At 47.4% G+C, this 107,183-nt stretch overlaps 1 protein-coding gene and 2 long non-coding RNA genes across 6 annotated transcripts; 1 reads left to right on the plus strand and 2 right to left on the minus strand.

Annotated features, from left to right (window-relative positions):
* Positions 1 to 3,263: 3,263 nt before the first annotated feature.
* Positions 3,264 to 24,355, minus strand: TMEM52 (transmembrane protein 52). Of its 3 annotated transcripts, none has more exons than XM_075906359.1 (5): positions 24,278 to 24,355; positions 8,004 to 8,047; positions 7,015 to 7,059; positions 5,192 to 5,361; positions 3,264 to 4,613 (listed from the first exon to the last, which is right to left on the minus strand). In XM_075906359.1, the coding sequence occupies exons 1-5, from the start codon at positions 24,338 to 24,340 to the stop codon at positions 4,294 to 4,296; spliced, it is 642 nt and encodes a 213-aa protein (XP_075762474.1). In that variant the 5' UTR covers positions 24,341 to 24,355; the 3' UTR covers positions 3,264 to 4,293. The 3 variants fall into 3 exon arrangements, with proteins under 3 accessions (XP_075762474.1, XP_006119282.2, XP_075762475.1); XM_006119220.4 differs by lacking the exon at positions 24,278 to 24,355 and adding an exon at positions 8,556 to 8,787; XM_075906360.1 differs by lacking the exon at positions 24,278 to 24,355 and adding an exon at positions 8,564 to 8,785 and having other exon boundaries at positions 8,004 to 8,049.
* Positions 24,356 to 35,741: 11,386 nt separating this feature from the next.
* On the plus strand, positions 35,742 to 75,293 carry LOC142819464 (uncharacterized). Of its 2 annotated transcripts, none has more exons than XR_012897385.1 (4): positions 35,742 to 35,845; positions 36,488 to 36,589; positions 72,450 to 72,608; positions 72,727 to 75,293. It is a non-coding gene; the product is annotated as an uncharacterized LOC142819464 (long non-coding RNA). The 2 variants fall into 2 exon arrangements; XR_012897384.1 differs by lacking the exon at positions 35,742 to 35,845 and adding an exon at positions 36,028 to 36,160.
* LOC142819465 (uncharacterized) lies at positions 70,081 to 81,353 on the minus strand. Its single transcript, XR_012897386.1, has 3 exons — positions 81,017 to 81,353; positions 71,235 to 71,362; positions 70,081 to 70,790 (listed from the first exon to the last, which is right to left on the minus strand). It is a non-coding gene; the product is annotated as an uncharacterized LOC142819465 (long non-coding RNA).
* Positions 81,354 to 107,183: the final 25,830 nt, after the last annotated feature.

A 107,183-nucleotide genomic window follows, 5' to 3' on the forward strand; every position in this document is an offset into this window, starting at 1 on the left:
TTGGTCAGCAAATGTCAGTAGCATGTGACCTGAGAAAGGGCAGTTCCAGCCACAGAGGTACCAGGTACAGGCCACAGTCTCTAGATCACCAATTTCCCTGATGAAACGTCTTTTGCAACCACCTTAACTCAGTTATTAAATTCTCTTTTAGAGCAGGAATCAAACAAGTAGTTTGTCTTTGTGATGCTCATGGTACAAAATAGCCCTAAGCACTTCAGCCAGGAGGAATGTTTCCTCCACTCATGACTTCCTATTACCAACCAGCAGGACTTCTGTGCCATTTTGTAGATTTGCTGAGCCCAGCACAACTCCAGGGAGCGATGGGAGCTGTAAATCTAAAGTACAATTCCTCCTTGGCAGCCCTAATTCTGCCAGCCTGGGAAAGTACAGGATAAGGCAGAAATAGCTTTTGCAAAGCCAGATGTGTTACGAGCCAGATTCCAGCTATTTCAAAAAATCCTGATGTTTAGGGCTTGGTTGAAACTTGAATTACTCTTTCAATCTGGTCTCAGAAGGCTCCTTACCCCACTTCCAGGCCAAGGGAAGGCCACACCTTTTACAATTCAGGCAAAACAAAAAACCCACATACAGAAAACCGTTCAAAAAAAAAAAAAGAAAAAAAGAAAAACTGGCACCAAAGGTTACTGCAGAATTCCCTGGCTTGTGTTAAAGCTGCCACTTCTAATTCCAACTAAACCTCTTTGCTTCTTCTACCCAAGTCAGAAGAGTCACTAGTTGCAGTCAGTAGGGAGTTTTTCACAGGAGAACCTGGCTAGGAGGGAGAGAAAAAAGCCCCAGAGCCAGCAAACACCTGTGTCAGAACAGAGGACAGCATTGTAAATACAAGTTCACACATCACTCCCCATCCATCTCCCCACCCCATTCCTATACTCTTTCACCCGGGAGTGCAGATGAAAGAGCAAGTCTCCCAGGAGTGAAATACCAGCGGGACTGATCTTTTATAATTCCAAAAATTAGATCAAAACAAACCCTTCCTTGAGAGCAAGAATGGAAGTGAGAAAGGCACATGACCCGGCCAACCTGCTATGGAGTCATTTCTCAACATAAATGGGACATGATGCTATAAAGACTTCCCAGTGCTTTAAACTGGCCACTCTAGTCCAGCTTGAGCCCATCTATGAAAGCCCTTCCCTTCTAACAAAAGGCTCAGCTCACAAGTGGTGGCTAAAGGAGGGAGGAAATGTGAAAGATGACCTGCATTGCAAAGTGAATTGATAGCTGATGACGCCAATGCTCCCTGTGTGCTATGCATTTAAATAGCATTAAAAAGCTTCCCGAAGCAGTGCAATCATATCTCCACAGACAAGTGGTTCCTTGAGGTAGAAGCCAGGAATGTTTTCCCCTCTCTAGGTTCATTTCCTGGGACCAGTTTGCCCCCCGCAGGGGAGTTTTTTCTCCAATAAACAGAAACAATGAACTACTTTTGAGACAGGCATGGCTTCCCTTCCCCTCTAGCTTTGGCCCTGTGCTGTGTTCCGATAGCTCTATCATTACCAGTGGGGAAGGACTTTGGCTTTCCAAAAAGCAGCTCCAAAATGGGTACTGAAAATGCTCGCTGTTGGGTAAGTAGCAGCAGCTTCCCTGTTCAACAGGGATCTTTTCCCAGTACACTTGTTACAGTTGTGGCCTTTCCTAACTTCATCTTTGCTGTCTCCTGAGTTCTCTTTACCCTATTTCCTAAAAGGGTTAAATGTACTGCTTCCCCTCCCCAACCACAGTAAACAGTGGACACTTAACCCTGCTTTTTCCAGTGGCAGTTTGAGAGAAATTAAAGTTACTTTAACAGGCACTGTCCTATGACAACTCACACCCCGCTTTCGGGAGAGGGCTAAGGGCAGAGGAGGTTGGTCATACAACAGTACTGTAAGAAATTTAAGTGGGGGGGGGGAGAGTGCAGTGGGGAGAGGCTTAGGGCAGAGGATTGCGGCGTGTGGGGGTGCAGCAGTCAAGATTAGGGTGTACGAGGGCTCAGGGCACAGGGTATAAGGAGGGGGTTCAGGAGTCAGGGCTGGGGTGTGTAAGAACAAGGCTCAGGGCAGAGGGCTAGGTGAGTTGGGGGTCAAGAGGGCTGCAGCCTCACTTACCCTAGTGGCTGAAAGTTCTCCTACCCCCCTCTTTTGCTGACTAGGGAGCAAGGCAAAGGTCAGCCTGTGAGCTGAACCCTCACTCCCTAGTCAACAAAAAGAAGAAAAAACAAACTCAGGGATCCAGGTAAGTGCAGCTGCAGACCTGCCCCCCCACCCATGAATTGGCAGTGAGGGAGCAGGGAGCTCCAGGCTAGAGCTGTGTCTGTCTCACACACACACACACTCACCCCCCCGCCCCCCACAGCCCCTCTAACCTGCTAGGCTGCCTGCTTCTAGCACAGCATCCTGCAGGAAGTCCAAAGTGCCAGGATGGGAGAACCCCACTCCCTCCCCCTAAGTGCACCAGCCAGCCAGTTTCTTGCCAGAGCACTGCACCGGCTTACTTTTTCCCCAGAAGTGAAAGTAGCCCAACAATTGGAACTTTAAGACCCACTATCCCAAGGAAATAAGTGTGCAATAGGGATATTAAATTTCAATTTATCAACTAATCGAGTACCAATTAGTCAATAAGGGGGGGCACTCGCTATCCCACTGCGCCTCAACCTTTGAAGTGTACAACAGCCTCCTGTGCCTCTTCCTGTGAAATGTACAGCAGAGAACCCGTGCAAGGGGGGGGGGGGGGGGGAGAATAAAGGAGTCCCTGTTGACATGGCCCTGACTGCTGCACCTCTCCCTTTGAAATGTACAAGAGCCACTTGCAGTTCTCATACATTTCAAAGGGCAAGACGCAGCTCGGACTGGACTGCTTCAGTCCCCACTTGTGCTGTTTCCCTGCTGTGCCTCCCCTCCCCTCCCTCCCCCCTCAGGGAGACCATGCTGGGGGGGAACTGGCTTTTAAACCAGCTCACCCCAGGTCCGGATCCTGCTTCCCCCCCCCCCACCACCACTGCTGCCTCTCTGACAGGCAGGCTGAGGGGGGGAGGGAAGAAAGCAACTAGTCAAGTTACTACTTGACTACCCGATAAGCATATGCTTATCAGGCAGTTGACTAGTCATTTATATCCCTAGTGTGGAATTGAGCTACATATGAAAGATTCTGACAGTGCTCATTTTTATTGCTCCATGCTTCATACTTGCTCCTTGAAGACATTCCTATTGGATACTTTTCTCTGAAACCCTTAGCACTGTTTACTCAGATCTCACAGTGGCAAATGGTTTGTTTTAAAAAGTTAACATTTTATTTTTAGTTTAAAAAAAATCAGTAATATATAATAAAAAAATCCATAAGGCGGCCAGGCACTGTAACGTTATCTTTTTCTGAAATCTGTACTACTGGCTTTTTGTGCTGACAGGGCATTCAGTGTTTACCAGATCATTTAATTTTTCAAACCCATTGGGTTCAGTCAGCAAAAAGCATGACTCTACTTCGAATACAAGGTTTGGTAGTATTAAAATGTTTAAAGTTTCTCTTTGAGATTAATTTGCAATGTAACTGACAAAACCAAGAGCAAAACCAACAAGCCTCATCTGTCCCTCTTCCCCCCCCCCATCTTGAAAATGATTTTTTTTAAATGATTCAGGTCTCCCATAATTAGCACAAATGTCTTTTGCGTCGTTTCTCCCCACGACTGTGGAAACTAACTGTGTGCATTTCAATTCATGAACTATAGTCAAATTCTTGGATGCCATTTTCCTGCAGTTTAAAAAACATCCGCCGTTACGTAGCAACGAGTTCCGTGTTTCAGCAATTTGCTGGACAGTTAACCTTCTCAAAAGAAGAGACAAGCTCTAGAAGCTCTTGAATTTGCACTTGCTCAAGACTTCATTTCTGCCTCACATTTGAGAAATGCCATCTTGTTTAGGAACGATGCAGTGACTGTGTCCTTCTGGCATCGAACGAAGGCATCGCTATCACAGTACCATGCCCCTGCCTTTTTCATTGCCATATCAGTACAAGGGATTATTTTCCATTGGCAGCACACAAACTAGCAGCCATGTATCACCCGTTCAGGGTATTTTTAAACTCTGTCCTCCTATTTCATTTAATACCCTTGAAGAGTCAACAGACGATTACTGCAATTGCAGGGAACTTTCCTCCCACATGACAGCAGGACAGATCATTGCTGGGGACCTCAGTTTAAACACCATCCCATGGTTACTTGCATACAAGACCAAACTTTTAACCATCTTTCGTATTTCTCACGCTCCTTGCATTGCTGTATCTCTCTCACCCTTAACTGAGGAGTTAGAGAGGAGGTTGACGTTGTGCTGCAACTTGCGATTGTTCTGAACTTGGTTGTGTCTCCAGTTCACCGGCCATAGGACCAGATGAACCTTGGTGCTGAATTGTCTCTTCTGGTGCCACCGGCTCAGCGATGTCATTGAGCTTCTGGCTCACCAAGGCTGTCTCGATGTAGGGCTTTGCCATTTTGATGGCCTCATCATAGGATGGTGGCAACTCCAGAGCATAGAGGCTGTATGCGGGGGGAGACATGGTGCTCCTATCCATATCCCCAAATGGAATTGGAAGCGGTGTGCTCTGGGGGTACTGCAAAGAGCTGTATGCTGCAAAAAAAGGTACAACAGGGCTTAAACATGTGAATAAAATACCCATTATGTCACATACCTCATTGTAATAACAAGTTGGATCTAAACAAAAGCATTTTCACCTGAATGCTTTCTGGGTTCTTTGTGCTCTGATGCGACAGTGATCGATGCCCTAACCCACTAGAAGAACAAAGGGGTATGTGCAGCAACCCAGACACCAGGAGACTTATTAGCTGGGTTTCTACCATTCAGATTTTGTGCTGTAGCTCCAGTAGTCCAGGACAGAGATATGAGATAGAACAAGACTACAGGGCAAGAATGGATACGTGCCCATGGGGAATTTATCTGAACCTTTATAGCATGAAACCCCCAGTTGCCTTCTGCCACTTGCTCACTGTGTAGCCAAGGGCAAGTCACTGAGTCTCTCTCAATTTCTCCCTCTACAACACATGGGATGATAGCCCGAGGTGTTGAGAGGGTTAGCATCTGCTTTGAAGATGTGAAGTTCCAGGAATATTGCACACCCAAACGCTAGCATCTCCCAGGTTAAAGCCTGAAGCACCCCTGAAAAATAGTCCCCCACCCGGAACACTCACAGGTCACAGTGCTGTGGGCAGTGCTATCACCATCAATGGCGATGACCGTCAAATCATAAGGGCGCCTAGGGAAGGTTTGAACTGGGGGTCTCTTCTTCCGGCAGCAGAACTTCACACAGCTCGCTGTGATGCCACATAGCAGAAGCATGAACACAGTCAGTAGAATCAACCTAGGAGATGCAAGTAGAGATAAGTCCATTGCTTCATTATGGATGATTTTACTCTTCCGTGAATGGATGAGATTTAACACCTAACCAAGGCCTGGCTTACCTACATAGGAGTCTTGTTTTTATTGACGTTGGTTCCATTTGTGTGTTAACACCAGCATGAGAAAAGCCAGTCACAAAACCATCAGCTTAATGTCTCAAAGCTTAAAGCTCTGGACACTACTGATCACCTGAAAACACTTCTTGACTCAGCAATGGTGTTAAGTTAAAAAATTCACAGGCCAGACTTTCTGCTAGTGTAAGAGCCTAGCTACAATGACTCACTGAATTTAGGGAGTCGACTTATGTAAAAGTCCTTTCAGGACCCAGGGCCTGCATTTATATGGAGCAATGTAGTAGGTTTACAGTGCACTGTGTATCATTGTGGTGTCATCTCTTTACCTGGTGTACAACCTCATAATATACACTGCCAAAGTCAGTGTTCTACAGAATAAATGAGGGCAGTGTAAGAGTTCGTATGTTAAAGGTGCTCCCTCTTCCCAGTATTCCCATCTGGACTTCTACACAATACCAGATCTAGACCTCTGAACCACTAACGTCCTCCAAATAGTGCATAAACGAGGTTTAACAGAGCCACTGGAGTTTCAGGCTATTTACAGTTACTTTAAAAAAAATTCAGAACACAGCAATGACAGAAGAGAAAATAACTGATATGCAGTGCTGGCTTTTATGTTTTATAGTATTAAATCTTGCTATATCTTCGTAATGAAACATTCCACCGGACTGAGTAGCATATGACCTCATTATCAGCCAATCAGATCTTCCTAGCATGTGAGGCCAAACCTGAGGCTAAAGCATCATGTTTCCATGATCTGGGAAGGACCTCTGGTTGAGGGAAGATGATTACACTCTGAACAGCAAACTATGATACATGAGTTTTACTGCTTGTAAATGCAGTCAGCTAGATGATTCAGCCAGTGTTAAAAGATCAACTAATTTTTCAAACAGTTCTACATGTTCAAACAATTCTACATGTAAGACCAGGGGGCAGAGGTTGGCTGAAGGAGGGGCTTGAAACCACGAAGCCTAAGTTAGATCAAATGCTAACCTGTGGTTAACACTAGCCAACTTGCACTGTATTCCCTCATTAAGTTTTACAGCGTACATTTTCACATGTACACTCTGTAGCTGCAAGAAAAAATTCATGTGGCATGCAATATAATGAAGCAACTGATCTGTCTAGTACAATAGTGTTTGCCTATTTGTTTTCTCCCCTTATTAAGTCATAAAGCCAGCCAATAAAAAAGGTTACCCATCAGTCAATGCCAGGGAGCTCAGCAAGCCAAGAAAGAATGAATATCATAAAAGGGAGAGAGGGATAATCTGATGCAATGCCAAGAACTGACAAGTACATAACACTGCATGGCTGATCCCTCTCCAAGTGAAGATTCAGCAAGTTGTCTGTTTAAAAGCGGGTGTCCCTTGGCTTTGGATTCAAGTTGCTGTAACATGTCAGAGTTGTGCTGATGGAATACGCATCTAAGAACCTGCCCCATGTTGCATGGAATGGATTATTCAGAATCAGAGAAGTGTCTCTATTTACCCATGCCCACTTTAATTTGTTTCTTCCCGGTTAAGCAAAACATTTGAACTTACCAGACATACCACAAGCTAGTCCAGTTAGAATTAGTCCGAGCACACCTGCAACAAAGTTGGGCAACTAATCTCAGTCTCTACTTTCAAATATTGTTTCACAACAAAGCAAGTAAATTTCACAGTAATTGCAGAGTAAAAGAGGCAATTAACAGTATAACAAAATTAAGCTAAATAAACTCTGGTTTTAGTTTCATAAGGTCACTGCAAACAATTTTAACAATACCTCTATTAAAAAGATAACAAAAGCTGCAATGAAGATTGTAAAACAAAACTGTTTATAACTAGTGATATTTCCTAGTTTTGGAGTAGACAGTTATATACCCTAAGGAAATTAGGATTGAAAGTAACTTGACTCTTTTTAATCCCAGTCAAAAGCAGCTCTTTCATCCTCAATTATTCTTATGGTACTTTTGCCATGGCTGTAATACAAACAAAAATGCTGTAATGGGAGCTGTGCTTAATGCCAAAAAGATGACATCACTTCTGCAACAGAGACGCAGAAAAATAGTGTTACATTTAAGCAAGTTGTATGCATTTAGCAAGTGGAAAACCAATTCAGGGCAGTATTCCCTCTTTTGTGGCAATTTTAGCACAAGTGGTATAATCAGAAGATGAGGATTGCGGAGAGTTACTTAAAAGTTACCGTTTTTTCTACTGAAGACGTTAGCACCTGCACCTATTTTTACTAGAAAAAGAGCTCAAATAACATGAGGAAAAGAGGCAAAAACGGCATTCCAAAGAACAGAGTCAAGTTTGACTGAAAGGATCTTTCACCTCAACCTCCCGAGTAGGTAGGATTGAAAGGAAAAGAAAAAAAATGAGCTGAACTGGCTTCAGCCAAGCCAGGGCTTGTTTTCCTAGGCAGAGACTTTCCAGAGAGAAAGGATAAGCCGCAAAAAGTCCAAACCGCCACATAGTTATAACACAGCGAAGACACCCCCCCCGTGCCAGCTGGAGAACCCTGCCCTAGCCAGAGCGCTTATACTTACTGGTCGGGGCTGTTGCATGTACCCTGGGAAGAGCAGAGCGCTGCCTGGGGAAGGAAGAAATCAACATCAGCTACTAGCCCCGTGCGTGAAGAGCAGCAGAGCCCGGATCCTCGTGGCCTGGCTCACTGCACAGAGGTTTGGCGTTGGATGGACTTGCGCGCCCGGCCTTCCCAGCGCGTTTGCAAGAAGAGGGAAAATCCATCGCCCTGGAAATACCCGGGCAGCCAAACGCCACCCCCCCCCGCCGGGCTCAGAGCGATCCCGCCACGAGCTGGGGCTGCAGCAATTGCTTTACATGTAAACGCCACTTGTTGAGTCAATGAGAGGGCCGCTGGGGAGAGCAAGGCGCCCCTGCCGTGGAGGGGGAAGGCCGAGAAGGGGCACCCCGTGCGCTGTGCCCAGATAAGCCAGCTGCACGGCGGGGCACCCGCTTTTAAACCCCGGGAAAGTCTTTTGCTTGCTGGCCAGGCCCTTTCTTGCCAGGCGAGCCCGCAGAAAGTAGCGGGCGCGAACACGTGCCCCTGCCGGCGAACAAAGAGCACCCGGACCCACCTGCAGCAGCAGCAGCAGCAGCAAGCCCCAGCTCGCCCAGAGCCGCTGCCCCTTGCCAGCCATTCCCCAACGCCGCCGCAGGAGCCGGTCCCGAAACGCCTGGACGGCTGGGTCTCCAAGAGCCCCGTAGAAAGCAGGTTTTGCAAAGCCGGAGCCCTCCTGGGATGGCCCCTCGTTGTAGCACAGGCAGCTCCAAGCAGGCTCCTCGCTTCTGGGCCAATATTTATCACCCTCCCTCCTCCGCCTGCGGCTCAGATTGCTCCGAAGCCCCGCCCAGCAAAGAGCAGCAGGCGGGGCGGCCTGGCGCTGGGACCGACGCGCACAGCGGCTGCTCTGCGCGCACACCCCGCCGGAGGAGCGATTTCGCACTGCGGTGCCCCCACCTGCCCCCAGCCCCATTCCCAAGGAGCCAGCTGCCTCCAGCGCGCTTGTCAGAGCCCTGTACGAGCGGACTCCGGGGACGTTGCTGGAGCGGTCACCTGGGAGTCTGCTAAGCTTTGGCCCCTGCTAAGCCTCCCCCATCCCTCTAAAACACTGTTTCCTCTCCAGCTTTACCTGCCCCCCTCGCATGAGCCAAACCTGAGCTGCTTTCCTCACGGCCTCACCTCCCTTAGAAAGCGGGACAAGCTCTGGTGGAGAATGGAGAAGCAGGGCCAGCTGCAGCCAGATCCCATGAGTGCTTGCCCCTAAGACTGGGCTGCTGACCACAGGAGTAGTATACAGGCAGTCCCCGGGTTATGTACAAGATAGGGACTGCAGGTTTGTTCTTAAGTTGAATCTGTATGTAAGTCGGAACTGGCGTCAGCCGCTGCTGAAACTGATCAGTTTCAACCATGGCTGAATCTGGACGCCAGTTCTGACTTACATACAGATTCAACTTAAGAAACCCAGAAACTGACCAGCGGCTGATTCCAGGAAGCCTGGGGCAGAGCAACTCTGCCTCAGGCTTCCTGTAGTCAGCCGCTGGTCAGTTTCAGCAGCGGCTGACTTGGGGATGCCTGGGGCAGAGCAGCTGGGGTGCTGCCGGGTTGGTCCGGAGCAGCGCTGCGGGACCAACCCGGCAGCCCCCAGCTGCTCTACCCCAGGGGTAGGCAAGAAAAGCCTGGTCTGCTGGGGGGGCACTAGCTGCACCCCCCCCAGCAGACCAGGGAGACGGGGGTGGGGACACCCAAGTCCTCCACGGCTTTGCTCCGTCTCCCTGGTCTGCTGACCTGGGAGACACGGAGCAAAGCCGCAGAGCACGCGGGCAGCGGGAGAGTCCAGGCGCGCCGCGCTGTCCCACTGCTGGTGTGCTCCGAGGCTTTGCTCCCCATCTCCCTAGTCTGCTGGTCAGACCAGGGAGATGGGGTGCAAAGCCTTGGAGCATGCCCACAGCGGGACAGCCCGGGCGCGCTTGAGCTGTCCCCCTGTGGGCGTGCTCTGCGGCTTTGCTCCCCGTCTCCCTGGTCTGCAGGGAGACGGGGAGAAAAGCCTTGGAGCACGCCTGCAGCAGGACAGCCCAGGCGCACCTGGGCTGTCCCGCTGCCGGCTTCCCCCGCGGCTTTGCAAAGCCTCGGGGGAAGCCGGCGGTGGGACAGCCCAGGCACGCCTGGGCTGCCCGGCTGCCCGAGCCCCTCTGCGGCTTTGCTCCGCGTCTTCCTGGTCTGCAGACCAGGGAGATGCGGAGCAGCTTTTCTCACCCCGGAGTACACGGGCGGCGGGACAAGCAGTCCGTGTCCTCCGGGGTGAGAAAAGCCGCGTTCGTAATTGCGGATCCGACATAAGTCGGATCCGTGTAAGTCGGGGACTGCCTGTACTTCCCACCCCCCTTGATTCTGGTGACTTGTTTTACTAGAGCCCGGTAAGAATGGACCTGCAGCCTCCTGACTTTTAATTCTCTTTGCACATGTCCCAGTTTTACTGAGCAGTTAAAGCCCCACTTGGGTTTTGCTGATTCCCTGCCCAGTGCCCCTGCATTTTACGAAGCATCGTCTGCCTTACTGCACTCACACCTTAGAGAAGAACCGTCTGTCTTTCTCCTCTAGGCCAGCCATTCCCAATCATTGGTCCGTGGACTGGTGCCGGGCTGTGGCACATTGCCAGGCCACGCTCATGCTGGCTGCTGCAGGACTGGGACAGACCTTGGGGCTATGTCTATACTCACAGCTTCTTGCATGAGAGATATGCAAATAAGGCTAAGCCCTGCCCCCCAGAGCCACTGTGAACAGTTGGCTTCAGCTGCCACAGGCACCTGCCACGGTGCAGCTCCCAGAGCTTAAGCTGGCTGCTGTAAGGTGGCTCAGGGGCCTAAGGTGGCCCCCAGAGTCTGAGCAAACAGCTGCTGGAGCTGGAGCTGAAGCCAGCTGCCAGCCACATAGCTGGGGTATGTTTACATTCACGGCTTCTTGCGTGATAAATATGCAAATGAGGCTAAGCGTGGAATATCGCCGAGCCTTACTTGCATACCTCATGAGCCACCATTTTTGCAGAAGAGGCTCTTGCGGCAGAAGGAGCCATCTAGACTGCCCTTCTTGCGCAAGAAAACCCTCTTGCGCAATGCCATTATTCCTGAAAATAACTGGCATAACAGCATTGCGCAAGAGGGAAGAGTAGACAGCTCCTTCTGGCGCAAGAGCCTCTTCTTCAAAAATGGCAGCTCATTAGGTATGCAAATGAGGCTTATATTCCACACAGCCTCATTTACATATTTCTCATGCAAGAAGCCATGAGTGTAGACATACCCCAGGTATGTGGCTGGCAGCTGCTGGAGCTGAAGCCAGCTGTTTGCTGAGGCTCTGGAGGTCACTCTAGGCCCCTGAGCCACCTCACAGCAGCCAGCTTAAGCTCCAGCAGCTGCAACATGGAGGGTGGCTGTGGCAGCTGAAGCCAACTGTTCCCGGTGGCTCTGGGTTCAGGGCCTGGGTACATATTTAGCAGACTGGTAATATTTTATTTGTCTATTTGCATATTCATTTTTTGCATATGGGGACCAAATGGCTAAGTCTGGGGAACCAAATGGCTAAGTAGCAGTTCAGCAGAAAAGGACCTGGGATTACAGTGGATGAGAAGCTTGATATGAGTCAACTGTGTGCCCTTGTAGCCAAGAAGGCTAATGGCATATTAGGGTGCATTAGGAGGAGCATTGTCAGCAGATCCAGAGAAGTGATTAGTCCCCTTTATTTGGCTTTGGTGAGGCCACATTTGGAATATTGTGTCCAGTTCTGGGCCCCCCCCTCCCTATAGAAAGGATGTGGACGCATTGGAGAGGATCCAGTGGAGGGCGACCAAAATGATTAGGGGGCTGGAGAGCATGACCTATCAGGAGAGACTGAGGGATTTGGGTTTGTTTAGTCTTCAGAAGAGAAGAGGGGGGTGGGATTTGATAGCAGCCTTCTACTTCCTGAAAGGAGGTTCCAAAGAGGCTGGAGAAAGGCTGTTCACAGTAGTAACAGATAGCACAACAAGGAGCAATAGTCTCAAGTTACAGTGGGAGAGGTCTAGATTGGATATTAAGAAAAACTATTTCACTAGGAGGGTGGTGAAGCACTGGAATGAGTTATCTAGGGAGGAGGTGGAATCTCCATCCCTAGAGGTTTTTAAGTCTCGGCTTGACAAAGCCCTGTCTGGGTTGATTTAGTTGGGGTTGGTCCTGCCTTAGGCAGGGGGCAGGACTTGGTGACCTCCTGAGGTCTCTTCCAGCTCTATGATTCTATGAAATAAAATGTTGCCAGTCCACCAAAAGTTTGTGAATGGGTTTGCTGGTCCATGTATAAAAAAGGTTGGGAACCACTGCTCTAGGCATTTCACAGATGAATCAGTAGTGTCAGGAGATGGGGCCTGGGAAGTGTGCAATGACATCTGAGATCACACATGGAATGGCACTTTCAGAGAAATCACTGTAATTCTGACACAGGGTTGTGATGCTAATTATGCCAAAATACCACAGTGCTTTCCACAGTGCCCTAAAATACACACTAGAATACTCTGTGCTTATGTTTTGTCACTGGGAAATTGAGGCAGGGTAGGGGGAGAGTAGTTAAAGAAATATGAACATTTTGAAGTGCAAAAAAGCCTGGAAAATGGAGGGTTTTGCTTTTTGTTTCAAATATTCAAAATTGGTACACCTTTTTGGAGAAAATACATGAAATGTCCATTCTCAATTTCAAAATCAGAGTGAAAAGAAGACTATTCACCCAGAATTATCCTGTTCTGAGGAATGAAAAAATGTGACATTGTTGAAAAAATGTCTTGAAAGTTAAATTTCTGGATCACAAATGGCCCAAAAAACAAAGTGCAGAGAACTTTTTGCTTGAAATATCACAGAAAAAAAAAATGTAATCACTTTCACATGGTTCCAGTGACTGCATCTGTATGTAAATAAAGAAGACCTTTTTCTGTCCAATTTCTGCTGTGGTTCTCTTCTTTGCAGCCTGGACATTGATTGATATCAGTAGGATGGCTCTCAGTAAGTAAAGTTTGAAATGAGCAGAAGTCTTTGCAGGCTAAGTGCCTTACCCCGAGTATAGAACTTCCATTGATGTCAAGAAAACATAACAGATTATGCAGAAGAGATCTATAATGCAGATAATCAGGGAGGATTATTTTGCCCGTAAAGTATAAGGGAATGTAGAATTCAGTTACCTTTAAAGAACAGCATCCCTGCTGCAATAAGACAGATATATATGACTAAAAGAGCAATGGTAGGTAGTAGGAGAGAAAATTGGAAACGTGCTAATGATGGCACATGGCTGGGAAGATAAGGAAAAAGGCTCAAGAGTTTATTAGTGAGTTCAGATGAACGGTGCAGTGGAAAAACAAAAACTGGTGATGGGACCTTTTTCTGGGACAAGTGAGCTGAAGATATAGCTGAAGGAGAGATGGAACTGATACCACTTATGACTATGTGGAGTGAAATTAAGATCTGTCTGAAGGAGACAGCGCTGTAAGACAGTCACAAAATTCCCTTAAGTGACTGCCCAGGTAATCGCTTGCATGCATCTGAGAGCTAGTCTGCACTAGAAATGCTACAGCTGCATTGATGGAGCACTTCTGGCGAAGACGCTGTGTGCTGATGGGAGAGGAGAGCGTGCTCTGGTCAGCATAATAAAACCACCTCCGCAAGAGGCAGTAGCTATGTCATCTGGAGATGCTCTCCTGCCAAATAGCTCTATCTGCCCCACTGTTTAGGTCGTTGTAATTTACGTTGCGGGGGCAGGATGGCTTTCATACTCAAGCAACATAATTTATTCCAACAAGTGGTAGTGTATATCCAAGCCTTGAGTAATTGCAATGGCTGTACTTTCACAAATGAGAGTCTTCTAGACTTTGAATGTAACAAGGAGACTGATATATTTGCCAGGCTTGATTGAAGTTTCTTGTTTGGACGTATGAGTGGAGGTGCCTAGATCTTAGGATCTGCCCCTAAAATGGAAGCATTTGGTAGAGTTATTCTGTAAGCCTCATGAACCAAAAGTGCTTTGGGGATCACAGCTAGGATGTGTCATTACTTGAGGCATTTTCCTACAAGGTCACTAGGGACATGGGATTGTTGCTCATGCAGGAAGTGCTACGTTCACAAAGTGTTGGGTAACCTCTCAGAAGTCAGTGGCCATGCAGAATAGATCTAAATGACGTAGCTATGAAATTAGGGCTTACTCCATGTGTCTTTATACTTCTCTCCGTTGCTAAAAATAATAAGTTACATGTTGCTCTCCAAGAATTAGAGAGTCAAAGATGATCTAAGTTTCTGTTACAAACTGTGGGCCCTAGGCTTGAAGTTCAGGCCCCATATTTCCCAAAAGTATGAGGCTTGGATCTGGTGATCTCATTTGAATCCCTCTTACAAAGATGAGTCTGAACTTCAGATTCAGATTCTGATCCAGATTCATATTTCTCCACTGGTTGTGGAGGGAGTAAGCTTAGGGTCAAAAGAGATCCTAAACAATGATCCAAGTCAGACCCATATCTAACAAATAGATTTTGAATATTGCAGCTCTTCACTCATCCACATCTCAGTGGTACTCGCATGACTCCACTGACTTTATAAATGTTGGATTGGACCTGATGCGGGTTTGACTTGCACTGGAGTAAATCAGGAGTAACTCTGTTGAAGTCAGTAGAGTTACACTCCTGTAAAATCAGAAGAAAGTCAAAACTAGTCACTTAATTCAGTCTGTTCACATGCGTAAGGGCTAAAACAGGGGTGGGCAATAATTTTTAGTGGGTGGACAGCTGGAGTGCCAGAGGCAGGCTGTGGCTGGGAGGTGCTTACCTAGGTGGCTTGTAGCCCGAGCCTGCTCAAACTGGCTGGCTGCTCCCTGTGGCTCTCTGGTCCAGGCGCTAGAGGGAGAGGGAGGATTTGCACACTGCCCTCACTCCTAGCAAAATCAGCATCCTTTGACTAGTTTCCATGAAGCCTCACCTCCCCCAAAGCAGAGCTCTACAGGGAGCAGCCAGCAACTTAAAAGCAATGGGGGGCTATTCTGAAGCAGCTGAGTGCTCTGTGCCTGAGGGTCCTGGTGGGGTGGCCCATGGCCCATCTTGCCTCCCCCTGGGCTGTAAGATCAGACTCAGGGTAGTGGTTTAAATGGAAATGTGAAAGCTGCGACAAGTGAGAACATATCAAAGGCAGATTCCAATCTCATCATGTACAGGGAGACCTGTTCTGCTTAAGGCATTGTGCATTGTTGGAGGGATGTGAAGTACCCAGAATGGAAAAGGTTCCCAGGAACATTGTTGTATATGCAATAATGGTTCCTGTTCAAGAAGCTGTTCCAGAGATGTGAAATTTAACTCGTGAGCTTGAAGCTTCTACTGAGTGTCCTGTGAATGAATCCCTGGGGCAATGGGCTATACCTGGAGTTATTTAGAGCATGTAGCAGACACAGTTGGGGTGGGAGCAGAGCTCTGATCATATGAATTGAAAGAGAACATATTTGCCTCACCTCCACTCCCCTGCTCTCCATCTCTAGGTTAGATAAACAACCCCACCTACTTTAGTGGCACAGGCTTGGGTCTTGTGAGGTGCAAAGTGCCTTCAGCCTCCATGGAAGCCAAGGGGAATAGAAGGTGCTTAGTACCTTCAGGAGTGGAAGATGCCCAGCACCAGACAGCATCATATGCATACCAAACCAAGCCCATCAATAAACCTGCCTTTTGTGATTACTTAGGTCCCACCTCATCAGGACAGGTTTCCTTCACAGTAATTATTGTTCATCTGAGTCAGATCGCTTTGAAACATTGGACATGACAGGTATATGTAGCAAGCCCATGAGTCAGCAATACACAGCTAATAAACAATGAATGGTGCCTTTTATTGCACCTTTTGTCTGATGATCTCAAAGTGCTTGATAAACAAAAAGCTTCACAGTGCATCCAAAGAGAAAAGTAAGGTCTATTCTACTATTTTACAAGATGGGTATAACCGATGCACAAAAGTAAAGTGACTTGTTCAAGATCACAAAGCCAAGAATAGACCCAGGAGTCCTTATTCTTAATTCTCTGCTGCTATCACCAGACTACCCAGAGACTGAGAAGGGAGTCATTATTAATTTTCTCATTGTCATCTAGCCGTAGTCTTTTCCCCTACCTCTTGGGTCTTTTGCATATTATTATTATTATTAGTGCTAATTGTGCCAGAGGCTCTCGTAAGAACTAGATTCCTGTGATACTAGCGCTGTAAAAACACCATGGCTGTATCTATACTGGCGTGATCTTGCACCAGAGCTATGCAAATGAGGCTCAGCGTGGAATATCGCCGAGCCTCATTTGCATAACTAACGAGCCACCATTTTTGTGGAAGTCTCTTGCGCAAGACGGAGCTGTCTACACTGCCTCTTCTTGTGCAAGAAAAACCCTCTTGCGCAAAGCCGTTATGCTGATTATTTTCAGGCATAACGGCTTTGCGCAAGAGGGTTTTCCTTGCGCAAGAAAGGGCAGTGTAGACAGCTCCTTCTTGCGCAAGGCCTCTTCCGCAAAAATGGCGGCTCGTTAGTTATGCAAATGAGGCTCGGCGATATTCCACACTGAGTCTCATTTGCATAGCTCTGGAGCAAGATTGTGCCAGTATAGACACAGCCCATCTGACTCAATCCCTGCCTGGAAGAACTGATGTTCACAAATGTGTTACATGTTTTATACCTTTCCTAATAACAAGCTAAACAAACTCTAATTTCAAAACTCTCCTTTTGCTGATGGAACACTGGGAACTTTGGAAAAAGCATTCAATTGGGAAGTATGTTATGTTTGTTATAATTTGGATTTATTGCCCTTTTTCCATTTATTGATGTAAATCAGAAGTAATTCCTTTGAAATCATGGAAGATACTGGACGGAAGGTAGGAGTTGAGTGCTTAAACTGCAGCAAGGGAGGCTTAGGTTGGACATTAGAAAAAGTTCGTGTCAGGCTACGTCTAGACTGGCCCCTATTACGGAATAGGGATGCAAAGCAGGCAAGTCAGAATAGGGAAATCCGCGGGGGATTTAAATATCCCCCGCAGGATTTAAATAAACATGGCCACCGCTTTTTTTCCGGCTTGGGGAAAAGCCGGAAAAGAGCGTCTAGACTGGCGCAATCCTCCGGAATAAAGCCCTTTTTCAGAGGATCTCTTATTCCTACTTTGCATCCCTATTCCGTAATAGGGGCCAGTCTAGACGTAGCCTCAGGGTGGTTAAACACTGTAATCAATTGCCTAGGGAGGTTGTGGAACCTCCATCTCTGGAGTTATTTAAGTGTACGTTAGATAAATGTCTATCAGGGGTGGTCTAGACAGTACTGGATCCTGCCATGAGGGCAGGGACTGACTCGATGACCTCTCGAGGTCCCTTCCTATCCTAGTATTCTATGATTCTATGAACTCACTTGCTCCGGTTGCTTAAGTGAATAATTTTGATGCACACCGCAATGATCCGGGCTGTCCCATTCAGAGAAACTTTGCAATGCAATAGACCAGGGTAGAGATTGAGTCTGTGGCAGATGAACTGGGGAGAAGCAAATTCCCCATTTGCATGTCAATGTGCTGAGCTACAAAGATTAAGGAAAGGGAAATATGTGAGAACAACTGGGAAACAATACAGTGCAGGTCCCAGTTCAGGTTTGGAGCCAGCAGGTGCTTCCTCAATAACTTGCACCTGCTCAGATCAAGTCTGTACTAGCTCTGCAAAGCTCACCATAGGCTGGCATTGCCCTGCCCTTTCACATTTGTACAGGGACGTACAGGGCTGTCCATAGGCTTTATGGGGTCCTACGCAATTCTATTGAAACCAGGATGCCCCATGGCAGCTGGGGGATGACAGTTTTCAAGAGATGTGATTTTATAATCTTCAGCAACGTGCTAATGAAATACTTTTAACACATTTATACTAAGGTCCTGTTGACTAACACAATAAGTTCAGAAACTGACGCTATATACCTGGGCTTGGCAAATGCCTATGAAATGGCTTCATTACCACTTGAATGACTCTCACTGGTTCAGTGTTCTGCTAATAAGTCTGGCAGGTTTTTTCACTTTTAAGTTAACTGGATCCTCTCCAGAGGGAGCAGAACCAGAGAACAGGGACGGAAGAGGCAAGTGGGAGGTCATTAAGACCAATGGTGACCCAAATTTTCAGGTGCCCTACACAGCTGTGTATTCTGTGTATGGGTATGGACAGCTCTGGGGACATAGGAGTGAGAAAGGACTCATTCTCTCACCTTGAACTAGTTCCAGCTCTGGAACTAGAAGGGAAGAGGGAGAGCTTGGTGCTGTCCTCGATGAGGTGCTGGCCTACACTGATGTCTGGGTATGCAGAGAAGAGTGGGCTACACTTCAACAAAAAGTACTACAAACTATTCTCCTCCCCACCATCACCACCCGGGCACCTTACTTGGAACAATGCCATGCTGGGTCCTACTGCTGGATCATTGTCCTCTCTCTCAGAGCTTCTCATGGAGAACTTGCCTACATGCCACCCCCGGATATGGCTGCTTGCAAACAGCATGTTTAATAGTAGGAGCATGAGGGTGGGAGCCAGGAATCCTGCTTTCTAGTCCGGACTCTGATGGGTTAGGTCAAATGGGGTGATTCACTGCTTCTGCAAAAGGGGGAAAATGAGCCAATCCCAGCAGATGCTGAGCCTCTGAAATTCCAAAGTGGAAAGTATTAATAAACAAAATGAAAATAATGAATTATGTTGATGCAAATTAACAAAAATATAATATGTAGCATCAGCTCCCCAGCTATTATCAATCGATTGATGTTAATACAGCAATATTGATTTACAGCAGCTAAAAGCTTAAAATTCCCCTTTAACAGCAGAGGGATCAGCCTTTACACTGATTTTCTTCACTATTGTATGTCTGTGTCAGAAACCTTGAGGGTAAAGTAATATTTGCATGTACCCGTTTGAGGTCTTCACACCATTTCCAGCAGAGGTTGCTTGTTTTGTACAGTCAGTGCACTATAAATAAAGTCTGGTGATACAGTTCAAGAGGCAGTGACAGGTCTAGTGTGAATCCAGGCCGGGCAGCCCATCATCCTTGAGTTACAGTAATTCCTCATTTAACACATGCCCGCTTAACACGTTTTCGTGATAGCACAATTTTTTTTTTAGGGAACATTTTTTGAATTACATGACTGTCCCCGGAAGAACACGAGTTCCCCAGCCATCCTGTTGCCGGCGCCTGCGCGGGACTTCCCCCACCTCCCTGCAAAGCAGCGGAGGGTTCGCCGCTTGCCGCACCGTTCCCCGCTGACTCCACCTCGCTGGATGCCTTGCACCCTCTCCTCCATCCCCGCTTGCAGGCTGGTGGCTGGGTTTTCCTAGCCAGCCCGTTGCCAGCAGCTGTGCGGGACTTCCCCTGCCTCCCTGCAAAGTGGCAGAGGGTTTGCTGCTCACTGTGCCGTGCCCGGCAACCCCCCCCCCCCCTCGCCGGACACAGTGCAGGTCCCGGCAGACCCGTCACAGGGGCATACTCCCAACCCAATCCCCCTCCCTTCCCCAGAGCCAAACACCTCCCCTCCCTGCTGTAACCCAGTCCCCTTTCTCCCCCAACCTTATGTCCCGGTCCCAACAGACACCACTGCTGGAAAGGCAACCCTCACCTTTTCCATTATTTTCAATGGGAAAATTGACCCCGCATAACACGTTTTCACTTAACATGATCACTTTTTTTAAACATATCTATAGTGTTAAATGAGGAATTACTGTATAATCTCAGTTTAGTCAATCAGGGTTTGTCTATGGGTACGTCTAGACTACCACGTTTTGTCGATGGAAGTTTTGTCGACAGATACTGTCGACAAAACTTCCGTCGACAAAGACCATCCAGACACATTGAGTTCTGTCGACAAAGCAAGCTGCTTTGTCGACAGAACTCAGTAGTCTGGATGCAATGTTACAGGCAATAACACCTTCTGTCGACAGAGTTCTGTCGACAGAAGGTGTTATGCCTCGTAAAATGAGGTATACCAGCGTCGACAAAACTGCTGAGTTCTGCCGACATTATGTCGACAGAACTCAGCGGTAGTGTAGACGCTGGTATAGTTTTGTCGACAAAAGTCCACTTTTGTCGACAAAACTAGGTAGTCTAGACAGACGCTATGTGTGGACACTCAGGAAATTAATCTGAATGAACTAGTGTGTGAATTTGAAGTGGATTAGTTAAACCCTTATAACCTGAATTACAGCCACACAGTTTATCTGTGAATTAAACTAAACTGAATTAAGATTACTTTAATCCTGAATGAAAGTGGCCACAGAGAGGTTTAATGCTGTTTAATTTAGTCACACTGTACTTATTCAGATTCATTTTGCTAAATGTCCCAATCCAGATAAACCCTCATTCCATCTCGTGTCTACACTGAAAATTCTCCTGTGGCTCAACTCTATTCAGTAGACTAGAGAGTAATGTGAGAACCTTTCCTGTTGCTGTAGTTAATCCACCTCCCTGAGAGGTAGTTGCTAGTTTGACAGAATAATTCTTCTGTTGATCCAGTGATATCTACAGTGGTGGGTTAGGTTGGCATAGACACATCTCTCAGGAGTGTGAAAGATGTAACTAAGCCAATGTAAGTTTTATTGTAGATAAGCCCTCTGGGCCTTTGGCCAAATTGTTTATTTTCTCTATGCCTCTATTTCTCTCAGATGTAAAATAGAGTAAATACTATTTACTGTGGGGTTGTGACAATTAACAATAGTCATTACAAGGCAGTATATCAGTACAACATAGTGGCAGTATTATTGCTCTCAGGACCTGATGTTGCATGGCAGTAAGGAGAAAATATTTTTAAGTCTCAGATCAAGTCTATTCACATTGGCTATGTCTAGACTGGCATGATTTTCCACAAATGCTTTTAACGGAAAAGTTTTTCTGTTAAAAGCATTTGCAGAAAAGAGCGTCTAGATTAGCATGGATGGTTTTCCACAAAAGCACTTTTTGCGGAAAGTGTCCGTGCCAACCTAGACATGGTTTTACGCAAGAAAGCCCCGATTGCCATTTTCGCCATCGGGGCTTTTTTGCGCAAAACAATACCGCGTTGTCTACACTGGCCCTCTTGCGCAAAGCATTTGCGCAAGAGGGCTTTTGCCCGAACAGGAGTAGCATAGCATTTCCTCAAGAACACTGACAATCTTACATGAGATCGTCAGTGTTCTTGAAGAAATTCAAGTGGCCAGTGTAGACAGCTGGCAAGTTTTTCTGCAAAAGCAGCTGTTTTTGCGGGAAAAACTTGCCAGTCTAGACGCAGCCACTGAGTGCCATAGTAACAGAAGTTTACTGAGTTCTGCACTATTTTGAAATCATATTAACGTTTGCAAACGTTAGCAACTGTTCTACCCCATGCTTCTAGGTATGGATACTCTGGCATTTGGACTTGCATTTGGATCTGATTCAGAATTTTGCAGCTCCAGATCATTTCTAGGTTTTCCATCTTTAAGGCCTGTTTCTGCTCCTGCTGAAGTCAATGGCAAAATGGATTTCAGTGTGTGGCTCAGGATTGGGCTCTGCTGGGACAGAATGCCTCTCAGGGCCCAGTCTCCTTGGTAAATTTCAACAATTCAGTCTTTTGAATGGTGATCCTAGGTCACAATTCTGAACACTCCTATAGGATTTAATAGAGGTTGCTAATATTTTATAGATATTTTTAAAACCAGTCTACAGGCTTAAATAGCTGGGATGTCTGGGGGAGATGGTGTAAATCTCATGCCAGCCAGACCCATACGCAGGTCTCTAACATGTACAATGTTGGTAAGGAAAGTCAGCAAGTCAGACCCATAACTATGAGCTAAGGTTTAGTATCAAGGACAGTGTTGGTTGGCACTCTATGGTTTAAAAGTCACAGGGAGGATTTCACACTGTTAAATGCCACATGTTTTCAGAATAATTTTTATAGACCTTTGAATCATCACTGTAGAATCCTACAGGTTTTGTCACTGTTACATTCTACACGAATTTTGCATGAGGATTGGGACATCCCTTCCCATCCAGGGCAAGAGGAGAAGTTCGGAAATTCTCTGTTGCAATGTCCCATCATCGAACCTCTCATGCCAAAAGTTCACAATTACTTTGGTCTGTCTCTTGTCTAGCATTTCCCATTTCAGTCAACAGATAGTCACATGTCCAGAATTCCATGAATGTGACATCACTGGAAGCTCCTCATATACCTGTGCACCCTTAGGCACTCAAGCAGTTAACTTTATGTCACCACATGGAGTTAGAATAACAATGGACAGTATTGAGAGGGAACTTTGCAAAAGGCTGATGGCTTCGGGAGCACCCTGTTGAGCAATTTCCTCTTTCAAATCTTCCCTGTAGTCTAGACGAGCCCTAATTAGATAGGAATATGCCCTTTTTTAACCAAAAAACTTTAAAAAAAATAACGAATAGTCCTGCAGCACCTTAGAGACTAACAAAAAATGTAGATATATATTTTTTTAAACCCAAATCACTCTAGGACTGCTCTTTAAGGCAAATGTGTTCAAATAAAGAAACAAAGCTATTGCGAGCCCGATAAAGACACCCGCTAGGATTAATAGCTCAGAAGATGAGCACATTACTAACTGCAGACATGCATTATGAAAAATCATAACAGGGAGGCTATCAACATAAAGCTAATAAAAATATTCTTTACCTATCTTAGTAAAACTACCATACATTTATATTAAATGTTCACTCTGTGTTGCTTGTTTAAGACTCAGTGCCGCCAATAGCATGTTACTTTAGACACACGCATAGACCCAAGCACTAAGCACGTGTGTCACGTCGGCAGGATTTGGGCCTTGATTTTTGCTCTTCAGTAAGTCTAGACAAAGAAACCAAATGAGTCAAGTGCTGTTATTTCCACTCACTTCCATGTGCTAGCAGGAGAGACAAGCTGGGGGAGGCACTTTTTATTGGATTAACTTCTGTTGATGAAAGAGACAAGCTTCTGAATTACAGAGAGCACTCCCAGGTGTGGGAAAGTACTCTGAGTCACAAGCAAATGCAAGATGGAGCAGATTGCTTAGCATAAGTAGCTTGCATACATTCTAAGGGACCATTCAAGGTGAATTAGCCTTCTAGTTAACACCTCAGCAGCCACAGAACAAAAGAAGAGGGTTCCAGATTGTTATAAGACAACACTAATCTTGAGCCTTTATTAAGACCACCATTTTAAGTGTTGAGCAGTTACAAATTTAAGCACCCAGGCTTGTCTTTTGAAGGGACTATGCACAGTTCCTTTGAGGATGAGGACTGAAGTGTCAGCAGGTAGCAGACAGAGTTTCTGGGTCCCAGGGTAAGGGGGGGGCTACTCCACGTCCCTGGAAAGGGCAGGAGATTGGCTGGGGTAGGCTTTCAGCCCTGCCCAGAGCATGCCACTCAGGGCTCTGGCAGCAATTTGAAGGTCCTGGGATTCCAGCCACTGCTGCCCTCTTTGGCCCTCCTGTTAACCCCCATTGGCAACCCTGGAAGTCCAAATGATCTGGTGTTTTTGTATTCCATCATTTTGCTGTATGAGGTCTTTCCCCAGTGCAATGATTGTCTGGTTTTACACACACTCCCCTCCAGTGCTTGTTGGGACATTTGATGCACTGGGTGAGGCACATCACCTAGTATGATAGGCATATGTAACCCCTTTGTAGGACCCAGAGATCTGGAAGGGTGTGTTGTGGGAAGTAGGGATTATAGCAGTGGAGATATCTGCAGATATTGCAGCTGCTGTTCTGCCATGGTTTGGTGCTGTTGTGAGTAGCTGGCGGACCGTGCACAGAGATTGCTACTACTGCTGAATTTGGGGTCTGTTTGAAGGCCAGAAGAGGAGTAAAGGTTTCTCTCAGGCTGTGGTCTGCGATCCTGAAGGAGTTAAATACTAAAATAGTACTACAAATGTACCACAAGGAATTGATTCTTCCCCCTCTTGAAACTTTCAAAAACCCTGTACCTGTTGGACACGTAGCATTGCATGTAAACAATTCTGTCAAAGGGCAATAATAGAAGAACTCAGGGAGGTATTTTCTAGGAAAGAGTAACTAGATATGCAGCTCTCAGGTTTCTTTTGATTAGGTGGAGCTCCAGATTAGATCCAGACCAAGAAATAACTTTGCAACCCCCTATAGTTTATGGTAAGTCTATTATTTTTGTGTGCCAACCAGTTAGTGCTGGATTTTATTCTACACATGAACCACTCCTGCTCTGCTTTTGGCTGAATGCTACTTCACATGAGGTCTGGGAACATTGCACAAAACACTCCAAAAATTAAAAAACAACAACACACAACCAACACTCACTTGAGGCAGGAAATGTTTCAGACTGTCTTCAGGGTCCAATCCTCCAGCTCCAGGAAACCACATAGCATTTAATTATCAAATTCCAGGGACATACATACAAGCTGGCCTTTATTACATACATATCTGAATGTTATTCTTTAAGAGCTGTGTAGAAATTCAGTGGTATCTGTTTTGCCACAAGAATTATAACTTCTGCTGTACAACATGGTTCTGACCTAGAACTAAATGCCTCATCCTGCAGGGCTTTAATGCACATTTAACCTTTAAGCACCTGAGTTGTCTCATTGAAGTCAGTGGTTTACATTAATTGGCACTAGAATTATTGATTACTCACACATGCTTGTAGGATTGGGGCCTAAGAATGCAGCCCAATGTTACATGCTTGGGATCTGCTTTTATACCCTTTCTCCCTTTTGTTCACATTTTGCAAATCCGTGGTTTGGTGCAGTTAATGAGAAGATGCTGGTCAATTAGCCCTGCCCTTTCCAATCAGCTTCATCTCCTGGTTCTCATGTGCTCGCATAAAGCTGCTGTGTTTGGGATTTCAGTAGCCTGGGGCTGATTGGCCTGATCCAAAGCCCATTGATGTCAGCAAGAGTCTTTTTCATGGACTCTAAAGAACCTCTCAACCCCCTTTGTTTCACTGTAAAAATATAGCTGTATAATCATTCCATGCCTGTGTGTTTTATCCCTCTCTTCTTTTCATCTTTTTTAAAATGTAAGCTAAAACTTTGGCCTTAATTGCTATCCCCTCAGCATTCACTTATGCAGGTATTAAATCTAATCTAAACTCTGATTGGAACCACATAATGATTTGCATCTGGCCATTAGTATTTCAGTCCTGCACTTTACAGTCTACTGGATAGTGCTGTAGACATGGCTTAAAGCTCTATAATTTAGGTTGAGCAGGGGTGCACTGGGCATCCAAGTGCCTGAGTTCTATTCTTGGATTGTCTCTGGTTTACAGTAGTTTGGAGAAGTCAGGTCACTTAAAAGGAGCTGATTAGGTGAGATTCAGAGCACTAACAAGTGATCATTGTCTTCTGCTGGAGTTGGGCGGTGCTCAGAAGCTGTAAAAAACAGCTCCACAGTTTCCTTGCCTCAAAGGGGTGTTGTTTGACATACATGAATTAATCAAGCTCCACACTTTCCTCTGAGGACCTACGCAGTGTTAGTACTCCTGAGACGATAGACGATTGCTGCATAAACCATTTGGATTAGTGCTGGCACTAATTATAAAAGCAACATGCATGTTTAGGATTACTGAAGTGTTAATCCTCAAACTCTGGGAAAAGCAAAAATCATCCTTTTTTTTTTTTAAACTCAGGGGCTAAAGTCATCCCTGGTGGAATGCAACCAAAATCAAATTATCAAACTCCCATTGGCTTCCTTGGAGCCAAGATTTTGCCCTATTATTTTTTGCTGCAAAACACCAGCTCCTAGCAGCATAGGGTCAATGGCAGGTGACTTTTGAAACTGAGTCTAGATTATTAATCTAAAGATCATAAACTCCTTGGATGTGTCTAGACTGGCCAGCTTTTCCAGAAAATCAGCTGCTTTTCTGGAAAAACTTGCCAGCTGTCTACACTGGCCGCTTGAATTTCCGCAAAAGCACTGACTTCCTACTGTAAGAAATCAGTGCTTTTTGCGGAAATACTATGCTGCTCCCATTCGGGCAAAAGTCCCTTTTGCGCAAAACTTTTGTGCAAAAGGGCCAGTGTAGACAGGTGAGATTTGTTTTCTGCAAAAAAGCCCTGATCGTAAAAATGGCGATCGGGGTTTTTTTGCGGAAAAGCGCGTCTAGATTGGCCACGGATGCTTTTCCGCAAAAAGTGCTTTTGGGGAAAAGTGTCCGTACCAATCTAGACGCGCTTTTCCGAAAATGCTTTTAACGGAAAACTTTTCTGTGAAAATCATTTCTGGAAAATCATGCCAGTCTAGACGTAGCCCTTGGCTGTGTCTAGACTGCATCCCTTTTCTATAAAAGGGATGCAAATTAGACACATCGCAATTGCAAATGAAGCAGGGATTTAAATCCCCCCGCTTCATTTGCATAAAAATGGCTGCCGCTTTTTTCCGGCTCGGAGCTTTGCTGGAAAAAAGCACCAGACTAGACGCGGATCTTTCGGAAAATAAAACCTTTTCCGAAAGATCCCTTATTCCTCTTAAAATAAGGGATTTTCTGAAAGTTCCTTTATCCCTCTTAAAATAAGGGATAAGGGATCTTTTGGAAAAGGCTTTATTTTCCGAAAGATCCGCGTCTAGACTAGCGCTTTTTTCCGGCAAAGCTCCGAGCCGGAAAAAAGCGGCAGCCATTTTTATGCAAATGAAGCGGGGGGGATTTAAATCCCCGCTTCATTTGCAATTGCGATGTGTCTAATTTGCATCCCTTTTACGGAAAAGGGATGCAGTCTAGACACAGCCCCTTTGTCTGTCAGGAAAAGGCTTCCTGCAATGGACTGCATTAAAAATCCCTTATGAAATTTCTGCCACCAGTGGCGTGCTGGGATGCTTTCCATCTCCCTGAAATTCACCTCCTCTCTGTATCCTGAGAAATTATCCCTGCCTAGGATCAAAAATATACTGATCTAGTGCAAACATTTAACCTTGAGAATGTACCTGATTGCACCAAAAAAAAAGTGAAGATTTTTTTAAAATTCCTGGAATGTAACACCTTCCCCTACTTACCATGTCTTCATTTCCCCAACAGCTATGCCAGCCCAACTCGGAACTGCTGTATTAATATAGACAGTGGCAGCTCCTCAGCTGCTGTAGCTTGGCATAGTTGTACTGAGATCAAGGGGCCCTGCTGGTTTATACCAGCTGTGAATCTGGCTCAACATCTGTCAAGAACAAGGTTCCATCAAAGTCCAGCTCAGCATCAGCTCACCCAATTTTGATACCTCCCTCCTCAGTATAAACCCAGCCTGAGGCTTCCCAGGCTCTCCCTCTCCTCCTAATGTTCTGGGTGCTATACAAATATATACCAAATGACAGCCCTTGCCTCAGAAAGCTCTACATGACAGGAGGACAAAGTCAACTAACAGTGTAGGAGTATGAGGTCACAGAACTCACAGGACTAAGCACAAAAGCAGGAGTTCCCAGCTTATCAGTTGCTAGAAGAGCCTCCAAAATTTCTTCACAGTACAAAGTCATGCTGCGTTTCTCAGGCCTTTTCCATCAGTCCTGTTTCCACTCCACCCCCATAATTTCTGTGCTGCCTCTTTAAACTGATGTTCTGCTGCAGTCTGGTGTGTCTAGTAATGCAAGAGGCACATGCCTGTGGGATGTACATGTCCCTCATAGGGTTGGCAGTAATCAGCACATTAAAGTAGGTCAACTCATGGAAATCTCATTATGGAACAATGTAAATGCTCAGCCCTCTGCAGTAGGTAGAAAGGCGAAGGACGCTGTGGCTTTAAGTCAGGTCTGAGAAACCTTTTTTGGGGTAGGGGATGCTGGCCCACAGAAAAATCAGTGGGGGCCACATACAAGTGAGAAGAAAAAAAAGCCCCTCAACTCAGGAGAAAGACACTCCCCACATTCCCCTCACACACCAGAACCTAGGGGGGCCAGCCTAGTAAATCTTGTATGCTCCAACTCCACAGTGCGGTGGTCGGGGGGCTGGTGCACCAGCATGGGCTCCCAAATGCTTGGGGGGGGGGGGGCTCTGAGCCTCGAGAGCCAGATCCAGGCAAGCCAGGACATCCAGCCCCCAGGCCTTAGGTTCCCTGCCCATGCTTTACGTCATCCAAAGAGTGATAGACCCTGGGTCTCCTGGCAGCTGTTTACAGCTGTGTTGTCAAGTTGGTCTCAGGGTAGGAGGACAAGCAGAAAAATGAGGAAGGTTTTCTTCTAGCTCATTTCAGAACAAAGAGGCTTTTGTGTTGCAAGGGGAAGAAGCTGGGTATCTGACTTTAAATGTTTTGTTTGGAGAGGTATTTTAGCTGTTCCCGTCACAGAGTATGAGAGAGATAAGGTGGGTGAAGTAATATCTGTTCTTGGACCAACATTTGTTGGGAAGGAAAACGTTCTATGTACAGTAATTTAAAAGGTTGTCACTTTCACCAGCAGAACAGTGAACCATTAGTGTAAGGAGAAAGGGATGAAACTGGACTAATGTCACATGGCAGCTGGAAGGGGAACACAAAGTTCCTCGTGTTACCCATGCTCCCACGAGCCCTGGTGTGTGTTACGCTGTGAATGGCAGTGACAGAGGTTATTTCAGAATTATATGCAGACCAGGAGTATAAACGTCTCTAAAAAAGGACTGGGGGGAATTTAATGCTTGTGAAAAGTGCTGGATGCTGATGTGTTCTGTTTAACCACAGAATAGATCTTGACAGGACAAGATTCCTTCAGGCTACCCAGCCAATACACCACACCCCTCTCCCTAAGCAATCACTTTGCTGGGCTAGAGAGGAGTCCAATGTCTGGGACCTATTCAATTACTGGCTACTCTGGTGAGGCTGGCAGTGTGTTGTGAACACTGGGAAATGGACAGAGATTGACAAACTGTATGTCATGTGCCACACTGACAAGCTATCAGATGGTAGACACCATGGGTCATTATTGCTGAATGCCAACTAGTATTTAGAGGTGAAAGGCTCTCTCTATATATGGCTAACTTCCCATCCCCAAGACAACTCCCTGTCCCAGAAAGATGCCTCTCTTTATATAGCTAATATAACAGTGTCTTTCTATTTCTTTGGCCTTTTAAAATCAGAAAGCTTTGTCCCATATATGTAAGATGAGGTAATCTGTTCTTCGTGCCTTTTCAGAAATCTTTTCCAGTACACTGACTAATGCTAAAGCATTTTTCTTCCAAGGTGCTAATGTATCATTATAAAAGACTAGCTGTGAATAATAAGAATATATATGAGGCTAAACACAATTCAATGAATCTTGGCAAAGTTGTAAAGCTATCACAGGGATGAATTTACCCAGTGGATGTATATACAGGCAGTCCCCAGGTTACATGGATCCGACTTGCATCAGACCCCTACTTACAAACGGGGTGAGGCAACCCTGCACTAGCTGCTTCCCCCCAGCAGACCAGGGAGACGCGAAGCTAGCACTCCCCCACCCACATCAGACCAGGGAGACGCGGAGCGGCTTTTCTCAGCAGACACCTCAGCTTGAGAATAAAGGACTGAGGGAAGTGAGGTGTGGGAGAATAAAACTGAGCTCTGGAGAAATGTTTGGCTAGAGTTTCCCCTACAATATGTACCAGTTCCGACTTACATACAAATTCAACTTAAGAACAAACCTACAGTCCCTATCTCGTACGTAACCCAGGGACTGCCTGTATTGCTCACTGGACATTCCCCAGGTTAAGGGTGTATATTGAAGCTAAACATCTAGAAAAATTCTCTGTTCTGGGTCTGTGGGATTCCAGGTTGCTTGGCATTTTTAAATGGTCACTGCATGTCTTTCAGAAAGACAACCACAGAAGCCTGGGCCAGATACAGTAACATTTTCTGGCCTGTGCTATGCATGCAGGAGATCAGCCTTGATGACCAGCGTACGCTCTTCTGACCTCAAGGGTGTATCTACACTGCAAAGTTTTGGTGACAAAATTAATGTCACTACCCAGAAGTTGCCAAAAATAAAAGTGGCCAAAACGTGTTTACACTGGCTCGCTCTGTTTACAGATCATGGCCACATTTTTAGCTCCCCCACTGACAGACTGAGCAATGCACTGTGGTTATGCTTTCCACAGTGTTTAATGACACCTTCTTTCACTAGGCACTGTGGGAACATGGAACAGAGCACAGCACATGTTGGGGACACAAAAAAAGTCCCATCAGGCACCGCTTTTTTCAGCAGCCTTCCAGGGGCGTCCGGCTCCCTTTCACACCGTTTGTGAAACTGCCAGTCTTTGCTGTGCACATCAGCATCTTCTGTGAGAAATCATGGCTCCCACATTTCTCTCCTATTCTGTGTCCAGTGTCGTGAGGACATCACGCATTGAAGAGTTACTCTTGGAGTTCCTGTCAGAGGAAGAAGAGTCACAGGTGGATGACTTTGTGAGTGACATGGACAGCAGCAACCTGGCACTGCATTTGGCTATCACAGAGCACTTGTACAGGGTAGATCGTCGTTTTTAGGCTAGGAAAACCAGTACGAGTGGTGGGAGCGTATTGTCATGCGCAGGGCTTACCAGCTGCGCTGTCCGGCGATCTGTGCATGCGCAGATCGCCCAAAGCTGGCTCTTCCGGGCTGCAATCTATTCGCCACGGGCTAGTAGTTTGCATTATTTGTTGAACCCTGGTCATGCGGGTGTGGGATGAAGACCAGTGGCTACAGAACTTTAGGATGAGCAAAGCAACCTTCCTGGAGTGACATGCTGAGCTGGCTCCTGAACTGCTGTGCAAAGACACCTGAATGGGAGCTGCCCTCTCCATAGAGAAGTGTGTGGCCAGGGCCGGACGGAGGCATGGGTGAGCCGGGCAGCTGCCCAGGGCGCCAACCGATGGGGGGCGCCTGATGGCAGCTGTAAGGGGCACACGGCGTCCCTTACAGCTGCCATCAGGTGCCGTGCGCCCGGCTCCTGTAGCACTGGCCTGCCCGCATCCCTTCAGCGCCGGCCAGCAACGCCCTTTCCCCCACGGCCGCGGGGCCCTACATGGCCCAGCGCGCGCGCCAGCAGCAACAGCCGGGCCAAACTGGGCTGCATTTGCACTATGCACCCTGGGGGTGGGCCCCAGGCTGCGCGCCAGTGGCCGTAGCCGGGCCGCCCATGCGCCATGCGCCCCTGGGGTGGGCGTGTGCTCCCTAGGGGGATGGGCCCGCTCCCTACAGGTGGGCCCGCGCACGAGCCATGCGCCTGGGAGCGGAGCCACATGCCCGTGCCCGGGTCGCCAGAATGCCGCGGGCCGGCCCTGCATGTGGCAATTCCTGTGTGGATGCTGACAACTCCCAATTGCGACTGTTCAGTCGCAAATCAGTTTGGAGAGGGGAAGTCTATGATGGGAACTGCACTTCGGCAAGCGTGCAGGGCAGTAAATCGCATTTTGCTGCAGAGGACTGTGTCTCTGGAAATGTGGATGACACAGTGGCTGGCTTTGCAGAGATGGGCTTTCCTAACTGTGGTGGGAGCGGAGCTGGTGCACACATTCTGTTTGTTGCATCTGCCCAACTTGCCTGAGAGTGCAACAACCGGAAGGGTTATTTCTCAATGGTGCTGCAGGTACTTGGGGATCACCGTGGGTGTTTCACAGACATAACTGCAGAGTGGTCTGGAAAGCTGCATGATGCAGTTGGGGACTTTCTTTCCAGACCACAAGATTACAGTGGGGGATGTGGAAATGCCCATAGTGATCTGACATGACCCGGCTTATCCCTCACAGCCCCGGCTCATGAAATCATACATGAGGCACCTGTACAGCACTAAGGAGTGGTCCGATAACAGGCTGAGCCAATGATAGTGGAATGTGACTTTGGCAGATTGAGCAGGAGATGAAGGTATCTCTGTGGCAGGCTAGACTTTATCGCCACGGTAATAGCTGCATGCTGTTGGTTCCATAATCTGTGTGAACATAAGGGTGAAGTGTTTGCTCATGGGTGGAGCACTGAGGCACAGATCTTGGGCACACAGTTTGAGCTGCCAAGCAAACTGTAGGAGGAGCCTGTAGGGCTGCCATTAACATCAAGGAGGCTTTGAGGAACCACTTGGACAATGAGGGACGCTGAAATGTCTCTCTTTTGGGGTTGCTTCCCACTCCTCATCCTGAATAACACATTGCCATGAAAGAAAACTTTGTGACAGCCTTCAACTGGGGTCTGTGCTATTGCTTTGGGTTATGGAACAGAAAATAAAGTCATTGTACCATGAAAAATGTTTGATCACTGTGAATCATGGCCATACACCTAGGCTGTGTCTAGACTGGCCAGTTTTTCCAGAAAATCAGCCGCTTTTCCGGAAAAACGTGCCAGCTGTCTACACTGGCCGCTTGAATTTCCGCAAAAGCACTGACTTCCTACTGTAAGAAATCAGTGCTTTTTGCGGAAATACCATGCTGCTCCCGTTTGGGCAACAGTCCCTTTTACGCAAAGCTTTTGCGCAAAAGGGCAGTGTAGACAGCTGAGATTTGTTTTGCGCAAAAAAGCCCCGATTGTGAAAATGGCGATTGGGGCTTTTTTGCGGAAAAGCACGTCTAGATTGGCCACGGACGCAAAAAGTGTTTTTGCGGAAAAGCGTCTGTGCCAATCTAGATGCTCTTTTCCGAAAATGTTTTTAACGGAAAACGTTTCCGTTAAAAGCATTTCCGGAAAATCATGCCAGTCTAGACATAGCCCTAGGATGAATGTTTGCTGATAGGGAAATCCTCACAACTGTGTGTAGGTCCTGCTGTCATAGTCACAGCTCTGATAGGGAGTGGAGTGCAGCACTCCCAGGCTGTGTCCAGACTACACAGTTCTTCCGAAAAAAGAAGCGGAAAAAGCTACGCAAATTGCAATTTGCAATTTACGTATCTTTTTCCGGGACGGCTTTTCCGACATTTGGCCAATCTACACTGGGCCAAATGTGGGGGAAAAAACCTTTTTTGGAACATCCCTTCTTCCTCGTAAAATAAGGTTTATAGGGATGCTGAAAAAACGTGTCTGCTCTTCTGAAAAAAAATTTGGAAGAGCAGGCGCATTCCTTGGACATGGCAGAGTTTTTCCGGGATGCCAGTGAAAAGCAGTATGTGGGTGTAGAGAAGGTTTTCTGGGTAAAGAATTCTGTTTTTCTTGCAAGGGAGGTCAACGTTATTTGTGTTCCCTCTACATCTTGATTAAACACTTCAGCATCTCCATTTACTCCTCCAGAACCTTAATTCTAGGAAAAACTTAAAAAACAACAAATCGTCTGGTAGCACTTTAAAGACTAAAAGTGCTACCAGACTATTTGTTGTTTTTTAAGTTTTTCCTGTTACAGACTAACTCGGCTACCCCTCTTAAGCTCTTGATTCTAGGGTTAGTGCCCTCTTTCTTATGTTTCATTTCTCTTTCCCATCTCTCCTCCTTTCCCAGTGCTTGAATCGAGGAATGGTTCAAATCCTCCCTCACAATTTCTTCCCTATTTCACCTCAGTTTACACACAGAGCCAGCCAGCAGAAAAGGGAACTTGCAAGAGGGAGGGGTGCATTTCTGTGTACCTGGCTGCAGAGTTGCAGAGCAGTTACTTGGGCACTACAGGAAACATTCTGGAGGTCAACAAAGGTGAAAAAAGCCTCCTTGGGATAGTCTGCATTGCAGGACTATCGACAGCAAAAGGAGGGGGAGAGGAAAAAAAAGTCCATCGTGGAGATGGAAGATTTTGTTGCTGAAACTGGGCACTTTTTGTGACTTTTGTTGCATCGCAGTATGAATGCTATTGGAGTTTTGTCACCAAAAAGGGGGTTTGATGACAAAACTTGCCGGTGTAGACTTGCTCTAACATTTATGGGCTAGTTTCTTATTTACAATCTAGCTTCTTTAAGCCACTCACATGGCACAAAGAGGCCATAATTTGGCCACAAACAACCAATGGAATGTTTCTGTTGTAGAGAGGAAAGTGGTGCTGGAAAAACTGGTGGACAGATTACTTTGCCAGCCAGTCCCATGCCTTGTGGCTTAGGCAGCATGTTAAGGGATAAAGTGTGCCCGGGCTGTGTGATATAGTTTGGCAGAGCTCTTCCAGGGCTCCACTGGTGTAAGTTAGAGCAGCCCAGAACAGTGTTTCTCAACCTTTTTTTTTTTTTTATAAAGTACCCTTTTTCATCATCATCATCAACAACAACATTATAAGTACCCCTCAGTACCCACAGTTTTCAGACACACAAATTTTTTTTCTATCATTGCAACACATTTGTTTAAACAACTTAATCGTAGCTGGACAGGCAATGAAATTTTTGGTTGTTAAAAGTACAAAAATAATAAAGCGCTGTAAAACTTAAAACAAAAATTCAGTTTTCTCCAAATTTCAGTTGTATTGACGTACCCCCCAGACTTCTCTCGAATACCCCTAAGGGTACTCATACCACTGGTTGAGAAACACTGGCCTAGAAGATGCTCTAGCTTACCCCAGACCCAGGGTGATACAGAATCAGAGTTGCATAATGGACACTGAATTCACACACCCAGAGAGAACTGAACCCAATTAGTCTCCAAAAACATGCCCTATAACCCGAGTCAGGGTTCAGGTACCAGTGTAGAACTCTCCACTGACTTCAGGGTTTAGTAATGGCACCAGATCAGATTCAGGCTCCACATCACTTTTATTTATAGGTCCAGGAGTCGGGAAGCTGCTGTGCTGCCTGGGGGAGGGAAGGTCAGGAGCTGGGGAGCCCGGGCATGTGGCTCAGGTGGGCTGCGAGGGATGGGGGTGGGAGTCGGAGTCAGCAAGGCTGGAGCATGACCCAACTGGGCTGCCCTGGGAAGCCAGGAAGCCTGGTGGGGTGGCAGGGCAGGGGGTGGGGCCAGCAGCTGGGGGGCCAGAACTGATCTCCCCTTGTCTGGCAAAATCACTCATCTGGGACCACTCAGGTCCCCAGGGTGCTGGACCAGGAAGGTCCAACCTGTAGCAATAACACAGAGGAGGGAACAACGTTTTCAAAGGAGCAGATTGAAGATCACTAGTACACACGACACCGCGAATCCTGAAGTCATTGCTTATGCAACTGAATTACTTTACTCCTGTAAGTAAACCCCTTACTGAGAGTAGGGTTTGCAGGATCAGGCCTTACTCGCTTTTCTAGTTCTTCACACGCAGCACTCACTGTGCACCTGAAGGTATAAGGCTGAGGGAGCCGAGCAAAGCCTGTGTGAAGTCACAGGGAACATTTCCACAGAGTTCCAGTGGGCGTGGGTAAGGCCCTAGAGGGGTCTGTGAATTAGAACAGCATCTGCCGTCTCACCAGCTACCATTGACTGAAAATGCATAATAATATTGGTCAAGAACCTAGAACAGTTCTGTATGATGCGTCCAGTGGATGGTGCCAGGATCTCTAACGTAAGCTTCATCCCAGAGTGGCTGTGTTGCTTTAATTAGGTTGCTTCATCTCTTTTCACCTCAAGTATCTTATCTATAAGGGGGGAAAAACCATCAGGATAATGATCTGAGGGCCTGTCTATACTTGGAAGTTGTTCTGCATTATGGGAGGGTATGAATTCAAAGTGGAGTAGCGGTGCCTAGACTTTTGTAGAGCAGGCTACTGTCTGTGGATAATACATGCTAATCATTGTGAGGTGAGCAGCTAGCAAGTGTGAAAAATCAGGACAGGGGTGGGAGGTAATAGGCACCTGTATTAGAAAAAAATCCCCAACTCTCAGGACTGCCCTTATAAAGTCGAAACAAAATACAGGACTATGTAGCACTTTAAAGACTAACAAGATGGTTTATTAGATGATGAGCTTTCGTGGGCCAGACCCGGTTTGTTTGGTCACCCTAATTATTGCAGTGAAGATCATTCAGCATCTGGCCTTGATGAGGTTAAAAGCCCATTCCCGCTCCCCCCCCAGGCGAGAGCTACACCAGGTGTTGTCCTGCCCTGCTGAGGAGTGGTCACATGGCAGAGTTCAGCTGAAACTGCTGTCTCATTGGTGAGCACTTGGGCCTCTGGGAAGATCTAAACACTTGCTACTGTGCTAATTGCTGCCTGAAGTATGAAACTCCTTCAGTTGCCCATTTTGGGGTGAAACTGCTTTCCCCCTGCAAAGGATAATACTCAAGTGCGTCTACTCCTGCAAGTGTGACCAATGGAAGTTTGACTGTTTTTGTAACTGCTGGGACACCTGATTATGAAGTGTATATTCTGGGCTAAAATGAGACCCTGACCTTTACATTGAGATTGATTCCTGTCTCCATGATAACCCCCACTGGAATCAAGGAGATTCTGCACAAGTGTTGTGTTATGGGTGAGAACAGGGGCATGAGGGGCAGGTGTGGAGGGGAAAGTTAACTGCTGTTAATCCTTCACTGATCTCCTGAACCACCGTGGCTCTGGGCTTTGAAGGAATGAGGCCCAAATATTTTTCTTGTCTGCCATATGCACCCTGGGCTTTCACTTTTGCCACTGACTGGCTGTGAGTACTAGATGTAGGTCCCAATCCTGAAAAGAGTTCATTAGGCTCTACTTCAGTGGTTTCTTCTGGGAGGTCAGGCCTTTTTTTTGTGCAGCAGGGTAGCATGGGGCTGTAGCATTGAGTCTGATGGGATATTATTCACATTTATCTTTTTTTTAGGAAAATAAACCAAGAATACATTTCTGTGTTGGGGAAAGAAAATGCACCTGCAGGATGACTACTTGAACTTTCTCAGGAGGGTGATGTTGCTTGTGCGGACAGGTAAGTGGGGTTGATGGGAGAAACCCTGGTCAGTTGATTCCAATACCTGTGCTGGAGTTTTATGTGCACTTCCCTGGTTTTTTTTTCTCTCCTCTGTTAACTATGTATTAAATCGCACTAAGCATCATTTAGTAAGGAACTGAGGCCAGTTCCAAAGCTAGGATGTAATTGTGCAGTTTTCATGTGCCATCTCCCATGTGCATGAAAGGCATTTGCATAGCTGCCTAATGTTCAGGAGAGTCATTTGAAAAAAACCCACTTCAGTCATCAATCATACTCTCTCCTCTGTTCCCAATACATTGTGCAGGGGCACACCAGGAATGAAAATAGAATGGGCAGGACCAAGAAAAAAAAGTTGCTTTAGAGAAATCTGTCACATTCACAAGCCAAAAGGAATTTGCATGAAGCCAGGGTGGAAAAACTGGGCTTGTCAATAACACCCGATTGATTGCTTCTCTGAGTGGTTACAGATGTCTGAAAGATGGTGTCACTCAAAGCACTGGCCTTGTGGCTTAGAGGGGATGCAGAAGGTAACAAAACAAGGGTGTGATGGAAAATAACTAACAATAAAATTCCTATCTGCTTGGGATCCCCCAAACCTGTTCTGCTACTTAAGATTCTTGACATTGTGCCTAAGCCTCAACATGCCTTTTGAAAAGGTAAACCTTGAAACAGGCCAAACAATGCAGCTGTTTCATCTCTGCACTGTTCACTGCCAGGAAAATTTGGCTCGCTTAGACTGTGTTGCCAGCGTTCCTGTGTTCCCGAGATCTTCTTGGATGGAAGCAGTGGAAAGCTAGAAGGTGCAGATAAACCAGTGCAAGTTTGGAGTAACACAGCTGTAGGAATGGAGTGTAAAATGGCTGCAAAATGAGAATTGTTGTATCACTTTCTGGGGTCTGGGGGCCTTGATCAGTGGGTCGGAGACTCCTTTGCCCTGCGCCTTGTGCACTCACCAATAGCAGTGCAAAGTGGTACCGTTCTGAGACAGTAGTGGTTTATTACCGTGCACTGGTGTAAATCTCTATATAAGGTGCGGCTCCATAGCAAATCATGTCATGGAACTTTCCAGTTCCACTACATGCTGGTTTCTCAGGCAACTTTTAGACTCACCCTAAAAATGTGTATTTACAGAAAGGACAGTAGGAGGATTGTTTGCTGTAAGTGGTTCTTCTGTAAACAAAACCTGTTCTCTAATTTTGCCCTGCATAGAAGTGGGAAATTGGATGTGATTATTAAAGCCAGTTTCATGCACCAGAATGCAGAGATGCCAGTTGACTGGCTTTTTTGAGCTGTTGCTGTTTAGGATGAAGTCTATTATTGCACTAAGGCTAGAAAGTCCATCCAGCAAAATGGTTCTTAAAACTTACTAGTCCATACACAAAATTATTCATTTATATTGCCATAGCATGTAAGAGTCCTAAACATAGATCAGGATACCATCATGCCAGGAGCTGCACAAATAGTGTGACCGCATGGGTCAGCATGGTAGGTGGTATTCTGATCATTGCTAAGTCTGATCGCTGTCTGATGAGCACTCACAATTGCTAAGTTTTTATAGGCATCTCAGCAAAGGAGAGTTTCAAGGAGCAGGATGAGTTAGCTTTGCAGTGTATACTTGGCAGGGCTTTAGCATGATCACTGATAATGAAAACTCTGCCTTCTTTATTAATTTTAAAAATACTGTGCGTGCTGTATATTTGACGTGGTTTTTGGCCACTGGATGAACTATTGCTTGATGACGAAGAAGGTCAGTGGAACTGTAGTAAGTCTGTAACCTCTTCCATCCAATCAACAGATTTTTGTTCTTCATTGTCACGTGTAAATGCCATTTCATTACAACTAGTCCCACTAGGCAGGCTGCTGCAGTCTTTAGGAGAGAGAAGATGGAAAATTTTGTATCCACATCTGTATTTGCAAAAATGAGCCACAGATATCTGCAGATGTGGTTTCCTGCAGATATAAAGCAAATATCAGTGGATTTGCGGGGCTCTAAAGATTGTGGCTGGCCTCTGATTTTTGCATTCTAGAACATCCATGTCTTTCTGGTTAATCACTGATATTGCTTTCTCTGATTGACAGACAGAATTAATTGTGTAAAAATGTTTGTCTTCTGTTGGAGCTGAGGGAGGAGTTTGGCATGGGATTTGCACATCCTTTCCCCATAACCAAGGCCCTGTTTTGCTGGTGACTTACAATCCTTTCCATGTGATTCCTGTGACTTCAAGGGTGCGACTCAGAGCTGCTTTCTCCCTCTTCCCCCCCCCCCCCGCACACCCACACCCGAGAAGCTAAGCACCTGAAACTTAATTTGTGCTGTAAGTGCTTAGCATGTTTGAAAATCAAGCCAGCTGTGACTAGGGAGCGAGACAGGGGAAGGCTACACAGTGAAACCCCAGACCCAAACATCCCCTGACATTTGGGAGAGGTGAAACCATGGTTGGCTTTCCCTACTTGTTTTTGTTTAACTTTTCCTCCTTTCAGGTTCCCCTATCAGCCATTGCCTCTAAACGCTAGCATTGCAGCCTGCATGTGTTTGCTGCTAAGAAGCACTGTCTTAAAATAACCCTCTTGACAACCCCTAATTACATCCAAGAAAAATTGCATCCAAAATGCACTACTGTCTCTCTCCAAGTTTAAATTGGTGCTCTGAGCTATCCCTTCAATTCCTGCCAGTGATTGGTGCTTGGGTCATTGCCCCCAAACAGAACTGCTGTTATGCTGGGACACCGTTGAAGCTCTTTCCTTTTTACACCCAGCCATGTTGAAAGGGATTGTTTCGAGTGAATTCAAACTGTATCCAGCGAAGTGGGCAAGCATGTGACAAAAGTCTAATAAATAAAAGTTTGCTGGTAGATGCAGTAGAGTTTATTTTCCTCAGTTCAGCCACTTGTGGGTTTTTTGTTTTTGTTCACAATTTTATGGCCTTAATTGTTCACCTTATTCATTCTGAGTCTATAATAAACTTATAGTGGCTGGATGAGGCAATGGTCTAAGCCTGCCCCCAGTATAAATTGACAATACAGGCTGTTACAAGTCCAAATATGTTCCAAAAAACTTGGACTTGTAGAGAAACAACTTTAAAGCAGGGAATCTTTTTTCCTGCGTCTGACTTCCATTTGTGCAAAAAAAAAATATATATATATTTTTGTTTGGTAGTTTTGTTTTGTTTTGTTTTTTTCCTACTTAAGACCAGGGAAACAGGATGACTTCTAAGGCATCAGTTCCCACAAGCGTCAATGATTGTAGTGCAGAATGAATGTATACTGGGGCAACTTATAGCGGGGGGTACCCTGGAGCACCATTGACTTTGGGGGAGCTATGACAATCTAAACAAGCTGTGAGTTGGGAGCTATGACAATCTAAACAAGCTGTGAGTTGGGTCTAATATGTTGTTGTGGGGTCAGTGGTTCAGTTCTTAATGGCACTTCACTGTAGCTGCCTAATATCCAAAATAAACTTTCCCTTCCTCTCTCCCTCCTCCCCCAGAATGGCCATTCAGAGCCTGCATGTTTGAGGCCTGAGGTTAAAAACTTCTGCTGTGTGGACCACTGACTTGAATCCACTGATGGTCAAATGGGTGCGTTAAGAGACTCAAAGCAAGACTGCAAGTAGTCCTTGTCCCTGTAGTTCACAAGCTGCTTATGGCACTGGGCAGAGGGAAGAGAACAGCCAAGGTAACTTGCTAATCCCATAGTTGTAGGCGTTGCAGCAGAGTCTGGGATTGAGGCTGCAAGTTTACTGTAACTGCCAGGCTAGTGCATCTCCCTGCAATAGAAGAGCCATGAGGCTGGCCGTATACTTGCCCTCCATGCAGCCCCTCAAGTGAAGGCATGGTGGAGGGAGGGAGGGAGAAGGCCTAGCAAAAGCACTCTGCACTGAGTTGATGGATGGTTTTATAAGGGTGTCCTAGAACCGTGTTTCTCAACCTTTTTATTTTTTTATTTTTTTATTTATATAAATAAGTACCCCTTTTTTATAAAAAAAAAAAAAAAAAGTGCCCCCTGTACCTACAGTTTTCAGACACACACAACTCTTTTCTACCATTGCAACACATTTGCTTAAACAACTTGTAGCTGGGCGGGCGATGAAATTTTGGGGTGTAACAAGTACAAAAATAATTAAGTGCTGTAAAATTTAAAACAAATTCAGTTTTCTCCGTTTCAGTTGTGATGTACCCCCAGACTTCTCTCGAGTACCTCAAGGGTACTTGTACCACTGGTTGAGAGAGACTATCCTAGAGCAGCTCCAGAGGTTGTTAACTTATGCTAGGAAATGCCCTGGTAGCTGATTGGCTTCCACCATCTGGTATTAGCAGGAAAAAGGCTGGTCATGGATGGCCAAGTGGTTAGGGTGCTGGCTTAGACTTGAGAGGCCTAGGTTCAGGTCCCTGCTCCTCCATAGACTTCCTATTTGATCTTGGGACAGCTACTTAGAGCTCCCTGCCTCAGTTCTCCCTCTGAAACTTGGGATTAAAGAGCACTTCCCGGCCTTGAAGGGGTATTGTGAGGATAGCTACATTGACGTATGGGGGGCAATGGGGACCATGTGAGTCTGACAGTGTGGGAGTGGTGATGCCAAAGAGCTGGAATGCGACCCTTCCTGGGTAGAGAAGGAGTGGCATGAGCACCGAGAGTTGGGGTCTCCTTTGTGCTAAGATCTGACGCTGCCTGATTGCGTAACCAATATAAGTGCTCAATAGTAACAACACACTGCAGGGCTTGTTCTGGCTTTTGCATATCTGCTGGACTCAGCAATAGGCAGTCAGTGTGGCGTGTTCGCAGCTCATCCATCCAACGCACTATATAATCTGGGTGGGAGTTTCAAAAGCATCTTAGGGCTTAAGTAGATGGGGACTTAGCAAATGACATGCTGGGGGGTATATCAAAAGTGCTCTGGGCTTTCAGCTGTGTACTAACTGTCTGTGCGGACCCTGCTATCCCACTACATGTTCTGAAGTGCACTACAGAACTTCTAGCGTACAAGGACATGGTCCACAGGGCCAGTTTGTGCATGGCAGGCTGGGGCACAGTAGATTTCCATCCCAGCATGTTGGGAACTAACTCTCTATATGGACAAGCACTAGGTGATTAGGATTTTCAATAGGAAAATTCCTCCTGAGTCACGAAGGTGCTCATGAAAATCCCACCATCCAGTAACAAGCTGAACTGTGTGTACAATGGTGAGAGAGGAAAAAGGTCACTACAGAAGTTTCATATTTACAAAATCTGGAAGCCCCAAGAGAGCCTGCATTTGGTTGTTTATTTTAGACATGCTCATTCTAGTTTCTGGCGTGTTTGGATACAGCTCATTAATACTGTTTGCTCTGTGTGGACCTTCCTGTAAGTCATTAAACTTTACATCCCACACTGGCTAGTCAGCATAGGGCAAAGTCTTGCAACTCGACTTGTGATCTGTTGTTCAGTTTGATTATTAATTCTTTAGCAGAACCTACCAAAATATCATTTTAGTATGTGAGCCAGACGACGCTTGTGCTTTTTCACATCTGAGCAACAAACTCAGGTTCAAGGTCTCGCATATCGTTAACTGAAGTGATTTACAGGAAGTCAAAATACTATAATCTTTGTCATAGCCACTGTGACTACAGTGTATAATTTGGAGCATATAGTTACCCAGATGAATAGGAGAGGACAGCATTTTGTCATGTTGTATGCTTCTCGCTCCAGCACTGGGAATTTTATAAACTTCATTATAAAGTTAATATTTAGCATTGCTATAGACCAGGAATTCTCAAACTCCATTGCACCATGATCCCTTTCTGACAAATTACTACTCAACCCCAAGAAGGAGGATTAAAGCCTGAGTCTACCACCCTGGGTAAGGAGGCCAAAGATAAAACCCAAGGGCTTCAGTCCTAGACGGGGCCTATAACCTGAACCCCGCTGCTGGCTTTGGCTCCAGGTGGTAGGGCTCAGGCTTCAGCCCTGAACCCCCAGCAATTCTAAGTCAGCTCTGGAGACTCAATTTTCATGGGGTAGCAACCAAAGTTTCCTCTAATCTTTTTCATTCATGTGCACATAAAATTATTCCACACCAAGGCACATATGACTGTGCACCACCACTAGAAACGACCAATCTAGCGGTGGGTGCTCTGCCAATCAGCTGGGCAGCATTAACTCTCTCCTGAGCAGCTGAAAAAGTGCACAGTTTGTTTACAGGGAACACTGATGTATTTTGGGGTCCTGACCCACAGTTTGAGAACCGCTGCTATGACCCATTACATCTGAGGATCTTGAAGTGTTTTCCTAAGTATCAAAATACTTCAGATTGGTATTTTCTATGTTACAGATGGGGGGGAAGAGAGGTAAGAGAGGATAGAATCAGAGCTGGAAGAGACCTCAGGAGGTCATCAAGTCCAGCCCCTGCCCAAAGCAGGACCAATCCCAACTAAATCAACCCAGCCAGGGCTTTGTCAAGCCGAGACTTAAACCTCTAGGGATGGAGATTCCACCACCTCCCTAGGTAACCCATTCCAGTGCGTCACCACCCTCTTAGTGAAATAGTTTTTCCTAATATCCAACCTAGACCTCCCCCACTGTAACTCAAGACCATTGTTTCTTGTTCTGCCACCTGTCACCAGGGCTGGATTAAGGGGGGGGCTAGCTGAATAGCTGCCCAGGGCGCCAACCTATGGGGAGCTGCCATCAAGTGCCGCGTTCCCGATTGCAGCTGTAGGGTACACAGCGCACTGAGGGGCGGGGCTGCGCATGCACTGTGTACCCTGGGGCGGGGCCACGCAGGTGCGCAACTCAGGAATGGCTCGAGCCAGCCCTGCTGTCACTACTGAGAACAGCCTCTCTCCAGCCTCTTTGGAACCTCCCTTCAGGAAGTTGAAGGCTGCTATCAAATCCCCCCTCACTTTTCTCTTCTGCAGACTAAATAAACTCAAGTCCCGTAGTCTCTCCTCGTAGGTCATGTGCTCCAGCCCCCTAATCATTCTGGTCGCCCTCCGCTAGACCCTCTCCAATGCGTCCACATCCTTTCTATAGTGGATGAAGTAATTTACCCAATATCACAAAGCAAGTCCATGATTGAGCCATAGAACCCAGGAGCTGTGACACCCTACCCTTGAACCTTGCTTGGAATGGATTTCCCCAAGTGCAACAATTTCTGATTCTCTGCTCCCCAACCCTCCCAAACTTTCTATCAAACTGTATTTCAGGAACAGTAATGACATGAATGTTCTGTAAGTCCTTTCATAACAATAGGTGACCGGCAGGAAAAGATTTATCATAGGTTTGGCACCTTCACTGGACACACGCCTACATAACTTATCTTAAAGTATTTTTTTTCCCCAAAGCTCATTAAATATTGGGCTGTCCGATGAGTGTGACCTACAGGGCCTCCATATTCATGGGAGGTCACCACAGCAAATAAGGCAGCAATCTGGCACTACAGTTCCCTTCTCCTGTATGAAGAATGTAAATATTCAGTATCCATCAGCTCTTGTGAAACTCCGCTCCCCAGTCAGAGCAGGTGAAGGTCAAGTGGGAACACGATACCTTCTGTCTTCTGCAAAGAGGCCACATCACATTTTCAAGCTTTTGTTGTCAAACTGACTCTGACTGTAAGTATTTCTATGTTGTTGGGGAGGGGGGGGTTAAATAGACCCAACTGGGCAATCAAGTTTGTGACATCTAGGCAGATTAAAATTGCAGAGAGGTTAATGTGCTTGCCCTTTAATGGAATAGATTAAATCTTTCTCATAACCCAAAGAATAAGGAGCTGCCCGATGACATTTGCTCTTATCCGTTTTAAAATATACTGCGGTTTAGTTAACCCTTAGCCTCCTGGGATCACGTTGGCCCTTTGTTCATGGACCCATCCCCTACGTAACTATTTCCTGTTGGGAAACAATCCCATTCTCTGTAGCATCTGGTACTGTCAGACTGGATTTGAGGCTAGATGGATTGTTAGTTTCACGCAGTATAGCCATTTGAAAGTTCTGAGTAGACAGCCCTGTTTGATGTGACTGAACTTGACCCAGTAATACAAATGGCATTTCCAAGTCATATGGCTAAGTGCTGACACATGGATGGCTTTAGTTACTGACAAAGTGTCGAGCACGTGGAGGAAACATCAGGTCTTACAGTTTTTTTTTAAATTTATTTATATCCTGGCTGTAACCTGAGCTAACGCTGGGAAAGTTCATCTCTTATTTTTAATGCTGTCTGTGGCTTCTGAGACCTACTAACTTTACAATATGCCAAAGCCTTCAAATGAATATTCCCTTTCCTAACAATTAGCTCCATTGCTTAAAAGTTTAAACAGGGTCCAGGGAGCATTTCAAGCATTTGGATGCAATAAACAGTTTTCTGTATTCAATTAAATATGTGGGGGACTTGAGTTCTAATCCCAACTCTGTCCTAGGTTTTCTGAATGACCTTGCCCAAAAGAGAGACAGGCTCTTCCCATGAGCTGCTGACCCTTCACCAAGTCACACAGAAGCTGGAGAAGTTGAGGGTATTGAGGGTACTCAGTAGTTGGGCAGGATGAGGTCTTCAACCTCTGTCTGTTTCTCTCCTCCCCTACTTGCAAAATCAAGAGGACTGCTCATCTCCCCTTGAGCCTGGCATGTGGTGAGGATTTGTTGGTTGGCACTATGATCATGAGACCTACTGCATGGGTATGTCTGTACTAGACTATATGTTCTTAAAATTCCCACCGTTGTCTGCCTCAACACGGCTCCCCATTACTTGCAGCAGTGGGAATACTAGCATAGACAGTTCTTCTTGATACCATGTTCTTTAACCCTCCTTGGGCCAAGGTCAACGATACAGTTTGAGCCCTCTCCCCTACGCTGTATGAAATGCATACTTGTGTCCATAAGACAAGAACTTGAAGATACGTTGGACGCACTATCTCTTGTAACCTATCCATTTTAATGTCGTCATCTACAGGATCTGCATATCTTATTATGGTGTATGTATCATACTTGAATGTAAAGTTACAAGTATGGGGAATGGAATGGTTTATGGTTTTAAAGGCACAAATGAAAGCCAAGTATGTTTCCAATGCTCTGGCAACCTTAACAACTAGGTGATCATGATGAGCACATCTACACAACCGGGATAAAGTAGAAATAAGCTACGCAACTTAACCTACGTGATTGATTGTAGCTCAAGTCAAAATAGTTTAAATCGGCTTTTGGTGCAGTCTACGCAGGAAGAATTTGAAGGAAGAACATTCTTTTTCCAGCCTCCCTGTCTCATAAAATGAGGGTTACGGGAATCGGAGTAAGAAGTCCTCCAGCTCACTTTATTTTGAAATAATAGCTTGCAGTGTAACGCTCTTTCCAAAATAATGCTGCTGTGTAGACATAGCTTCAGTGATCTACTTAATAGCCTGTAAATAGCGTTGTTTTGTCTCTTAAGTTGGAGCAGGAATTGGTCCTGGAAAGTCATGTGACCATGCCAATTTGTACAGGAATGTCAATTTAACCAGGTAATGTTCCAGGGAAAGGGGAGGGGCAGATGGAGAACAAGGGATTCCCATGCAAAAGGAAGTCTATTTAATCTGGAAAGCTATCAGTCTCTTTGTCTTGGGCTGGTCTGACATACTCAAAAGAATAGCTGGGGATCCAAGTCAAAGATCTCGGACTTGAAGGTTTCCCTGAAATAAGAACGGGTTTTAAGATAAGTTTGCAGTAAGTGTGAGATGTGCCAGTAGGTGGCACTAATTCTAGCAGCTTTTAATCACAAGCAACCCGAAACTCTGTATGTGCACTCATGCATGGGGGTGTGTGTGTGTGTGTGTGTGTGAGAGAGAGAGATGGAGCCACTGGGCTCTGCACTCCCGCGGAGGGTGCCGTGTCAGAGAAGGCAGGGGCGGTGTCGGGGCAACTGGGGGATGGTGCAATTGCTGCTTGGCAGAGAGGCTGTGCCCCCACGGCGGGTGCCACACCAAGGGAGGTAAGGGCGATGGCATGGCATCAGGGGGACTGCACAGAATAGCTGCGACAAGCCGGCGCCTGCGTCACGCTCCCATGCCCCCAGCATACGACGCACCAGCATGAGCGCCGGGCAGCCAACGCGGCGCTGCGGTGCTGTTTTTAAAAAGGGCCCACCACAGATCAGAGGGGGGACGGGAGGCCGGCTAGGTGAGAGGGAGCAGGGAGGCTCCGGGGTGACCATGGCGGATGGCCCGGATGTCAGGGCAGTCGGGATGTGGCAGGCTGGAAGCTGGAGAAGGGGAAAGACAGGTAGGAAGTGACCCAGGGCAGGGCCTAGAACCTGTGGGTTGACGTGTTTCAGGCGGCATCCCTGTCGACCAAGAGGAGAGTGAACAGTCTCACCTTCCTCAAGGCCCTGGGTTGGGACCCAGAGGAGTGGACGGGCCCGGGTCCCCCTACCTACTGCCCCACCAGTGTAGGGCAAGACGTGGTGAGTGGTGACTATCGTATTAGCTCACGAACTAGTGACTACATTAAAGACGTTAATTCCTCCTCAAGGGGGCAGCTGGACTAAATTGTGGGAGGCCGCCTGACACGGGGAGGGCAATAGGACACAGATCGTGGCCCCACAGATGGCGCACCCCATAGGGCATGGGGCACTCACTGTTAGTGTGCTATATATTTAGGGTTCTGTGCTTCCTTGCAAATGAGTGGCACCTATTAGTACGGAGACTAACCCATACAGGTGATTAATACAGGAGTTTTATTGTCCTGGGAGAGGAATGCCAGGGGATCAGCATCCTGGCTCCTTTATTTACCAAACAAAGTTTAAATCTCTGTGAGGACGTGACTCCTCCTGAATCTCCCAGTCTCTCCCCTCCACTTTTGGAGACATTCTGATAGCTGCCTTGTCTGATATCTCGGAAGGCCATGCCTTGATGGAGTGGTGCCATGGAAACAATGACCCAGTCAGTGCTGATGAGCATCCTGTCACACAAGTGCCGCCACCTACGAAATAGAAGTATGCGCCAATCCCCACGATGGCCCTTCCCTACCTGGGTTTGAACAACGTCCCTCTTAGTCAATGGCTCTCTGTGAATCGCAACCAGATTGTACCAGTCTCATTCTGCTCAGCCTACAAATCTTCCGCATGACAGACCTCGCTTCCCCTTCTCCTCGGTTACTGTTCAAATATTTTTTGTCACATGCATGATTTATCAGTGGTGCAGCCAGGCCTGCTTCCCCACACCAGCTCCCAGTGAGATCATCACCCCATCAAGCCAACAAGGTTAGGCAGCACAGTATATTTCAAATGTACAGCACTACACTGTTCTTGCCATAAATCAAGATTTTGTTTTTCCCTGCTTCTCCATCTGGCCATTTGGAAGCTGCCCTGTGATTTGTCAATGGAGCATGCAGTCCAGTTCTGGTTCTCTGATATCCCTGTTCACTGCAACAGGGTCACAATTTCCTGACATCTCTTAATTGCATTTAGAATTTCCCTGGTTAATAAATTTATCTTCATGCATGCCTGCCAAACATTCACTTAACTGATCTTGTGCTGAACAACTTATTTTCATCTCTTTTCTTTGCTATTCAGAAACGTACTTCCGAAAATGTTCCCCTTTCTGGAGAAAACGTGGTCTGGTTCTGCTTCCGTTCTTACTGTTCTTTGGTTGTTGATGCTTTTTGACAACATCTGTTGAACCAGCTTCCTGTTGCTATGGTACTGTTGCTCTGACTTTCTCCTTTGGAATCTTTTGCAAGTTGATCAGTAGCCCCTTATGTCTGGGCTTCCCCATATGAGAATTCTTCTTCTTTTGGTTTCTTTTCCACTAGGGCATGTGTCTCAGATGCTGAACTTAGACTCAGGTGTTTCAACTCCCTCTCAAACCTGCTGTGTAACCTGGGCCAGTTATTTAATCTCTGTGCCTGTTTCCTTGTGAATGTCTGTCTTGTCTACTTAGACCAGGGATAGGCAATCATTTTTGCAGGGAGGCCACTTAATGAACTTTGGTACTTTTCACAGGTGGGCTCCACCCTGTGGAAGGGCTGGGGCTAGGCTAGAGGCTTTGAAATAAAAACACAGCAAAGGGCTCCTGGCCCTGCCACTATTGCATTGCCTTGGTTTGCTGCAGCTATTTAAAAGGCCTGTGGCTCTTGTTCCTGCCAGGGTAGCACTGTGACTGGGAGCCCTTTAAATAAAATCCTGCTGCCTGAGCCACCACCTGGAAATTTGGTAGCACAGGCAGCAGGATACAATAGAAAGCGGTTACAAATAGATGCAGATCGTGGGCCAGATTGACGTGTTAGGCAGGCTGGATCCGGCCCTCGGGCTACATCTTGCCCGGCCCTGACTTAGACTGTAAGTTCCCCAGAGCATGGACTACTTCTTAAAAGGAGTCTGTATAGCACAAGGGGGGGCCCACTAGAGTTAGGGCCTCTAGGCTCTACCACAATCCTACTACTCCTGCAAACACAAACCACACATGCCCTCTGCCTTATTATCCAGTAAGCATCTGTAGGCGGGATGCCAACTTTGCAACTGCATAAACCCAAACACGCCTGCCCCATCCCTTCTCTGAGGGTCTACACCACCACCCTTCTCGGTTGCCTGTTTTCCTCCACACTCGCTCACTTTCACCATGCTGGGGCAAGGGGTTGGGAGATGGGAAGGGGCTCAGGGCAGGGTGTTGGAGCCTGCTCCCCTCATCTTTTCCTGCACCCCATCTGGGTGGCACTTACCTCAGGCAACTCCTGGAAGTGACCGGCATGTTCGGCTCCTAGGCTCAGAAGCAGCAAGGTGGCTCTGCACGCTGCCTCTGCCTTGTAGACACTACTTCCACTGCTCCCATTGGCTACAGTTCTTGGCTAATGGGAGCTGCGAAATCAGCACTTGGTGTGGGTGCATGTGCAGAGACCTCTTGGCCACTCCTGTGCTTAGGAGCCAGAGGGACATGCTGGTCATTTCCGAGAGCTGTACAAAGCCAGGGCAAGTAGGAAGCATGCCTTAGCCTCACCCTGCTGCCGACTGAACTATTGCTTTCAATAGCCACTGGGAGATGGATGCCAATTCAAGGAGACTCCCAGATAATTCACAGTTGCAAGTGCAATAGGTATCCTATAGGGCAAGATAAAGGAACTGTCTTGGCAGGCCAGGGTATTTCTATTCTTATTAATACCCAATACTGACCTAGCAATTGAAAAGATAATTGCAAAATCTTTCAGGTGGCAATCTAAATGATCCTACTGGAGCAATCCCTTTCCAGATCATAAAAGGAATATTTTATTGTAGGCCTGAAACTAACACTAAGAGGAGAGGTTTCGGCTGTGTTTCAGAATAATCTACATTGAATTGCAGTTCTTAACACCAATGACTTGTATTCATGCTTGTTCTAGTTACTGTTTATTCCTGAGCCAGGCTATGCCCTATTCTATGGTGAGATCTGCTTTCCTGGTATCAGGATGAAGCTGAAACATAAAAATGATGCTTCCTCTAGTCTAGATGCTTCTGCCAGAATGACCTGAGGCTTAGCAGTCCTCAGACTAGGCTGGCTGGTGGAAGCAGAAGGGCTCAGCCTGATAAGAGCTGGAATGATGTTGCTGTCCTTAACTACAGGCAATAAAGAGGCTGCCCCTCCCATTAAGGGGCTGTAACTTGAAGTCGGAAACAGTCAGTGACTCCCACAGCCTCCGTATCCAGTCTATCCAAAGCCTCTATTGACCCCCTATGATGGGAAGAATGAAGGTGAATGAGTAGGAACTGTAGAAATACTCCAACTAGGAGCTGGGAACCTGCAGCCTGGGGCTTGTCTGGATTGGCCCCCAAGGCTCAGCACTTTGCCCCTCAGGATCAGGGAACCAGAGATGGGGGGTAGGTGTGTGACAATCTACTAGCCTGGTGTGACGGACCGGGCCGTGTCTGGGCACAGCTGCGGGCATCCACTCAGGGCGAATTGCTCAAATCCGGGGTTCCTTACAGCCCCCGACTGGCGACCTCTCCACACAGGCCACAAACCAGTCTCACAGAGCGCTTCAGCAGCCTGCCTGAAGCCTCCCGAGCAAAACCCCTCCGACACCCCAGCAATATCCGTGCCCCAGATGGCCCCGGGCCTGTACACAGGTGGGGGGTCCTAGCACCCAATCCCACCTACCCCGAACAAGTCCTGTCCGGTTCCAAGAAACCAGCCACGGATCCCTGGTCAATTTACCCTCTGGATCTTACCCACAAATCACGCTGGGCCAATCCTTTAGAATCTAAAACTAAAGGTTTATTAACACAAGAAAGAAAAGCATGAGAGTAAGGTTATTAAAGTACAGTACGTTACATGCACCGAATCTCCCAGTTCTCGATGCAGGCTCTAGCAGAGATGTTGCAGCTGCTGGTTAAAAGTCCTTATTGCACATCCTACGATCAGGATGGGTTCCCAGGTCTTCCGGGCTCTTCAATCCCTGCAGTGCTGCCTCTGGGATGAAGTGCTGAGCTGAGAACAAAATGGCTTCGACCGCATGGCCTCTTTTATCCCCTTCCTGGCCTCTTCTTGTATGCAGCAAGTCACCTGGTCAGAGGCCAATCTCTGTTTCCTGCTGGCTGCCCTCAGGTGACAAATCCCATTCTTTGGGTGTGTCCATAGCCCATTGAGAGCCATTGTCCCACAGGGCTTCGCTACTCAGCCTGTCCATAGCCATGCTTAACCACATTCACAGAAATATTCAGCTTCCACACAGATTACAGATTCCTACCTACACACACAGACATTATACACTCACATAAATAGCGTACATAAGATCAACAAACAATAATCTCCCATTCAATACCCCACATGGCTCCCCCCACACCAATTTCTGGGGCCAACACCCCCACCTAGGGGTGCAGCAGCGATTTGGCTGCTTCCCTCCAATTCAGCAACGTGACACCTGGGTCCCTCTAGGCTCAGTGTGTGAGGGGATTGTGGAGAGTGTTTTTTTTTCTGCTTCTCAGTCAGGGGCCACATCAGTCACGTGTGTGGAGTTGGGTTTTTTTTTGGGGGGGGTTAATTTTTCACTTTTTTTGAGTCATCCCTGACTGATTTTTCTTTTTCTGTGGGTCAGCAGCCCCCGACCCAAAACAGGTTCCCTGCCCCGAGGAAGTATTACATGTAAGGTCTGTATTTGATTTATTCCTCCACCAGGAAACAAATCCTTTCCAGGAACAGGCTTTTCAGGGCACAATGTTTTTAGGTCCGTGGTGTAAAATAAGCTGTTGTCTCCTTTGCTTTAGGCTCGTGCTTCAGAGATAGGCGCACACCAGTCAGGTCAGAGCTGCTGCTTGTTTCTTTGAGGCTTGATGCTGTCTCTGCTAACGTTAATGGCAAAATGCTTGTGGAACTAAAAGGGATTGGGTCTTTAGATACGTCTCTGCACCTGGCAAGAATTGATTTAGCTCTATGCTGTGATCCCATTGGAGTTGGTTTTGTCTGTTTTGTATGTTGGAGCCATCTCAAGGGCTAGTTCTGTTTCAGTAAGGAGTGTGCGCTGAAGCTTTCTAGTATCAGTTGGTTTAGAGACTCTGATCTCCAGCCTCCTCTGACAAAGCTCACGTCACTTCTGGACTCATGATGTCCTAAAGAGTTTGTGGTGCCCATGTCCAGCAATCAAAAGCTTGATGCCTTCACAGCTGATTTGGCCCTAGCAGCCTGGGGAGGCTGCCTCTTTAGCAAAGGAGTTGATAAACGTGCTCATCTCTGAGTGTTACAGCAAATCTCACTTGCTTTGCTTTCCCACCAGGCCACAATTTGTCCCTTCTAAGCCTCTGCTTGTTGGGCTGGCATGGGAAATCTTACTAGAGCTGATCTGGAAAACTTTATTGAAAAAGGCCACTTATTAAAATCCCTGATCACAAAGGTCTGACTTTTTTTTTTTTTTTTTTTTTTTTTCTTATGCAGACCTCACCCACTTCAGTAATTATTACTCTTGGGCTGCGTCTAGATTGGCATGATTTTCCGGAAATGCTTTTAACGGAAAAACTTCCCGTTAAAAGCATTTTCAGAACAGAGCTTCTAGATTGGCATGGACGCTTTTTCACAAAATCACTTTTTGCGGAAAAGCGTCCGTGCCAATCTAGACGCGCTTTTACGTAAAAAAGCCCCGATCGCCGTTTTCGTGATCGGGGCTTTTTTGCGGAAAACAAATCTGAGCTGTCTACACTGGCCCTTTTGCGCAAAAGCTTTGCGCAAAAGGGACTTTTGCCTGAACGGGAGCAGAATAGTATTTCTGCAAGAAGCACTGATTTCTTACAGTAGGAAGTCAGTGCTTTTGCGGAAATTCAAGCAGCCAGTGTAGATAGCTGGCAAGTTATTCCGGAAAAGCTGCTGATTTTTCCGGAAAAACTGGCCAATCTAGACACAACCTTGTTGTGTAGCCCAGCTGAGTTCCATTTGCGTAAGTGCTACTTCCCGTAAGAGTTGTGGGACCTGGTTGTTGGATTGTAATCCACTTCATATGGATAACATGTCAATTTCAGTCTGACTTAAACTTCCAAAATATATACATGTGCGTGCACCTATGTAGATACTACAATACGTAAGTTGCAGAGAAAAAGAGCAAGACTACACTGTGGAAGCTAGGAAATCCATGGGACCTAGTGAATAAGTTGCTTTAGTTTTTGTTTTGGTGTTCCTGGATGACTGCTATTTTTATGATTTACATAATTTTTTCCCCTTTGTGTGACCAACTAGTTGAGTTCCATTATGTAGGCAGGAGAACCTGTGACTCCAGTTGGTGACCAAGCAGCAGATGACTGTGAGTCATCAAAACTTGTATGTTAACAATCCTCCTTGGAAGCAGGGTTTGCTCACTTCAGTGCTGCAGATCACAAAATAAACACTGCTCATTTCTAATGATTTATGACCAGTCACTGGCTTATGCTGTGGTGCTTTATAGTGTTGCTGCAATGGGAGTGATGAGCTTGGAAGGTCTGGAGTATTGGTAGGAGTGAACACAAGTGGGTGGGACCAAATTACTAAAAGTTGAAGTCTGAATGTTGGCATGGCACCTGTCATAGGACTCTACCCTGCTTGCAGTGCATGGACTCTCTGGTGTCCAATCAGGCTGTTTCTTGCAAGTCACGTGAGGACCCCGGAAACAAGCTGTTCCTCTCCTTGTTGTCTCAGCATTTATAGTAAACTAGCCATTGGGAAAACCCAGGCCAAGCTGGCCTTGTTGTAACAGTTCTCCAAGTTGCATTGTCTCAGGGAGGGTAGCTACTACAACAAATGCTTAACAGAAAGGTATTCAGATAGAAATGCTAAATGGGAGGCTAACGAGCTATTAATTTGGCTTCCCCCAAACAGGACTGAATGACACTGCTTGGTAGCCCTAGATAGGGAAATCCTGGGGCTGCCGAGTTACGGGCAGCTTCCTTCCACTCCGGTCTGCTGCCGAGTTGACAGTGAGACCACTAAGGCTGATTTTAAGGCATTGGTTCAGCAAAGCACTGGAACACCTGCTTCAGTAAAACTGAATCACGTGCTTAAGTGCTTTGTTGAGTCAAGGCTTAAATGAAGTCTTCTCTGACACAGTGACTATGGTTGAGCCAATGTGATGTGCTGGAGGTCTTAGTCCCCAGTGGTCTGAGCATGGCAGCACAAAGCTGAGTGTCCTTGGTGGTAATGCAACCCAACACTCTTCCCCCACCCCCGAGATGTTTCCCTCTTGTTTCACATCTCTTCTATTTTCCCAACTAGTGTGTCCTTTCACTCCATGCGTCCCTCTGTTCTTAAATGCATTTACCTTGGAAGAGCAATGGCAAATCCTCCCATAAGTCATTGACATTCTTGTATGCAATCCACTGTATATTTGAGAGAATCTGTCTGTCTGTTCAAGAGGGTCTCCTAAAGAGTAAGAGCTAGGACCACCAAATTTGGTATACAGTTTCCTTTTATCATAAGTTAACCAAGCCCTGCCTTTGTTTTATGCCAGGACGGTGGGTTGGGCCTGACAAGGGATTGCTTCTCCTAAAAACCATACAGAATAGAGACCAGATCTCCAGGAAGGTGAAAAGCGCTGGCTGCGGGCATCCCCCCCCCCCCCTTCAGAACTGCCCCAGCCCCAAACCACCCACTGTCCTAGGCACCTTTTAGGAAGCGTGCGGGGAGGCTGATGCTTCCCCACTTTGATTTCTAAGGGAACATAGCTAGCTGTTCCCCTTCATCAGGGAGCGAGAGGAAAGTGCACAGTTAGCTGCATTTCTCTCTATTTCTCTCTCTGGTGGGGGAGCACAAGGGGGAAAATGAACTTGGATCGGCCCCAGTTGGGGCACATGCACCCTTCTCCCCAGCTGTGCCTGCTGGAACTGCAGCAGCCATGGAAAGGTGCTTCTCAACCTGGCCCTAAACTACTGTGGTGAGGGAGGACTGGGGTTGTCCTCTCTTCCCCAGGGAAGCCTGCATAGTGAATCCCTCCTCCCCACCCCAGAACAATGATTTCAATCAAGCATGTACATTTTTCATTTTATTTTTCAAAAACCAGAAATTGAGTTTGGACCTGAGCAACACTGGATAAATCTTGTAGTTCACTACATATTACACCATTAGGAATGTGTTAAGGCAGAGACTAGAGGCAAGTGACTTCTTCTTCGAGTGGTTGCTCATGTCCATTCGAAGTAGGTGTGCGCGCCACGTGCACCATGTCTTCCGGAGCGTTTTCCCTAGTGGTACCCGTAGCGCCGGCAGGGCGTCCCCTGGAGTGGCGCCGCCATGGCGGGGCATAAGTACCCCTGCCGGCGCTGCCCCACCTCAGTTCCTTCTTACTGCCGTGTCGGTCATTGGAGTGTCTGTGTGTCTCTATAGCTGTTAGGCTTAGATAGTTTAATGGTTCCCGTTTCTCACTTTGTAAATAGTTGTGTAGTTAGGTTTTTTGTTTTGTTTCTTGCCCCCCTTGGCAAGTTACTGGTAACTCAGCCGACACTGGGCGTAGGAACCCCGGTGCCGCAACTGGCGTACACGGCACCGAGCCTGGGTACCTCGCTGCCGCAAATGCCGCTTCAAATGGCACTGGGCTTAGGCACCCCGGTGCCGTAGTTACTTACTGGGCAACCGGCACCGGGCCTGGGTACCCGGGTGCAGTACCTGTTGGTGCCATCGGAGTTCGCCGCACCGGGTCTGGGTCCCCCGGCACCGCAGACGACCCGTCTGCGCCGTGCGCATGCAGGCAAGCCGGAGTCGATGGCCAGGTTTGCGCCGCGCTCCTCGTCGGCTCCACCGTGGCCGGAATCAGATTACTCTTCGGACTTGGACACGGTGTCGGTGCGCTCAGGGTCTTCGGGAGCTTCTTCGACGCACAGATCTAGATCCAGGCACCGAAGGGACCACAACCAGCAGGTCTGGCCCCCGCATCCGCAGTGGCCTTTTTGGACTCCCTGGGCCTATCATCAGTGGCAGGGCCAACCACCACTATCTATAGCATCGAGGCTTCAGGGCACCGTTCTCGTCCCTCTGCGTCCCTGTCTAGGGCGCCCACCTCCCCTCTCCCAGTGCCACAAGACACAGCGGCACCACAGCCATCGGTGCCGGGAACAGCCCCTACGGAAGCTCAGGCCGCCCAATCGGCACCACAGTTGACCGCGACGGGCCCCCTGTTGGTCCAGGAGTCATCGTTGTCGTCTTCCCCTGATGATGCACTGGCAGACCCGGCGCCCGAGCTGCCATCAATGGATGCCAGAGCGCATCAAGACCTCCTGTGGGCATGGCTTCCAACCTGGCTGTTCCGGTTGAGCCCATAATTGAGGATATCGACCCGATGGTAGACATCCTCACTGAGGACACCCCTGCACGATTCGCGCTACCACTTAACAAGACGGTTTCAAAAATTACTAATGCCCTGTGGCAAACGCCAGCGACTCTGACTCCTACCCAAAAAGGGGTAGAAAGGCGTTATTTTGTCCCGCAGTCGGGTCACGATTTTCTGTACTCCCAACCCATCCCGGGATCATTGGTCGTGCAAGCCGTGGCCCAAAAGGAGAAGTTTCCCCAACCCAGTCCTTCACCGAAGGCAAGGGAACCTAAGAAGCTGGACTTGCTGGGCCGCAAAGTATATGCTACGGGAGCTCTGCAGCTCCGTATCGCTAATCAGCAGGCGATGCTGAGCAGGTACACCTTCAACACCTGGCGGGCAGTCGAGAAATTTAAGGACCGACTCCCGGTGGAGGACCGCCAGGAGTTTGTAGCTATGGCCTCCGAGGGTAAAATCATCACAAGAACTGCCCTCCAAGCGGCTTTGGACACCGTGGACTCGACAGCCCGCACCATGGCGACAGGTGTCGTTATGCGCCGTGGGGCGTGGCTCCATGTTTCGGGGATCTCCGCGGATGTCCAGCACACTATCCAGGACATGCCTTTTGAAGGGAAGACATTGTTCTCTGAGCACACAGATTCCAGGCTCCATACCCTAAAGGACACTAGGTCGACCCTGAAGTCCTTGGGCATACATACGCCAGCTACTCAGCGGCGTCAACTGCCGTTTAGGCAGCAGAATAGAGCGTAGCCCCAGCTCCCCCGTGGGGACTTCTGGAGGCACCACTACCGGGCCTCCGGTGGAGGTTCCGGGGCGGCTGCGCCTCCTCAAGGGTCTAGGGGTCGACGTCGTCGCCCCAGGTCAGATCCCCAATGGGCAGGCCCTCGCGGCCCTTCCAGTCAGTTAGAGCTAGAGAGTCCCATACCAATCTGCCACCCGGGCCCCCCGTTCAGGGCCCGGCTTTCCCATTTTGCCCAGGCATGGGCACAAATAACATCAGATGCCTGGGTCCTCAACATTGTACATTCGGGCTATTCTATCCCATTCCTGGGCCCACCGCCTTCAAAACCCCCTACCTTGTCCCTAATAAGGGACACCCCTCATGAACACATCCTGCTTCAGGAAGTGGGGCACTCCTCGAAAAAGGGGCAATAGAAAGGGTTTCCCCGCACTTGGAGGGCAAGGGGTTTTACTCCCATTATTTTGTTGTCCCAAAACCAAAGGGGGGTATCCGCCCTATCTTGGACCTCCGGTTCTTAAACAAGGCGGTGGTGAAACAAAAGTTCAGAATGGTAACTTTAGCCTCGGTCATCCGAGTACTACAACTGGGCGACTGGTACGCGACTCTCGATCTAAGGGACGCCTACTTCCATGTGGCTATCAGGCCCAGTCACAGGAGGTTCTTTCGGTTTATGGTGGGCTGTCACCATTTTCAGTTTACGGTACTCCCCTTTGGGTTGTGTACTACGCCAAGGGTGTTCACGAAATGTATGGCTGTGGTTGCCGCCTTTCTGCGCAATCGAGGAGTACACGTGTTCCCCTACCTCGACGATTGGTTAATGCGAGGTCGCTCGTACGAGCAAGTAGAAGCTCGCGTGTCACTCATAAGAGCTCTCTTCTTAAGGCTGGGGCTCTTGGTGAATGTCGAAGTCATCCCTGACCCCCTCCCAGAGCATAGAGTTTGTGGGAGCCCTACTCGATGCGAAGGTGGCCAGAGCGTTCCTGCTCCACAGCAGGTTCCTTGCAATAGGGGAGCTGATTTCACAGCTAACCCGGTCCCCCATCACGACTCCCCGGGTCTGCTCCAGGCTCCTGTGACACATGGCGGCATGCACTTACACGGTGCGACATGCCAGGATGAGGATGAAACCTCTGCAGGCTTGGCTGGCGAAGGCCTTCTGCCAGTCCAAGGGCCTATGGGACTCCATAGTCACAGTGCCCCCGGACATTCTGGACTCCCTACTCTGGTGGACCCAGGAATCCGTGGTGCGTAGCGGAGTTCCCTTCAATGCCCCTCCCCCCTCACTGACCCTGGTCACCGATGCATCCGACCTAGGGTGGGATGCATCTGACCTAGGGTGGGGTGCACACCTCGGGGGCCACAGAACTCAGGGCCTCTGGTCCCCGTCCGAACGGTCCCTGCACATCAACGTCCGGGAACTGCGAGCGGTGAGGAAAGCCTGCGAAGCATTCCTGCCGAGGCTCTCCCACCGCTCCATCCTGGTATGTATGGACAACACTGCAGCGGTTTTCTACCTCAACAAGCAGGGTGGGGCACGTTCCCCACCTCTGTGCAAGGAGGCCCTGCTGTTATGGCACCTATGCGTCACGCACAACATCTCGCTCCAGGCAGAATACCTCCCCGGGTGCAAGAACCTGCTTGCAGACACACTGAGCAGATCCTTTGGAGCCCACGAGTGGTTGCTCAAGGATTCTGTACTCAGCCAGGTTTTCCACAGGTGGGGCTATCCCCACCTGGACCTGTTTGCCTCGGGGCGCAATACAAAATACAGGAACTACTGTTCCCTGCTGGGGCTGGGGAATTTTTCCAAGGGAGACGCCCTAAAGACCACGTGGCCAAAGGGCGTCCTCTACGCTTTTCCCCCATTTCCACTAATCTCCAGGGTGTTGACCAGAGTGAGAACTTTCAGGTCCTCGATCATCCTCATAGCCCCCAGGTGGCCCAGACAGTTCTGGTTCCCCATCCTGGTGGACATGCTGGCCAGGGACCCCATAGCACTCCCTCCAGTTCGGGACCTATTAACCCAACCTTGGGACAGAGGAATAATGGTTCACCCGGATCTCCGGTCTCTCCACCTGATGGCCTGGTTTATCCGTGGTTGAACCAACTGGAAAGGGAATGTTTCCGACCGGTACAGATGGTGCTACTTAGCAGCAGGAAACCCTCTACTAGATGGTCGTACACTGCCAAGTGGCGGCGTTTCTCGTCTTGGGCGTCCCAGAGAGGAGTACAGCCGTCCTCAGCTCCTATTCCAGCTATTCTCGACTATCTCTTTTAACTTCGTTCTTCTGGCTTGTCTTTTTCGTCTATTAAAGTCCATGTGGCATCTCTCTCCGCCTTCCATGTGGTTACGGCAGGAGCCTCTCTTTTCTAACCAGGTGGTTAAAAGGTTTCTTACGGGTTTGGAGAAATTGTATCCCTCGGTGAGGGCTCCATACCCTGAATGGAACCTCAACCTGGTTCTTCACAGGCTTATGTCCCATCCCTTCGAACCCTTGGCTACTTGTTCGCTGAAGCACCTTTCATTGAAGGTTGCTTTCATAGTAGCCATTACGTCTGCTAGAAGGGTATCAGAGTTAAGGGCGCTGACCATAGAGCCGCTCAACCTTGTTTTTTTTTCTCGTGATAATGTGAGGCTACGACCTCATCCAACCTTCCTCCCGAAGGTGGTTTCCCCTTTTCACCTATCCCAGGAGATTTATTTACCAGTGTTCTTCCCTAAACCTCACTCATTCCCTAAGGAGCGTGATCTACACTCCCTGGATGCCAAGCGAGCGCTGGCTTTTTATATCGACCGAACCAAGCCCTTCCGTAAATCCCAACAGTTGTTTGTCACATTTGGGGGAAAGGGAAAAGGTTCGCCTGTTTCTACCCAAAGGTTATCAAGATGGGTGGCGCAATGTATAGCGGAGTGTTACCAATTGGCGGGTAAAACCCCACCCAGGGTAAAGGCACACTCTACCAGGGTGCAGGTGTCCTCTGTAGCCTTCGGTGCCCAGGTACCTATCACAGAAATCTGCAGGGCAGCCACCTGGTCTTCCCTCCACATGTTTACAACGCATTATGCGCTACCTCAACAGGCCAGGGAGGAATCAAGGGTGGGCTCTGCAGTCCTTGAATCTGTGATGTAAAAATATAGATCTCGTTGTCTTTGTTCTGGGTTGGTGACTTGTCACTGTTTTTGTTCAAATAAATCTGTTTATTGTTCACCTTCCTTTGACTCTGGTGCTATGACTGTTCCGACCCCTCCTCCTTGGGGTTAGCTTGGTAGTCACCTACTTCGAATGGACATGAGCAACCACTCGAAGAAAAGAATGGTTACTTACCTGTAACTTGTTTTTCTTTGAGATGTGTTGCTCATGTCCATTCGACTCCCGCCCTACCTCCCCTTCGTCGGAGTATCCGGCAAGAAGGAACTGAGGTGGGGCAGCGCCGGCAGGGGTACTTATGCCCCGCCGTGGTGGCGCCACTCCAGGGGGCGCCCTGCCGGCGCTATGGGTACCGCTAGGGAAAACGCTCCGGAAGACGTGGTACACGCGTCGCGCACACCTACTTCGAATGGACATGAGCAACACATCTCGAAGAACAACAGTTACAGGTAAGTAACCGTTCTTTTCCCTTATGCTGAGTTCCTTGGGTAGGCTACTACTTTCTTCTCTTCCACCCCCCTCCCCCTTACAGCTGTAACAACACTTTAGACACCAGTGGTGATAGGTGCCTTAGAAACTCTGAGCTAGTTAAAATACTTTCCTGTTTCAAATATGGCTCTCAACTCACTTGATAAATATTCACAGATCGTGTAGGTGCTAAGTATTCTGCTCCGGATTTTTATCCATTGTCTAATTCCATAGAAGTGAAATCTGAAATGCATCTGTATCCCTTAACTTACTATAGTGGGATCAGCAACGCTCCTGCTGCCCTAGCGGAAATTCTTTCTTCAGTGTTAGTCTGGACGCAGGAATTCTTTGCAGACCTATCTGCACATGGTGGAAGAGCCCAGTTCTCCAGAGAAGAGCCTCAGTGATCTTTCTCCATCTTGCATCAATAATTAACATTTTCCATTGAAGGATCTCCAGTCCTTTGTGCACAATAAACAATCCCTGTAGGGGAAGGCACACTTCAGTACAGCGATTGTACAGATGGAGTCACAAAGAGGTTGTAACTTCCAGAGATCGCACGATAAGTCAGTAAAGAGGCCTGGGAATAGAACTCACACCCATGAATAGCTGCTCATGTGCTCACCGCAAGAATCGCATGTTCCCTGCTAGCGAGAGGATGCTGAAGTTCTTGTATTGTTATAGCAAAACACTTCATATCCACCTGTCCCAGCACTAGGCTTGCCTTCTGAGTAATGCTTGGATAAAGAATGCGAGGCATTGGCAATATTAAATCAGCCACTGAAAGGAAAATAGGGCCACCCTGATTGCCAGTCAACAAGACGGGTCGGGAGCCACGGCCACCAGACATAGCAGCTGCTGTTGCACTGGAGTGGATGTAATGACTCTGGGCACCTCCATTAATGTAAATGATACACCTGGTTCACCTTTCTCCCCACCCTATCTTCACCATACTTTTACCGCCGTGCTGTGAACAATTCCAGTCACACCACCAGTTGTGGCAAAACTCCTGCCATACCCCATTGATCCTGCATTTTTAGGCAGTTGTTGTATGTCTGAGACTCGCTGTGACTCTCAACACTGTTTGTGACTGATTTTATCCTCTGCCGTTGCAGGCAAATGTCACCACTCCATGACTTGTAACTGCTGCTCTAGGGTGAGGAAACGATTTTGGTTTTAAAAAACCCCCAAAACAATAAATGAAGTGATTGTTGCAGATAAAGAATATGTGGTCATGCTTGCAGGTCTCAGGCATCTGGGAGCTCTTTTACCCCAGGATCTGCCTCTGCCTTGTCCTATAAGTGACCATTGCAGTGGCTTTTTCTGTAGAAGGGAACACAAGTGATGGCTGTGTTCTCCCTTAAGGCTGGCGGCATAATGCAGCCGGCTGACTGCTCTTTAAGGGCTGTTGTATTAATTTAGATGGAATAAAGGGCCCCAATGAGTCAAAGGTGTTCATGTGATATTGGCCAACATGGACCAGTTTACTATATCTGGAGTTTGGTATCCAGAGACCTCACCCTGCTAAATACCATGGCAAACATTAAACAGCATATAAACTTCTTATTAAAGATGCAGAGAAACAGTAACAGCATTGAAATGTGACAAATGAAATAAGGCTTTTATTGAAACCTGCCTTATTTCCTTTCCCGTTCTGGGGTCAAGTTAGTTTGTTTTTACAAAGGAACCCCCTTGTCTGTCTGTCTGTCCATCTCTTAGATGGGAACCACTGTCATTTGCTAGGAAAGAACATCCTTTACTTGAGAGGGGCAGAAGATATTGTTGGTCAAGTTCCATCTGGTTGTGTAAAAGACCAAAGATAATACAGCCCCATGCCTGTGCTCATGGAAAGAACAGCAGCAGAGGTAGAAAATGCGTCTGCCTCTGGAGTTGGTTCACGCTTGGAACCCCACTGCTGGAAAAAGGCAGGCACAGCACATGGTGTTCTCAACCATTCAGAGATCTGTCAAACTTTGACAAGCTTCAGGCTGTCTAGGGCATTGCATTTACTGCCTTTGAAGTCACAGGCTTATTTATAGCAGTGTGGCAAAATAGGCAGTCTGGGTTGGCTAAGCCAGACTCTTACTAGACAGAACAGGACCACCTCTCTGGTACAGTCTGGTCAGAACATCTCTCAGGGTTAGTATGAAAAAGGCACATGGTCTTGTACTGGCTCCCAGGACATCTTGAGGTAGCAACCAAAAAGCCACGATGCTGACGCTTGTTGCTTCCCCTTTGCTTGTCTTTCAGCCAACCAAGTGGTACCCAGCTTCCCCCCCAAAAGCTTCTCTTTGAGGATCCCAAAAGGAAGGATGAGTGGAATAGCCAATCCTCTCATTATTTTGACCATCAATTACACCAAATTTCTTACAAACCAGGTTTAGTTCATTGGTTTCTGGTCTCAGTTCTCTTGTTTACTCTTAATACCATCCTTTAATTATAACAGAAGGTCTTTTTGTGTGGACTAATTCAGTCTGTGAGGTTACATCTACACTGCAACGTGATTTTGGGATACCAGAGTGTCCTGAAATAGCTATCACGTGCTTCACAACAAGCCCATTACTTCGGGCTTGTTATTCCGATGTCCCTGTAAACCTCATTCTACTAGGAGTAAGGGATGTTTTGGAATAGTGGGTTTTTTTTAAACTTGATGCTGTGTTGACAGTGCCAAATCACAAAATAAGCTATTTTTAAATAGCATGAAATAAGAGATGCAATTTGAGCTATGCAAATTGCGTATCTTATTTCAAGTTACAGTGCAGTGTAGATGCGCCTTCTGTCTCCCTTTTGTACCTTTTCCCATCAGCATTTATAGGTATAGATCATTGTGATACTTCATAGGTTTGACTTTACAATCAGGATACATTTGTAGGCCTGACTATTATAACAAGGCCCAAGCAAGCAGCATAGAACATCCATTAACACAGGGCCCCATCCATGGATCACCAGCATCCACTCTGTGATAGATATGGCGAGATTATCTCAAACTGTAGTGAAATGCTGTTGTCGGGCAGGCACGGGATTAACACTGACAGTGTGTATTTAGGTACTTGTCATAACCGCCCCTTGTTCAGAAGAAACATTCTCATGTGCCCCATACCTCCTACAAGGTAACTTCTTTGCCATGCTGACCCCAATACTCCTGTGCTGATGCTTAGACCAATATGTTGAGTTGCCTAGGAGCCAAAGGTTCCAATCTTGCTGGTGCTAACACGGAACACTATCTATGTGCTGCTCAAGTGTCTATCAAAGAAGACCTTTAAAATCTAACGCTGGCTGAACCAAACAACTGGTTCTATATGAAAATCTCCACATGATCCTGCTGCTGTTACTGGATCCTGCTGCTGTTACTGGCCCAATCAGAACATCTTGGCCATTGGAGAGAACTAGCTCTAGATTGTAAATGTCGGGTTCCAGAGCTTTCTGCTCTGGAGTGTTGGCATTGCCCAGTGTGGGGTAATGAAGTTCAGAGTCTGGGATTTGATTCTGGCCCATCTCTACTAGAAGTGGGAGTCCTGAGTACTTTGTGTGGGTACTAAACAATCCTCCAACATCCTTTGGGAATGAAGGGAAAAAACATGTCTGATAAGCAGCATGCTCAGTGTTGGTTGTTTCTGTATCCTAGATGTGGCATCACTTCTGTGGTTGGATGTGTATAGTGTGGTGGGAACTTCAGGATGATGCAAAATATTGTTTATATAACCACAGGACTCTGCTGAGTTTATTGCTAAATAAATCCTATCCAGTTGCATTCCTTCCAACACCCAGAATGCCAATACTGGCTAACTTCCAGAACTGGCCTTCATTCCTGAAAGCTTATGTAACAGGGACAACAATTCAGAGAAATTTAATTTAGCGCAATACGCCCTGGAGTTTTATTGGTAAAAGTTAGGATTAATTTTAACAAGCAGAGTGTCTTGAAATAAGAGACTGGAACATCAGAAAAGGAACACAGAGAGCTAATAAAACGCCATAAGAATCGCCACACTGGGTCAGATTCAAGGTCTGTGTAGCCCAGTATCCTGTCTTCTGACAGTGGCTAGTGCCAGGTGCCCCAGAGGAAATTAACAAACAGTTAATCACCAAGTGATCCTTTCACTGTCACTTTCCCATTATTGCAGTAATGTGAGAACCCTTTTTCCCCTTCCATTTATTCTTGTTGGGGTTAAAATCTGCAATCTTTGCTCAGTCAAAAGTACTCTTGATTTAACCCTCACTTCCCACAGAAATTGGGAAGATGGTGTCTTAGTAGGTTACCTCTTGATCAATGTTCCCTTGATTTTTTTTTTCCCCCATCCATGTGCAGAATAAATGTTGTGCAACGAGGTGGTGCACATCAGTACATGCCAATAGTAACACACGCTGGAGGCTGCGGGTGCTCTGCTTATCTGGGCAGCATCTGAATTTCTAATGGACAGCTGCCCAAGCGCTCATCTTACAGGGAACTGTGCTCTTGATCCTCTCTTCTCTGCCAGGGCCCTTGGTTACTGTCATGATAAGCACAGTATAAAAACCCCATAGTGGTATGATACAGTCCAGTCTGATAGGGCTGGATATCTAATGGGCTGTATCATGTGGATTAATGCTCGTGGAGCTGGCTGAATGAATTATGACAACAGACAAAGCCTTTGCTGATCCTTCAAACCAAGACTTTGAAAGTACTCAGAGGGACAGCTTGTCTCATCACTTTCTTCCCTTGTGATGTTCAAATGTCTTGTTTAAGCTCCTGTATGAGGCGTAATATTCAGATCCTGTTGCTATGTCTGCAGCTTTTGACTTGGCTCATTTCACTGGTTTGTCTGGGCTCTGAGGCAGAACTAGGCTGAGATGCTGCAAGTATTAGTCAGTCTTGTTCTGATAGTTGCATGTATTCAGTCCAACGTAATGCAGAGCTCTTGTTTCGTTGTTGAAAGGCTTGATCATGTTGACCGTAGGAAAACAATCTGCAAAAGGGTAATGCTTGCTCTGCCATGGACCAAATCTCAATTGTGCTCAGTTTAATTTTATATGCGGGTAGGGGGATTTTGCTTGCCCAAATCAGGTAAGCAAACTTGAATAGTTTTGCATTGTGAATTGGCAGCGTGACAGGTGTAGTTCAGGAAATTGCTATCTTCGTGGGAGATTGTTGTTCTGCGGGGGAATTTGGCTACTGCGCTCCAGTGGAGGGTGGTGAGGCAAAATTCCCTCAAGTTGTAATCGCTTTGGAGAGAGATTGTCTCTAGAGAATCCAGTTTGAACCAGAATAGGTGAGCCTCTCTGGGAGACGAACAAAGGACTTTTTAATTAATAGCTTGAGTTAAACTACTCAGGGCCGCCTTTGTGATCTAGCAAATGGTCAGGGCCTTCTGCCCTGAAATGTAGTGAAGGGTTGACACTTGCCAAAGCCTGAAAGAAGAGCTCGAGTGACCGCAACTAAGCTTTTTAGCATGGACATGGGTTTAATATGTTTGCTCTGTGATGCTGTTACCATAAAAATAAATGGGCTTGCTTAGAGTTCTGTGGTAACAGATAACTCTGAGCAATCCATGCTGTTTATAGTCTCTGGGGAGAGTGCAAAGCACAGACACTGGCCTGGTTAGGCAGTCTGACTTGCTGGGAATAGCAGTGTGGGACGAGAACCCTGCTCAGGAGGAAGAGATGCAGTTTTCCCTTGAGAGAGGTTACATCCAGGGCGCCAGAATCTTGAAAGTGGATGCCCTGGCTGGACTCCAGAGAGTGAATACCATTGCCCTGAGTTGACCAACAGAAGTGCGTAGGGATGCCAAAGGCGATGGTGAGACGTGCTGTACAAACACACAGTAAGAGTGTCTGCCTTGAAGATCTTCCAATATAAATAGAAAGACAAATGACAGGTGAAAGAGGAAGAACTGTGACCTCATGTTACAGGTGGGAAAACCCAATCACAGAGTGAAGACACGTTTCTGCAGGACGTGCCTGTGTCAGTAGCAGGAATCGAACCCCCACATTCCCAGTGCTAATCCAGTGCCTTCACCACCAGACCATCCTTCCCCTCTACAAGATCATCCCCGTGTGCTAAATTGCAGACAACTCTAGAGGCTGAGTTGACGCCTGCTTGGAAATTTAGGAGGGCCCTTTCCAAAGAAGCAGATATAGGAGTGCATGTCCCACTGATGTTCTGAAGTGATGGTTTTGAAAGCCTGCTTGTAGTGGCCACTACACTGACCCTGAGGGGGAGGAACTCCTCTCTGAGCCCACATGGGTCAAGCCGTGTCCTGCCCCTTGAACTCTCTGGAAGCCAAGGGGTGGGGCAGGGAGCATAAATGCCCACCCAGGAACTCAGTAGGGTCCCAGCTGCTGGAGGAAGCAGAGGCCTGCCCTGAACTCTCAAGCCAAGAGGGCCCGGAGGATCTTGCAGAGGCTGAGGTCTGGCTCCAGGCCCTTGTTCCAAAAAGGCGGCCTTCTACACCCTGCCCAAGGGTTCAGACTACCATGACCCCAAGGACCAGCATCTGGCATGGAGCCAGATAGATGAGGAGGGGGATTAGGAAGTGGCCCAGGGGAGGCTGACGACTGCAAGGCCAATCTCGTAACATTCTAGAGTGTCCACGTGTTGCGGGCCGGATTCCCGCTGCGTTTGTTTGCTGCCCCACCCTGCACCAGGGCCTGGGGCTTTATTGACTAGGGGACTATGTTTGCATTGTTGCCTGCCCTGCCCTCAGGCCCATAGTTTGGAAGGGGTCGCTCTACCTTTACTTACAAGCCTGGGCACAGGTCAGGGGCCCAGAACCAAGCCAGCCAGCTTACACTGCCCCTTACCTAAAAAGTTGAATTCATTGCCCTTCATGTTTTGTCTATTTCACGTTTGGTAGTGGGGGTGCCTATATATTAACCATGAATTTTAGCAAAGGAAATAGTTTCCTGGAACTGTTGAAAGGAAATTCCATGAGTGAGATCAAGTGTGTATTGGAAGCACCAGTCATCATTTTCCCCCTGCCCCCTCCAACTTTTCTTGTGCTGAGGATTTTTCCATCCGGAAGAACAAGGGGGATGTCTCATCTGAGCAAGCAGGAAACATTCAAAGGTAACACCGGCCGCTCTCATAATAGCTGCTGCCAGAATTGGCAGGGCTGAGCCACTGTCTAATCATCTGATTGTCCCAGTGTCTCTCCCATCACAAACCCAAGGTGTAGTGACCTGTCTGTGGGAGGAGATAAACAGGTGCTGCAAATTACCTTGTGTGAATGTTGTTGCTTGTGACTCATCTGTCATGTGCAATGCAGAAATGTGTGTGAGCAGAAATTCTCTTTAGGTGCCATGGAAGGAAAAGCTAAAGCAAAAAGCAGCTGTCTCAGTCTCTTGCTTAGGGGACTAGCTGAGTAAAGCCATGGAGGAGGGCTCAGGACAAAGTGGCAGGAACTTCAGTGATCCCATAATGCCTCAGGGCTTGCTTGAGAGAGGCAAGCAAGGGAGTTCCTGTAACTCTGCAGACAAGGGCTGAGCTGCAGGGTAGGACACTCAAGGGAAGGGGGGAGAAGCAGCAAGTAGGGAAGCTCTAATAATACGGAGCGGGTGGCGAGAGACAGATGCCCTTCAATAGTGCAGAGCACATTGTGAGTTCTGCCAAGTAGGTCTGAGGTCTCAGATCCAGTCTCCTGTCTGGTATGGGTCTTTGTGCCATTGGGGAGAAGGTCTGGCCCATTTGAATCCAGGAGAAATGCTCACCCCTGGCTCCTGCTACCCCCACACATTTCTTCTCCTTTGCACCAAACTCTTGTTGCCTTTTGAACAAGTTCCTTTCTACATGGGGACTTGCATGGTCATAAATCTTTCATGCTTCCTGCTGTTGCACTTGCTCCGATCCTCAGGCCAAACTGTGGTGAGGTCACCCAGGAGCAACTGATCACAATCTCCAGGGGCTTTTCACCTGGTTAAATGCATACAAACGTCATTGCAAAAGAAACCAAAAATCTCCTTGCCGGAAGGCACATCCTCTGGCAGAAGGCTGCCATTCTGAGCTTCGGCTTGCTCCTGGCTCATCTGAGATTTGTGTAGGAGATGGTGGGGGGGAAAATGCCAGGGCAAAGGGATGAGATGAGTGTTTCTTCAGTGCAGCCACTGTAGCTGCATGTGGCCCACAGGAGCTTTTTCTGAAGCCACAGATCTCTTGGGGGTTGGCCAGGTGGAGAGACGTGTCACCCCTTCCCCCTTGCTTCCTGTTGCTCCTGGAAGTGCCACCCTGTCCCACCTCCGGAGACAGGGAGGGCACAATGCTGAAGAAGCAAGAGGAGTTCTTGAGCTATGGGGGCGGGTGCAGCGAGGGTCACGCTTCATTCCTGGGGTAGGGGTGTGGTGAGCTCAGGTAGCGGCACTTAAGAAACCTGGCTGTACAGACCGGGTCTCCAGTCATGGGACTCCAGGCGCCAACATCAAGCTCCAGCCACACTGTTCAGGGTGCTTTCCCCTAGCTCTGGCCATGCAGCTTTGGTCTGCGGCCAGGCCCACGGGGCTTCAGGGTCCAACTCCTGGCCAAGCAGCCGCAGGCTTTGTTCCCTGGCTCTGGTTACAAGTTCAGCTCTCCCCCCCCCCCCCCCCCCCCCCCGGGCTACTGTCGCCAGCTCTAGATGCTGATGCCAATGCCCAGCTGCAGCCCTGGACTCTAGCGGGTGCTGGTCCTGGATGACCATCCCTGGTAGAGGTCACCAGCCCTGGTCGCTGACCACAGTGCTGGCCCTGGTTGCTGACCCATAGCTTCTGCTTTGCAGCAGCAGCCACTGATCCCAAGTGCTGGCTCTCCAGCCCCGCACCGTGAGTACTGACCTGGGCTCTGATACAGGCTGGCCCTGGGTGCTGGACCACAGCTCTTGGCACACAGCTGCATGGCTGCTCTCCCCGGGCTCTGGCCAAGGGCACTGATCCCCAGTTACATGGCCACCAGCTCTTGTCGCAGGGCTCCCCACCTGCTCCCATCGCTCCAGGTCCCCACTGTTTCTCCCAGCACTGCATCCAACACCCCATCACTCCCGGCTTCTGTTGATTTTTTCCCTTCTCCAACTCCTCCATCCAGGTCTTAATATATCCTGGGCCTTCCTGCAAAAAGTGGCATTAACATAATGCAAATACCACTCTTCACAGCATTATTTTTATTATGACATCTACAAAAAAAAACCCATCACCACCAACCCCTTTCCCTCCCCCGTAAACCTACATGAACTACAATGATTTGGCTGTCTAGAGTCATTTAAAACAGGACTATGTAGCACTTTAAAGACTAACAAGATGGTTTATTAGGTGATGAGCTTTCGTGGGCCAGACCCACTTCCTCAGATCAGATTTTTGATACACCAGACTAACACGGCTCCATTTCTATCACTATAGTCATGTATTTCTCCTAAAGTCAAAGTATTGGTGCAGCCAGCAGGAAGAGTTGATGGTCACTCTGAGGCCAGCAAATTTGTTGAGACTGGTTGGACTAGATCAATGCAATAACAATGATGGAGTGACAGCCTGCTGGGAGAGAAATCAAAGCTCTTACCTGCAGCCTCTGGGTTGGCCCTGCCTCCATGGAAGTCAATGGGGCCCTTTCCATTGACTTGCAAAGGAAGTGGGGAAGCAGGGAGGTACAGCCATCCCTTTACACATCAAGGAGATGGGCAGCCAAAAATGCGTTGTGTGTATTCTCTGTGGTGGATTTGGGGAAATTTCCCAGTCCTCAGGAGTAACTGACCAACAGCCATCCGGAGGATAAATGGTGTTTAGCATAGATCTTTCATTCAATAATTTCAAATACTGAACATGCTTGTTAAAAATGACGGTTGGTTTGTGCATGGAAAGAAAGATTACTGTTCTTGAATGGACGGCTAGTTGTGAATGGTAGAACTGTAGGAAATGCTTGTTCCTGTGAACAATTTTCAAAAACTTCAACAAAAAGCCACTCTTTTTGTTTGTTTTTCGTGGCCAAACTTTTTTAGCAGTTGATTGAAACAGTGTTTCAATCACCCATCTCTTCCCCAAAGAAGTGTTTTAAAATGGACATTTTCCACAAATTTCTATGTTAACAAAATAGTTGTTTTTCATAAAACATTTTGAAGGAAAAGTTGCAAGCAGCTGGCATGGTGTATTTTCTGGGGTTTGCCTTTCAGGGTTACATCAAACGCCCTCTGAAGTATATGGTATGACCGGTCCCTGCGTTAGCCTTTCCTGTTGACAACATATAGAAAAGTCAGATGTAGACAGTAATCTCTCAATGCCGTCTCAATATTTGAAATCTGGGGGAACATTGGACTCGAATCCCTGGGGACTAGATCCAACCCTACAGTTACAGTTCTGTTGCCCAGCTGCATCCAAAACTGAATGGGGCCTTTCTTCGGGTTCCATTTCAATTGTTGCTGAGCTCATATGAGATTTTCCTGTAGGGATGGCTGAGCTCTCGCGAGAACAGCTGATTTCAATACTTCTTTCATTGAGGATGGTGGAAAACATGTCAGGATTGTTGGTGAGACCCTTGTGAATTTAGGCTTGGCCTAAACTGGGTCAAAATCCAAGCTAAGCTACCTGAGCCCAAGTCAGGGTAATATCCAGGATAGAGGGAAGAGTTGCAAGTCCAGGGGTTTGGTCAGTGGATTGGATTGAAGAAAGACTTACCTGGTTGGGTATCGGGTTTGGAAAACCACAGGGTGGTTCAGATCCAGAGCCAACTGTCCACCAAACCCTTTTAGTTTAGGTTCGTCTCCTCCCAAAATCCTCTTCTGGTGCCCTGAGCAAATATGCAGCTGAAGAGCAGAGAGTACGGTGGTCCTTACCTTAAAAGTCAGCATTGACTAGTTCCTCCAGTTTCCTACTCCTAGCAGGGGGTGTGTGGGAGGGAACAATGATTCTGTAAACTACTTTGATAATACTGTCCCCCTGTCTAGTTTGAGGCATGTTTGTGTCAAATCAAGCAAGATTTATAATGTGACTGAGACCTACCAAGGACATGCAGTGTATGCTCTTGAGCTCAATGATAAGAGTTTACCTGTAACCTGGGTGGTTCAAATATTAACAGATTTTGAGGGAGTAACTGTGAAAGCAAGGCGGGGGGCCTAATATGGAGATCCCTTCAATCCTAGTAGTCTATGATATTTTTCTGCATGAAGAAGTCCTGGCTTCTTGATCTGTCTCTGTGGCAGCTCTGTCCATCTCCTTGTTCTTGCTCATATCCCGGTGCAGATGTTTTAGCCTTTTTAAGAAACTGTTTTGGCATGTGCTGACTTGTAATCATTTGACACCTTCTCTAAAGGCTGTTCTCGTCGTAGTGAAGGACGTTAGCTCTGGTGCTGATTTGATAGACAGTTTCACAATCTTAGTTGTACAAGTGACTAGGTGTTTGTCTATTGCTTCAGTGCGGTACTGCTGTGGGTGGGGGGGGCGGGGAGGAGTGGAGCCCTTGGGCAGCTCCACTCCTTCCATGCTTGCTCTTGTGGTCACTATATTCACTCTGTTTGCTTTGTTGTGCTGTCCCATGATTCTGCTGTCCCATGATGTTCTGTAGTAATTATGAATGTGTGCCTCAGTTTCCCCGGGCACTGCAACACTATCTGGATGAGGAGGGGAAGATTGGGCATGACTTACTGTGGAAGTATATCAGTCTCTCACGTCCTGAGGACCAGGTGACAGCAGATAACACGTTGGGCCTGGGAAGCGGGACAAAGGAGGAGGCAGGGCTGGGACCTGTTGCTGTGTGCGAGTTAGTTTTTTGGCTGACTCAGGGAGAAAGGAGCCTAGCTGGTTAGGGGAGCTGGCTGGGGCCCAAGATGGATTGTACTGACTGCTCCTGATTACTGTAACAAGTCTGTGCTATGTTGTGTCTCTGTCAACAAGACTTCTGCTCTACCTACTGGCTGAAAGTCACATCTGACAGCAGATGGGAATGCAGGGCCCGGTGACTCCTCCCACACCCTGTGACAGTCTGGGATGTAGAGATGTCCAGGCCTGTACACGGGGAAGCAGCAGTATCTCCCCCGCCCCATGATCCTCCAAGTAAGCATCAGGCTCAGGCAGCACATTGCCCCAGCCTCCCTCCACTTACATGCTCCAGCCAGTCAGTGGAAGGCTGGGGCTGATTTTTTTTTTTTTTTTTCTCTCTCCTTTCCCCCAGAAGCTGGACTGGGCCATGGGCAGGGCAGCCACCAGCCCCTCCCACTGCTTGCCCCCCGCCAGAAATTCCTGCATATGGACCTGATTTCACACCCTTGAGCAATGTCTGTGGGTCAACTTATTGTTTGTGTAGAGGAGGCCTAGACCACAGGTCTCTGTTTGTTTTTCCCCATGAAGTGCAGAAGCCCGGTTGTAGGAATGATCCAGGGTGGAGAGGGCCACGGAGGGGAAAGGCTCCATTTTACTGGGGATGATCTGAAGAGCGTTCAACTCACTGTAGCAGCTTGTACTCTCTCCACTTCAGCAATGCAGGCGATAGCGAGCCCATCCGCTAGATTTAGAGTTCTCCAGCTCTGCAGAGTGACGGCGGGGGGGGCGGCTACAGTGCTAGAACAGGCTTCCCAGTGTTGAGGGAAGAGCCCCAAGCCTGGGTGGCCAGATCCAGGCCAGCTGGGGGATGCATCCTGCCCCCAGGCCTTAGGGCCCCCCGCCCTCCCGCACTAATTAAATGTCTCAGTGCCCTTGTGAGAGGAGGAGGTGGTGAGGATTGCACTTCGCATGTTACCTAGTGCTTCAGGGGTGCAGTTTTCCTAAGCAGTCAATATTGGCCTGGCTTTGTGCCCATTGAAGCTAACGGTAAAACTCCTGTGGATGTCAGTGCTGGCAGAGTTAGGTCTATGCTGAGAGCTTCTGAACGTCCAACCCTAGGTATACAGCTTTTAGGGCTAGAAGGGACACTTGTGGCCATGTAGTTTGACCTCCTGCAGAACACAAGCTGTAGAATTTTATCAAGTCCAGTAGTAAATCAGTAGCCCTTCAATTTTACAGATGGGAGAAACTGAGGAAAAGAAACTGACTCACAGGGACACCCCTTTTAGCAATCAAAATTTTGGTGAGCACAAGGGGGACAGTGACCTCTTGAATGCGATCACAAGTCACCTATGGTGACTTGCCCAAGTTCATAGTGACTGACCTGGGACTAGAGCCCACTTATCAGGACGACCGCTCCCATAATGTAACCATTATGTGCTATCTTAAATACGCCAAATGTCTCACTTGCAGATGAATCAAGTTAATGGCAAGCTGATGGGTGGGGAGAAGTAGATACTGTCTGTTTACTTTATTAACAGCCTTTAGTGCCGTGAGATTCAGAACTCTGATGCAATCGAAACATACAAATCTCTTGGATCTAAATTTATGCGCACTGGAGAATGGGAGCTGAGATGCCTCACGAGTTATCACATACAATTAATTCAGCACATTGGAAAACAGTCACATCCACAAGACTAGAAATGATTAATAAAGTGTGGGGAAAAAAGCTCTGTGCAAATCAATGGGATTATTTATGTCTAGATGACCTGATAGCCATTAGTGCAGTCACATATCTCTTTGGTGTGGATGACTTCCTGCCTTTGCAAAGTATGTGTGCAAAGAAAAGGGTGATTTTAATAATCTTACTTGTCATTTTTCTTAATGAAATAATACATTTAATATGTTTAAAAGGTATTAGTCACCCCCGTATTCTCCAGCAACAGGAAGATTGAACAGAGTACGGTGGGCACTAGGCTATGTAGTACAATGTTCAAAGGAACTAGCTGTTAAGCAAAAGAGAGGGGGAAAAAGGACCTCCAGAAGAGGCATAGATTCATTGATTTCAATGGAGCTGTGCTAATTTACAACAGATGGGAATCTGGACCTCTAGTTGTGTCTTGCATTAAAAAGCTACTGTTTTAATTCAGAATTTTTCTAAACACTCTTCTGCTTCTCTGAATCTTTGAATTGTATCGGTCAGGTAAGATACAAACAGGTTTCCATTCCCACCATAGGTCTGAAATAATTTGACTTTTGGTGACTGTCATGCTGCAAAAGACATCTGCTTTCATAGGATTTTTTTTTCATAGTATGCAACCTATGGCCACGAAAGGGAAGAGTTCATGTGGGGGGCAGGGGGAGGAGTGACTGGCTGTTGCATTCATCATTTTAATGCTCTTGGGATTAAAAGCTTGTCTTCACTTCGTGGATCAATGCCAGTACTCCCCAGGATGAAGAGTAGCTAGAGTTGACTGGAGAGCAGCCCCCACCGCCCTTACTGCATAGAAGACCCCGCCACAAGTACATTAAGTTGTGTAGGTCAGATCGACGGGGGTTTAGTGTAGACAAGGCCTTAGTTGTATCATTAATCGTGGTGTTCGGACATCTAGAGTCATTGCTTTTAAGTTGTTGTTGTTTCAGACATTTGAAATTAAAAGAAACAAACTAGATTGAACTGGATTCTGCATCATCAGGTCCATTGTAACTTTTGCTGTGGTCAGAAGAACCGGCGCTGCTAAAGAAGGGAAACGAGCATGATTTGTAAAAAATCCCAGGTAGAGTTGGCTGCATTGTTGGGTGGGTGAATCACCCTTTTTGTTTATAAAACTGAGCAAGTCGGATGGTGAAGTTTCTGAAGCAAGAGGATAAAATACTGGAAGTTCATCAGCAATGTATCTAAGATGGTTACTTCTCTGGCTTTGAGTGTCTCTCAATACTTCCACAGTTGTAGGAAAAGCTTGACATAACTAGCCCCTCCCCCCCTTCCCCTGCCAAATCCCCAAAAAGGGTAAGTTCTTTGGCAAGTTGCTGCCAGAGCATCACATGCACAAGCTGGCTTTCCTGGCTCACAGTGTAGGGATGGCTTGCAGACCATTCCTTAATTATGGCTGGATGATTCTGGACCAGTTTTCCAAAGCCACAAAATACCTGCAGATTATGAACCAATCTGGGTGATGTGAGACGCACAGGGAAGTAATTATCTCTTGTGTCTGACCCGTATTATGCTATATAGGTTAGAAGCACCACCCAAAGGGCCAGGGTGGGAGGCTGCCAATAAGGGCCTGTTGTAATGAAGATATCTACCTTTGTCAGAGACCAACAAAACACATTTCACATGTATTTCCCCAGCTCCCCGCTGGACTTTTTTTTTCTTTTAAAAGAAAAAAAAAAAGATTGAAAGATGGCAGCGAGAGCTGTTCCAGTAGGGCTTGTAGCCAAAGTGACGGGCCTTGTTTTCCAGCCTTAGCTATACATTGAAAAGTCTCGGGGGGGGAAGGAGGGTGCTGGTGCTAGTTAGTCTGTATATGGAAAAAAACAGTGAGTTCTGTGGCACCTTAGGGCATGTCTACACTAGGAAATTATTGCAAAATAACTTTTTTTCAAAATAACTCCTGAAATAAGTTTTGAAATAGTGTCCACACTACAGGGAAACCTTGAAATTAGTCTGAGGCAGGCTCCCTTAATGTGGACATGCTAGCTCGACTTAGAGCCCCAAGAAGCTCTGGGGAGTAATTACTTTGAATGACTCTGGGGATTAATTATATGAAAATAGCAGCAGTGGAGAATCCACACTACCCTTATTTCAAAATCATGATTTGTAATTCCTTGTGGAAAGAGGCAGTTACTTCAAAATAACAGGGTTGGTAGTGTAACGCTCTGCTTGTTTCGAAATGAGGGAGTTATTTTGAAATAATCCTTTAATGTAGACCAGGGTTTAGAGATGAACAGATTTATTAGGGCATCAGCTTTCATGGGTAAAACCCACTTAATCAGATGAACTGAAGTGGAAGCTTCTGTGACTTTCACTTCAATTCATCTGATGAAATGGGTTCTACTCACGAAAGCTCAGACCTTACTAAGCCTGTTAGTCTAAGGTGCCATAGGACAACTTGTTGTTGTATACACTGTGAGAAACCCGAATGTACCGAGAGGGAGTAATTGCTCAATGTGGCAAAGTTTATGGCTAAATCTACACTGAGTCATTCTTAAACTATTCTGTTTTCACTTGTACTAAATAAAATGAACACAGGATGTCACCTGGTACAAATCAGGGTTGAAATTGTGACACGCCTCTGTGCTAACTTCCAGATGGAACAGAAACCTTAGGTCATGGTCTTTGCGTAATGCCCTCATCTGATTCAAAATCCTGCAGGGGCCAGATTTTCAGATGGCATAAATTGGCACTAATGGCAGTGGAACTTTACATCAGCTGAGAATCTGGCCTCTGTTGTATATTTGTCTCCTACCCATAAACTAAAACAATTAGCTAGCTTGAGTTGCCGGTAGGTACAGCTGGACACCACACTGCTAATCGCAGATGGAATTACAAGGTATGGGAAGAACTATACCCAGGGAAGAGGCTGTTTGTACAGTTGGCAGGTGCTGCCATTTAAGTATAAAATGAGGATTTTACAGGCCAAGTTCTGAGCATGGCTCTGCTCCACAAACATGTAATTAATTCTAGGTTTCCATGTGTGCAGAATAGTCATGAGAGCGAATGACAAGAAGACAAACAGAACCAGCCTTCATCTCTGGGCAAACCATCTGTTTCTCTTGCCCTTTACCTGCCCAGCTGAAGCTGCGTGGGTTCATTTGCTACTTAACACTCTGCATGATGCAGCTATTTAAAAAAAAAAAAAAACAACCTAATTAGATGTACAAGGGGATCTGCAAGTTAATTATCTTGTTCTGTAATTCATGGCCTGTGTGCTTGGAGACTGCTTGCAGAGGGAAGGAGGGGATGAAACTCCAGGCCCCCGAGTAGCACAGTAACCACATAGAGCGTGTGGCTGTTAAAATGTGTGTCCTGGGAAAGAAAGGGAAGGCTTCTTTGGGGTGAAAGGCAAGGAGGGGTGAAATCCTGCTTTCAAGTGGTACTGGCCTGTCTAGAGCAACAGAAGAATCCAGCTTCTTCTCTTGGGGGGGGGGGGAGGGAGAATCACCTCTGGATTAGTTACAGTGAGCCTTTGAACAGGGTGGAGGCAGGGGTAGGTCCCTGCAGTCCTGGCCTCCCGAGAGGAGCCACTGCCAGAGCAGCAGCACCACCCTCACCACCGTGGGTGACTCCAGTAAGCTCTCTTCCCAGCCCCCTGCCTTAAGGCCTTTAAATACTTTCCAGCCCCCTGCCCTGAGCCAAATCATTTAAATAAGGCATGTACATTTTCCTTGTAACTTTGCCCCCTCCCCCAAAACAAACCAACCCCAACACATTAATACAGTTAAGGACCCAAGCAATGCCAGGTCTATCTGCTACTAGTCTAATATAAATAAATCCGATCCATAGTCCGTATGTGTGTGACTTAATGCTAAGTTGAGTATTGAAGTGTTTGACTTCACGGGTGCTAGGATTTCACCAGAGATCTTGAAAGACAAAAGGCCCATTGACTGCCATTCCCCTCTCCCGTTTGGGCGGAGTTGCATCACCATGAGTGCAAGTGATGCCTTCACCTTCAGGCTCCCCCAGCCCTCGGCGCGTCCATTGGCTGAGAATCGCAGCCAACGGGAGCTGCAGGAGGCTGTGCCTGCAAGCATAGGGCAGTGTGGAACCAGCTGCACCCCCCCCCCCCATGGGAGCTTCACAAGGTAAGCACTCTAATCCCTGTCCTCCCTCCCTCACTCTCCCTCCCAGACCCTCTCCTCAACCCACTCCTGCACCCTACTTCTCTCCCAGAATGAGACCTACCTCCAGCTCCTTCCCACACCCTCCCTTCCATCCAGAACCTACACCCCTCACCCGCTCCTGCACTCTACTACCAATCTAGACCCTGCACCCCTATCCCCAGCCTGCTCCTGGGCAGCCCCCTCCTGCACACTGAGCCCTTCATTTTGGCTGCACCCTGGCCCCACAAAATCTACTAGCCCCAAGCTCCCTGAAGAGTTAAACCAGATCACAGGACCAATCCTTAAAACACACTTCCTGTTCTGTTGAAGCCAATGGGAACTTCCCCATTGATTCAGCAGGGCAGGATCAGCTGTAAAGAGGTGGGTCAGACTTTGCCTTCCAGGTGTGTGTGACTCATTTACAATCTCCCTCTGGTACTGTGAAGCTTGGCTGTCTGTGTGTGCCCTCCATCTCCTCCTTCCACATCCCGCTCAAAGGTCCTAGTTACAGCAGCAGGGGAGGGAGGAACAGGCAGGTCTGATGCGTCCCTGGTGACAAACTCCACTAACTTCACTGGAGCTGCCGCAGGGGTGAACTTGGGCCCGTTTTTAAACCTTGCTGGGCAATCCTGCCATGGGGCTTGCTTTTCCCACAGGGGCTCTGTCGGGTTCCTCTATCTGTGCTGTGACCAGGCAGGCTGTCCTCTGAGCCTATGGCTTGTTTGTTCCTTTTCCCCTACCCTCTATTTTGTCTGTTTGGTTCCTAAGATCTTTGGGGCTGAGGCTGTCCATTGCTGTCTGTACAAAGTCTAGCACACTGGGGCCTTCACACTGCTGTAACACACATTCATGATTAGTATTTAAACAGTTTCCCTTCTATAAATATTATGGTGCCTATGGAAAGCTGTCACTTTCCTTTGGCTTCAGGTAGTAGTAACCCCCCAAATTCAAGTTCAATCTCTTGTCTAGCACCCCTGGGACATGACCGGTGCCGAAACAGAATTTTCTGAACCATGCGAAGTCAATATTGTCTGTCACCCTTACCAGCACTTCCACTGCTAACTAAGCGCTTAGAAGACATTCAGGGATAATTTAGAGCTAAATAACAGCACAGAACACTGAGCCAGGGCTGGTTGCTGTAAGCAAACTGTAAGAGATCATGGGGAAACTTGGCCACACCCATGATAAGTAGACATCCAGTTAACTGAAATCATGCCGGACCACAGAGCTTGCTGGACCAGAGAGTGCTGGACTAGAGAGGTTCAGCCTGTACATTGTTTCTGCCTTCAACACACTCACCATAAAAATTATTCTAGCATCGCTATTGGGCCCTGATTCCTATCTTTGTATTTCCTGGTCCACACCTGACCCTGTGTCCCCCTTGGCTCCTTGGTGTGTTTGGCAGGTGCCATGTTCCCCTTTTGTTCCTTGTTATACCCAGATTCCAGTTCCCTTCTCACTCCTAATGGCTGCTGCTTTTCTCAGACCTGGGGGGATTGGCTGGCTGGAGGGCACGGGGGGAAGTCTGGTGATGGATGGGGAAGGAATTAACTATTTTGAAGCCCGGGAGGATTCCAGCACAGCAGAGAGGGTTAATAAATGACTCTCCGGAGGCTGGGCCTGCATTGCCCTGAGAGGGAAAAAGCCCTGGAGGAAAGGAGGAAGCTTTTTAGCATTATCCACATGCTGCGAATACTCTGTCCCGCTCTTTCCCCTCATAAATTTCCATCAGACAAAACCTCCTCATGCCCCTATATAGCAAACGATTTCTGTCAGGAGTGGCCGGAAGAGACGTGTTTCCTGTCCTGGGCTGATGTGTGAACAACTTTGCCCTGCTCTAGATAAAGGAATGAAACATCCCCAGCCTCCCTGTACTCAGGCATGATGCCTTTCCCTTCTGAGCTGTACGAACGCCCTCATTCGGCATAAATCTCCCCCTGTTCCCTCAAGTGCATGAGTGTTTTGGTGAACAGGAAGGGGTTTGAAGTTAAGCGTGAACTGAAATGCTGTGTCGAAGTGAGGCCCGGTGGAAGGCTTGTGTGCTGTTGTTTTGGTATGACAGTGAAGCTAGAGACCTCATCGGAGTGCGGGCCTGGGTGTTATTGAATCTCAACGCTGCTGTGGTTGATTTTCCTGCAGTTGAAGAGAAACTTCCAACCCCCCTCGGTCCCGACACACACCAAGCTTTTAGGTCCAGCATGTAAACGTGATCAGAGTCAGGCCCCGAAAGAAATCAGCTCGTTCTTTGAAACCCTGATGATCAGACGTGTCCAACACTAGGATGCATTTTAAACTTCATTTTAAAAACAAATCATAACAAAATTGAATTTCAGATCCCTCTGCCAGAGGTCGGATACACAGCTGCATTTCCTTGTCCCAATCCAGGTCATCGGAGCAGACTTTCTCGTTAGTTTGCTAGTTTCTCACAAGAATATTAATTATCAGTAAAATGGCAACTCTCAGTGCAGGGAGGAGCCTTGCTCTGTGACACCTGTGTATGTTCCCAGACTCAGTAGCCTCCCCAATGTCGCGAGAATCACAGGTCCGATGCTGCATACCCAAGGGGGGAAGGACAGAACCAGGTGGACCGTTTTAGCAAATAAAAGATATTTATTTAGAACAGTGATGAATTTATAGTATTTATTCTAAGATTTTTTTTAATAGACTGTGTTAATGAATTTACAGTACTTATTATTTATTCTACGATTTCTAGTTAAATGTGTCAGAGATAAGGATGGGAATGGCAAGGGGGATAGTCTCTATTCTAAAAATGTCCAGCTACACTAATTAAATAACAGGGATAACTACAAACTCTATGTACTACCCAAAACAACTGCAACACTAAGCTTATACAACAAAGAAAATCAAATCCTACATACCAACTTACACAGCACACAGAACATTTCAAAGACATCGGTTCGGTTGCGAAGGCCTTGGTTACACCCAAGAGTCGGGGGAGGTGGCTGGTCAGTTGATCAGGCCGGCAGCGCTTTGGAGTATACTGGAAGGCACACGCACGGTGGTACGTGTGTTGTGAAGACCTCGAGCGAACTGTGCAATGGGTATTTATCCCCAAGTCTGCACATCGTTTTCCCGCGCTTGCATATTACCATATATGGCCCAGCAGTCACCAAGTAGGGGGTCTGTGTCCCAGGGGTTGGGCCGAAACTGTGCAGGTTTCATGCGACCAGGTAAGCCCCGCAGTTCTCACGCCGAGGTGACGGGTGGGAGAGTCTGAGGCTATTTTCCCCTTTTCACACCTTCCCTTTTTCTAAAGGCAATGGTATGCAGGAAGGGTGCGGCCCGTTTCTCCCAAGGTGTACTGCAGCCACTATAGCAAAAGCAGCCTGGCCAAACTTTTTACTGGGGGGGGGGAGGGGGCAGTTTTTTCCTCTAACACCCAGGAATTGAAATGGGGGGGGGGGTGTCAGGGCCGATGACAGGTGAGACCATGAGGGTGCAGGTGGGCTGTGTGACACCATAGTTCACAAAACTGGGGGGATGTTGGGGAAATTGGGGGGGGTATACACCCCCATATGGGGGTGTAGGGAAATCCCTGTTCCCAGTAACCCCGCTGAAAGAAATGGGCCTGATGCTGGGGTCAGGAATCTTATTGTTTCCAAAGGGTTACTCTGGGTTTATGCCCGTTTAACCAGTTATTGCTGGAAGCAGCATATTGGATCTTTTTGAGATCCAGTAGCTCCATTCACAATCACAAAGTCAGGGAGCATTCATGTGTTTTCTTTTCAAATTGATCTCAGTTATGTGGATGATTGCCCACGTGAAATGAGTGAAACCAGTTCACTGTGCACGGCCGTGACTCGCTGAATCATTTACTAGTAGCAACTGTCAGAATTTGAAAGTGAGTTCAGCTGTAGGCAGGGGAAAAGGGCCCATCCTAAGAATCTGGCACTCCTTCGACACCCATGTCAATAGCTGCATCTTATCATGGTCACCCCTTTTACTATCCTCATAATAAAATACAATTTAAACTGCTGCTGTCCTTTGTATGCTCTTGGGACTTGTGGGAGCAATCAACCAATCCAGGGGAAGGAGAAGACTTTAAACACACACACATTTCCCAGATTTCCAGTGAGTGTGGCTTTATAATGTGCCTGAGTCCTACAGCATGTGTGCACGCCAGCTCGTGTGTAGGGATTGGGGGAGAGGGCGGATGGACAGCAGCATGGGCTTTTTCTGACACAGTGTTCCGAGGAAGAAAGGGTACATGGGCTTTTCCCATCACTGTACGCGGCTTGCACCTTTCCCAGACCCTTGCCCCGCGGGTGTGGGCATGAGCAGTGGCACACAGAGAGAAATGGCTGTGAAAGAATAACATAGACTCATAGACTTTAAGGTCAGAAGGGACCATTATGATCATCTAGTCTGACCCCCTGCATACAGCTGACTTGTGTCCAGCCCCAGTCCTATCTGTGTGTTGATAGATCAAAATTTCAGTTGCCTTATGGCCAAGGAGGGATCAGGCTCCAAGTCCTAACCTCTGGCAGGGCTGCTAATGTGTAAAGGGCTGTAAAAAGTCAATCCTTCAAACAGCTGGATTGTGTGCGCCTGGCAGCTTTGGACTCCTGGGATTGTCTCTGCCTTCCGGAATTAAAACCAGGGGGTCTGGGACTAACAGAGCTGTTCTTTCTAGCAGGCAGAAGGACATTCCCTGTGCTTAGAAGGGCGAGGTGTAGTACGTCTGTCTCCAAACACTAGCCTCTGTTCCCCTCCCCCCCCACAGTTAGTAAATAGGTGTGCTATCTTCTGGCTAACTCAATACATGGACTCCCTAGCTCTGCTGATGCCAGCAGCAGAGCTGCTCTTTCCATGGCAACATTCAGCTTCCAGGGATGAACCAAGTGATCACGTTTCACAGGGCTCCTCAACCAGTCACTGCTTCATGCAACATGTCTGGGCTGGCAGGTTAGTCAGAATCATCTCTAGTTTAGAAATGGGGGAGGGGCAGGGACTGCACACAACTGATGTTAAGTAGCTTGTTCAAGGCCACCCAATGAGTTGGAGGGGATTGCACCAGTGTAGCTATACTGATGTGCCCACAGGTTGGACCTCCCTACTCTGGCACCCTCGGGACTTGAGTGGTCCCAAGCAATGGAGTTTGCCTGGGGAGGTCAGGCCTCTGACTCTCTCAGGACTCCCCTCCTGGCTACAGCCTGGCCAGTGCATTGTCCCCAGCCTGCCTGCTGGGCTCTGCTGCCCCCCACCCGCTGATGGGACTCCTCTCCAGGCAGCCAGCAGGACTCCATGCCCCCAGCTGGGGGGGCTTCTCTGTACCCAGACACCAGCCTACCTGCTGGGTTCCTGTGCCCGGCCCCGAAGGCTGCCAGCTGCTGGCTGGGGCTCTCTGGCCTAGCAACATCCATGGTCTAATGTTGTCAGACCGCAGAGGTTCAGCTTGTACCAGCATTTCTTTTCCCAATACAGATGACTTTTTACAATAGTGTATCACATCTGTGCTAGGAATTTGAACCAATGTGGCTGCTACATCAGTGCAAAAATCTCCAAAGCAGGCAACTCTTTAATGGCAAGAGTTATTGGCTTTCGGACCAAATTCTGTCCCTCCCCTTCTCTTCTCCCCTCCCCCCTGCCCTCACTCTAATATGCCTTTCCTTTTGATGAATTTACACACTGCCACTCTCCTTTTTCCACAATCCAAGAAGTCTGCTTCCAAGATGCATTCAGTAATTCACGACAAACTGTGACCTTCATCTAGACTCGAACGGATTAAAGAAAATAGGCTGATATCATCTGTAAATATATTTTCTTATGTCCTTTTCAAGATTTTATTCTGAACTTTAAAATGACAAACATGAAACAGAGGTTCTAAAGGTAATGAGTCTGGTCTGTATCTCACAGAGACAGTCTTACAACCTGATGCAAACAAAGTGCTCATAAAGAGCTGGCCAGGTCAGACTCTTTTCCTATCTAGAAACCAGTAAACAGAAGTAGATGCATCCTATAATTGAAAACGGGCAACTAGACTGGAGTATTTGCATTTTTCCTTTTCCCTTCCCCTGCATTCACAGGTGTGTGGGTAGTTTTAACAAGCCAGCCTGGCTTATTTGTATGGTCTGGCCCTTTTAAATGAGAATTCTTGAATGATACACAACAGATGTGGAGCAGCTGGCTGGCTGTTATCTTGGTGCTTAACAAATCTAATATCCTGCTGTGTCTATATTAACATACCTTTTGTATATAATGAACCTCATGCAAACGGATTATACTGAGTATGTTGGTAACTCCAGCCTAGTGGGTATTTGGGAAACAGATTGCTAAGAAGAAGCCCTTCTGTGGCTCAGCATTTTTTGGTACATAGGGAGAAATACTTTCAGGATCTCAACACAACAAACAGCCTGTTATTATGATAACCTCTCATTCCATGGGATTGTCCTCTTGGGCTTTTTCCATTGTGATCTTGAGATAATAGAGTTAATGACTCTCTATAAACACCCCCTTTAGCCTTCCTGTCAGACTGTTTAAAATACCACTAGAGTGTGCATACGTCAGAAATTCCTTTTTCACAGGCAAATTAACTTTAAACAGGCCTGTATTTTGTAACTTATTTGTACAAATGAAAATTGTCTTCTTGCTCCTTTGTCCTATACTGTAAATGTGAGGTGCTTTATTCTGACAGCAGGAAATGGTCACTATGAATTTTAGATTTAACTGAGGTCTTGGCCCATTATGTTAATTTGCACTGCACTGTTTATCTCTACATTTTCATTGTTTTGAGTCTCTGTGAAGTGAGAGTGAAGGATTTTTTCCCTTAATTAAAAACTTTATCACAATGAATGGAAAATAACAGAGCTGAATGAAATTTGTAATTACTGTTCTATGGGAAATTCCAACATTTCCATTCACCCTTGACTGAAAAAAAGTCAAAATTTCTTGGAAAATGAAATGTTTAAACTTTGGAAATATCAAAATTACCTTTTTGAAACACTTACATTTGTATAAAGTTGATGCACTTAATTTAGACTTTTATATATAAATTAATCCAATGACTATTGAATTCCATACTATTCTTAAGTCAATTTTCAATTAAATGAATATGCTTATTTGAAATGGAATAAGTTACCTAGGGATGCTATGGAATCTCCTTCTCTGGAGATATTTAAGAGCTGGTCTGTACGGTACTGGGTCCTGCTGTAAGGGCAGGGGACTAGACTCGATGACCTCTTGAGGTCCCTTCCAGTTCTAATGTTTTATGATTTGATTCAGTTTTATTGGCCTGCTCTTGAAAAGACCACACGCAGCATTACTTTCTGTGAACTTTGCATTTGACAGTAAAAATTGTCTATACTCTGTTGAGGGAAATTCTTTCTTTCCTATAGCAATGAGGCTGGTTGAAAGTTTTCCCTTTGAATCTTTTTTTTTTATACAGAAAATTAACTTTAAAAATGAAGAATTTAATGGAAAGTGTCAGCTTTTCTCAGAAACTTTGTAATTGGAAAACGAAAAATTTTCAACTGAAAAGTTCTAAAGTTAAAAATGTTAATTACCAAAAAACAAAAAACAAAAAAATTTGTTTACGGGTTTTCATTTTTTGACCAAAAAAGTTGCATGTGCTGACACACATTTTCCACGGGGGGGGGGGGGGGGGGCGGCGGGAAGGAGAGGAAGAGACCCATTTTCCAAGCACCAATAATTATTGATGAAACATCTTTCAGAAATGCGTGTTATTTTTCCTTTCCTCTCTCCCATGCTAGAAAATGAGACTTCTCTACACTCCGTCCTTTATATTTTTATTTTTAATTTACAGACTAACACGGTTACCCCTCTGAGACTCTGTCCTCTAGTGAGTCTATTTTGTCCTCCACCCCTTTGCTGGTTTCTTATTCTCTTGTGTCTGGCTCATCTGGACGGCATTTGATCTTCTACTTCGTCCCACCTGTGAGTTTGTATGTCACAATTTCTGCACGTCAGTATTTCCCTTTTGCTCCTGTAATGACCCTAATGTGTTGCTGTTCGTCTGCTTTTGGAGCTCCCGGTCATTGTACAAGCCTTGTTCTTTCTGTTTATTGCTCTTATTCTGTGTCTTATCCCATTCAAAGCATGTAGCCTCCACCACCTTTTCACTTATTTGCAGCTTTTTCTAAAGATTCTTGCAATCCTTTCCCTTAGTCCTCTGGAGACTTTCCTATCACAGTTGCAGTTCAAAGTATTTTGGCTACTTCCAGAAGGAAGATTCCTAAATTGGGTGTGTTGCCTTCTGGTATGTAGCCTTGTGTGTATTTTTAATAATATTTTATATGGGTTACAACAGGTCAGAGTAGATGAAGTATCCCTTTTTTCTTATCTGCCATCACTTCTAAGAACCTGAGTTTATTGCCTAGGAAATCAAATTGCCTTCTTTTTAACAGGTTGTGCCCAGCCTTGCTTTTTTTGCAAACGCCTCAATTAGTAAGTAACCCTCACCCATGCTATCACATTTTTGGCTGTTTTTCCTTTGATGTATCACTTTTAATCTACTTGATTTAACTGCTTCAAGGACTCGTCTATAGGAGAACTGTATAAACATGTACCTTCTTTGTCTCTGTTGTGTGCGCCAAACATTTCTCTCTCTCTCTGCACAGACTGTGCCCTCTGCTTAGAACAGCTAGCCCTCCCCCTACATTGGCCCCTTGTCAGTTTGGTATGCTAAATCCTCAGTCATTTGATCTGTTATTAAAAAAGAATAGACAAAGATGAATTAAACATCCCTTGAATTCCTGTAACACTGGTTCAGCAGCGTTATGTGGGTTCTCAGTGCAGGGGTGGCAGTTAGTTCAATGTTTTTCTTCCTTTACTGCCAAGTCCAGACCCCTTCATTCTGAGAGGTTGATATTTGTAAATCCCCTGTTGTTTTCACCTCTCTTCTAAATCAGCAGCCAAGTACTTTGCCTTGTCAACAGCCAGATTTTGCTTCATTGAAGGTGAGATGCAGCCATTTGATCTGTTCCTGTTTGATATTAAAAGGGAAAGTGCTAACATATGGGAGCAAATTAGAAAAACAATGCTTTGGGATGTGGGGTTGAGTCTTGTAACTTTAACGAAGCTTAGTTGAAACTGCAGGCGCATGCTGAGAGGGGGAGAATTTCCACGTCTGATTTCAGGGAATCTGCCTTTGTACTGGGATATTGTGCTACAAACATTTACAGGCTAGACTGTCCACTGGCATAAATCAACTGATCGTTGACAGATTAAAGGCCAGAAGTGATCATCATGATCATGGTCACCTAGTTTGACTTTAGAGTATCGGCCAGAGAACTTCCCCAGAATAATTCCTAGAGCAGAGTTTTAGGCCACGTCTACGCTAGAGCTGGAAGGTTGGTTAAGGTACACAACTCTAGCTACATAAAATAAGTAGCTGGAGTCGGCTTACCTTATACTGAGCTTGGTGCAGTCTTCACAGAGGGAAGCCAATGGGAGCAAACACTCCCATTGGCTCCCTTTAATCCTCAGGACAGCAAGGCATACTGGTGCTGACCAGAGCCACCCTCAGCATTTGATTTAGCAGGTCTTAACTAGACCCACTAACTCGAACTAATCAATATGTCACAGCAAGTGAAGATGTGGCCTCTGAGAAACATCCCCTCTGGATCTGAAAGCGCTCAGTGATGGTGAATGCACTAGAGCCCTGGGTAAATGGTTCCAGTGATAAATTACCCTCCTGTAGACTTTATTTCCTTAACGGAGCTTTGTTTGCAACAGCTGAAGAACTGGTCTCAGTCAACATCAGAACAAACTTCAAATCCTCATTATTTTGTAATGTGATACTGTTGCTAGTGGTGTGTTGGTACCATTGCCTTAAAAATTACCTCTAGAATGGGTGCTTGAATACATTACCTACCAAAGGTAGGTGAAACCCACACTTGCTGGGTGTGCTTCACTGTCCCATGTATTGGCACTTAGCCCACTTACAGAGAGAGAATGAGCTTGTTTTACAGCCTTAGTACAAGCCATCTGGCTGGTAGCTAAGCTCCAGAGGTCCCAAGTTTTGGTTCTGCCTGTTGGCATTACATAGGCACCAACTTGATGGATGCTCCAACCTTGAAGTACCCATGGAAGAAAAGTAGTGGGTGTTCAGCATCCACCAGCCAACAGCCCCATGGAGGAGCATCTCTCCCTATACCAAGCACCACCTCCTACCCTAAGCACCTCCCACCCAGCAGTGGCCCTGCCCATCAGCTTTCTCCCTCCCAGTGTCTTCACCCACTACAGATGAGTGGTTCAATGTGCTGGAGGGAGAGGACGGCATGGGGGGAGGAGGAGGTGGGAAGAGGCATGGTGGGGGTAGAACAAGGCAGGGCAGAGATTTGAAGGAAAGGGTGGACTGGGGGCAGGGTTTGAACACCTCTGGGGAATTGAGAGAGTCAGCACCTGTGCCACCAAAAATGTAAACACCCTGGGAACTGTCCCCCCTCCCCCCATCCATGTTGTGCTCATCATTTCTGTTAGCAACTGGTACAAGGCCAGCAAATGCAGTTGTACATCCCATTTCGCTGCAAGTCCAGCTACGGCCCCTGCATCTGCTCTATACCTCCTTTGACCACTTACATGGGCAGTAAGTGGAGCCCAAGGTTAGCCCCCCCATTCTTCTCTCCACACCCCTCCCCCACTACAGCCGGAGCCATAAGGCTCCCCCCACCCTGCCCAGAGAGGCCCTGAGAACACCCTCCCCACACTTGGCTGGAGGATCGCCGGGTTGGTCGAAGCCAGAGCAGCCTGGGGCGGGTTAATGTCCAGAGCCTCCCCGCTTGCCCAGAGCAGCCCCGTGCCAGCCTCTGCCACACTTCCCCTCCCCAGACCCAAGATGCTCGTTGAAAACACTTGCTGTGCCCCATGCACAGATGGGAGAGGAGGGGCAACTGCCCTGGGGCTTGGTGATTCAAAAGGGCCTGGGACTCGTGGCTGTCACCACCACTACTGCAGCAGCAGCCGTCCACAGGTCCTTTAAATGGCTGCCGGAGCTCAGTGTGACATGCTCGGGGCTGCACTAAGGCCTGGCTGGGGAGGGGGGGAGGAAACGGCGTGGTCTGGGCAGTGCTGAGGGCTGGTTGAGGTGAGGTGCAGGTTGACTGAACACAACACTGACAGCGAGAGCCGTGTGCTCCCTCCGCATTCAGTTGCGGTGCGGCTACAGTTCAGTCGTCGCCCCCCGCAAAGTCTAGGCACGCAAGCGCAGTTAGCAAACCGACCAATCCCGGAAGAGTGTCTTGGTTACAATAGTCTTGTGGCCCACTGAGATGGAGGAGGGCCCCTCATGTGGCTCACTCGCTAGCCTAGGTTGCCCATCGCTGCCATGGACTAAACCACACATACTACTTCCAGCTGCCTTGGAACTTGCATGAGCATAAAAACTTCCCCTAGAATCCCCCAACTGAGGATCCAGCTGTTGCAAGAGCACCAGGGTCTGCCTCCGCTGGCCTATTATGATCACTCGGCCTATTATGATCCCTCAATCACTCATCCGCTGAGACAAGTGTCTCACTCCAACCCTCTTCTCAGCACGCTGGGTGATGTATTTGACCTTGGCCCATGGTCAGTATCTCTGCATCTCAGCCCATTTTCAGCTAGCGACTGCCAGGGCCAATTTCTGTGGCAATGTAAACGGTCTAGGGGCATTTCACTGATTTTTACACCAGCAGAGAATTTGGCCGTGTCTGTCTAACCACGTCTCTCCACTCACCATGCTCACGCGGGTTTGGTGGACAGTCAAATCAACGTACGTACGTGCTTGGGAAAAGGCAGATCTCACAAAGCTGAAACCTCTGGGTCCCAGCTCACCTCCTATTGCTCGTCCGATTCTCTCTGTTTGCTGTGGCTTGGTGAGCTAACATTTGGTTACAGCTGAGACTCCAGCTGTGTCTACACCACCACAGCAGCATTTCACACCGCAGTGCCGTCCCAGCACCAGCTCTGGGCGAGAGCTCTCCCAGCACTGTAGGAAATCACCTCCATGAGAGCTTGTTTACACTGGCGGTTTATGGCGCTGTAACTGGCTGCACTTAGGGAGTGTTTGTGGGGTTTGTTTTTCACACCCTTGAACAAGAAACTTATAGTGCTACAAACAGGGCTGGACTGAGCAATTCCAGCACCCTGGGTTGGGGGGGAGGGTGCATGCGTGACCCAGCCTCCACCCAGCACGTGGGGGAGGGCGCGCAGAGCTGGCTGCAGCAGGACGCATGTGTCTTGCCCGGCCACCACCGCTGGTGCTCAGCCTGGGGCTGTCAGGGGCGGGCCAAGAAGGGCCCCGCAGCCGCGGGGGGAAGGGCGCTGCTGGCCGGCGCTGTGGGGGTTAACGCAGCCCCCGCCTCGGGCGGCTGCTGCGAGCTGCTGCAGCCCGTGATCTGGGAGCTGGGCGCATAGCGCCTGATGGCAGCTTTAAGGGACGCTGTGCACCCCTTACAGTTGACATCAGGCATCCCCGATAGGTTGGTGCCCTGGGCAGCTGCCCAGCTAGCCCATGCCTTAATCCGGCCCTGGCTAAAAGTGGCAGTGTGGACAAGCCTTTTGTTTTATGAAATATTGTACCAATGACCTGCTGCATGGAGAATGCTGGTTAAAATTCTCCCGCCAAACAGAAAGGAAGGTTGCAGCAGGTTCCTTGTGTCCAATGGAGTCATGTCTACTTCACTCTTCATGCCTGGATCCTAATAAAGCCCTTCTGCCAGAAACAACTTATTTCTTCTTCAGAAGAATTTTGATGAGCTGAGGGATATTTGCCTTTGGAATAGAGATGTAGCAAGTGCCTATTGAATCACACCCATGATCAGTGCACCTCTGATTTTTTTCCAGCTATGTGCAGATTTTTTCCATGCATGTGCAGAATAAATTTCTTTATGTGCACTGAGGCATGTGCGAATGTGCACTACCAGTAGAGACTAACCACCTAGATGTGTGTGTTCTGCTAACTAGCTGGAAGCAGGACCCAAGTTGGGATCAGACTCCAAAATTCGATAATTTTCCATAGAAGAGCTAATCCAGTGCCCACTGACATCACAGGTCTTTTTTAATTTAGCTCAACTGCTGCTAGATCACGTCTTAAATGTCGTGTATTTTCAAAACTATTTCCTGGGGAGGGATCATTGGTTCGTCTGCCCCGGCCACTGGCCAAATCCTCATTTCAAACCAAATCCACAGAGTTGCAGTTATAGTGCAGTTATCTCTCGAGAACCAGCCCTTTCCAGGCAGAGGTACTGTTCATCCCCTGGGCACCGCCTCTTACTCTGGTTGTGCTCAGAGAACATTTTAATGCTGGCTACTGTATTTCCCCAGATCTTTGCTTCTCTGCAGTCATGGGCAGCTCTCTGGTCCCTGAGGGCATGACAAACTAACAACATTTTTCTGAGCGGCTCAGGGTAGTGGCATGGGAGAAAATCCTTGAATCTTACATTTGTTTCCTTGTAGAGGGATGATGGTACAAGCTCATTGGTAAAGGGTGGATCCCAGTCTGCCAACAGAGGCAATTTCCCAGCGGTCCAGTAATTTAAAAGGGTCCCGGCACTTGCCACAGTAGCTCTGCCGGAAAGCGTGTCTTGATTGAAAGATGCTTTTGATAAGCCCCGTGCAGGTCCAGGGTGGGGATACTTGGCCCCAGAACCTGCATGGGGCATCTCAAAAGCATTTTGTAATCGAGAATAGTGATAGAAATGTAGCCGTGTTAGTCTGGGGTAGTTGAAGCAAAATGCAGGACAATGTAGCACTTTAAAGACTAACAAGATGGTTTATTAGATGATGAGCTTTCGTGGGCCAGACCCACTTTTTGATCTGAGGAAGTGGGTCTGGCCCACGAAAGCTCATCATCTAATAAACCATCTTGTTAGTCTTTAAAGTGCTACATTGTCCTGCATTTTGTAATCGAGAGACGCTGCTGCAGCTTTCCTCAGAGCAGACAGGATGGATTGAGAGGGGCGAGGCTTGAGCTGGCCGGCCCAGTGTTCTGGTGGGTGGGAGGAGCGCTTTGGGTTTCACTGGGTGGGCACGTGATGCCAGGGCAGGGAGCCCATTGAGCCTAAATTGCTGTCCATGAGCCTGGGTGGATCTTGTATTTGCTTCCCCAACTACTGCTGAGTCATAGGCTGAAGACCGCTCACTTGCGCGGGCTGCATCCAAAGGAGTTGAAACAGGCTGATCGTTACCCTTCTCCTGATGTGCTTGTTTGCCTGTCGGTCACTAGAATCCAGTCATGGGGCTGTTTCACAGCAGTGCGAGAGGCGGAGCTCTGGAGTGCTTGGAGATGTGACCTGTGGCTGCACAGAGTTCTTGTCCCAGAGGACTGAATTGATACGTGAGAAATGTGAAAGGCATTTATCGTCCCTTCGTCATTGCTCTTCGGAAGATGCAACTCTACAAACGGGGTGGCCGTACAGCATTCTCAGCAGTGACCAGGCCCAGCTCTACATTCCAGCCAGCACAGCTGGTTGTCAGGGCAAGAAGTATTTTAGTGATGGATTGATTGCTCAAATGAGTAATTGTGAAGAGTGGACACTTTGTTCCCTCTTCTGTTTAGGGAATAAAAAACCCTGGGGGCAGGGCCCTGTTCCTAATTTGTCACAGTAAAACTCCAGATTGGAACACCTTTGGGGCGGAAAGGCCACAAAACCTAGCAATTATAGTAAATTCAGGATTTATGGCTCGTCTCGCACACATGCACAGCCGCACACCTGTTCTAGTAAAGGAATAGCCTGCATTTCCATCGTTCCTTGAGGCAAATAAAGACTAGCTCAGCTTGTTTTTTGCTTTCATAGATCACAGAGCTAGAGAAGATGCATCTCTCATACAGTCCCCACCCACTCAGATGTATTGGACATTTAATTGATCTACCAAACTTTAAAATTTGTGGCCCGGGCAGAAAGCAAGATTGAAGAAGCATCGATCCAAACAGAAGGTTACTCTCACTGTTGGTTGAAAATTTTCCGGTGGAACAGTTTTCTGTTGGGAAAATGCTGTTTCATTGAAAAAAGAAGTTGAATGGAAGATTTTATTTTTACCTTTGAGACTAACTTTTCATTTCAAAACGTTATTTCTAATGAAACAAAAGACAGAACTAACAAGATGGTTTATTAGCTGATGAGCTTTCGTGGGCCAGACCTACTTCCTCAGATCAATATGTGGAAGAAAATCGGCACAACCATATATACCAAAGTGATGCAATCAAAAAATGAACGCATGTGAAATTGACAAATCAAATTTTAGAACAGAGTGGGGGTGAGGGGGGAAGGTAAGTGTCTGTGAGGTAATGACATAGGGGTGATAATTGGGGAAGCTATCTTTGTAATGGGTGAGATAATTAAGAGTCTTTGTTTAGACTCATACATAAAGTGTCAAATTTAAGCATGAATAACAATTCTGAAGCTTCTCGTTGAAGTCTGGAGTTAGTCTCTTTGAAGCAATATGCATGTTTTAAGGTCATCGAGGGAATGATCAGTCTGGCTGAAATGGCAAGCAACAGCTTTCTCTCTGAGAGAGTCTTATGTCTTTTGTGTGCATTGATTCTTTGGCGAAGTGTCTGAGACGTTTGTCCAATGTACATAGCAGACAGACACTTTAGGCACATGATAGCATAAATTATATTTCTGGATGAACAGGAATATGTGTTCTTGATCTTGTAACTGGCATGGTTAGGTCCAATAATGGTATCAGCAGAGTAAATATGTGGACAAAGCTGGCACCGGGGCACTTTGAGTCCTCTCACTCTGCATCTCCCTGCAGTATAAAGCCCTATAAAAATTGCTCCATTACTATCCACTCGTGCAAAGCACCACAGAATGGAATCTCACAGCTGACACACTAACCATTTCACTACAGCCCCTCAGTTATTTTCCCAGACAGGCACCCACAGTATCCATCTTCGCCTTGGCCTCTCAAATCCACACTGATTCTGATTTCCCTTATGTTGATGTAACTTGAAATCAAGGAGTTACTCCTGAGTTATCCCAGCCTAAGGCCAGATCTACACTATATGGGAAGATGAACAGGAACAGCTAACAGGAGAGTTTGGAGAGGGAGTTCTCCAGGTAAAAGAGGGAGTAAAAACGGGACCCTTGTGGTAAGTGGCTGTCTGAAGTGTGTGTTTGTGTGTGGGGGAGTTATTTGCTGTGTGCTGACCTTGTGTTTGTCTGTTTGGTGGTTGGTTTGTTTGTTTGTTTGAAGGAGCTTCTAAAAGGTTTGAAACCTAGAAGCCTCTGTTAATTGGCTGAGCTTCAGTCAGGGGGAGGGGCTACCAGAGCTATATAAGCCGGTGACTCAGCGACCAGGGAGCTTGCGAACAGGAGAGTTTGGAGAGGGAGGTTAGAGGGCACTAGTGACTTCAGGCCTTCTTTAAAACATAACTCTTAGAATAATCTATATTCCAGAGGTTTAAAAAGAATCCCATTTACACCTAAACTTATTCATTAGAAAAATGGAGACAGAAGCCCAGCAGCAGAGTGGGGGGCTATCCTGTTTATTGCGTCGAGTGTAACATGTATGATTACCTGCCCTGTGGGCGGGTGGCGTATGTGTGCACTCATTGCAAGGAGCTCCTGACCCTCAGAGACCGAGTTCGGGCTTTGGAGGCCAGGGTGGCTAAACTGGAGGAGCTAAGGGAGGTAGAGAGCTATGTTGATGAGTCTTTCCGGGACACTGTAGTACTGTCCCACCTCCAGTCTGAGAGCCCCAGTGCTCTTAAGGAGGATGAAAGTCTCAAGGGAACAGGGCATTCAATGGGAGCAGAGGGAAACCATCCCGTAGTTGGGACCCTCCTCCCAGAGGATGTTGTGGTATCCTCTCGCACTGAGGATACCTCTGAGGAGGAGGGAATGCCAGTTAGGAGGAGGCAGGTGTTAGTAGTGGGTGATTCGATTGTTAGAAACATAGATAGTTGGGTTTGTGATGACCGGGAGAACCGTATGGTCACTTGCCTGCCTGGTGCGAAGGTTGTGGATCTCTCAAGGCATTTAGATAGACTTATGTGTAGTGCTGGGGAGGAGCCGGTGGTCGTGGTATATGTCGGTACCAATGACGTAGGGAAGGGTAGGAGAGATGTCCTGGAGGCCAAATTTAGGCTGCTAGGAAAGAGACTGAAATCCAGGACCTCTATGGTGGCATTCTCGGAAATACTTCCAGTTCCACGTGCAGGGCCAGGTAGGCAGGCAGAGCTTCAGAGTCTTAATGTGTGGATGAGACGATGGTGTAGGGAAGTGGGTTTTAGATTTATTAGGAACTGTGGACACTTCTGGGAGAGGGGGAGCCTATACAGGAAGGATGGGCTCCACCTAAACCAGGGTAGAACCAGACTGCTGGCACTAAACATTAAAAAGGCCGTAGAGCAGTTTTTAAACTAAGAGATGGGGGAAAGCCGATTGGTGCGGAGATGCACGTAAATTGGAGGGAGACTTCTCTTAGAGGAGAATCCATTGATAGAGACTCTCTAAGCTGTAGTCAGAAAGAGAGGAGGGGAGAGGACAAACCATGGGCCAGAGCAGACAAACAACCGCATTCAAAGGAATCCAATGCATCAGGGAAGGGCAGACAAATAAGCAGTGGCAAATTTTTAAAGTGCTTCTACACAAATGCTAGGAGTCTGACTAATAAGATGGGTGAACTGGAGTACCTCGTATTAAATGAGGAGATTGACATAATAGATATCACTGAAACCTGGTGGAATGAGGAAAATCTGTGGGATACAATCATACCGGGATATAAAATATATAGAAAGGATAGAGCAGGCCGGGTGGTGGCGGAGTGGCACTGTATGTGAAAGATAATGTAGAATCAAATGAAATAAAAATATTAAATGAATCAACATGTTGCATAGAGTTGCTATGGATAGAAATTCCATGCTCCAATAATAAGAAATTAGCAGCAGGGATATATTACCGACCACCTGACCAGGATAGCGATACTGACATTGAAATGCTGAGGGAGATTAGAGAGGCTACCAAAATAGAGAACTCTATAATAATGGGGGATTTTAATTACCCCCATATTGACTGGATACATGTCACCTCAGGAAGAGAAGCGGAGATAAAATTTCTCAATGGCTTAAATGACTGCTTCTTGGAGCAGCTGGTGCAGGAACCCACAAGGGGAGAGGCAATTCTCGATTTAGTCCTGAGTGGAGTGCAGGATCAGGTCCAGGAAATAACCGTTACAGGACAGCTTGGGAATAGTGACCATAATATAATAACATTCAACATTCCTGTGGTAGGAAGAACACCTCAGCAGTCCAGCACCCTGGCATTTAATTTCAAAAAGGGGAATTACACAAAAATGAGGAGGTTAGTTAAACAGAAATTAAAAGGCACAGTGACTAGAGCCAAATCCCTGAAAGCTGCATGGAAACTTTTTAAAGACACCATAATAGAGGCCCAACTTAAATGTATACCCCAAATTAAAAAACATAGCAAGAGACCTAAAACAGTGTCATCGTGGCTTAACCACCATGCAAAAGAAGCAGTGAGGGACAAAAAGGTATCTTTTAAGAAGTGGAAGTCCAATCCTAGTGAGATGATTTGACAGTGTTTATGATCCTTTCTATTTAAGTGTAAAAATGTAATAAGAAAAGCAAAAAAAGATTTTGAGGAACAGCTAGCCAAAAACTCAAAAAGAAATAACAAAATGTTTTTTAAGTACATTAGAAGCAGGAAGCCTGCTAAAAAACCTGTGGGTCCCCTAGATGATCGAGCTATAAAAGGAGCAATCAAGGACGATAAAGCCATTGCAGAGAAACTAAATTATTTCTTTGCTTCAGTCTTCACGGCTGAGGACGTTGGGGAGATTCCCGAATCTGCACCGTCCTGCATCTGAGGAACTGTCCCGGATTGAAGTGTCATTAGAGGAGGTTATGGAACAAATAGAAAAACTTAATGTTAACAGATCTCCGGAACCGGATGGCATTCATCCAAGGGTTCTAAAAGAACTCAAATGGGAAATTGCTGAGCTATTATCTGTAGTTTGTAACCTATCCTTTAAATCGGCTTCCGTACCTAATGACTGGAAGGTAGTCAACGTGACACCAATTTTTAAAAAGGGCTCTAGAGGCGATCCTGGCAATTACAGACCGGTAAGTCTAACTTCAGTACCGGGCAAATTAGTCGAAACAATAGTAAAGAATAAAATTGTGAAGCATGTAGAAGAACATAATTTGTTGGACAAAAGTCAATATGGTTTCTGTAAAGGGAAATTCTGTCTTACTAATCTATTAGAGTTCTTTGAAGAGGTTAACAAGCATGCGGATAAGGGGAATCCAGTAGATACAGTATACTTGGATTTTCAGAAAGCCTTTGACAAGGTCCCTCACCAAAGGCTCTTGTGTAAATTACATGGCCATGGGATAAGAGGAAAGGTCCTTTCTTGGATTGAGAACTGGTTAAAAGACAGGAAACAAAGGGTAGGAATAAATGGTAAATTTTCAGATTGGAGAGGGGTAACTAGTGGTGTCCCCCAAGGGTCAGTCCTGGGACCAGTCCTTTTCAACTTATTCATAAATGATCTGTAGAAAGGGCTAAGCAGTGAGGTAGTAAAGTTTGCAGATGATACAAAACTGTTTAGGATAGTCAAGACAGACGCAGACTGTGAGGGACTCCAAGATGATCTCACCAAACTCAGTGATTGGGCAGCAAAATGGCAAATGAAATTTAATGTGGATAAGTGTAAAGTAATGCACATTGGGAAAAATAACCCCAACTATACATACAGTATGATGGGGGCTAATTTGGCTACGACAAATCAGGAAAGGGATCTTGGAGTTATCGTGGACAGTTCTCTGAAAACTTCCACACAGTGTGCAGCGGCGGTCAAAAAGGCAAATAGGATGTTAGGAATTATTAGGAAAGAGATAGAAAATAAGACACAGAATATCTTACTGCCCCTGTATAAAACTATGGTACGCCCACATCTTGAATACTGTGTACAGATGTGGTCTCCTCACCTCAAAAAAGATATTTTGGCCTTGGAAAGGGTTCAGAAAAGGGCAACTAAAATGATTAGGGGTTTGGAACGGGTCCCATATGAGGAGAGGTTAAAGCGACTGGGACTTTTCAGTTTAGAAAAAAGGAGACTGAGGGGGGTTATAATAGAGTTCTATAAAATCATGAGTGGTGTGGAAAGGGCCGATAAAGAAAAGTTATTTATTAGTTCCCTAAATAGAAGAACTAGAGGTCACCAAATGAAATTAATGGGCAGCAGGTTTAAAACGAATAAAAGAAAGTTCTTCTTCACACAGCGTTTAGTCAACCTGTGGAACTCCTTGCCAGAGGAGGCTGTGAAGGCTAGGACTATAATAGAGTTTAAAGAGAAGCTAGATTATTTCATGGAGGTTAGGTCCATAAAAGGCTATTAGTCAGGGGATAAAATGGTATCCTTGGCCTCTGTTTGTCAGAGGCTGGAGAGGGATGGCAGGAGACAAATCGCTTGATCATTGTCTTCGGTCCACCCTCTCTGGGGCACCTGGTGCTGGCCACTGTTGGTAGACAGGATACTGGGCTAGAAGGACCTTTTGTCTGACCCAGTACGGCTGTTCTTATGTTCTTATTGAAGTAAGATGTGCAACTCCAGCTTCGTAAACTACATAGCTGAAGTTGACATGTCTTCAGTCGTGTTTCCACGCTCTCTAGACAGCAGGAGGTTGATAGGAGCAAACGCTGCTGTCAGCTTCCCTTACTCCTTGTGAGGAGTGGAATAACAGTGCCGATGGGGGAGCCCTTTGAGTTCGATCTAGCAGAGCTATAAAACCCGCTAAATCGAGCCCCAGAAGATCATCCACGGCAGCAGGGCTGGTTTTAGGAAGTGCGGGGCCCAATTTGAACAATTTCAACGGGGCCTCACAGCAATTGTGGTCAAGCAAAAAAAAAACAAAAAAAAAACACAACCCAAAACCACAGCACAAAAAAATCCCCCCCCCCCCCACACACACACCCTGTGCTAAACTCACACGGCCAATGCACTCTTCCTCCGGGGCTGGCAGATTTGTATAATTTTTGGTGGTCCCCCGTTAGCCAGGCCTCTGGAGGCAACATGCTCGGGGCAAGATGGACACATGACCAGAAGTAAAAGGTGTCATGTCACCCCTCTTGAAGGACTTTTCCCTCCATCCTCCTATGAACAGGGATGAGTTTGGCCCCCACCAAAGCCCCCTCATGCAACTATCCTGCAGTTGCATTTATCCAACATGTGTGACATTAACTCGTGGGCAGAGAGACTGAGGGAAGTGTTCCCTTTAAGGCTATGTCTACACTCGCGGCTTCTTACGCAAGTACAGCCATTCTTGCGCAAGAACCACAGAACAGCCACACTGCCAGCCTGCTCTTGCACAAGTAAACTTACAGTATGGCGTGATAAGAGGGCATCTTGCACTAGAGCTATGCTCTTTTCTAACAGGTGTAAGCTGTCTTGCGCAAGAGGGCAGTGTGGATGCTCGGCAGGCATTTCTTGTGCAAGAAATCTCTATGGCTAAAATGGCCATTGGAGCTTTCTTGCTGAAGAGAGTGTCCACACTGCCGTGGATGCTCTTGCACAAAGCACAGCTCGCACGTGGCAGTGTCGATGTGTTCTTGCACAAGACTTCTTGCACAAGAACCCTGATGCAAGATGTTCTTGTGCAAGAAGCTACCGGTGTAGACCTAGCCTAAGAGTTTCCTCCCATGAGCAGAATGGCTTTTGTGTTGTGCATCTGTACTGAGTTAATGTAGCTTGTTTGGATGTGCCACCAGAGGCGTAGCGAGGGTGTTATGCACCCGGGGGCAAAGGAAAAATTTGCGCCTCCCGCCGCGATGTGGCATGGCCCCAAACTTGGTGTATAGCTGAGGGGAACTTGTACCGCATCTTCTTCCACCCCCTACAGTTTGGGGCCGGGCTCCCACATGCACTAATCCTCCAATGAAGATGGAGCAGGGTTGGGCTTGGAGCAGAGAGGCAGGGAGGAGGCTCCAGCTGCCGGTGGCAGGCGGAGTAGGAGCACGTGAGCTGAAGGGATAACGGGGGGAGCAGAATGGGATTAAATTGGAGCCTCCCTAGCATGGTGCCCAGGGGCAACTGACGCTTCCGGCCCCCTCCCTATGCCACGGCCTCCTCCCCCCCCCCCGCAGATCTATCATCTTATGCATGTGCAAGATCTGTGAGAGCCATCCCGTGAATCTGCAGTTAGTGTCAGCCGGCTTCTGGGTGGTGTCTCAATGCTGCCACATTCACCTCCAAAGAGGGGGCTTCCCAAAGCAGGTGCTTGCTGCTGACCCCCAAGACATCCACAGGTCCAGTCTCCTTTCAATGGGCCCACTTCCCAGGGCTCATTGATCTTGGATCTGGCTTCTATCCCCTCTCCAACCTCTGCAACTGCCCAGAGGTGCTCACCTTCCGCCTTCTACATTCCCACCTCATTCACCCCACAGGGACAGTCTCTGCCTCACTTCTCCTAGGGACTATTCTACCAAGACGTAATACAAAGTTTCCATGTAAAAGGACTCAATACAAAACTAAAAATTTCAATGAGAGACTGATCAATACAGAGACATGTCTCCCTGCAGCAGATGTTGACACCTCTGCCTGCCTCCACCCCTTCCCTCCAGAGTCTATAGCCCCATTGCAAAGCGGGGGAGGGGAAGAAAAGAGGCTGAGGCCCATCCAATGGAACTGAAGCAGTCGTGAGCAAGCCATGCCCGGGAGCCATTCTCCTGTCCGTTGCTGGTGCTGTGTTGCTTCAGGCATTCTGAAATGCAGTCACCTCTAGGGTGGGCTGGACAGCTGTTTAACATCTACACACGGTTTCAGGCAGGGGGCAGTGCTGGCTGCCTTCCTGCAGAGCCCCCATCAGAACTACCATGCCCTCCTGGCTTAGGAAAAGAATAAACAGGAGGATTGGAAATTAACCCACCCAGTCTCATGTTCCCTAGGCAGGGAATGAGCCATCTACATTAGGCCCCAGCTGGAGTATCATGTCTAGTTCTGGGCACCACATTTCAGGAAACACGGAGAAACTGGAGAAAGTCCAGAGAAGATCAACACAAATGATGAAAGGTCTAGAGAACATGAGGTATGAGGCAAGGTTGAAGGTATTAGACTTGTTTACCTTGGAAAAGAGAAGACCGAAAAGGGACAGGAGAGCAGCTTTCAAGTATCTAAAAGAATATCACAAGGAGGAGGAAGAAAAAATTGTTCTCCTTGGCCTCTGAGGTTAGGATGAGAAGCCATGGGCTTAAATTTCAGCAAGGAAGGTTTAGGTTGGACTTTAAGAAAAACTTCCTGACTGTCAGGTTGGTTAAACACTGGAATAAATTGTCTAGTGAGATTGTGGAATCTCCATCACTGGAGATATTTAAGACCAGGTTAGACAGACACCTGTCAGGGATGAGCTAGGGCAACTCAACTTTGGGAGCCCCAGGGACCACACTGATACTTACAGAACATGCTGAGGGCCTCAACTTAAGTGTGGTTGCATATGCAAGCAAATATATACAAATAGCTTCTCTCACACTGACAGGCATGAATACAAAGATTAAGGCAAGACTACACAACACACAGGCCCCATTTAAGTCAGTTCTGCTGATATTAATAAAATGCAATATTTACCCGATTTCTACCCATGTGACAGCACTTTTCATGAGCAATGACAGTCCACGAATTTAACTACTAAAACGCATATCAACAGCAGATCGTTACCCTGACTACTTTTTTGTTTTGGCTCCCACTCGCCGGCCACGTGTTGATCCTCACATAAACCCAAACTGCACCGCGGTGCGCAAACAACCTGGCTGTGGATAGCATACCAAGTTATTAATAAATATTTTTGATTTTACCTTTTCTCTCTGCTGCCATGTCTCCTCTTCTTGCTCCATCTCCCCTGGTGCCTGCTGCCCCCCCAACTCCTCACCCTCTTCTGCTGTCCTGACTCCTGCCCTTCTCACTGCCCTCAGCCCTCCTGCGATCTGCCCTCCTCCACCAGCCCTTCTCTTCCCCCTGTGCCCACTCCTTCAGTAGCCCCACTCTAATCAAGTGAGCTATGCCTCCTCATCCCCTCTTCCAACACCTCCATCTACACACCTCCCTGCCTCTCTGCTCTGGTGTTGGTCCCTCCCCTGCCAGTGTCTGCCTTTCTGCTTCGTACCCAGAATCTCCTGGCATCTGCATCTTCCCTTAGTCCTGCACCCTCCTGGTGTTCCCCCTTCCCTCACTGCTCCTGCCCTCTTTGCCCTCTTTTTCCCTGATGCCCACCCCCTCACCACCCTCTGCCCCATTCCCCTCCTGCCCCTCTGTGCCCTCACACGACTTGCTCCATCCCCACCTTTCTCATGCCCACCCCTTCTTTCAAGCCTTCTCCCAGCATCACCTCCTCCACCCCCCAATGCTCTTCCCCTCTCCGGAGCTCCCAGCCCCCCCTCCCCATATTGGTGGAGCAGGGCCCTGGCTCTGAATACTAACTCGCGGGCACTTCCGGGTTCAGGGGCGCGGGGTCCCCTTAGGCGCGGGGCCTGATTCGATCGAATCGACCTAAGGCCGGCCCTGCATGACAGTGTCAATCTTCCGCGTAGTGTAGACATTCCCTAAGATCGATCAGTATCAGGCCCCTGCTGATGTCATCTAGATGGATTGCACTGTGCGTGTCAATAGGTCTCGTGTAACCGACACAGATTGTCACATCTGCTTGTGTTATCGTCCATTTGCATAACTCAGCCGTGCAGAATGCTGCAGTGGAATTCATTTTTTACAGCACTATATGGTTGCACCTCTCTTGTGGGCCATGATCACCTTGAAGAGCTGCCCATAAAACTTCCTGGCCTGAGTAGTGAAATTGGAGTGTTTTGCCGGCTGCGTGAGCTCACTGACGGGCCAACACAGATCAGTAATAATTATCTGTTGTTTCCCCTGTGATTGACAGCTTTGTACAACATTCCTGGAGAACCTCAGCCGGTGTTTAGGAAATGTTGGGCTCTTCTGATGCAAGCACTAGAGAAGCACTAAGCACCCCAGGGCTCACCAGTGAGGTGTCCGTGCCCAGGCTTTGGCTGTGCTACAGAGCCTATGTGGGCAATGCCCCCTCAGTAAGCACAGAATGAGTTTGACTGCTGGTGTATCCCCTCCCCAACAACAGCGGCTAGGTCAGTAGAAGCCAATATGTTGGCATATTTATGTCTACTCTGGGGGCTCTGTCAGCATCAGGCCTGCTGCCGGAGAGGAAGGGGACAGCCACTCCATGCCCCAGCTATTTAAAAGGGCCCAGGACTCTGGGCTGCCACCAGTACTACCTCAGCGGCCAGAGCCCAGGACACTTGAAATCACTGCTGGAGTCCACACGGCACAGTGCAGAGGCCCCAGATCTGAGCTGCCTCACCTTGCCTAGGGTCCAGCCAAGTCTGCTGCCAGTGCTGGTCAGGAGCTGTCAGCCAGGGGTGCAGTGTTTGCACATCTCCTACTGACCAGAATTATACCAGTGTATGTCTGAAGTGAGACCAGGCTGCACAGTGACTAAGACCTGGCATCCACCGAACAATTAGATCGACCTAGCTATGTCACTCAGGGCTGAGACAGATTGCATACTGTGGGCCTGTTCTGTGCTAAAAGGTCAGCTTGACTCCCCTACATTGCTCAAGGGTGTGCAAAATCCCCATGCGTGAATAATGTAAGGGGACTGTTAGCCCCTTACCAAAAACTCCCACAGATTTTTAGTTCGCCAGCTCCCAGTATCAAAAGGGGAAGGGTCCGTGAGAAATCAGGGCCCTGAGACTCAGACCCCAGAGACAATGGAAAGCAGCCAACACTCCAGCTCGGCCTGATTGATAGGTTTGACAGGCCAGTGAGGATAGTAAGAGGCCAGGCCCCGTCCTCTGTGTGAGCTGGGATTGTTCTGGGTGTGTCTGAGCAAGAAGAGAGAGCTAAGAGGAGCAAGCTGTGTGGAGAGGCAGTCCTGCAGCAACAGAGCCAGGCACATACAGCTCAAGGAGCGCAGGCCCTGTGTTGAGCAGCAGACTGGCAGTGATCAGGGAGACAAAGGGGACAGAGAAGCAACACAAGGAGCTGGAGACTGGCAAAGCAGCACAGCCTGCAGCTGGGTGTGGTGAGCAGCTGGGACCAGCAAAGTGGGGGGAGAGGCTCTGGGTAGGGAGACACCACCTGCCAAGAGGCCCTGCAGGCCAGACCGGGAGAGGGGTCCTGCCACCTACAGCCTGAGGCCATGTGCTCACGGCCAGAGCAAGCGTGTCCAGCCTGCAGCCCCCCTGCAGCACAGCGGAACCTTTAAGGAAGAGACTGTGAACTGTCCTTACACTCTGCAGACGGCTGTTTTGATGTCCCCATGCTGCAGAGCAGGAGTGTGTGTTCTCATTTAACCATTCTCATTTTTTTTCTTATTCTTTTCTCTTTAATCAGTTGATGTTTAATAAATTGTATTTGCTTTGAACTTTATGAAATGATCACTGGGCCAAGAAAGCCTCCAGTGTAAAGAGAGCACCTCGGAGTGGGGACATCCTAACTCCTGCCCCTAGTGACTACAAGGTCGGGGATTAAGCCCCAGGAAACCTGGGCCCAGCCTTGTTGGGGTTTCCAGGACTCTGCTACTCAGGAGAGTGGAAGGGGAGCCCTCAGGATCAGGGAGCCGTGGGGTAAAGGAAGTGGGAGCGGGGACTCAGATCCTTTTGTTGGTCCATTTCACCGTGGTGTATAGAAGCCAGGAAAGTTCCCCACAATAGTGGGACCATTCCCCCGCTTACAACAACATAGTTCATAGAATCATAGGAGACAAGGGTTGGAAGAGACCTCAGGAGGCCCCCTAGGCAAACCCCCTGCTCAAAGCAGGATCAGCTCACACTAAATCTATCCTAATCCCTGATGAATTCTGCCATCAACCCAGTCTGGAGGAGGTGGTTATGTACATAGATGGAGAGCCTCTTCCGCTGACGTAGGGCATGTCTGTGCTATGGCACTCCTGGTAGCACAGATACAGGATCAGTGATAGACGACAGCGTCTTAGCAAATGCAAATCCTGTGGCATAGATTGTAAACTCTGAGGCTACGTCTACACTGGCATGAATTTCCGAAAATGCTTTTAACGGAAAAGTTTTCCGTTAAAAGCATTTTTGGAAAAGCGCATCTAGATTGTCAGGATGCTTTTCCGCCAAAGCACTTTTTGCGGAAAAGCGTCCGTGGCCAATCTAGACGCGGTTTTCCGCAAAAAAGCCCCGATCGCCTTTTTCACGATCGGGGCTTTTTTGCGGAAAACAGTACTATGCTGTCTACACTGGCCCTTTTGCGCAAAAGTCTTTTGGAAAAAGACTTTTGCCCGAACGGGAGCAGCATAGTTTTTCTGGAAAAGCACTGATGATTTTACATGAAATCGTCAGTGCTTTTCCGGAAATTCAAGCGGCCAGTGTAGACAGCTGGCAAGTTTTTCTGCAAAAGCAGATGATTTTTGTGGAAAAACTTGCCAGTCTAGACACAGCCTGAGATGGCAGCTGTCTTTATTCCAGGCGTGAGTGCATAGCACCGAGCAACGTGGGGCCCTGCTCCCCAGTCTATCAGGGTGATCTGATTGTGGGCTGGGAGACATTTTGCTGATGTTGACCATCTGCAGAAACCACCCCCGCAGCTCACTGTGTCCACAGTTCTGTTCCCAGCCAATGGGAGCTGTGGGAAGCAGTAGTCATCACTTCCATCATAAGTGTTGCCTAGATTCTGCTCCCTGAACTCCCTCCTACCCCCACCCTCTGCCCCACCCCAGAGCCAGTACCTCCTCCCAGACTCCAATCACTTTCCCCAGCTCAGAACCTCTACCTCAGACAGCACCCTGAACCCCTCCCTCATCTCAACCCCTGCCCCAGTCCTGAGCCCCCTCCTGCACCCAAACTCCTTCCTGCAGTCCACACCCTGCATCCCAACCCCTGCCCCAGCCCAGAGCCTGCACCCTGAAACGCTCATTTCTGGCCGCATCCCAAGCCTGCACCCACAGTCCAGAGTCCATACCCCATCCCACATGCCAACTCCCTGTCCCCGCCCAGAACCACCTCCTCTATTCTGAACTCCTCAGCTCCACCCCCTCAGACTGGAGCCCCTTTCCTCACCCTGAAACCCTCCCTCCTGCACCCAATCACCTGTCCCGGCCTAATGAAAGTGAGTGAGGGGGCAGGAGAGCGTGACTGGGGTGGTGTGTGTGGAATGACTGGGGAGCGGGGAGCTGGAAAAAAGAGGCAGGACCTTGGAGAAGGAGTGGGGCGGGGTGGTGCAAGGGTGTTCAATTTTGTGCCCATGGAAAGTTGGCAACCCTGGCAGTATCATTAAATCAAATCTACTTTACAGAGATATCCCTGTGTCCCTCGCTGCTGGCTTGCACCCAGTGCGCGCACAGCTCCCACTGCCCAGACCTGAGGCCACGCAGCCAGCAGTGTGACTGGACCACTTGCTTGGAGAAGCAGAGTGTCCTGCTCTCACATGAAACGTGGGCAGCCTAATCAGTCACCCTGTTCCTGTGTCGACAGGTCTGTGTATGTTTGGGGAGAGCAGAGAACATTTGTGTTTTGGGTTCACACTGGTTGTGTTTCCACAACACTCTGTGTCTTTAACATGAAGTCAGACTTGGAATCCTGAAATGGGAAGTTCATCTCTGTGAAAACTCTGCAGATCCAGTTGAAGCTGCAGAAACGGTTTCTTCTTGCTAGAATTAGTCTACAAGCTATACAGATTTTTTTTAATGCCACTTCTCAGATTACTCATCTCCTCACCCCTCCTCACCCTTTATCATGTTGGCAAAATTATTTTGGGGAGTTAAATCCAGGATTAGCCAAATACTCATCTATGTTCAGAGGCGAGACTGAAGTAGGGTAGAGTTTTATCTCACCTCCATACAAAACACATTTGGACACATCTCTCAACTCTATCTAGAAATACTAGGTCAGCTTCTCAGCTGATATCAAGCACCCCGGTTACCCTAAGGTAATGAAACTTCACCAGCAAAGGAGCAAGACCAGTATTCTAGCCTACACAGGTTTATTATCATAGTACCTGATCATCTTCCATTGGTTCTTTAAACATCTGTCGTGCTTGCCCTCTCATCCTCTCCCCTTGAGGGAGAAGTGTTTT

Source organism: Pelodiscus sinensis, chromosome 23, assembly GCF_049634645.1.
Source record: "Pelodiscus sinensis isolate JC-2024 chromosome 23, ASM4963464v1, whole genome shotgun sequence".
Classification (NCBI taxonomy): Eukaryota; Metazoa; Chordata; order Testudines; family Trionychidae; genus Pelodiscus; species Pelodiscus sinensis.

Excerpts from the sequence above, each read along its gene's own strand:
- TMEM52 (XM_075906359.1), bottom strand. The coding sequence starts at position 24,340 with ATGTGGTTTCCTGGAGCTGGAGGATTGGACCCTGAAGACAGTCTGAAA. Across the intron at positions 8,048-24,277 it reads TGAAACATTTCCTGCCTCAA|GCAGCGCTCTGCTCTTCCCA; the intron begins GTGAGTGTTGGT and ends TTCCTTCCCCAG. Across the intron at positions 4,614-5,191 it reads TGCCCACAGCACTGTGACCT|CATACAGCTCTTTGCAGTAC; the intron begins GTGAGTGTTCCG and ends CTTTTTTTGCAG.